Here is a 144,179-nt window from a genome sequence, read left to right as displayed (position 1 = left end):
CTTACTGCTAAGGCATGGCGTTTCTGGTCTTTCTGGTATCCCAGATTGGTGCCTAGACATCTCTTCATTCTGGTAAGGCCAGACCTTCAATGTCCTCTAGCCCTGCTCACCCTCCAGCATCTCTATTCTGTTCTCAACCTTATAGGCACCACAGTCGGAAAAGCAGCATGTGGTCTCTTCCTGCATGTGTACAGTTTAGCTCTTAATCCAATACTCATGAGCAACTATATGAAGACCTCTGCAGCCCTACCTCTGAGCAGTTCCCCTGGCTCCCCATCCTACAGATGGCCAATTCACCTGGCCCAAACTCAGGTCTTTGCCTCCTGGTCTCAGTAGGACCACTGTGCTCTTCTTGGAAACCAACTCATTGCTCCGCAGTTAAGAAACTACTCTCAGGTAGAAAACTGAGGCAATCATACAGCTCACTTTCCATATTGCACTGCCTGTACATAAAAACAGTAACCACCTAGGTGATGCCTGTGGCTCAATGGAGTAGGGCACCGGCCCCATATGCCAGAGGTGGCGGGTTCAAACCTAGCCCCAGCCAAAAAACTGCAAAAGGGAAAAAAAAAAAAAACAGTATCTACATATATTTTGTCCAGTTTTAAAATTGATTAAGGTGAGTTATCTATCCAAGTACCAGTACTTCATCATGGCTAAGGGGGAAATGCCTCAGAGTTAAATCTAGTATTCAACTACCCTGTTTCCCTGAAAATAAGACATCTCCCCAAAATAAGACCTACTTACAGGAAAGATAAGACGTTCCCTGAAAATAAGACCTAGCGCGTCTTTGAGAGCACACCTTAAAATAAGACACTGTCTTATTTTCGGGGAAACAGGGTAGAGTAATTAACTCGACTTAATTTGCATCTCTAGCTCTCTTTCTCCCTAAGTGGTTTCTTCTCATTCTTTACTATGGGAACTCCCTTTTTACCTATTATCCCATTGTAAGTAGTCTCAAATTGTTTTCATAAGTGGAAAATTACAATTACAAATAAATAACAACAACCCAATCTATATTTTACTACTTATCACATGAACTATTTTTAGTGATACACAGAACGGATGCCCCACACAATCTTTAGCCACAAAGAACTTATTTCCAAAGCAAAAAGCTCTATCTGTCATATTACCATAGAACAGGCACCTATTTTTAGGTCAATGGCTTCAGAGCACTTTGTCTCAGTGTCGGGCTTTGTTTATTGCTCCACCACAGACCATGGTGGGAAGAAGAGGGACAGCAGGGAGTGTCCTGGCCCATCAAGCCAAGGACTGCAAAGGGTCACAAAGAACTCCTGTGGGAAACGTTTTATTTTATGCATCAAATATGAAGTAAGAGTAGACTAGGATTGAGAGAAAGAGAAGAGCAAAACAACACGTCAGCAACCTGTTTCACTGACATAGTTATCATTTCACCTTTACAAGAGATGGCAATCCCTGATTGATAGTTTGATTCACTCGCTGATGGATGTATTTCAACATTTCCATACTTCTGGAGAGCTACCAGAGGCTTCAAATACTAGTGTCCATATTAGAAATTATATCCACTTTACTAATATCAGAAATTGAACCAATGAGATACAATGCTAATTATTCATATAATCATTTATCATTTACATTCTGAGCACAAGGAATAAGCATAATTTTGCATAGAAAATTTCCAATTCCAATTCTTAGCAGACCACATCTTGAAAGACTATTCAAACATTAACTACAGATTGTTACTATACCCCCCAAAATGCTAGAGATTAATCACAGTCAAAGCAAACTTAAAATGCCTCTTTAAAACTACAAAGTGGACATAAACCTATGGCTTACTTCATAAATGATCACAGCAAAGGAAAATGTACAGGAGACTTAAGAATGTTTTTCTAGGATAGTCTGGAAACATCAAAAGATTGCAACCCAGTGAAAACTCAAAACCCTGGATTTCTTTTCTTTTTTTTTTTTTTTGTAGAGACAGAGTCTCACTTTATGGCCCTCGGTAGAGTGCCGTGGCCTCACACAGCTCACAGCAACCTCCAACTCCTGGGTCCAAGCGATTCTCTTGCCTCAGCCTCCCGAGCAGCTGGGACTACAGGTGCCCGCCACAACGCCCGGCTATTTTTTGGTTGCAGTTTGGCCTGGACCGAGTTTGAACCCGCCACCCTCTGTATATGGGGCCGGCGCCTTACCGACTGAGCCACAGGCGCCGCCCTGGATTTCTTTTTTATAATTGATGCATGGAAATCACCTTGGGACCTGCTAAATAAAATTTCCTTGGAGTAAGATGATTCTGAAGAAATTCAAGAGAATGAAATTTCCTTGATATAACATTATTCTGAGGAGATTTGAGAGACTCAGGGCATAATTCATATTTTAAGTATGTGTGAGAGACAACCCTCGAGAGTCCCTGCACCGCCACATAAAAGCCACTTTCCTGCAAGCATTCTTGAGGAAGCAATCTAAAGACAAGAAAGCAACCCGAATTCCCAGAGTAACCATCATGTTCTTGGTGCAGGATAGCTATTTCTCTGTTTGATTATGTGCTCCTAAAGGACTACAGAGTCTAGTTTCTGTCTTTCACTTGCTCTGACAATTGGCCATTACGGATACTTTTTTTAGGATTAACTTGTGCCGAAAGATGGAAAGAAAGGCATTTCATTAAGGCATTCAATTAAGATGTCAGAATATATCTTTTGTATCCCCCCAAATAAATGTTTGTTTCATCTTCTGAATACATATACCTGTGAAAGGTTGTACACAAGGGCAAACTCACACAAAACAGAGCTGTGGACAGGGGGGCGCGGATGACAGAGGGAGGGAGGGCATGAGGTGGGATCGCCCTAATGTGCACTTTGTGAGGGTGTATAACACGTTCCCTGGGTGAGGAGCTCCTCTACAAATGGAACGCACCCTGGAAGTGAGAACAACATAACCTAAAAATTGTACCCTCATATTAATTTGAATAAAGTTTAAAAAAAAGATAAAGATATGCAGTATTAATTTTGGGATTACTATATATTGTCAAAACCAAAAAAAGAACGTAAATTACTTTTTTCACTTAATCATAGTTATTTCCTGTCCCTCTAAAAGGACTTATTGGTCTATAAGCTTTTATTCATGCTTAAATATATAGATAAGTACAAAACATATACTATCAAATGTAAGTTATTACTATCATTAAGCTTTTATTGCTCTTGAACCTTCTACTGGCGTCAGTAATACTTTATAATTGCACTGAACATTAACAGGATAAAGCCTGGTGAATGGCTGATTTCATTTTCACTTATGAATATGAGACTTACGAATCTGCACCATAAAAGTTCAATAATGAGAGCTCTTTTCAGAAATACATCACATGATGCTTAATGCTAACTGAAAAATAAATTGATTCAAAACAAAAAAATTATCAAATCACATGACAAAACTTCTGCTATTGAAAAAGACAGGACCAAGCTGGGTACGGTGGCCTGTAAGCCCAGCATTTTGGGAGGCTGAGGTGGGAGAATTATTTGAGAGTAGGAGTTCAAAACCAGCCTGGGCAACATAGTTAGACCCTGTCTCTACAAATTTTTTTTTAATTTGCTAGGTAGAGTAGCACCTGTAGTCCCAGCTACTTAGGAGCCTGCGGCAGGAAGACTGCTTGGAGATTGAGGTTATAGTCAGCTATGATCTCTGCACTCTAGTCTCAGTGATAGAGCAAGAATCTGTCTAATAATAATAATAATATAATAATAATACAAAAATAAACACTAGGTGAAAAATCACTACTTTAGACTTTAAAATAAAAATCCAAAAAAGGCTATTTACTTTCACTTACTACTTTCTACAGAAAATCAAATTCAAGGTCACCAACAACCTCTATGTTGCTGAATCCTATGGACACTTCCCAGTTTTTACTTCACCTGATTTCTCCACACCTTTGACCTGCTGACTTCCTCACCCTTCTGGAAATGCTCCACTCCTTGGCCCCTGAATCCCCCCGTCCACCAATCCCAGGGTCTCCTGACTCCTACCTGTCTCTTCTCAGTGTCATTTGCAAATTCTTCTTCTGTCCCTCCTACAAATACTGGTACACCTCAGGGTTTAATGCATACCTCTGTTAACACTTTCTGCTGCACAGTGAAATCCTCCACTCCTGTTTGTCATCTGTGAAAGCATTCATTTGCATTGAGCTCTTTATTGTCACATATTGGACACTGCCATTTGAATATTCCAACATGTTGGACTCAATTATTGCTCTTAGTATGTTCCTTGTCAGAGTGAAGACGATCACCTTATACTCAGATCAGAAACCCGAACATTATCTCAACCCATCGCTTTCCTCAATTTCATTTCCAAACTCACAGGTTTTGAATCTCAAGCTTCCACCTGCGGTGCATCTTACAAGGGTACATGTGAAACTTAGTAAATGTAGAATGTAAATGTCTTAACACAATAACTAAGAAAGTGCCAGGAAGGCTATGTTAACCAGTGTGGTGAAAATGTGTCAAACGGTCCATAAAACCAGGGTATGGTGCCCCATGATCACATTAATGTACACAGCTATGATTTAATAAAATAAATAAATAAATAAAAAATAAAGCTTCCTAAGCACATGCACTGCTCTCCCTTTCCTCTGTCACCCCTCTGCTCAGCCCTTATCATTTCCCCCCAGATTACTGCCAACGGTCTCCCTCCTCCATTCCTGACTTTCTCCACCCAATTCTCTATACCCTACTCCCCAAATCATCTTCCTAAAGTACAAATCTGTCACATGAATTCCCTGCTGACACACCCTCAAGGCCCCAGTCCCTCGTATGGTCCATGAGACCATCAAAGTCTGACACGAGCTTTGTTCTCAGGCCCCCCACCTTCCATCTCCTCTCCGTCACACTAAACTTCTTCCAGTTATTAAAACTGCAATATCTCGGGCGGCGCCTGTGGCTCAAAGGGGTAGAGCGCTAGTCCCATATACCACAGGTGGTGGGTTCAAACCCAGCCCTGGCCAAAAACTGCAAAAAAAAAACAAAAACAAAAACTGCAGTATCTCTCTGTCCTCCAGGCCTTGCCATGTGCTGGTCCCTCTTTCTAGAGCACCTCTCTCTTTCCTGAGCCCTCCATTTCACACCTGCAATTAAGCATCTGTGGGTGTGAAGATGAAACCTAGCTAAGAAGAAACTTTGCCCCTCTCGCCTGCTCCCCGGCACCCTTTACACAGCCAACTGCAGTTCACCAAAACTCTAGGACTGGGACTTATTCAATAACGTATCTTTGGTGTCTACTTTGGTAAATATTTATCAAATTGTTGGATATTTATCAATTGTTGGTGTTTACTCCCTTTCCCAACTTTCGGGTACATATTTTTCAGAACTGTTCCTGGGAGATGACTCATCCAGTAAGTGACAGAGGAGTCACTGCCCACTGTAAAGAGTGGGTGAGTCTACTAGAGACCCCACCTGAGGTGCTGGATAGAGGCCTGTGAATGCCTCTCCAGCGGCAGGCGCTGGGGCACAACTGGAAATGTGAGACTCAAGGTCTTGCTTGAAATTTTTGAGCTCTAACAGCTCAAAGTTACACTTTGTATATCAAAGTTACACAGTCATTGTGACGGGGTGCAATATTAAAACACTAACAGTCAGTAGAGAAACACCATCAAATTTATTTTCCTGTCTTCAAGAAAGGTAGATCACCAAGGTCCTCTTTAAAAATATCTGTCCAAATATCTCTCTCCAGAAGAATCTATGCTTCTGACTGCAGACCAGACCCAGATTGATTTTCTATGAGTTACGCCTTTCCTGACGGGCAGGCAGATGATCAGAGGTTGACTTTACTCTTGGTCAATTTTCAAACACAAACTCAGGAGTTAAGTCATAAGTCAGGCTTTTATTAACACAGTGAACCTGAGGCTGAGGCCCTAATGTTCACCAAGGACAAAAGACATGACTTGTAAGATATTACTAACTATATCCTCTTCAGAAGTATGAAAGTGTAACTTTATAGGTAAAAGGCTCAGTTCTACAGTTAGAGAAATCCAGATTCTAATCTCAGTTTACTATCTATATGATTTAGGGTAACTCAAACTCTCCAGGTTTTAATTTCCATATGAATGGCAATTCTTTGACAGTGTTTTCAATAGAATAATTGAACTAATATACACAAAGAGTTTAACATAATGCCTGCTACAAATATTAGCTACCTTAATTAGCTATTCATCCTTCTCTCTTATATGTTTTCTAAATCAGGCAGCGATTACTGGAGTTAGCAAGGGCAGAGGGAACATCTCTCAGTTTTGTAAGTTACGATGTTTGCATTAATTACTAGAGGATTACCCACCACAATAAGAGAACCAAACCACACTTCCATATTCCACTGGAGGGAATATGCAGTCCTCTTAGATGTCAAAACATTCATTTCATTATGATTCAAAGAGAAGAGAATGACCTGCCAAAACACCAACCACTAAGCTTCCCACAACACGTGGATGTCTCTGACAGGTGTCTCCATTCCAAACACTGACCAGGCCAGCAGCCGGAACAGATGGCCCAGCTGGCAACATAGGCCTTTTCATCCGCCTGCGGTTTCTCACAGGTGCTGGGAGAAGGCGAGATAACTCAGTGTTTTCTGTTGTTTTGATAACCTTAACTGCTGTCTTTCCCACAGGCCAATTTTATTTTGGACATATTTCTATTTTTTAATATTTGACAACTGAAGACACTGGTAGCAAAAATAAAAACGTTTTTCTGAAAACTGATCTCATACACACATAATCATACAGCTGGCTTCTTCCCAGCCATCATTAATTTCCTTTCCCTTGAGCCTTTTTTCTCACCCCCATTAAAGTGTAACCGTCATCAAAATATCACAAAATCTGCTTGTAAGCATTTTTCACAAGCTGGGTTTAATACCGGAGTGTGTTTAAATAAGACATTTCCCCTTTTCTAAAATGAAAAAAATGCAAAAATATAATCATTCTTCCTCATGGTAGCCACGGCAGAGCACACTTGCTCTTTGTCTGTGTAACTTCCAGATTAAAACAGATGGGCTGACTTAAGAAACAGGTAATTTTAACATCCACCTTCACAAGCAGAATGGTGGCATGGCACATTAAAGTAGAAAAGCTTACACGTTCTAGGTGTAATTTATTAGTAACTTTTCCTTAGAACTTGACAAAGGTTTAAAACACAGAATAGAATTTTATACACAGAAAACATCTCTTTTTAAAGATATTTTAGCTATTCCTTTATTTTTGGCTCATTTGTGATATAGCTCATGAATAACTGCCATTATGAAGCTGTTCCTTTAAACGTGAGAAAACTAAGGCACCAATAATTATAGGTTGTGTATACCTAATGTTCCTTTCATTAGCTGGAATCCAGTGTAAGAGCCCCTCCCTTATCATCATCATCGTCATCGTCACCAGGTACAGTGGTCAGGAGCACAGCTGTGTTAAGTGGGACCTAGGTTCAAATTCCTGTTCCTGACCTTCCTAGCCCTATGACCTGGAACAAGTTGCTCAACTTCTCTGAGCTTCCATGTCTTCATCCAGGAACCCGATAAGCACTCCATAAGGTACTTCTTATTATTTATCATTTACTTCTAACATAAATATAAAAGTATGCCAAGGCCTCCCCATCTTAAACAAACTAATTCTCTCCAACTTCATTTAACTACTGTTTGTTTTTCCTCCCTTCCATTTCCTTAATTACTATTAAGTGCTCAATCCATTACAGTCTGGTTTCTGCTTCTACTAAAACTGGTCTGACGGTGGCCACCAACTACCACTTCTCTGCCAAATCTAGTGGATGTACTCATTCCTCGTCTTCCTTTACCTCACTAGAGAGAGCATTGACCCTGTTGGTCAGGTTGTCCTTGTTAAAACTCTCGTCTCCTGTAATTCACGTGATTACCCTCTCTCCTGATTTTCTTCCTACCTTCTTGAGCCTGCTCCTTCTGAATTCCTGAAAACTCCTCTTCCTCACCTCCTGAACTGTTGGCATCATCAATGGAGGCAGAAAAAGAGCTTTCGGCTCTTGTTGGCTCAACAAACATGACCCTTTGTGATCTGGCCCCTGCTTGCTCTTGTAGACTCGGTCTCTCCAATTAATCACATTTCTATTTCTGCCCCTCTCTCCCAGTCCTTTTATGCCATCGACCTACTTCCAAATCCCTGCATGCACCCATTGTATCCTGCTTCTCAGCCTTCCAGAAGACACGTCTTTTTCTTAGGTTCTCTCTCCTCCCTCCACATTTTCTCTGTATTTAGCCTTCAAAACTCAGCTCAAGCATCACCTTCTTCTCAAGCTGTCTCAACAGGGGCTGAAAAAGTCATGTTTAATATTCTACCCTCAGCTGAGGTTTCATAAATAGAGACAGGCTTCCCTATAGAGCCCTGGCAAAATTACAGAATCATGAGGAAATAAAGAATTGTTATTGTTTTAAGTGGCCAAGTTTTGGGATGTTTGTTAGGCAGCAATAGATAGACAAAACACCCCAAACTCACTAGATTTTAAGTTCTTCAAAGGCAGACTCATGTTGCGTTGAATACTGTATTGAAAACAACAATTCTCTGGTTTATGAAGCCCCCATGAATGATTAGTCAACTAACCACCCAACCAACCAGTCAACTAATGAGCCAGTCCATCAGTCAAAGTGGTCTAAAGTTAGTCTTTTCCCTTTAACTTAATTAAATGTTTCTTTGAACGTGGAAGCCAACAAAATGGGGAAAAGGGAGAGATAAGGAGAAGAATGAATGCTAAGTAAATTCATGTCTCTGGAGGGACTTACCGACCTAAAGTTCTAGCTCTGATCTGCTCTTATCACTACAGTCTCACTTCTATTTCCTACTACATATTTCCATTGAAGTATGTCCCTCTCTCTTCTGCCAAACCTAAACTTTTTACAAACCTTTATACCAGGGTCCTATTTGATCTTTTTGGCTATGTTACGATCATTGTTCATTCTTGAAATCTCAGTCAGCTTTGATTTCTGCCTTCTTCTCCCTACAAATATATTCCACCTTATTATTAATTTAGACCAATTTGCCTTGGTAATTTTTTTCTTTTTTGGGCCAGGGCTGGGTTTGAACCCGCCACCTCCAGTATATGGGGCCAGTGCCCTACTCCTTTGAGCCACAGGCACTGCCCTGCCTTGGTAAATTTTTTTTGGTGATTCGTCCTTTCCTTTAAACTCCTTCTTCCCTCGTGCTAGCTTGGACTCACATTACCCCATTTCTGTATTAGTCAAATGTCTTATGATGATAATGCTGTATTGAGAGTCTTTTAGTTACATTTCCAAGTCCTGATGTGTCTAATGAAGCCTTTTTGTAGATGAAACATTTAATTTCAGGGCAAATAGGTTAAAGAAAATGGTAATTATTTCAATTGTCATTACTCTTTCCCAAAATAAATATTATTTGTAACAGTGAAAGGAAATCAGTTTTAAAAATGATATCCATGAAGTGACTAAACATTAGAACCTATTATTTGACAAATCTTATTAATGAGCAGTGTCATAAGAATAGATGACAGATGATGACTCTAGTGAGGAAGCAATCTGAATTTGTTTTTGTTAGCCTGAAAGCCAACATGAAATAAATAGGCAAAAGAAAAGGGGACAAAACCCAAGCTGGAACCCCATCTCTTTTGTATACATCAGTTCAACCTTTGTTAATAGGATAGGGAATTCATTATTTATATCAAGAGGAAATGGACAAACATTTTACGCCTGATAAGATTTTTTTCTTTATGCGTCAAATTCTTTAAAGGATCCAACTGAAAGATAGTCTTCATCATGGGAAGTTTGGAGAAAGAATTTATCCATATGCTAAATCTATCAAAGCTATTTCATGATTCTGTACCAGCTGAAGCTAACCCCAATTACCCTTTTTTCAATCAAGGGATTATCTTTCATGTACACATTAATGCACATCTTGATTTTAAGCAACAGTGAGTTATTTGCTTTGTGAGAACATGAAAGTCATCTTGATATTAAGAACAGAAAAAAAAATTCATTCTAATTAAGTAAATCCCATAATGTTATAATCTTATCTAGGAAACAGCTACGAGATAAGAATAGCTGTTTGCAAACTAACAATTGAGTTAACAATTAAGGTCACCTAACCTTATCTATCCCTACTAAAATGTCCTATTTTTCAGTCATTGTAAGAATGTATCTTATCACCAATAATAATTCCATATCAAAAATGATTCTGCCTTCACAGCAGGTGCCACAAAGTATGTATTTTTAGAAAGCTTCCACCCTTGAATTCATTTACTAGCAATCTAGTGGTGATTTACAGTGGACAAGAGGAAATTAAGAATAGGAACAAATGAACACATGTCGTAGGACAACATACAAATAAAGGCAAAACAATAACAAGGCCAAGGTGAGAACCAGTGCAAGGTGATTTTCCACTTCACACAAATGTTTTTATATCCAGATTACTACTGAGGGATCTTTATTAAATTACAGAATACTTACTCCAAAATCTCTGCTTGTTCCCATCCTTGGGTCAATTTTGCCAATTTAATTTCCAAAGACAAAGCATGCCCACCTTGACAAAAGGCAGTTGCTGAAAGGGAGTTTGGGGGAATGTGGAAACCACCTCCTCTTCCAAATTCAGTATTTGGCACTCCAGACAGCCTCATAAATTACACCAATCTTGGTGTTGGCCAATTAAGTTACACAGAAGTTAGAATTAGTTGAATACCCTGCAGTGGGTCTTAAGTGAGTCAAGGTGACCAGAGGAAAGTTGCCTAAATGGTATACAGAGTGAAGATGTCTGTTCCTGGTACAGTAAACAAGACCAAACCAAAAAGATTTGCAAGAGAGAGGAAATAAGGTGCTAACTCAAATACTGGCAACTGAAAGGAAAATTATGTAAGGGACATCCAAAATGCTGAAAAGCAAAAGAAAAATGAATGGTGAATGCAGAATATGATTGTCTTAACACAATAACTAAGAAAATGCCAGGAATCCTATGTTAACCAGTGTGATGAAAATGTGTCGAACTGTTTATAAAACCAGTGCATGGTGCCCCATGATCGCATTAATGTACACAGCTATGATTTAATACTAATAAAAATAATAATAATAAAATGGCAAAAGAAAATGCAAAAAAAAAAAAAAAAGAAAAATTAATGGTGTAGCATGACCATGCTTTGTGGTCTACTCTGGCTGTGACAGATGGGATGGGAGGAAGGGACGGAGAACCAAGAGCTAGATGTTACATGAGTAAGAGGTTTCTGTGGTTAGACATGAGAACAATATAGTCTAGACAAGAAGGGCACTCGAGAATTGTCCCATGGAGAGGAGGGACTCTGCTTTTGCTCTAATTAAATTGTTTTGGTATGTTCATGGGTGTCACTGGTGGGAAGCAAGAAGAATGGCTGGATTTAATGAAGAAGCACCAGAATTGGGAAAGTTCTTCCATTTCCTTGCCTTAGCATTTGACATTTTCAGAGGAGTTCTGGGGAGAATGTGCTCATCTCTCATTACTCATAGCCATAAAATGGCAAAGTAATAGGAACTAGTCCAGATGGTTCAGAGGAAAACTCTAACATGGATACACTGTGCTTCTTTCCTGCCAAAAGTTAGTGAAAAAACATTTACTCCCCTCAAATTGCTGGCATTTTCATTGCCTTATCCTGCCCCACAGAGGTTTTCTACTGCTTCAGATACCCCAGGACTCAAGAAGAGTTCTGAGCTCTTCTTCTGTTGTGGTCCCGAATCTCAAACTTTCTTCCCCCTATATAAAGTCTTGTGGCTCCCAAAATGACAGCTGGATCTGAGCTCTTCTATACTTGCTCTTTTAAGAAAAGATTATATAACCCGAGAACCTGGACTCAAATAAATATTTATGGGGTGAAGGTATGGAGAGACCCGGAGGGGAATCACAGAAATTGCTTTGCTCTCTCCACCTCACCAGATGTCTTCATTAGCCTCATCTCTCAGATGGGGCTTGAGATTGGCCACCAAAAGCCATAGAAAATCCCAAAAGTGGAATCAGAAACTGCATTAGTGCTTATGTTTCCCTGATGTTATTATGCTTAAAACAACATCTGCCATTTCCTAATCCCGCCTAATCATTTAACAAGTTTTTTAAAGACCATCTATTTAGCATCTTGCTATAGATACAGCCTCAAAGTGTGGTAAAGAAGACCCCCTGGCAGAGTGACTACTAGCCTACTGTTGGCCTTTGTAGAAAGCAGAAAGTTATCTCCCATAGGCGAAGCCACATGGTACCCCAGCTTGGTGATCCTGGCAGACACAGTTCTGCACCAAAGCACAAGACCTGGTGAGCCAGCATGAGCCGGATGCCAGCCCCACTCCAGGAGGCTCTGTGTAAAGCACTAACTGCATGACTCTGCCCTCCCCCAGCCCTGCTCCCAGGCTCTGACCACTAGTAGCACATCTCTGCATGACTCCGACTGACCCTTCCTTATCAGTCTGGCTCTCTGGTCCTGGATCCCAGGAGCATCCCAACATCCTCACTTGGCCTGCTGGCCACTGCCCCCAACCTAAGACCTCAGCATGCTGAGGACTAATGAGTTACAGCTCCTTGTTCTGATCTTTTGTCATCCAGTTCTGCTTCTGACAAGAGAGAATACACAGAGGCCCAAACAGCCAATTATACAAACTTATGCTTATCAAAGCTGATAGCATCCAGAGCAGAGACACAGTTTACATTATCTTTTAACTATTCCAAGCACTGAGATCCCAGGCTGGTTTAGAATGTGAAAACAATCTATACTTCCTGTCATTTAAGTAAAACACTCTTGCTTTTCTGATGTCACACTTTTTGGAGGTGATGAGCTTTGCTGGCAGCTCTTGCGCTCTTTGGGAATGCTGGTAGCAAGATGATGGCCAATGCTACCACCGAGAGTGTTAATAGCAGAGGACTGAAGGCCAGAACACTTATTTCTCTTTGAGAATATTACCAACCACTTAATATGCAACTTATGAGCTAAAGTCCACAACTCATAGAAAGTGCGAAAAGCTTTATGAAATTTTATACTTTTTAGAGTCCTGAGGATTTAGTAGGCCTGGCATAGGAAACTGAAGGGCACCCTTCACATTTCAATCACTCTTGATAGAACCAGCTTAGACGGTGTCACAGGTTCCTTCAAAAGATTCTACATCCTTTCCAGGATTATCTCATTCCTTCCACTTGACAGAGACACATTATGGAGGTGGGGGAGGAGGGCAGAGACACTGAGGCAACAACAGGGGATGACACTCTAAAGACCAGGAAGGACCGCCGAATGAGTTCAGTTTTCTGTAGTTAGCTACAAAGACCCAAATACTTCCTCGTAGGAGAGAATAAGCAGCACCAACCCTAAAATCCTTGTTTAAAAGACTAGACTCTAGAAACATTTTCCCGGCCTCATCCAAGCAGGTAGACACAACACAGAATTTGTGCCAGGTAAAAGCATGACCTTTCCAAAACTGACTTAGCTGGCACTGCGAGTGAGGATGTCTCTGGGTTCCGGCCACATAGTTACCCCCAGTTCAATTCTCCTCCTGGCCAGTGACCTTTTGTTCACATCCTCCTCTCTTTTATGTTTCCTTGACTTCCTTCATTCGGGCCCTTCCCACGGAGCCTCCGTGGTTGTTTACAGCCTGCCTCTGGTTTTCCTCTCCTACATCCTTTATGTCTCCACCATTGACACTGCAGCTACTCCTGCTTTAAATCTGTCTAGGTGCTCAGGCCCTTGTTTTAATTGTTGGGGATTCATCGAGGGTAGGCACTCAGAACTTTTTAAAAATAATTTTCTTTCTAGTGCAGGGAGACTGTTATTTCTTTTCATTGCGACTGTGGCATGCTGTGTCCACTAAATGATAGGAGATATCTTTGGGATTCATGCCACAGCACCCTACTATGGGGAACACAAATGCCCTTTAGATACACGTCGTCAAGCTCACTATATACACGTAGAGAATTAAGCCCTGCAGAACATGAGGTGACCCTAGATATACAAGTGAGAAAACAAGTCCTATTGTTTGAAGCCTTTGAAATTTTGCACATATATATGATAGTACCGACTTACTTCCGAACAAACTCAAAGGGTGCAAGGCAGATGAAAAATATTTACTGAGAACATGTTATACCTTGGTAGGTTTTCCTCTATCATTTCATCCAGTTCCCACCACACCACGTAAGTATTAGGGAATTTAGGTAACATTTTTGAAGACCACAACCAGTTCTGCTCAGGTCTGAGTCTTTAGCTAAACAATTCTATAGGGCTAACACATCTGTAATATGTTGTAGCTTATGATTCATAATATATTTCATACATTTGAAAGAGCAATTACAGAGAGCATAACATCTAATTCAATCATTTAAAATATAATTTATAATACACTTGATAGCATAATTTTTATTTTAAAATATACTTTTACAGTATTTCTTATTTTAACATAGACTTCATAATATGCTTTTTTTTTTTTAAATATGGAACGCTTCACGAATTTGCGTGTCATCCTTGCGCAGGGGCCATGCTATTCTTCTCTGTATCATTCCAATTTTAGTATATGTGCTGCCGAAGTGAGCACCATAATATGCTTTTATAGTATACTTTTAATTTTTAAATATAGTTTAAAAACTTTTTTTCTATGTTATAATCTGATGAAGACTTACAACTATAGTCTTTCACCTCAAGCTGCCACTTCTATGGCCACATCTCAACGTGCTGTCATAAGTTTTCTCTGCAACACGCTGTAAACATAGGCCTGGCAAATCACAGTGGCTCTCGCCTATAATCCCGGCATTCTATGGGCCAAGGCAGGAGAAGCCCTTGAATTCAGAAGTTTGAGAACATCCCGAGCAAGTGAAAGATCCCGCCTCTACTAAAAATTAAAAAAGTTAGCTGAGCTTTGGGGTGGGCACTGTAGTTTGAGCTACTCAGGAGGCTGAGACAGGAGGATTGCTTGAGCTCAGGAGTTTGAGGTTGCTATGAGCTATGATGATGCCACTGCACTGTGGCCTGGAAGACACAGTGAGACTCTGTCTCAAAAACAACAACAAAAACCTGCCCTTCCCACTGACACTGACCAGCACCCTTTCTTTTGCCTAGGGATTTGTTTCCTGCCAAAGCCCTGGGGGGGAAATGCCAACATGTCCATCTCAGGGAGAGACACTTTTCCTACCCTACAAAGATTTACAACTGTTATGGACCCATAATAATCAAAAATAAAAATCTTAAAACAACTCTTATATTAGTATGTGTTTTGATTATTTACAAGGTAATTTAAGATTTTAATTTTTTAAATTTCTGGGACCACGCCATTCTGTAAAAATTTAAGTTAGAGGCTCAGCATCCATAGCTCAGTGGTTTGGGTGCCAGCCACATGTACCAGGGCTGGTGAGTTCAAACCCGGCCTGGGCCTGTAAACAATGATGACAACTACTACAAAAATATATCCAGGCATTGTGAGGGGTGCCTATAGTCCCAGCTACTTGGGAAGCTGAGGCAAGAGAATCACTTCAGCCCAAGAGTTTGAGGTTGCTGTGAGCTGTGACGCACGGCACTCTACTGAGGGTGACATAATGAGACTCTGTCTCAAAAATAAAAAAAAATAAGTTAGATAACATTTTTTGTTTTTATAAAAATGCCCCTTAGAAATTAACATATTCAGTTTTTTAAGTGATTTCAATTTGCCAAATTTCTGTAGTCCTTCAAGTCTATAATTCATTTTGCTTATTTTTTTTCATGCACTAGCATATAAACTAGGTAGTGTCTAGTTTAAAGCTAAAATTACTAGGTCTTCCCAGCATAATACTGCCTTTTCTAGTACAGACTCATATTTCAGGGTGTCCCAAAAGTTGTCCCTGATGTTGCAATACATAAAAAAAAAGGGAAATTAAAGCTAAATGTACCTTTATTTACAAAATATTCATTACTAAATTTTACAAGGAAGTAAGAATTTTCCTTTACAAAGAAAGTCAACATGTAGAGAATATTTTGTAAAATCTTGTAATGAATATTTTGCATCATCAGTAAAGGTACACTTAGCTACAGTTTCCCATTTTTGTCTATGTCTGGTGATTTTAGGGGTGACTTTTGGGACACCTGGGTATTATTCTCAGATGGAGATCACTTTAGGAACTACCTGTATGCCTGCCGGAATAACATTTCAGAACATACCTGTCATCAATCCCTATGACATATTTAGATATGTAACAGGAAACTGATGGCTTAGCCAAAGGAGTCTTTAGTTCTGAGCCCAACATATACATTTTGAATTTTGAAATAGAAGAGAGTGGACCTGGGATGGATTTCTATGGTTGAACATGTAGAAAGAGTCTTAAAAGGGCCAGAAAGAATTCTCTGTGTAGCCCAAATATAAGGGCAAAGGAGAAAACATTTTGCACAAGGAAAAGAGACAAAAATGAAGATTTCTCTTTCTTGCTTCCAAAAGCTGATTCACAGGTTACTCTGTATGAGGGTGGAATACAGACACGCTGGCACTCAGCCAGAGAGAGGCAGAACCCCCAGAAATTCCTCTAGGATGCAGAGCCCTCAAGTGGTGCCACAAGCTTGGACGCTCAGGAATCTGAGTATCCAGACTAAGACTCTGTGTCTTTTTATGTCCATGTCCAGTTCTAACACTCGACTCTCTTTGTATGGTAATTTCTGCAAGGAAATAAAATTCTTGTCACTTCCTCGTTGCATGAAAACAACTAGAGAAACACAAAACTGCCTTGCAGCATGAATACTGAGAGGCCACTCGTGAAGCCTTGAAATGTGTGTTGTTCCAATTTGCATGTTAGCCACATTGCAGGCTGTTACATGACTTTGTTCTTTGAGGAGGCTTACTAGTCACTGAAACTGAATGTTAACTCTTACATGCCAAAGACCATTCTAACGTATAAGGAAGGTGGACATAAACACGCGCACACTTAAGTAAACCACCTCATCTCTCTCAGTCTTGATTTCCACATCTACGGGGTAATTATCTAATTGTCTGTCGCCCACCCTGTTTTGTTGATCTCAGATTCCCACAACTGGTTCTGGGAATGCTTCCTCCCTTTAAAACATGAGTTCAAGTTAACCAAGACAGAACGTGCTTGAATTGCTTCAGTGCTCCAAGTAGGGTTTAAAATTAATTTAATTCCTATTAGGTTCACCATAGTGACCATGAGACTTTAATATTGTGTCTCAGATCATCCTTCACAGCAGATCACACCCAATCTGCAGAGCCTCATCGTGGCCCCATGGAGTCCCCTCAGCTCACACCACCCCAAGCCGCTTTCAGAGACAGCAATGCTGTACTGGTGCACAGGCTTGGGGGTGTTGCCCTATTCCTTTCTGCTTTTGCTCTGGCTCCTATTTCCCAAATTCTGGGGGGGGGAAGGAGATTAGAGTTTCACAGGTCTGGAAGGGAGGCAAACCTGAATTTGAATCCCACCTATCTATCCACCTCTGATCAGTAGGTGACCTTGAGGGAGTCTCAGATTCTTCATTCACAGAAGGGAATAATAATACTGTGAGGTCTGTTGTAAGAACTAGTATCTCTCTCTCCTCCTTTTCCTCCTCCTTCTTTTCTTCCTTTCCCTCTCTCCCCCTTTCCTGTCCTCTCTCAGACCCAGAGCTCCTTCAATTCCTGAGACCAGGAGTCCCCACAAATTTCTGGGCATCTACCTCCCAGGGCCTAGGCACGTAGGGTTACTGAACTGCCCACATCTGAGTCCTACATCTGCCTCCACCCTCCCCACCGCCACTTCCCCTCTGACCATGGTCCTCACCAAGTCTAAGCTGTGATCTCAGTGCATCCAGAACAAGTATCTCCAGCTTGTTATTAATTTGTTTTCCCTTCCAAAGGATATTCTTTAAGTACCTGCTCAGGGTTTATTTAAAACAGAAGCCAACCACTCTTGGAGATGGGCCGAGAACGAGAACAACAGGCAGCTCTCACTCTTTCCTTGGCAGCCCCTCAGAGACTCAGCTTTTGTCCCAAATGGGTACAACCCACCCAGCAAAACAAAAGCCCTGCCAGTCTAGTGTAGCATTGTTATTTGAACTCATTGGTAGCCTGTGCGTATCCAGTGACGTTTGAATCCCTTAGAGATAGGCCTCCAGGAAGCTGCCTGGAAGGCCTGTGACTCATTTGGGTCTTGAGATGACCAAGATCACTTGTCAGACATCCAGCCAAGCTGTTAACCCCTCACCAGACCCCTTCTCACCCTCTCAGTGGGCAGGCCAGACTTCTCCTGCCTCAGAGGATGAAACAAATTCTTATTTTTACTCCATCACACACCAAAAAACCTGTTTCAGATCAGTTCTCTCCTTGATATAGATTCTTGGATGCTAAAGCAGCAAGGTCTAATGAGAACAGCCCAGAAGTAAAGACTTCTGGATTTTATTCCCAACATATTAAAATATATTAAGTTGCTATGTCAGACTTGGCACATTTTTCTATCGCTTGCTTCTATTCCTAGCACTGATACAAATACCTATTACTCTGTAAGCTCATTGCTAAGTGTTTTTAAATATGTGGGAAATAATTTCTAAACATTGAATCTTAGAATAAAAATAGAATTTCTAAGAAAAATACTTATTTCTCCATTTTAAATACCTATTATCCATAAGCTGACTACTCCCAAATTTCCATCTCCAGTCCAGACCTCTTTGCAAGATGCAGACGTATGTCAAGCTGTCCCAGAGACATCTCAACCTCAACATGGCCAACATGGAATGCCCATATCACCCCTACTCCCAAACCTTCTCCTGCAGACTTCCAGTTGCTCAGGCAAAAAACCTCTGAGCCAACTGGGGGATTGCCTTTCTCATACAGGCTGCTTCCAGGGGCTCAGAGAATCCTGGTGGCTCTGCCTTTAGAGGCTATCCAGAATGTGACCCCTTGCCTGGTTGGAGGGACTAGCCTCACACCCGCGGATTATTTATTTCTTTAGACATCAATCTGGTCTGCCCAGTCCTATCCTCAGCTCTCTAATATATTTTCAGTGTGAGTCAGAGGGAAGCTTTTGAAACAATCATGTCACTTCTCTCTTTACAATTTTCCAGTGGCTCCTCAAATGCTCAGAGTCTCCACAGTGGCCTTGTGGTCCTGCATGACCTGCCTCTGCTCCCTCTCTATTCTCGCCGCCTCCTGCTCTCCTCCTGGCCCACTCCACTGTAGCACACTGGTCTGTTTGCTATTGCGCAGATACATCAGGCCTTTGCCCCAGCCATTTCCTCTGCCTTGGACTCTCTTCTTCCAGATACTGAAGGGGTCCTCACCTCCTTCATGTTTCAGCTCACACATCACCCTCTTCATGATGCCTGCCTTGACTACGCTATTTAAATTTGCAGACAGACCCTGCACACTGGCTCCCACTGTCCCCACATTCCCAGTCCCCCTTGCTTGACTCTATTTCCCCTCCTTTTAGAATTATCACCTTCTAACACATTGTACTGATATATCTACATACAATGTTTTTGTTTATTGTCAGTCTCATTCTATAGAATGTAATCTCCATCAAGGCAGGTATCTTGAGTATTCTGTTCAATGTCTTGAAAGATTCCTGGCACATTTAAGTGATCAATAAACATTTAGTGAGCTGTTAAAAACTCATTCATTCAAAAGTAGTACGAGGCTGTCTTATCTTCAACTTATTTCCAGAGAATATTATGAATCCTAGACTTTATGTGTCAGATGAATCCTGCATGGAAAAGCCACACCGAATAAAAGGAAGGCAGAGAAAAGTTGGCTATTTAAATATGTGAAATGTTTTCTAGAGCACAAGACAGATCAATGCAGAGAGAAACTGACCAAGGGACCAGCTAAAGGCACTTAGGAAAAAAGCTTAAGTACCCCTAAGTTCTCACATGCTGTGTGTTTACAAGAGCCATGCAAAGTGAGTTTCCTTATATGAAACAAAGTGATTATAACCCATCTCTCTGCATGCTAGAGTTGGAAATTTAAACTATTTTTTAGGAAAAACAATGTTTCCCTTTGGAAACATGCTACTCTTTTGACTGTATGGAATAAGCATTCTTTTCCTCCTTGAAACAGAAGCACAATAGATACGTGAACTGGCAACTAGTCTCTTTATTTTAGAAAGAGGAAGCCCTGCCCAGACTTGCATGCAACTTAAGACATAGCTTTCTGATCACCAGGCTCTTTTATTCAAGAAAATGGGTCCAATTTCTGTGTTTAAAGAACACCAGACACAGTTCGCACTTCCCTGTTAGCACACAGGACATTTCAGGATGTCCCCGCTGTTCTTACTGACCAGAGCCCTGGCCGTGAGTAGCAGTCTACAGGAGCTCACTGAGACTCTACACCAAGGCACTCTGACTCTGAAACTGCATCAGGAACACCCTTCTTTTATCTCTACTTACAGCCCCTGGCTAATCTGTCAGAGTAAACAAGCATGGACAGTGTCAGGCGGCGCTCTCTGGCTGCTGTGTCCCCATGCCCCAGCTGTTGTGACGCCCCAGCTGTTGTGACCTGCATAGCCCCGCGTCTTCACCCCTGCAGGCTGGCTTCCTGTAGGGCCTCTCCCCACATCTTGCCCTCTAGTGTCTTCCCAGTTCCCTTTCATCAAAGTGCACTTGACTCCCACAGTGCACAAGCTCTTGTCCTTCCTGTGTGCCCTGCCTTGACTTCCTTTCCTCCAGTTTCACTGGACTCACCCCTCAAGCACTACTTTAGTTTTTCTAGTCTACTCATCACTCCTGTCTACAACCTGCTGCCATCTGGGCAACTGGCATAATCTTGAAAGCAGAAGAGTAATTTATGATAAATTAAAGGAAAAACTTAAAACCAATATGCCTCATGAGAAAAAAGTTGAGATTCATGTTTGTGAATATTAAATTACAAGAGAACCTCTGTAAGATGACCACCCAAGGGACTGTGACAAACTGGTCAACATACAGAGGTGGTCAGCATAAGGAACCAGGTCTACTGTACTGATACGTACATGTGCTGCACGTCCAATCTATGAAAATTAGGTCGACTTAAAGAGTTGGTCAATGTAAGGAAGTGATCAACTATGGAGGGCCTATTGTGTTAATATGTGCATGAACTAGAAGGTAAACTTAAAACGTTCATGGTGCCTACAATAGTTAGCCTACTGATGAGGCTGATTAGCTAAAGTCAGAAAACTGTTATCTACTATTTTAAATGAACTATCCATGAATCGTAAGATTATATGTATGTGTGTAGATCTAAATATACTCATTTGTAGAACGTAAAATACACAGTCCTAATTCCCACTACAGATATTCTTGTAATTTTCTGATACTCTGATTAAAAATGTTATATAGTACCAACTACATAGTTTAAATTTTTCTATAGCTCCTGCCATTTTAAAATGTTTCCTATAAAAATATTTATGAAGTATCTTTGCATAAGTTGAAGTTAGAGTTAAAAGATACAAATTTGAGTACATTAAGATAGGAAAAATTTTCACAAAATGTTTACATTTGAACTACCTTTAAGATAAACAGTTGTTGGGCTGCATGTGTCTAACTGATATCTAACTAAGCTCAGTTAATTAAGCAAACCCTTCATGTTTTTTCCACGATCATCAGCCAAATGCTCTACTTAATGTTAAGATGGGGAACAAATAGTATTTACCAAGTGTCAATTCACTTTATTTTTATTTTTTTTATTAAATCATAGCTGTGTACATTGATATGATCATGGGGCATCATTCAATTCACTTTTAAAGGAGTTTATTGAAGAATTATTATAGGAATAATTGCCAAATCTAGGTGTAGGTATACAGATGTTTGTGGTACTTGTATTTTAACTTTCATTTTACAAAAATTTTATATTAAAAAGTTTGGGGGAAGAAATTTATCATAAATGCACTAAAGCAAACTAGCCCAAACAATAAAACATACTAGAAGGTACATAACACATTCAGACTTCGAGAACTGAGCAAGGCGCATGACTGGTTGATTGACAGACACCTTCTGTAAGAGCCAGAGAACCATGTAAGCACCGGAATTTGGGTTTTACTAACTAGAAGTTAAAAAGAGACATTTATAACTAGTCCCCCCTTGACAACAATGTTTATAAACTCTGACAGTTTGTCAATTCCAGCTATTTTATACAAATTAAAATGCATCACCCCTGTGGGATAGGAACCATGAGCTATTCATTTCCAATACCAAAGTTTTATTTATGTAAAATCATCAAACAATTTTAAATAGCTGAACACTTACTTATACAATCCATTCTCCCCCCGATCTGTTTCTCTTCATGGATTTATACATTTTCATGGTAAAATTTGTAAAATTCTTTTCCAGGGTACTTTTTCCCCCTTGGAGTCAATTTTTATATTTCATAGTTTTGCATCAAAATATAGTAAACAGAACTAATAACTTTAATTATATGGGAAAAACATAAGTATTATAGATTGCAAATAGTATTTCCAAATTGCCGGTACATTTTTAGGGGGGCAAATAAGGCATGTATATTATTACCTATAATCAGAAAGGCAATGTGTCCTACCAGATCACCATTCCCTTGTTCAGTAAACATCTCTAACTTTCACAGATTAAAACCCTAACTCTTCAACAGGTTTCAAAGACCTTCAAGCTGTGGCCATCACCCATCTCTGTGGTTGAATTTCTCCATTTCAGCTGAAAACACCCTTGGATCCAGTGAAATCACAACATGTTTTACACTTCCCCGCTTCCCTGGACTTCTCACCCGGGATGACTCCCCCTGTTACCTTTTGTTAAAACCCCACCCATTCTCTAGGCACAGGCTTCAATGCCACCTCTCTCATGAAGACAGATCCCTTGGTGAAAGCCTCCTCACCCATTTCAGAGACACACAGCTCTGGGAAACTGCAGGGCACTTGATCACACTCTGCTTTCCCCAGAGCTTGGGTCAAAGAAGGAGCTCAACCAACACGTGTGCAGTTCAACCACACAGAAATATTTGTTCCAATATAAAATAACATACAAGGATAAAAAAAGAATATAACGGAGAAATGGATTGCAGTCAATGTCATTTGCATTGTAAAATCTAACTTCCCTTCAACAGAAAAAAGGGCAAGAGTTTGTTATTCATATGATACGTAACAGTTTCCCCTGAAAAGAAAATAAAAAATAATGTGGTATTTTGTTATAGTACCCAAAAATCAGAAATGTCTATAAAAGTTTTGGTTGAATTTTACATTTAACTATGTTTCTTTTGTGTGTCTGTATTTTGTGCATAAATATATACATACTTTATGTACAAACCAAATTAATCTTCTATTAAGCTTTGTCACTAAGGTACCTAATACTATTATCTTCACTGTAAAGTTACTCAGCCAGTTCCTTAAAATAAACATCAGGGATCAGAAGGCGGAGGTTATGCGTATCTCTTCACATCTGTGTTAAACTGGCAATGAGCTTAGCGCCAGGAGACTATAAATATGGATGGCTGGGTTGTGACAGCAGAATGAAAACATGATGTAGCAACACAATCCAATTCTTATCAGTGGCTCAAAGAGCACCTCCGTAGAGATGACTAATTACAGAGTCAGTGATTATCTGTTACAGCTTCTATTAAATGTTCTGAACAAGGCTCTAATGCTGTTCTTGCAGAAAATCACTGTAAGATGAAAGTCTGGAAGAAAATAAATTTAGACATTTAATGCTTTTTGCATTTCATCCTAAAGCTTCTGGTCTACAAATGCTCTATGGTCTATTAAATTTTGGTCACTTCCAGGATATTCCAGGACTATTTTATAAAAAAGGCTTTTAATATGTGCAGAAAATAAACATAGCAAACAATATTTGAAATGTTTCCATATTTCTTAAGATGACAACCGTCACACAAATTACACAAATTTTGAAATTAGGACTTAAGTATCAGTGATTATGCATCAATTGCACAGTTTCCATTTCTTGGTTTTATATATTTTGAAGACGAAAAAACACCAGCAGAATCTAATATTGTCAATATTTTTAAAATCATCACAGCATCTTGCCTAGGAACAAGAACTCGTTTGCTTTTTGAACACAGATTAAATAGCCTAAGGAACACATGTATTTCTTTGAAAATGAAAGAAACGGAGTTTATTTGCTGCAAAATTTCATCAACACTGTGTGTTCAACTACTGACTCGCCTTTAAAGTACCAATAGCTCTGAGTACCAAATAAACATCATCAAAAAAAGCATTACCATCTCCATTCCAAACCTCCAGAAGAACATGACCCCTGAACTACTTCTCATTGCATCTATTTGTTCCATTTTGACATAGTTTTATGTGATTTTCAAATACTAAGTCAGGCATTTCAGCAATAGAAAGAAATCAGCCCAGTAAATACATAAAAGCAATCACTGTGGGTCATGATTCACTGATGGAGGATATGAATCCACAGTAGTGAACAGAGATCTCAAATAATTAGATCAGGAAAAAATGGGACTCTGATCAGCCGTCTGCTTCTGCTTTACCTATTTATCCCAAAAACAGATAAGGGGCATGATGAGGAAGGACGTGGCTGTCCACCTGCCCATTTCCAGAGAAGCACTGCTGAATGTACCATACCCACCCACATTCTTCGGCTGATCCACATCATCCCTAAGAGCTCTTCACAGTTTAACAGACCTCTCCTTAATAGTAACACAGCTAAAGAATATTTGAGCAGTACAGTCCAGGTACCATTCTAAGTCTTTTATAGGTATTATTTAATCTCCATTTTAGACAAGGATTATTATTACATCCTTTGTAGCCATGAGAAAGCTGAAATAAAATGGGGAGAGGGCCAAATAATGTACCTTAACTGGCATGTAAAAGGTGGCTCTAAGAAATGGAACTGTGTTCCCCATCCTCAACCGACTGCCAAGTACATAGAACAGCCTCTGTCTCCTGCGGTGCTGAGAAAGTGACAGGGGCTCCACCTTCTCTCAGAAGGCAGTGGTACAGTGTGCTCCCAAGCTCCAGATATAGGGGTGCAACCTCCTGGGAGTATGCCCAGCAGGCTGCCCTGCACAATGCACTTAACCTGATGTCTGCTGCACCAATTATTATCAAAGCCATTTATGATCATCAGTATTATGTTTCTCTTTAATTTTATACAGATCTGTACAGTTCCATGGGGGACAAAGGAAGGAGGAGAAATGGTCCCCAGGGAGGACTAAATGCAGTGTGATAGAGGACTGAGCTGAAGATCGAAACAGCAAGTTCAAAGAGCCCTGGATGAGGCAGCCCACGTGGAAAAGCAGGGCCAATGCCCTGGAAAACGCCCACCACCTTCGTCTACACCTAAAAGGGGAGGGCAAACCAAACAGGACTCCGGAATTAGGGCAGGTGCAGAAGACCCATCCTACGCAACATTTAAGGATAAACTAAAACACTTCCTAGAGTCTGAAAAACACTATTTGTTAGCCAGAAGAGGGATCCAGCATCTTCGTGGTACCCTATTAGTAAATCCTATTATATTTATCATAAACTCAAAATTCAGAAGAACCATATGTAGTCTCTAAGTCTTATCTTCTGGCACCACCAGTAATAAAAGGAGATTCACTAAGATTTTCCCTCTGTAAAGTGCTTCTTAGGATTTTGTATGTAGACATTTGTATTCTACATTTAGTAAGTTTTACCTATACCCATTCTAGGATGCACCATAGGTATGACCCCATCAATTACCCTCCCTCCACCCCAACCTCCCCCACCCCTCCCCTCCCTTGGCCCTTTCCCCATATTCTTGTGCTATAGTTGGGTTATAGCCTTCATATGAAAGGTATAAATTAGCTTCATAGTAGGGCTGAGTACATTGGATACTTTTTCTTCCATTCTTGAGATACTTTGCTAAGAAGAATATGCCACGAAGGCTATATTAAACAGTTTGATGAAAATATTTCAGATTTTATATGAAACCGGCACATTGTACCCCTTGATTGCACTAATGTACACAGTTGATTTAATCTATAGATAGATAGATAGATAGATAGATAGATAGATAGATAGATAGATATAGTACTTCTTAGGAGATAAAACAGGAGATAAAATGTGCTTGTGAATATATTATTTTAAAATTAAGCCCCTTGGAAGAAAGTTTAAATGACAGTATTTGGTGAGTATAAATCTTCCTGTTTCTTCATCCCTCCACATTGCTGTTTTCTCTTTTTTATGACCCGGGTGTATTTGTTTTTCTTTCTCTCTCTCCTCCTCCTCTTTCCTCTCTCTTTCTCCATTCTGAAACATTAACCTTAGGATAAAATCCTTTCTCTAGACTCTCTGGACTTGAAGTCCTATGTTAGAATAAAGCACCTAAATGAGGTCCTGAAGTATATTTCTGAAATCCCCTGAAGATTGGCCAATCTATCCTAAATACAAATTCCCTAACTAGTGATCTCGGCTATCAAGAAGAAAAATATAATTTTACAATACTCTACCCTATTTCTACTTCTGATTGCACTTAAAACAGGAATGATTCCATTTTTGTCAACCATTTTCAGCTTTAATTTAATTCTTAATTTTAAAAAATTCCTACAAATAGTGATACAATTGTTTAGTTTTTAGAATCAAAATTTTTTTTCTTTATAAATAGAGAATTATAGCCAAGAGTTACTGGTATTTTTTATTTATCTCTAACCTTGTTTTTCATGTATATGAGGCTGAATAATACCAGTATTATTTTTTATACTGTTTTTAATACTGTTTTCCACAGTATTCTCTTTTGGGACTTCCAAGTATTCATTTCAATATACTTAAACTAATTATAAGCTACTGTCCTAACATCAAAAGAATTTATTTAAGTATATGCTGAGTATGTTACACATATGGAATGCATATAAATTAACTATAAAACTCTATGTAAGGCAAATTTTAAAATTTTCATTTACTTTATAAGATCAGACTCTGTGTACTGCTTAACTTATTCAATTAAAACAAATATTTATAAAATGCTACTCTTGATACTGAGGATATAATGATGAACCCTCTGTATAGTTACAAAAGTAACATTTGAATAAATGTTCCTGTCCCTTTCAGAAGAATCTCTACTTCATGTTTCAAAAACCCTAAAATTCCATTGCTAACAATGAAATTCGCAAGATAATGTTAAGTAAATGATCTGACAAATTTTTAAGTATCAGCACAGCCAGTTGCTCTTTAAATATGCTATAAGTGAAAGGTTTTCTGTAATTTTTAGATTAAAATTATCACTAGGAATGTAATTTAAATGACATTACATTGACAGATGGCATCGAATAGTTATTTGGTAAATTACACAAGAAATAAATGAACAACTAATTTGCATAATATTAAATTATAACTCTAGATAATACTTCTCCTATAGTTAAAAATGGAAAATGTTGTACCCTTTATATTGCAACATGGCACTTAGTACGAGCCTTAGAATCATCACTAAAATTAAAACACCTCTTGCAGTTAAGTATAAATTTGCATTTTCAATAAAGCCATATAGCCATGAGACCATTTTTCCAAAGATAAGGATAAAGAAAAACTCCAGATGTGAATAATCATCAGAAAATGTTTTGAGGCCTAGGAGTATAGGAAAAAGTCCAATGATTAGTTATCTAAAGAGTGTATAGATGAAAGAATTTTGAAAAGGAACTAAGTAATTTTTGCAATTGTGGTAATCCTCATTTTCTGGTCCATGATTTCCAAGAAAATCTTAATCTAACTTTAGTATATGTTTGGGTTTTGATTTGTCAAACTGTTTTTAGAGAACTGATCTAAATTCTCAAGTTAAAGACTTGGCCTGGAAAACTAAAATTTGATGAAAGGCAAACTAACATATAGATAACATACAGATACATTTTTATCAACGTATTTCTTGCTTGCAATTACTGCTACACAGAAATGCTAAAGATATTATTTGTTTGGTTGGTTGGTTGTTTTTGAGACACAGTCTCACCCTGTCACCCTGGGCAGAGTGCTCACAGCAACCTCAAACTCTTGGCCTCAAGAGATCCTCTTGCCTCACCCTTGCCAGTAGCTGGGACTACAGGCACCCACCACAACACTTAGCTAGTTTTTCCATTTTTAGTACACACTGGTCTCACTTTGCTCCAGCTGGTATCCAACTTCTGAGCTGAGGTGTTCTACCTGCTTCAGCCTCCCTGAGTGCTAAGATTACAGACGTGAGCTACTGCACTCTGGTCAAGATATAGCTCTAAACAGAATTGAAAATATTAAAATATCTATTGGATACAGGTGGATTCATATTCTGTGTCAAATAATCAGTATCTGGCAGAACAACTAAATTCTCTCAAAGACTATTTCACTTTTATAAGTAAAACTTCCAATCACCTAAGAAGCTTTTTAAAATTCAGATTCCCAGAACGGCATCTGTAGCTTAGTGGGTAGGGCGCCGGCCCCATATACCAAGGGTGGTGGGTTCAAACCTGGCCCCGGCCAAACTGCAACAAAAAAATTGCCGGGCGTTCTAGTGGGCGCCTGTAGTCCCAGCTACTTGGGAGGCTGAGGCAAGAGAATCACCTGAGCCCAGGAGTTGGAGGTTGCTGTGAGCTGTGACACTGCAGCACTCTACGGACAATGATAAAGTGAAACTATGTCTGTAAAAAAAAAAAAGTCCAGATTCCCAGCTCCCCCAGGGCTTCTGATTCTGTATTATTAGGATAAAGCCCAGGAATCAGCATGTTTAACAATGTCAGCTCAGTACATTTTGTCGGTGGTCCTGGGGCAGACAAGTCCCAGTGACAGCAAAACTTTCAGATTCATAGCTCCTATGAATCTCCAACAGAATCTCCAACGAAGGCTGTCCATGGGACTAAAAATTACAAATGAACTGAATTGAGACCACATTAAGAATTCAACTACAGTAAAAAGCCACTTTGCCTTTTAATATACCGCAGTTTCCTCCTAGTGCAAATGATGTTTAACAAGATAAGTATGTAATGGGACACCTGTTCTTAGGAGACCTCACATGTGCCAGCAAATTTTCTCTGACTGATGAGGACGAAACAGAATGAGGAGAAGCAGCCAAGGTTGCAGGAGATTTGGGGTGAGCTCTAAAGAGCAATGTCAGAGTGCTGACTGCGAACTCACAACAGAAGTGAATACGTCCTGAATTTGGCAGGTGAACATTTAAAGAACATTTAGCCAATGTTACATAGATATTATAGTTTCATTAGCATGTCTTGTAGGGAATCCTTGCCGAATGTAAGGGAGTACCCCTTTCTTTCCTGCTTGCTATCAGGCCATCAGAATTTCTTGAATTTACTCATGAATCAACATCGAGTTAAATGGTTGTTGCTGGAATCTCACTTCCAATGTCTAGGTAGTAATTCCACTACTTCTCTACCTACCTTGAGCTTCAACTCTCGTCTAAAGGTATTTGTGTTCTACATTTTTCAATCTGAAATAACCTTATTGGTGGAGAAGGTGGAATCAGGATTTGCATAGGTCGACTTTCCAACAGCCACTCTGCAACATGATACAACAGATTCCCATTATTTGCAGTAGTTATGTTCTATAAAATCACTACTAACACTGAATTAGCAAATATTGAAACACAGCTCCTAGAGGACATACGGAGTTAGAGTCCTGTGAATCCCTAGTCACAACTTTTTCACCAACCAATCAATTCATAGCCTTGTTTTATGCATTTTTCTGTTTAAAGACGACTTTATTCAATACATATTGTTGATTCATTAACACTGAACTCATGGCCAACAGCACTGAAACCCATGCCTGAAGGAAGCTTATCTAACACCCATGTTTTCTCTGTAAGGCATATCTCAGCCTTCAGCACTTCAGTGCTATACCTGCGGGCTGTTTTAAAAGTGAAATCACCAAGTAAAGGACAATAATTAAAACTATGCCCTCCAGACTGTTTACAGTATGAGAGCTACAGCAGGAAGGCAGAGCCCTTGGCCTCGCCTGGTAAACGAGCACCGGCCAGTTCACATTGTCCAGCACTTGCTCTGTGCACAATTTCAAGTGACCATGAAATGGAGTTCAGCATGGATTTGGGGGTCATGGGGGTCACAAATAAAAACCTGCAAATAATGAGGATCAACTATGTTATCTGCCCCAAGGCAAAGACCTCATCCTTTCATTGCTCTCCTCATGCCAAGTCATTACTTTGCTAGGGTTGCTGTTGACAACGTACCACAGACGGGGTGGTTTAAACAACAGAAATTTATTTATTTTTTTTTAGAGTTCTGGAGGCTAGAAGTTGGAGCCCAAGGTATCCACAGGTCTGGTTTCTTCTGAAGCCCCCCTCCTTGGCTTGTGCTGGCCGCCTTCTCCCTATGTCTCCACACAGCCCTTCCTCTATGCTCACTCGTGTCTGTATCCAAATTTCTTCTAGTTACAATGACACCAGTCATACGGCATTGGAGCCCCCTAATGACCGAATTTTAACCTCCCTAGAGACCTTATCTTCAAATACAGTCACATTAGGAGGCACTTGGGGTTAGGGCCTGAACACAGGCATTTGGGGAAGGGGCAGCCCACAGCCCGTAACACCAAGCACGTCTGTCGCACACTGCTTTCCCCCATGCTTTAGTTTACTGCAGGCTTGGACTTCCCAAAGACATTCTCCAAGTCATGCCTCTTGGTTGAGTGTCTTTTTAAATGCTTCTGAAATCTAAGCTGATCAGAACGCTCTTATAACAAGTTATAACATAATTAGTATTGACTATTTACAGACCACTTTCCCTCTTGAGTCTCAAGAATTCTCTTGTGGAGCTCTAGCATGGCCAGGAAATCAGACCCCTTCTACAGTCCTCTGCATCCTAGGCGCTTATTATATTAGACAGGTACTGGGAATGCCCCAGATTCCACCCAAGCCTCTACACCCTGCCTCTAATGTGCTTTTCCAGACTTTCCTCTGAGTCCATGCCCCTAAATACCTCTCCCTGTCCAAGACATTTTCTCGGTTTCAGGCCTGTCTTCTCACCAGCATTACTGCCCACAACTCTTTTCCTCTCCATCTCTCCCTGCTGAAATCCTTCCAATTCACCATCTCAGCTAAATGTTAGCTATTCCAGGACTGTCCTCCTTCCTCCAAGCCTCTTCCTCCCCGACAAGCTGCACTCGCGCTCAGCTCTGTGAAAATGACCACATTCTACCCTTGTGTTTGTGTGCACATCCGATAACCCTCAATATGCTATCACTACCATTGGCAATGGCTTATTCACTGTCGCGTCCCCACACCACTCAGCAGAGTCCCCACTAGGTTATTAGCAAATGTTTTAAAGCAGATATGCTTTGCTTTTAGTAGAACTTGGATTTAAATTAGGTAAATACAGTTGAAGTCCCTCATGACTACCAGCCTTGCTTTTCTGCTAATTTTGTGATAGCTATTAGAAAATCAGCATCCATGTCTGAGCCTGGCTGCACGGGTCACTGTCACTTCTCACGAGCTACCCCGAATCCTGCCCCAAAGTTCTCCAATATACATCCACAGCATGCCTCACTCAGAGGTAGACCTTGAGGCAAGCAGAGTGAACACCAGGACAGAGGAAAAGAAGTGGTCCAGGGAAGGGAGGGCAGATATCTGTTAATAAAAGTACAATATGAAATGCACTGCCATCGTGGGTAGTAGGAAATGGTGTAGAACACTTGCTCAAAGTCATCCCACTTGAAGGATAAGCTGAGGGCTGCTCCTGCAGGAAGCTGATTCCTGCCAGCAATGCACGTGGGCAGGCGTAAAGTGACCTTCCAGAGAAAGCCTCTGGTACAGAGATGCAGGCAGTCCCAGAGAGAAGCAGGCTGGAGCTTCTGGGCTGGAGCACAATGAACAAAATGTCAAAGTTCAAGGGATGTGGGAATGTATTTATAAATATTACAAACTCCTGCATGGCAGAATCAAGTTTCCAACTGCTAACTCACGAACAATGAAGTGCACGAGATGCCATTATCCTGTTGGAGCACCTCCACCTTACAGACACTGGCCAAACAGCAGTGAAATGCAGTGAGATGATTAGTCTGGGGCATGTACTGCCTTTGCTTCTATTATGATTTATTTAATTTTAATTTTGAATAGCTTAATTTTTATTTTTGAGACAGGGTCTCAGTTACCCAGACTAGAGTGCAGTGGCATCATCACAGTTCACTGCAACCACAAACCCCCAGGCTCAAGCAATCCTCCTGCCTCAGCTTCCTGAATAGCCAGGGACAACAGGTGCATGCTATCATATCTAGATAATTTTTCTATTTTCTGTAGAGAAGGAGGGTGTCTCACTATGATCTCCTAGACTCAAGCGACAGTTCCACCTTGATCTCCCAAAATGCTAAGATTACAGGCATGAGCCACTGCACCCGGCCCATAATTTAATTTTTAACGATCACTGTTTAACAGCTGTCTTGCAAAATGCCTGCAAATTTAATCAATAGCATTCATAAACTGATTGAATATGAGGGATATACACTAAAGTATCTGTTACACTGCCTGTTCTTTTTGAACAAAATGTACACTTTCTATGCTGTATTCCAACCACGTATTCTATCTTACCATGTGGGGCAACAAACGGAATTGTCCACAAGCCTAGGGTGCCTGGAAGCTAGCTGGAGATGGGTACTCCATTTTGCAAAAGAAGAGGGTAGCAGCAAAGCTGAGCTTCCCATAAAATGGGGGGCTACCTCCCCCCATGGACACTGCAACACTCCATAGGCCCCAGAGGCTGGGTTGACTTTCCAGACAACTATGGTTTCTGACTGCCTCGCCACACATAGACTGATCATTCCCCCACCGATAAGATTACCTGGACCCACAAAGATTGATTACCCCCCGTCCCACTGTTTTTATTCCTACTTTCTCTGTTAAAAGGGAACACCATGAGGGTGGGGAGCCGCCTTTCACTGGAACACAGACCCAAACAAAGTGCTCGGCAGCAGCCCTGGTCCCTGCCCACCTCTCTATGGGGATGATGAGAAATAGCAAAAACCTCCAATTTTTCTTACTCCTTTTTTCTTTAAGTGTTCCTAATAATGCCTATTTGTTCATCCACATTCTGACAGTGGGGAATTTGTCCCAATCCCTTTCAGGATAGTCATTTGACCACAAAGGGACTCACCTTGAACTTCCAAGTCTCAGTACTAGCTAGGAAATGAATGATTGTCATGTATTAAAATTTGAAATTCACTCTGTGTGTCCTTTCCCACTGTGGTTCTTTCTATTTCACACCTGGTATCCTCCATGAAATCTATGTTTTGTTTTTCAGATTATCCAGGCATTTGTCTCCCACTTCCTCAGATTCAGGGAGAATCGCACGCCTGCCAGACACATTATTTTTTGTTTCATGAGATATACTTTATCCTTTCCCAGGAGCCTATTATTCTTTTAGCTTAAGCCATAGCCAGAAACCCAAATCCTGTTTTTCAATATTTATCTATGTAGCCAGATGACCATATCCTATATGCCTCTTTCTCTTGCAAATGCAGCTTCCAAAGACAGTCTGACTTCCCAGTCTCAGAACCACAACTTCCAAAGGTGACGTGGAGGGTTCATGTAATGACTGTGTTCATCAAGCACCTTGGGCTAGAATATATTGCGCTCACAAACTGAGGGACAATAGCATCTGCTCCTGTTGCTAGGCAACCAGGCTGTCTGGCAGCAACGCTGCACCTATCCACCAGCTCTAACAACGAGCAGCTGAAGAACAGAGCTGCAGACATCTCCAATCACAGTGGCTATACACAAAAGGAAAAGCTATCTCTGCGATGTATTCCTTGAGCACGAGACCTGGCACCAGAAAGTGCTCAGTAAATGTTTGGTGAATGAAATTTCTCTGCACCCCAAGTATTTGTATGAAAGTACATTGCAGGTTCCTGGATTTCCTGGGGTTTTAGTTGGTCTCTAACCATATTCTATTAGTGATCAAATATGTTTCTTCCTTCACCACCCCTTCACTCTTCAATCAATTCCAAACCAGCTTCCACCTCATATGTACCCCAAGAGCAGCACTCCGCAGAAGTCACTAATGGCTCCTTTGTTGCTGAATCCAGCAGCACTTTTCGTCCTCATCTTACTGGACTCCTCTTTATTGCTCTATTCCCTCTTCCCTTAACTTCCGGGAGCCCACAGTTTTTCTCCCACATAACTGAAAGTGTTTCTTCATCCTTTACTGACCACCTTTCCTAATGTGTAAAGGCTGGGAATATCCTTTGGTCTCTGCCCACAGCTCTTTCGTATTCTGTTCCTATTTTTATGCTGTCCTACCCCCAGCTGGTCCTGACACCTTGTGCCACCTACAAGTTAGTGGATCTCAAGTCTCTCTCCTCTCGGCTCCAGCTTAGCTCCAAGTCCAGACTTCTACTTCACATCACCACTTGAATGTCTCAATGACATTCAAACTCAAATCTGTCTAAACCTGAATGTATAATTCATTTAGATAACCAACATTTGTTGAGTACCCACTGTGTACCAGGCACTGTCACATTTATTGAGTACCCACTGTGTACCAGGCTCAAAGACATCTGTGAATAAGACTGTGCCCCTGACTGCATGAGGCATGAAAACTCTCCATTCCCCTACCCCCAATCTGATCCTTTCTCAGTGCTCCCCACCTCCCTAAATTGCACAGCCATCCAAACAAATGCAAAATCCAAGGATTGAAATCATCTTTAATCTCTGTCACTGTCCCAACTCCCAGCCACATCCATTCCTAATACTGCCAATTTTATCTCTTAAATATATTTGATGTTTGTCCGTATCTCAAGTTCCATTCCAAGCTTCTATCTTGCATAAATTGCTTCCCTGGCTTCTTACCTGGTCTTTCAGCATTCACTCTAGTCTGCTTCCCTACATAGTCTGAGTGGTCTTTGCAAAAGGCAGATCTGATCATAGGACCCTCCTTCCCCACTCATACTCCCAGGCTAAAATCTCTCCTCAGCATCTCTGCATTCTTTGGATATAGGACAAAAATCCTTAAAAAATGGCCCCCACACTCTTGATTGCTCAGCTTCATCTTGCCCTGTCTGTTCTAGCCACATTTACCTTCTCTCTACCAAATCACAGAACCTATATACCAGCTATTTCGTTTCCTGAGAACGTTCCAATGTACATACTCACCTCTGCCTGGTAAAATTCTATTTCTTCTGCCACTGTGGCAGCTAAGCCTTCCCTGTCCATATGTTCTTTCAGTTTACATCTATATTCTTACTTTGAACTATTGCCAAGGGTATCTGTGAACCAACTAATGTCAACAAGTTAGCATCCCATCTTTATTTTATCCTCCTTATGGATAGGTCAGTGTGTGCACTTAATTGTCTTTAGCCTGAAATATGCTTTTGTAAGTAGGTGGCATGTACATAATAAATGAAGTAAATATATGAAAAGATCTGATGGAAGTGGGCTCTCAACAGATATTAAACGAATTAACTGGAAGTCAGAAAACCTGATCTCTAATCCCTGTTCACAGGAAGTGTACTAGGAAGATTAGGTTATTTTTAAAATGAGAAGACTACAGAGATTGAAATTCAGACGCCTACAGGCCAAATGTGGCCCACAGACAGGACACGTTTTATTAGGACAGCACATGTGTGAACAAACTTTTGAAGTTAATGCCTTTAAGTGAGGTTTATTGTGGCAGTCTGCGCAGACACCATCACATCCCTAGCCCGAATAACGTCACATAGTTATTGTTTGTTCTAGAAGGCACGTGGATTTGAAGATCTAAAGGATGGTATGATCGCTAAGGTCTCTTCCAAATGTAAAAATAATCTATGCCTTTATTACATAGGAAAAAGTTGCTTATGGAATGATAGAGGGGGACTGAATTTAGTTGACATCAAATTGTATAGCAAACAATACTAAAAGGTAAAGCTCAGAGATAGCATCCAAGTGCTCTCAAGTATAGAAAATATTCCGGTGAATTTACTTATAAAAGAGGAAAGGATAGCTTAATGCGTATAACATCTGGAGATCAGAATTCTAACAGAGATTAAAACACATGTATTAAAACAGCCTCATCTTAATAGGCTCAGAACTACAGGTTGTTGGTCACCATTACATAAGAGATGGCACAATCTGCCAGTTCTGGCAGCCTCATCTCAGTAATGAGGCTCAGGACGGAACCAGAGGTAAATGAAGATACACACAGCAACAGACCACCTGCCCTATTTTCACTAACTCTTACTTCTCTGAATAAATTCTTCTTTATTTCATTAAATTTCCATTCCCCTCATGTAAAAGTTACTTTAGTAAAACCTTAGCTCCTGAAATTATTAAATCTTCCTATATTCTATGTTTCCCAAATGTTTTTAAAATTGAATATACCTTTAAAGCCTAAAGACAACCTTAATATCAAAATGTTTCCACGTACTGAATAGTCAACTAATTACCCTTTGATGTGTATCATTTTCATTCTAATTTTGTTTACAATAATCCTTAAATTTCAAATTCATATGTCTCAAAAGGTAAAAAGCGATCTAAAACCTAGTCCAATCTTTTTCTACAAATAAGGAATATTATAAATAGGGATGTCCAAATTAGTCATCATAACCAAATTACCTAAATATGCTGTTTCACTTATTCAAATACATATTGCCTTCTAATATAGTTTCTTTAATATAGGAACAGTAGTCTGAGACTATTGAAGAAGTGAGTTACCATATAAGACCACAGGCACTTGCAAGGCAACAGTATAAAATGGCTTTTAAGTAAACATACCATTTAAGACTCACTTGTCATACACATCTTTCTAGAGCAGTTTTTGGAAGTGGACACATACCTTTCTCGAAAATAGTTCTATGGACGCTTTGAAAAGGGGATCATGAAGGGGAAAGTTATTCCATTACTTTCCTATGACTTTAGGAGCTACATAAGAGATTCTTCTAATTTTTTTTCTTTTTAAGACAGGGTCTCACTCTATTGCTCAGGCTACAGTGCAGTGGCATCATCATAGTTCACAGCCTCCTCAAATTCCTGGGCTTAAGCAAGCCTTATGCCTCAGCCTCCTGAGTAGCTAGGATTATCGGCACATGCCCCACATCCAGTTAATTTTTCCATTCTTTTGTAAAGCTACGGTCTTGCTCTTGCTCAGTCTGGTCTTAAACTCTGGCTTCAAGTGATTGCCCCACCTCAGCCTCTCTCCTAAAGATTTATGAAGCCTGGATCTCTGTCCAATAAGCTTTTATCTCCCAAAGAAACTAAGAATAAGTAATGAATAATCTTGTATATATTTTCTATATATAGAGTATAGAAAATACAGTAACATGTCCAATAAACATATGAAAACATATTAACCTCACTGATAAAACCCAAACAGTACTCAGACAGTAATTACTTTCTGTTAAAAAGGCAAAAACAAACACAGACATCCTCACCATTCCCACGTGAGGAGAAGATTCAGTATTGGAATAGGAGCACCCGTGAACACTGGTCGCTTGGTGTAACCATTCTGTGGGATAATTTCTCTATATGTGTCAAGAGCATTAAGATATTCATGCTATTTGATCTAGTAATTACAATTACTACAGTAATTCTAGAACTGTATCCTAAGGAAATAATCAAAGATACAACCCAATATTTATGGTCAATACTATAAACTGCTATTTACAATGTCGAAAAACTAGAGTAGCCTAAATGTTCAATATCCAAAGAATCATTAAATAAATTATTATACACCCATGTGAACATCTATCATGCAGCCATTAAAAAGCTCGCTTTTTGAATAATGTGTATTAACATTGGAAATATTTGACAACAAAATGTTAAATGGAAAAAGTAGGAGGCTAAACTCTTGTTACAGTAGGATCCAATTTTGTTTAAAAGTATATTCACGAATGTTGCTTTATAAATGTTGTTGCTGTTGGTGTGGGTGAAGGTTATATAGATCTGTTTAGCTTGTGAAAATTCAACAAGCTATACGCTTAAGCTACTTGCTATTTTTCTATATCCATGACATACATCAATAGGGCACTTGGTTAAAGGTTGATTTATAGTATTTCATACATATGCCCAATCCAAACAAATGGAGAGAAATATGGACAAAATAAATGTGAATCTCCCCAGCACTTGCCTTGGTAACCCATATAACTCAGGTCGGAAGAAGGCCTATCTTGAGAACAGACACACAGCTTCACTACTTACTGGTTGGGTTGTCTGGGGCTATATGACCTCTTTGAGTTTCTAAAGAAGGTCAACTGGGACTACCATGATTTAAGAATTAAATTAGATGATATATATAAAATTTTTAGAATAATTTCTGGTACTTGTGCTCAAACTGTTAGATTTGTTATTAAAATTACCATTGAATAGGATTTAAATTCTTATTGAGAATGAGGTTATTGCAAGCAATCACTAAAAATTTAGAGGGACTACCATACTACAGTACCAACCCCCATGCCCCACAACTGCCTCTGCTGACCAGCAGCTGCCATAATTTCCACACTGGCACCTCTCATTCCTCACAGCACCCCACAGAGTTCCTGGAACAGCATTGGAGCTTCCTGAGGCATAAACGTCCCATCTGATCCCTGAAAAGACAAGCATATCTGAAACCTTAAAGACAGGCAAACTGCCTTCATTTGCCTCCAGATTCAATGAAATCGCTTCATTTGGAGGTAGCTGCGTGGGTGATGCATTAGATAACAGATTCATAGAAGAAATACAGAAACCAAAAATTTCCACAGTTGATTTCGTTGATGAAGTAAATTCATAGGCTATCAGCTGTAGGTTCCATTTCCTTCCTTTACTAAGCTTTGCCTATTATCTAACACTTTGAAGGACATTTTGGATTCAACCCGAGCCTGGCAACTTCACTGTAAATTAATAATAACTTCTACTTCCAAAGGTCAAGAATGCATTGAGGTTAGCTACTACTCAATAAACATTCAAAATCCAAATCTTCCTCCCTCAATGGTATTACCTGCCTTGGGCACCTCCCCTTCCCTTCCTTCTCTCACACCACCAGGCCAAAACTAGACTGGTACAATTTGCCTAGGACACACTATCCCCTCAGAAGAGATCAGACTTTCATAACTCTCACCTTCAGTGAGTGTCCTAACAGCTGAAAAAAAAAGAAGATGTACTGAAGTTTCTACTACACTTACTCTGATCATAAATCCCAGACCCTCCTGGGTTTCCTCTAAGTGGTAGGTAAAATGTTTTTAGACAAACTGGAGCTTATGAAGACAAACGCAGGTTGTCAAGATTGTCCAAAAGGCATAGAAGAATTCAAGCTATTTTCTTCCTTTTAAAAGACACTGGCTTTTTCCCCTTCAGTCAAACTCCCAACGAGAGCTGATTTCTTTGTTTTTATTCACACTTATTTACACTGTGAAACTCACTGGCACTTATTAATATATTAATAAGATGTCATCCATAAAAACTGCCCATGTTTTTCTCAGATGTTCCCTATACAATTATGAGTTATGTGATAACAAGGACTGCATGTTATCTGTTGTGGTAACTGTATAATATTTGAGAACCTATTTCTGGTTGCTCAAAATGTTCTTTGAATGAATACATAAATTTATGTTAAAGCCAATAAATATTTACTATGGACCAACATATGTACAAGATGTTGTTTTAAGCCCAGAGCACAACAAGTTATATTTCTTGCCCTAAAATAACCTATAATCTAGTAAGAAAGATGCATGAAGGATAATTCATTTTATTTTCATTTGATTTTATTGATTATTTTTAATATCTTTCTCCAACCACACCTAGCCAAATGGGAATTATTTTTCAATTATTGAAACTAAATTACATTTTTCTGATTGTAAAGGTAATGCCTACTCATTTTAAAATTTTGAAAAAAAATGTAATGTTTTAGAAAAAAGATAAAATCACTTGAAACACTTTTATCTAGACATCTCTGATGTCAACATTTTATTCCAGGTATATATATAACTCTAACATTTAACCAAAGGATATTTGTCTACTACTTCTCTGGTAATCAAAGAACTTCTGACTTCTTTAAAACTAAAAATTATAAATCAGGCTATGAGTCTACTGATGACACCATCAGATTGTTTTAGGGATCTGCAGAACTTTAGACCACTGGAAGAAAAAGAGACAACTTTCCAGGTAGCAAAATCTCTTTAAGTAAAGCGATTTGTGGACATACTAATTTTAAAATATTATATGATCAGTATATTATTACATAATAATTATATATACTTATATGGCAATAAATATATGATCACTAATATTGAAGTATTTTACTCAAATAGCATAGTTAAGGTTAAAAATATAATTTATTATATTGTATATTTATACAATTTATTATATTTATTTCCATATTTATTATATTATACAATTTAATAGTTTATATATTATATCATTATATTTATTATATTACTTTACAAAAATATGCTAAGCTTATATGCTTTGCTATTTTCAAAAGCAAAGACTAAATTTATGCCTGCAACAATAAATTAAGAGACATGTTTCTTTTTCTTTTATTCACATATCCATCACCTCAGACCCCATTGTCTCATATGTGGTAAGAACATTTAAGATCTACTATCTTTGTAATTTTCAAGCCTGCAAAACATTATTATTAACAGTCACCATGCCATAGAATAGATTTCCGGAATTTCTTTCTCCTAACTGGAATTTTGTATCCTTAACCAACATCTCTCCCGCTCCTCCGTCCCCACCCAGTCCCTGGAAACCACCACTCTACCCTCCTTTTCTAGAGTTCTACTCTCCTGGAGCCCCCACATAAATCGGATGGTGTGGTATTTGTCTTTGTTTGCCTCACCTGTTTCACTTAGTTGAACGAGAGACACATTTCTTAACTCAATGATTCCCAAATGCAGTCTACAGAATACAACCTGTGTAGAAACCACTTCGAGGACTTAGTAGTAATGCAGATTTTCAACCCCAACCAAACATCTAAGAAACAGAATTTCCAGGCAGGATACGGGGAGTGGCAGAAGGAAAACCTACAGAGAGAGACCTAGAGAGACTGCTTGTTTAATAAATATACCAAATAATTCTTAAAAGCGCTAAAGTTGGAGAACCACTGGTTTGTCTCTTAATTAACAGAATTGGGAAGGAGGACTGTTTCAAGAATCAAAACTCAAGGAAACATATTTACATTTTTCAATGTCACTGTGAAGACTTGGTCGGTAGTAACTGTACACATAATATGATTTATTGACAACAATGACTTTCTCCTAAACTGAACACAATACATAATATGGGATAGGAAAAGAAGAACTAAATCATATCATTGCAATTCTAGTTTTCCTTCTCAAAAGAGAAAAGCTACGCTCTTCATCCAAAGAAGGTAGGTTTAGCCTTGGTCATATGGATGCAAGAGCGGTGGATATCAAGGTGGAGATAAGATGGGACACAATTGGATTAAAATTGTGACAGCTGTCTTGAGCCAGAAAAACATTTCCATCCTGACCATCAGCCAGTTAGAACAGCAACGTAAAGCCTTGTGCTTGAGATTTAATGAAAAGGAAGTCACAGAGATGGTTAGTGGTACAACAATGGAAATTTAACGACAACTTCTTGAGGCCACATTCAAGTGAAGACGTGCAAATTCTGGGAGAATATGTGCCTGAGAACTAACTCCACCAGCCCACCAGAGAATTAAGTACAACAAAAGTTGACCAAAATTAAGGAAGTCCGTTATCACAAACTGAGATCACGCTTCTGGTTCTCTAGGCCTCCCGGACATATTCCCCAACAGCTAATCCTGATCTCTAAAGAAAACCAATTCGATCTCTAAAGAAAACCAATTCTCATCTGTAATACTAGTTTGGACTTTAAACTGGGTTCAGTGTCCTCCCCTCCAAAGACTGATGGTCCTTAAGGTGGATGGTCCTCTCTGCAGAGAAGCTCCTCCTTCCAGCCCCTCTGCTGGTGCTCAGTCACTGCTTATGAGCCACATCATAACTGTGTTCCCTCAATAAAGCTTTCCCTAACCCCTCTGATCAGATTACAAATTCCATCAAATGTTCTCACAAAATCTCACACTTTTCCTGCTTAACACTTACTGTATTGTAATTAAGTAATTATTTGAGTACAGTTACGTGCCATACAATGATGTTGTAGTCAGTGACGGAGTGCACATATGACAGGTGACATAGATAATAATTCTGTCTTTTGACTGTACCTTATCTAAATTAAGCTAGGTTTAGATACACAAACACCACTGTGTAACATGGTAACATGCTCTACAGGTTTGCAGCCTGGGAGCAGTAAGGACACCTACTGTGTATAAGGACACTACACTCTATTAGGTGTGTACACAATGACGAAATTGCCTAATGATGAATTTCTCGGAACATATCCCCCTCACCAAGTGATTCATGACTGTAATTACTTGTTCAGTCTCTAAATCCCTCCTAAGCTTCACGAAGCACTGAGATGCCTTGTTCACTGCTGCTGTTTCCCCAGGGCTGAGCACATAATAGGGTTGAGTACATAATAGGGTTGAGTCATATCTACAGACCACCTAAAAATTAAAATCAATGTACAGTCACCACTCAGGTACTTACAGTTTATTTACGACACAAATTTAATCTCAACCATCACCTTTAAAGCTAATTATAGTTTAAATGTTAACAGTTATTGTTAACCTGTAATTTTTCATTCTGTTCTAGCTTATGAAACAGTGAATAGAAAGTGGTGGGAAATTCAAAATCATATTTACTTAAAGTAAAATTAGTCATTTTGTAAAGTGAACCTGCAATTAAAAATAGTAACTAAGCAGTTCTACAGTGACCATGGCTTCAGTTAAACAATGTCCAATCAAGGCAAGATATGAGTATTAAACATTCATGAGCTGCTCAGAATATTATGAATTAATCAGTACTTCCTCATTTAAATGTTTAATATTTAATGCTAGTGCTTCTAGTCTCTTGAAATTATTACAATCCAGTATGTCTTACAACTGAATAACAACAGAATTAATATATATTTCTTAGAATTCTGCTTATGGAATCTACAGTGATCTGTATGTTAGAGGAAAGTATGATTCTAATGCATTAATCTTTGGATAAAATTCTCAACACATTTATCTCAGAGGCAACAAACATTCATGATAAACAAAAGTAAGTGCTTGTGTGATGTGATTGCCTTTCATCTATGATGATTTGTAGAGGCTTACTAAAAATCTGGCTTTCATGAATTCCCCTAGACAAATGTTAAGTGGTCTGCCAAAGTCATTTTAGTTAATACAAAATATTAGTGCTTGCATGTTGGTCTAGTAAATCTTCTAAACACTAGCTATGGCGATAGAATAATCTCCCTGCAAATGAATCAAACCATTCCAAGTCCTCTCAGGCAGTTTAAAACTAACGTTGGCATTTAAAAATTCAATACTAGCCATAACATTTTATTCTTACATATCCTCTATCATTTAGAAATCTCAAGGAAATTAACTGTGATTCATTATATCTTACAACATATTCAGTTCCTTTAACTGTATGTAGCAAGGAAATACCTTTGGGCATCATATACTAAACAATGGTTAACTACTATGGGTTGAACTGTGGGGTCTTCCCCAAAATTTGGATGTTGAAGTCCTAAACCCAATGTTTCAAAATGTAATGTTACCTGGAGATAGGGTCTTTTCAAGGGTAATAAAGTAAAAGTAAATCTGGTATCCTTAAAAAAAGGGAAAATCTGAACACAGAGATAGACATGTGTGGAAGGAATTCGATATGAACAAACATGGAAAAGACAGGCATCCACCAGGCAAGGAGAGAGGCCTGGAACAGATCATGCTCTCACAGCCCTCAGAAGGGATCAAACCTGCCCCGGGATTTTGGACATCTAGCCTCCAGAGCTGGGAGACAATAAATTCTGGGTTTTAAGCAATCCAGTTTATAATGCCTTGTTACAGCAGGCCCAGCCAATGAATGTAGTGACGTAGTAAAACATTGTGTGCCACGAAAGAAATATTCCATTTGTAAAATATAAAAATTGTATTTTTCCAGTACGGCTGCAATTTGACTCTGGTGCATGCAGTACATTGACATGAGAAATTATCATATGTTATTTATTATGAAAAGTTACATCTTACAATGTCAATGATACTTTAGAGAGTTATAGTAGCAATGGCACTTGGTCCTCTGAAATTTATAACCTTTTCACATTAACAAAGATTTTTAGCATGAAATGACCTTTTTCCTCTTTCAAAATAAACTAATTTCTGTGTATTATCAAAACTACAATGAACAATAAGTATAAAATATAATTTTCATCAGATGAATAACTACTTTTTCTCCAGTAAAGCAAATTCAGAACAGACATACAAAGGCATCAACCAGGATGTCTACCAGCATTAATGCTTAGTGCTTCTAATGCCCATAACCATTATAATCATTAAGTTCAGTGGACTGAATTCATACTTTTGTGGCAAAATACAAAATAAGGCAACTCATATAAAGTTTTAGCATATGTATCTTAAAGGAAACCATGTTAGTCTATTCCAGGTTATTGTAACAAAATACCACAAGCAGGGTACTTCAAAAACAATAGAAATTCATTTCTCACAGTCCTGGAGGCTGGAAAGTTCAAGATCAAGGCTCTGGCAGCTTCAGTGTCCAATGGAGACCTGTTTCTTGGTTCCTAGATGGGACCTTCTTGGTGTATCCTCGCATGGTAGAAAGGTTAGCTAGCTCTGTGGAGTCACTTTTACAAGGACACTAATCTCATACATGAGAGATCTATCACTATGACCTAATCACATCCCAAAGGCCCCCATCTCCCAATACAATGACCTTGGGGATTAGGATTTCAATATATGAATTTTAGGGGGATACAAACATTCAGACCATTGTACATATTCTCTAGAACAGTCAAATTTATAATAATTAATATTATAATTGAATGAGATTCTGTAAAATATACTATATCCTAAAATAAATTCCAAGAAATATATTAATATAGAAGTAAATCTACTAATAAATTAATCCATGATAAATAATTCATGATACACTAAGATGAGAAATTCAGCCATATTAATATCAAAAAGGCATATTAAACACTAAATATAGATACGATTTTTAAAGTGGCTCCTGAGAGTTTGCCCATATTTATGCAAACATATAAACTTAAGATAAATAGAAAACATTTCAGGCATCGACAAATATTACTAAGTGATTTAACATCCACTTTAGTTATCTAAATATATTTCCTAGTGCCATCTACTATCAGAAGAACATTCTGAATCTTTTCTATTTTTTTTTAACACATAACTTTGGCTCTTAAAGGTCAGTTTTCATGAAGACATTTCCCTTCCTACATTGGATAATGCCATGATAATTTATGCCCCTTTCTGTATTAAAAAGACTACTGACGCACTACTGAAAATAAGATTTGTATAAATAACACTGAAATGCAATTCAGCATAAAAAGATCTCAGTGCTTTGTCATTATAATTGCTTTTTTTTGCTTTTTAAAAAAAATCAATAGGTTTCCCAGTCCTCCCTCAAGTTTACCAGCAATTAGCTTTACTAGAAATCTGACACTATTTGCACTAACCAGTTTGTAAGTTGTTAACAGTTTAGTACATTTAATTACAAACAAATAACATATTCATATTGCCTTTGAATTACATGTGAACAAAAATAGGAGGAGATAATTAAAAGACAATAAGCATGATATTTTGAAGGGAAATAAATACCATGTTCTTTAAGTCTCATAATTGTCATTATGTAATGACTACTTTGGATACTGCACCTATCACCAAATCGTAGTCCTAATAAAACACACTTAGCTAGGTGGGAGTTATGTTCATCTCAATTTTTTCTACAGACATATGCTTTAAGGAGATCTTCCTTTCAGTCTAACATTCCATGATTCAATGCAGTTGAGTGAGCCTAAACTTTTCTTATCAAATCTTCCAACATCCCTTGCCATGAAAATATTTTCACTATGTCATTTGTGTATACACGAATTAACTCTTATAATCATTTATTTCTATGCTTTCCTTCACTTTTGAGCCCCTAAATTTAAAAGTCTAATGGTGGCTGGTTGGGTGGCTCACACCTGTAATCCCACAAGGCAAGAGGACCTCTGGAGGCCAGGAGTTCCAGACCAGCCCAGGGAACACAGTAAGACTTAATCCCTACAAAAATTAAAAAAAAATTAGCCCAGCCTGGCGGCATGAACCTGTAGTCATAGCTACTAGGGAGGCTAAGGTGGAAGGATCCCTTGAGCCCAGGAGTTTTAGGTTGCAGTGAGCCGTGATCATGTCTAGAAGTATAATAATAAAATTAAAATGAAATAAAAATCTAATGGACTTATATTCAGATATCAGTTCTTATTTGAGAAGGCAAACATCTTTTCATTATGACACTTGCCAAGTTAGTACCCCCAAGATAATTTAGGCTACGCACTATTGATACGTACTGCTTTTTAGGGTTTGTTTAAAGCCAGTGGTTTTGTCTTTGTTCCATTTTGTTTTGATTTTGTTAATTATTTGGTGAACCTTAAGGCAAGAAGGGGAGAGCACAAGAATCAGTGAGAGCCTGAAGTCTGATTCTTCACCTCGCCCTTCATTCTACTAAGTCAGGAAACAGGAAAATGACAGTATGTCGGCTACATGCCACATACCACTCTCTACGAGTGTTGACTTCGCAGATACACTGTACAATATTCATTTGAAATGAATTTATTTAAAATATTTGTTTCTTGCATTGATTTTAAAATGTTATATTTTTGGTACTTAATCATTAGTTCACAACTTTCATTTTCAACTTCCAACTAATCGACATTCCTCCTGATGCATTATATAAACCTTGCTTTAAACCTTAATTTAAATCCTCTCTCTCTCCCTCTCAGTAAATACGATACTGTAAGAAAGTCTCTGGGGTCTTGAAATATGTCACTGGAAATGACCCCAAATGTATAAACCCATATTAAGTAAATGGAGACTTCAAATAGTCTCTTTCCCATATAAAAGATTAAGGAGATATTCACTAAAAACCCATTTATAGACCTGTTTATATTCAAAAGTCAGAAAATTATTTTTTAAATGATTATACTGTTTAAACATGAGGATACTGAGCAACACTATAAGTATTGTCTAACATTCACAGAAAGATGAAAAAATAGTCTCATAAAATGCCTTTTGCTTTTTGTTCTTAATTCTATCTTTCCTAACAGGAAAAATGATATTTTAACATGGAAATGGGCTCTGGCCTTATTAAAAGGTATTTCCTTCATTCTGTCCTTGTTAGATGATGTTATACTCCATTATAATGTGACAGCCACCCCTGCATTCACCTACCAATGTGCCTTCTGATGGGAACTACCCACCAATGCCTGGTTCCTCCCTTTCTTTTTCTCATGCTGTGTGGTGACTCAAGTGTCAAGATTCCTGCTGACTTCAAAGAGATCTCCGCTCCAAGATCAGCACCATAGGGGAAAAATATCAGGGCAAGAAAGGCTTCCCAAGGAAGATAAACTCTTGAAAGTATCCTGAATCCATATTTACTGCAGATTATTGAAAAAGCTAAACTACTGCCCTGCCTAAAACTCACAACAATAAGTGGAAGGGCTGTCATTCCTTACCTGGTTTTGCGTCCACATGCACAGCTTGTTGTACTCTTTGCCACGAAACATCTTAAGGACTCAGGGCAACTAAGATAATATGATTCAATCACTAGCAACACTCAGTTTTCTCTACAGCTTCACTCAAAGCAGTTACAATGTGCTCTTAACAAATTATATTTTGGCAGTGCTAATATTTTTTTAGGCCCTGGTTAGGGGACACATATACAGGTATATATAATACACAAAGAGAGTTTGGTAGAATGTGTATTAAATATGCCAATTTAACCCAAATGGTGATGTAATCAACTAGTAGTTATAATGAATTTGTTTTGGTAAAAAATAAATTATAAAATTTATGGCCTTACATAACCTGCATCTTGCTTCTATCTCTTCTAATTATTTTTTTTTCCTTTTTTTTTTTATTGTAGGGGATTCATTGAGGGTACAATAAGCCAGTTACACTGATTGCAATTGTTAGGTAAAGTCCCTCTTGCAATCATGTCTTGCCCCCATAATCCAACAATACTCAAAATCCTAGCAAATAGAATACAGGTGTGGGACGGCGCCAGCGCCCGAGCACGCTGCGGCGGGTGACAAGGATCCCCTCGTCAGTCTCACCTCACCGGCTGCCGTGGTGACAACCGCTGCGGCTCCCCCGTTCCTCGCCGCCTTTGCCTCCAGCAGCCCCGCGTCCCGGCCAACTCTCCGCCTCCGTCAGCCGCCGCCTGCCCGACTGCGCACAACGTGACCGCGTCACGTGACCCGGCGCTGGAAGACGGCGTCCCCGCGCACGTCGGACGGCCGAGGCGCCTCAGGACAGCAGGGGCTCCACAGTGGCCCTGGGCCAGGAGGCGGTGTTCGCCGCAGCCCCAGTGCCGGCCCTTCCCGGGGACCGACGCCAACGTGGTCCTCCAGAGACTGCGCGACCGGCAGTGGCTGGAGGCGGTGTTCGGGACCCCGCGACCAGCCTGCCGGGTGCTGCAGCGCACTCACGCCAGGCCCAGCTTAGGGGAAGTGCGCGCGCGTGTGCTCGCGGTACTGTGCCTGGTGTGGCGGCTGCGCGACCCGAGCCAGGCCCTGCGGGAGGCCGAGGCGGACGGCTACAGCAGGCCAAGTGACTGCAGCCGCTGACCCAGGCCGCCTATCTGGACGAGGCGCGGCGGAGGCTGGAGGGTCCGGCGCAGCCAGCTGAGGCTTCGCGGGAGGGCTCGGGAACTGAAGGTCCACCGGAAGGAGGAGGCCAAACTATCGGGCCCGGCAGCGCGTGGCGCGGGGGATGGATGCTGCGCCAGGAACGGTCGTGGCGCGCGGTCAGACCGGCTGGACGTGTCCCAGACGCACAGCTCACAGCGCTGGGTAACGTGACGCGGTCACGTGGCGCGCAATCGGGCTGGCGGCGGCTGACGGAGGCGGAGACTTGGCTGCGACGCGGGGCTGCTGGAGGCCGAGGCGGCGAGGCACCGGGGAGCCGCAGCGGTTGTCACCACGGCAGCCGGTGAGGTGAGACTGATGTGGGGACCGTTGACACCCGCCGCAGCGCGCCGGGCGCTGACGCTGTCCCACACCTGTATTCTATTTGCTAGGATTTTGAGTATAGTTGGATTGTATTCATTAGTGAAATTGGGGGGTGTGCGTGTGTTTTTCTTAATGGGTCCTTTTTATGGTTTTGGTATCAGGAAGATATTTGCTCCAGAGGATGAATTGGGAGTGTTCTTTCCTTCTCAATGTTTTTGAATGGATTCTGCAGCATAGGTATGAGCTCTTCTTTGAATGTTTGTTTAAATTCTGGTGTAAAATCATCTGGTCCAGGACTTTTTGTTGTCGTTATTAGAAGCTACTTTATTTTTGCGATTACTGTGCTTGATATAGGTCTGTTCAAGAGTTCTAATTCTTCCTGGTTAAGTCTAGGTAGGTAGTATGATTCCAGGTATTAGTCCATTTCCTCCACAATGTTAAATTTCTGGGCATAGCAATTTTTGTAGCAATCAGAGATAATCTCTTGTATTTCTGCGACATCTGTTGTTATTTTCCCTCTTTCATTTCTCAGTGAGGTTATTAGAGATCTTACTTTTCTGTTTCTAGACTAGCCAAAGTTTTATCAATTTTTTTATTTTTATCAATTTTATTTATTTTAAGGAACCAACTCTTTGTTTTCTTAATCTCCTGAATGGTTCTTTTGTTCTCAATTTCATTTTCTTCTGCTCTGATTTTGGTTCTTTCCTTGTGCTAGGTTTGGGATTGGATAGCTCTTTCTTTTCCAGTTCCTAGAAATGATGCATTAGATTGTTGATTTGTGCTTTTTAAATTATTGGCTGTGGGCATGTAATGCAATAAATTTCCCTCTTATGACTGCTTTCTCAGTATCCCAGAGGTTTTTCATCATCATTTTGTTAGACAAATCTAATGATTTTTCTCCTTTGTTTTCTCCTTGAAATAGTTGTCTTTCGCGTAAGATCATTTAGTTTTTATGATTTGGGGAATGAAAGGTTTTGTTGGAAATGAGTTCGACCTTGATTCCATAGTAATCTGTAAGCTACAAGGTATAATTTCTATTCTTTTAAATTAGGCGAGGTTTGATTTGTGTCTTAGGATGTGGTCAGTTTTGGAAAATTATTCATGAGCTAATGAGGAGAATGTGTATTTGGTAATATCGGGGTGGTATGTTTTGTAGAGTCATGTTAAAGTCGATTGTTTCTTTGCTCAGTTTGTGTTTGGAGGGTCTGTCCAGTTCTGTCAATAGGGTGTGCAGTCCCCAGAAATTATGCTGTTATAGGATATTATATTGTTCAGACTTGTTAGAGTTCATTTTGTAAATCTGGAAACATTTAATGAATTTGGGTGCATAAAGACTTAGGATTGAGATGTCTTCTGGTATTGTTCCCTTGACAAGAAAATAGAGTACTTTATTTTTATCATTCCTTACCTTTTGTGGTTTGAAGCCCAGTTTATCTTGAAATTGTGACCCCTGCTTTCTTTTGATTTCCATCTGCCTGAAATATTGATTTCTAATCCCTCAACCTGAGTCTTGTTTTGTCCTTAGCTGTTAAATATGTTACCTGAGGACAGCATAGAGTTGGCTTGTGCTTTTGATCCAGTCATCTGGTCTGTGTCTCATCAGTGAGTAATTCAAGCCATTCACTATGGCTTGACTATGATGGATTTGTGTTTGTCTTTTGTGAAGGTTGCCACCTACATTTATCACTTGTACCATTGAGGAAGTTAGGCTATGACCTTTAATTTCTGTGTGTCTTTTCTTGTGGTACATTGTTATGTTCGATGTGTAATATTACTCTGGAATACTTCCTGGACAGGTGGTCTTATAGTGGCAAATTTCTTCAACGTTTACTTGCAAGGAAAACATTCGATGTATCCATTGAATATGGAACTTAGTTTCATAGAATACAGAATCCTAGGCAGGGAGTTGTTGTGTTTGAGTATATTGAAAATGAGAGTCCTATCTATTCTAGCTTGTTGTTCTTCAGCTGAGAAATCTGCTGTCACTCTGATGGAATTGTCCTTGTAGGTCAACTGGTGCTTATTCCTGGTGGCCTTCAAAATTTTCTATTTCATTTTGGCCAAGTTTTTTACAATGTGTCTAGAAGATGCTCTGTTTGAATTGAGATAAACTGGGCTTTGATATTTCTCAACGGACTTTCTCTGAATCTTTGGTAATACTTAAACATTTTTCATTTATGATATCCTCCAATAGGTCTTCTGTGCCTATAATTTGTATGTTTATAAACTTTATAAAATCCCATAATTCTCTAAGATTGCTATTCTTTTACTCTCTTGGATTTGTTTGTTTTGTTTTTTGAGATAGACTGTCACTTTGTCACCTGAGGTAGAGTGCCGTGGTGTCATAGCTAATAGGAACCTCAAACTCTCGGGCTCATGCAATCCTCTTGCCTCAGCCTCCCAAGTAGCTGGGACTACAGGCGCCCGCCACAATGCCTATTTTTAGAGATGAGGTCTCACTCTGGCTCAGGCTGGTCTCAAACCTGTGAGCTCAAGCAATCCACCCTCCTTGGCCTCACAGAGTGCTAGGATTACAGGTGTGTGCCATCACACCTGACCTTTACTCTCCTCTTTTCTACCTCATTAAGTAAGTGAGTTAGCTCAAGAGCCTTGTCTTCAAGTTCTAAGATTCTTTCTTCTTCAAGGTTTATGCTGTTATTGAAATTTTCTGTTGCATTTTAAACTCCTTGAATGACTCCTTCAATACTTTGAACTCTTTTCTAATTTCATCATGTCTTTTGATTGTTTCTTGGGTCAGTTTTTTTTATTTCTGTTTGGTGACTTTCCACTTGCCCTTTAATTCTCTTCATCACTTTGGACATCTATAATCTAAATTCTTTTTGTCTTTTCATCTTTGACAGCAGCTTGGTAATCCCTTGCAGGATTGGTCTATTCTAGTTTTTCAAGTTGATATAATTTTTATTTGTTGGATCCTCTGCATGTGTTGTTACTTCTTGTTATTTCCTTCCCCTACTTAACTTTTCGCACTTCCTAGTTGTCCTGAAGCCTCTTTGTTTCTGTGCTTTGAGATTAAAGTTGTCTTTTGGGCGGCGCCTGTGGCTCAGTGAGTAGGGCGCCGGCCCCATATGCCGAGGGTGGCGGGTTCAAACCCGGCCCCGGCCAAACTGCAACAACAACAACAACAAAAAAATAGCTGGGCGTTGTGGCGGGCGCCTGTAGTCCCAGCTACTCGGGAGGCTGAGGCAAGAGAATCGCGTAAGCCCAAGAGTTAGAGGTTGCTGTGAGCCGTGTGACGCCACGGCACTCTACCAAGGGCGGTACAGTGAGACTCTGTCTCTAAAAAAAAAAAAAAAGGTTGTCTTTTGGTACAAGGATTAAGAAATGAAAAGGAAGGAGAGTAAAAGAATGAGAAAATGAGAGATAAAAAGAAGAAAGCTAATGATGATAATTGTAACAGGCCATGCATAGTGAAGCATACCAGCAATTATCAGTGATCTGGCGGCTCTAGGGCTGGTGTATTACCCAAAGTTAGATGATTCTGACCAGCCTTATCCAGAGTGAGACCCTACTTCCATCAAATATGGAAAAAACAAACAAACCAACAAAAACATGAACTTTAGTGAGGAACAGCTGTTGCAACTCCTCAGGAGGTCAAAGCAGGGATTTCCAAATCCAGGTGTTGAAGGCCACCATGAGCCAGATCATTGCTGCAACACTGCCATGGAGGCCTTAGAAATGGTCTTCCAAAAAACCAAACACAAAACACACTCAAAAGAGAGAGATTATCTTGATTGTTACTTAAGGGATTTATGAGAGAAAGATTAGAAAAGTAGAAAAAGAAACAAAAAGAAAAAGAAATGGAGAAGAGAATAGAAATAGTATAAAGTTAAAAAAAAGAAAAAAACAAAAAAGTTAAAAAAAAAAAGGAAAAAAATCAAAAATACATGTATTGCATGGTCCGTAAGTAATGCTCCAGGATTAGGAAAAGCAAAAGAAAAAAAAAAAACCTTTTCTTCCTAATGACAATACGTGGCACTTCTTGGTTAAGGGGGGGGGGGGAACCCAGTACTCTGTATTCTGCATGTGGTAGAGGTGGGATGTTATCAGCTAGTTGCCAAAGAGATCCAGTCTTGTTTTCCTGATTCATTGATGTTATTCTGGGCTTGGTAGCTAACTGTATGAGAGATGAATCCCCATGGGGGTGGTAGAGGCAAATTCTTGAAGCTTATGCCAGACTATGAGGTGGGGAGGCAGGGAAGACTCTGCCATCCAAACAGTTCCCTGCAGCCACAGATGGAGCGGTGTCGTAGGCATAATCTGCTCACCTCTGCCCATGTGTTCAAGGAAGTCAGCCCTGGGGTAGCTCCAACTGCTGGAGTCAGAAGCATTAACATAATGGGATACTGTGAGGCTTCTCCAAGCTTGGCTCCCTTGGGTGTCAGCCAGCTCAAGGTTTTAGCATTATCCACACCTGCCCTGTCAGTCTCCCTAGGCAATGGGGACCAGGCTGCCAGGCCTCCCACTGAACAGGCTCCAGGACCAGATCTGCCCAGCCAGTGGCAGTAAAATGATAGCCTGGGTTCAGGCCTCTGGCTTTGTCCCTAAGAGGCAGAATATACTCTCTCCAACCCTTGAACAAAAGGCCAGCTTCTGTGCACCTGAACGTCCTGTGGGACCTATATTCCTGCTTGTTTCGTATCAGTCTTCAGGCATGGATGGACAGGCCCTCCCAGAGTTCAGTTCAACTCCCAGTCCACTCCTACAGAATGCCATGGTGCGGTGTGGGGAAATCACCTGCAAAATTGATCCCCCAGGGATTCCACATGCAGGCTCTCTCTCTCCCTGGGTTGCTGCAGTCCTTTGCATCTGCTTTTCATGCGTGCCTCTCACCCTTCTTAACGTTTTGCTCCTGGTGCTCCATTCTGTCTCACTGTGCCTTTGCAATGTTGTTTCTGGACAGGACAATCCAGATGGAGGCACCTAAAGACTCCGCTCATCAATTTGAGATCAGCTGATGAAGAAATGTCTCTAGTCTATCATCATGGAGCCTCCCTTTCTTCATTCTTTTTAAAACCCATCTGGGTATTTATGGACTGAAAATAGATTAGAAGATTTTTTTATATTTTCACAAAAATGAATGGATTATTTTGTTTCAACGTATTACTGGTGTAAAAATATTTCATGTTACATGGATCATTTTTGTGATGCTACAGTCCTGACTATAGGTATGCCCATCACTCATATGGTATTCATAGTACCCACTAGGTTGGCTTAGTCCATTTGCCTCCTTCCCTCTACCCCTTTCCCTTGGTTGATTTCCACATACTTTTACTTCCTTCTATGCACATGTGAGCTCATCAGTTAGCTCCAATTTAATAGTGACTGTATGTGGTGTTTGTTTTTCATTCTTGAGGTATTTTACTTAGAAGGATGGTCTCTGGTGCCATACAGATTGTTGTAAAAGGTATTAATTTATCATTTTTTGTGGTTGAGTAGTACTCCATGGAATACATATACAACATTTAATTAGTCCACTCATGAATTTGTCAGCACTTGGTTTGTTTCCACATATTGGCAATAATGAATTGTGCTGCAATAATCGTTCAAATGCAGGTATCTTTTTGGTAAAATAATTTCTCTTCTTTTGGGGAAAATAACTAGTAGTGGGACTACTGGGTCAAATTGTAGGTCTACTTTTAGTTCTTTAAGAAAACGTCATTCTCATTTTCATAGAAGTTTTACAAATTTGTGCTCTAACCAACAGCATACAAAAATGCCTTTCTCTCTGTGTCCATGTCAGCACCTATTGATTTGGGAATTTTAATAAATTCCATTGTAACTGGAGTAAGGTGATAATGTCATTGTGAATTTAATTTGCATTACCCTAATAGGTCATGAAATTGACCATTTTTTCTTATTTTGAGAATTGTCTTTTCACGTTTTTTGCCCACTTGTTTATAAGATGGTTTGTCTTTTCCTGTTGGTTGCTTGAGTTATTTGTAAATTCTAGTTACTAGTCCTTTATTGGAAGTGTCATTTGTGACTATTTCTTCCATTCTGTTGGTTGTCTATTTTGATCTGTTTATTGTGTCTGTAGCAGTGCAGACGCTTTTTAGCTGAAACAAATCCCAGTTTTGGTTTTGTCATGATTGCCTTTGGGGTCTTTTTCTTAAATTATTTGCCTAGAATCATATTTAGAAGAGCTTTTTCTACATTTTCCTCCAGAATACTTATGATTTTGTGCCATAAATCTTTTGTATATCCTGAGTTTGAGCGGTGAGGACTAGTGGTCCTACTTCATTCTGGTGCATGTAACAATCCAATTTTCCCAGAGCCATTTATTAAATAAGGCTTCTTTTCCCCAGTGTATGTTATTGCCTGCTTTGTCAAAGATAACTTTGTTGAAGGTAGGTGGTTTTATATCTGGGTCCTCTGTTCCATTGGTGTATTTCCATATTTTTGTAGAAATACCATGCTGTTTTTGTTAAACTACAAGGCTATAGTTTCATAGTATGGCTGCAAGTGTGGCACTGGGAGTCCTACAGATTTGTTATTTTGCTTAAGATTCAGGCTCTTTTATGGCTCCAAACAAAGTATAAAATATTTTTTTCTTTATCTGTGAATTATGACTTTGGCAAATTGATGGAGATTGCATTGCATTTATTAATCACTTTAGGTAGTATTGATATTTTAACATTATTGTTTCTACTAAGTCAGGATATTTGTTTATATCCTCTGCAACTTTTTTGTTCAGAGTTTTATTGTTTTCCATGTTAGAGAAATTTAACTCTCTTGTGTGTAAGTATATCCCTACTTATTTTATTTTGTTTTTGTTTTTATGAATGTTACTTAGTCTTTGATTTGACTCCTGGCTTAACTGTCATTGTTATATAGAAATGGTATTAATTTATGTATATTGGCTTCTTATCCTAAGACTTTGCTTAATTTATTTATTAATTCCAGAAGACTCTTGGCAGAACCTTTGGGGTTTCTAGGTACAAGATTATATCATTGGGAAAAAGTGATGTCCACTTAACCAGTTTGGATACCCTTAATATTCTCCTCTTTTTTATCTTGCCTAGGACTTCTAGCACTATGTCAAAAAAGAGTGGTGATAGTGGGAATCCTTGTCTTACTCCAGTTCTTATGGGCAATGCTTTCAACTTTTCTCCGTTGAATATGTTAGTTGTATGTTTTCCAAATATGACTTTTATAATTCTGAGATATTTTCTTTCTATGCCTAGTTTGTTCAGGGTTTTTATCATGCCTTGTTTGCTATCCTTTGCATATGGAATGAAGTCATCTTGGCGCTTCTTTTTTTTTTTTTTTTTAGTATGCTGTTTTATTCAGACTGCTAGTTTTTGTTTTTTTTTTTTTTTTTTGAGGGTTTTTGCACCTGTATTCATAAGGGATATTGGTTTCTACTTTTCTTTTGTTATCATTGTGTCTTTCCCTGGCTTTTGTATGACTATAACATTAGCTTCATAGAATGAGTTGGGGAGGTTTCCCTTTTTCTCAATATTATGGAGTAATTTCTACGTTATGTGTGCCCGGTATTCATTGTAGGTTTGACAGAATTCAGTTATGAACATATCTTGTGCAGGGCTTCTCTTTTTTGACTAGATTTTTCCTTACTGGTTTAATCTCACTTTTCTTTCTGTTTTTTGGTCTACTCAGTTTTCTTTCTTTCTGGTTCAGTGTTGGAGGTTGTGTGTTTCTAGGAACTTTTCTATTTTCTCTCTGTTCTCTAGATTATGTGCATAGCGATTTATCTAGTATTCATGGATGATTTTTTTAATGAAAATTTTGAAATTATTAATGTTTTACTATACATATTGTATTCTCTCAGAACTGAGGGGAAGGGGAAGGCCCCACTCAAGTGAGGTAACAAACATGCCATCAAAATTTAAATATAACTGACAATGTTATGGTTAGTCCAAAATTCCTGAGAATTTGAACATAATTTCGTTTCTGTGAACTTAAAAACAAATGTTTATAATTTTTAAAATAATATGTTTGAAAAGAAATTCAACATATCAACATGAATATGTTAGCAAGGCAAACCATCATCCAACTGTATGTCTGAAAATGTCTGTTTTCTACATTATGTGCATAGTGATTTATCTAGTATTCATGGATGGTGTTTATTTTTGCAGTATGTATTTCTGCAATGTTACCCTTTTCATTTCTGATTCATCTAATTATAAACTATTCTCCCTAGAATTAGGTAATAATCTCCCTGTGGTTTTTATTTGCAACTACCTGATGATTAGAGACAATGAGCCTTTTTTCATGTGTTTCTTGACCATTAACCTATCTTCAATTGAAATCTTTCTGCTCAAGTCTTTTGCCCTTTTTTTTGATGGAGTTGTTTGATTTCTCCCTTGCTTATTTGCTTGAGTTCTTTGTAGATTCTGGTCATCTGCTCTGTATCGGATGAACAGCATGTGCATATTTTTCCTCTTTTGGTAGGTTGTCTATTTATTCCTTGGCTGTGGAGCAATCATTTAATTTGATCTCTATATATCTCAATTTATGCGTCAACTTGAATTTCATGTAACAACAAAACCCATTCTATATAGAATTAGCAGTTTGTAGTCTTCAAACATCACAGCTTTGAGAACACTCCATTGCTTGATTTATGTTTGTTTTGGTCTTACTGGTATGCAGTTACCACTGCAGAAAAGTATTCATAACTTATTTTGTATAAATAGAAGTCATTTCCTTTGAGTACATACCTACAAGTGGGAATAGTGGATCAAAAAGTAGGTCTAAAATGCTTATGTAGAGGTCTAAAGTATATATAGTATTTCAGCAATCTGAGTCCATTCTGCAAATGATTGGGTTTTATATTCCTATAAAGATATGAACATATACTTAATTACATTAAGTGTTCTGCATAACTTCATAATTTCTATATTCCTTCCCTTCAGGTTTTGTTTTTTCAACAAACAAAGTTTTCATGCTTTCTTAATGCATTTCTTTTTAGTAGGTATGCAGTTGTATTAGGTTAAATGAAAAAGTATTTGGCAGTTCTAGACTGACAGTCACATATTGAAAATGCCTACTACATAGTATATTATGAAGGTTATGTAGACTTATTATAACAGGAAATGTCCTTATTCTCTCCATTTGCTGCTGTTTAAGTTGACAGCTTCTCATCACGATACAAATTTTATTATACTTCTTCAAAAAAAGAAAGAGATAAGTTAATAAAAGTCCATCACATAACAAGTTAATGAACAGTTATATAATCCTATTGGTTGATGCAGAAAAAAAGCATAAAGAAAATTAAACACTCTTTCACATTAAAGATACCGAGGAAATGGGGGAACATTTCAATTTAATAATGAGAAACAATAAAACACCTACAGCTACCATCATTCTTGTTTGGGGAAAACTGAACACTTTTCCCTTGAGATTGAAGAGTAGACAAGGATACTCACTTTTACCGCTTTTATTCCATGTTGTATGGAGGTGTTAGCTACTGTAGTAATGCACACAGGTGAGAAAGGGAGAAATAAAAAAATCAAAATAATATAGAAAAACTTCTATAATTAAAAAATGAATTCAGCTAGATTTCAAGATACATGGTCAACTCATAAAAATTCATCACATTTCCATATACTAGCAATAAACATTGGAAACTGAAATTAAAAACATAGTACTATTTACAACCTCTCTAAAGATAAGAAAATTCTTAGGTACACTATTAAACAAAATGTGCAGGGTGTGTGTGCTGACTATTACAAAATGTTGATTAAAAAGGCTCAAAGAATGTGTTTATCCAAACGGAGAGACATATTGTGTTCATGCTTGGGAAGACTCAACATGGAAACAGATTTAGTTGCAATAACTATCTGAATCCCAAGTTTTATTATAATGTAAGCATGGATAGGCTTTTTCTAAAATGTGTATGAAAAAGTATAGGTCCTAGAATAAGTAAAATCATTCTGACAAAATTGAAAGTGGGAGGGATTATTTTACTCGATATTTAGGCTTACAGTATTACAGTCAGTGCTGTATGAGAGGGGGATTGAGGCATAGATCAAAGGAATAGAAGAGAGAACTTAGAAATAGCCCCAAACCATATGGCCAACAGATTTTTGACATCAGTACAAAGCAAATCAGTGAAGGATAGAGAAACTTTAATACAAATGCAGTCAAAGTAATTGGACATCCATAGGCAGCATAATAAAGCCCCACCCAAGTGTCACTCTCTATGCAAGAGTTAAATGATAAAATGCTATGGAAGGGGTCATATATTGACACTTCCATTTAAAAAACAAAATATAAACCCTTTAAGAGGTTTATAAAAGAAACACTAAGAGAAAATCTTTAGGATCTAGGTCCAATCAAAGAGTTTTTAGTCTGGACAACAAAAGCACAATGAATCAAAAGAAACATTTTATAAATCAGACCTCATTAAAATTGAAACCTTTTGCTCTATAAAAGTCCTGATATAGATGTGGATATAGGAAGAAACAAACTACCGATATAGGGAGAAAATATTTGCAAACACATACCTAAAAGACTAGTATCCAAAACAGGTAAAGAATCCCTAAGCCTCAACATTAAAACACAAGGACAAAAGCCATAAACAATCCAGTTAAAAATGAAAACATCAAAAGAGTTTTCCCTGAAGAGGATATACAGATAGCAAATAAGAATGTAAAAATACAGCCCATGCTATTAGCCTTTAGAAAAATCCAAATTAAAACCAAATGAGATATCACTACATACCCATCCCACCTATCAGAATGGCTAAAATAAAAAAAAAGTGACAACACAAAATGTTGCCAAGAATGCAGAGAAGCAGGGCCACTCCCATATTGTTGGTAAGAATGCAGAATGGTATAGCCATTCTGTAACAGAAGACAGTTTGTCAGTTTCTTGTACACCAAACATGTAGCCACAGAATGTAACAATTCTCCTCTTGGCATTTATCTTAGAAAAATGAAAACGTATATTTACAAGGAAACCTGGATATTCATAGCAGTTTCCTTTATAATAACCCCAGAGTAAAAGCTTCAGATATCCTTCTCTGTGTGACTGGTTAAAAAGTGTGCGGTATGTGCTAGTTACCAAAGCTTAGCAGTGAGAAGAGAAGAAGTGTTGACACAAATAACTATTTGGATGCTTCTCTCAGGAATTATGCTTAATGAAAAAGGTTAAACCCAAAGGTTGCAAGGTTATACCATATGTGATTTTATCTATATAATATTTTTGGAATGGAAAAAAAGTTTAGAATAAATAACAAGTGAGTGATTCAGGGGTTAGAAATGAGGGAAAGATCAGGAAGGAGGGTGGTGTGGTTGGTTATAAATGAGCAACATGAGGTAGCATCGTGTTTAATGTACTGACTTTGGGAGTGGATAGGACACATCTGTACACCTGATAGGAGAAATCAAAGATTGGTGCACTGCATCAAATTCAATAGGCTGAGACATTGCACTATAATCGTGCAAAGTTATCATCATTGAGGGGGACCAGGTGTGACAAGCCGAAAAATGGTCCCCCCAAGTGCCATGTTCTAATCCCTGGAACCTGTGAATATGTTCCCTGGGATGGCAAAAGGGAGTTGGCAGATGTGATTAAGTTAAGGATCTTTCAATGGGGAGATTATCCTGCATCATTCAGGTGGGTCCGGTGTAAGCACAAGGTTTTTATAAGGGAAAGAAAGGAGGTAGAAAAGTAAGAGAAATGGATGTGAGGATGAAGTAGAGGCTGGAGTGATCCAGTGGCTGGCAGAGACCACAATCCCAGGAATGCGGGTGGCCTTCAAAGCCAGAAAGAGTAAGGACACGGATTTTCCCCTAAAGTCCACAGAAAGAAGGCAATCACACCATCCCTTTAATTTTAGTCTAGCAAAACCCACCTTAGATCAATGTTCTCTGGAAATTTCAGATAATAAATTTCTGATGATTTAAGCCACCAAGTACGTGGTCGTGTATATCAGCAGCAACAGGAGACTAAAATAACCTGTGGCATCTCCCTATATTAGTCCTTACAGTTTCATGTAAATAGATAATTATCTGAGTAATATTTTCAATTAAAAACATTAGGAATCTGATCTCCAGTATGAAGAATGCCAATTCAAGTTGCCGTGAAGCATGAAAGCTAAAGAACAGGGAGGTAAAAAATAAGAAATTTCTCCTGTTCGATAACACTTACAGTAACATCTAATAAACAGAATGATTTACTCCCGGTACTTGTACAGCTTTCTCCAACTTTTCTTACTTCCCTCCTTCTAGTACAGTGCAATGGTGAAATGTTGGCCCTCACATCAAAGTGCTTTGATCCATATTCCAGCATTACTCCTAGGGGCTCTGAAACATTGGATGGTTGTTCCAGAATTGGAAATAATAACAGTAATATTTTCCAAGGGCAGATATAAACAATTATTTAGGGGAATGTGTTTGTAGTATGTTGGTACCTAGATTGTAGTATTTCCCTAAATTCTCCACCCAGACCCCTTAACCAGTCTTCATGCTCTGGGCCTTCATCCTCCAGAATTCACTTTTCCCTGCATTAGACAGCCTTTAACAGTTCCCAGTGATCCCTGCAGTGGACAGCCTTTGTGGTTCTCAGTGATCCCTGCAGTCGACAGCCTTTAACAGTTCCCAGTGATCCCTGCAGGAGACAGCTTTAGTGGGTCCCAGTGATCCCTGCAGTGGACAGCCTTTATGGTTCCCAGTGATCCCTGCAGTGGACAGCCTTTGTGGTTCCCAGTGATCCCTGGCTTATTGTACCCTCAATGAATCCCCAACAATAAAAAAATAATAATAATTAAAAAAAAAAGAAAGTTTCATTTGGTGTAGTACATAATATAATCCTTTTTATCTCAATGAAACATGAAGATATACATATGTGTGCGCGTGCATGCGCACGCGCGCGCGCACACACACACACATATATATAGAGAGAGCTGGTGTGCGCATAAAGAGTTTACCAAAGGGGGGAAAGTAATTGAACACCTAGTTTAGACTTTGCTGGGAATCAACACATTACAATTTGCATCATGCATTTATTTTATCCAGAATGCCACAAACCCCTCTGTGAATTTATAATGAATTATTGAATTTCCGCTAAGAAAGTCGCACTTGTGGCTCAGCACCCATAGCTCACATACACCAAGGCTGGCGGGTTCAAGCCAGGCTCCAACCTGCTAAACAACAATGACAACTGCAACCAAAAAATAGCCAGGTGTGGTGGCGGGCACCTGTAGGCCCTACTCGGAAGGTCGAGGCAAGAGAATCGCTTAAGTCCAAGATTTAGAGGTTGCTAAGAGCTGTGACACCACAGCACTGTACTGAGGGCGACACAGTGAGACTCTGTCTCAAAAAAAAGAAAGAAAGAAAGTTGCAATTGTATTAGCATTGAAAGCCAGTATATTACATACAAATAGGAAAAAGAAGTAATCCCACATCATGGAAGAAGGCAGTGAGGCAGTGCTGCAACAGTGTCTTGAAAACTGCTTGTGACACGTGAATTGTTGTGTTTTAAATGCCCTTCCATGACCCAACTGGCCAAGTTATATGGTCCCATTGAATTTGACCCACACCCGTACACTCAGCCTCAGCAGGTATATGGGGATGTTAAAAAAGGAAGAATTTTTCCAAGAACAATAAGTAAAATTAAGAAGGCATTACATTTGTCTTCGTGTTACCATTTTCAGTCTATTTTTTAACCTACAGCCTTCGATGCCCAGAAAGAAAAGTGAGTAAAGGTGTATTGCTGTCCAACAAATCCTTCACGTTCTTCTTCACAATATGTCTTTGTCTCTTCAATGGCTTGTAATGATTATGATCTTGCAGGCACTTCCCATAAGCTATCTGTGCATTATTAATGAAGTTCTATGACGGGAAACGTCCATCACTGCAATGATTCTTGAAAAGCATAGATTCATTCAAACTAACAATGCATATGAGTTTGTCACAGTTTTAACATATGCATTCTTCTTGCAGATGGTTGAAAAAGAAGGTTATCTTCAAAAAGCTAAAATTGCAGATGGAGGAAAGAAACTAAGGTAATAAAAAGTTCTTTGACCCACTTTTATATAACTATGCTAGTTCCTGTATCCTTAACTTGTATCACTGCTATTGTTTGGGAAGCAAGGCCCTATGATAACAGACTGGTCCCTTTTGCTACCACTATGATCAACATTATTTTTAATATAATTGTAGTTTTTGAAGAAAGGCACAACAGTACATATTATTACACAGAGCATACAGATATGAAATGCTTCTTGTCCTTTTAAAGTATAAGTTCTTTAAAAAAAATTAAAGGAAGTAAGGCAATGGATCTTGATTTCTGGGATTAACAGATTTTGGAGTAAAAGGACTTATTTTCATTACATAAAAATTTCCTGGAGGGTGCAGTGAGTGTCTCATGCCTGTAATTCTAGCACTTAAGGATTCAAGGCAGAAGGATTCCTTGAGCTCAGGAGTTTGAGAGCAGCCTGAACAAGAGTGAGACCCTGTATCTACAAAAAAAGAAAAGTTAGCTAGTAGTGGTGGTATATGCCTGTAGTGCAAACTACTCTGGAGGCTAAATCAGGACAGTCTCTTGAGCCCAGGAGTTTAAGTCTATAGTGAACTATAATTGGGCCACTAGACTTCAGCTTCAGACTGGGCAGCAGAGCAAGACTCTGTCTAAAAAAGAAAAAAACGAAAAAAAAAAATCCCTACAGTAAATTAGGGGAGCAATTGTTTAAAGGATGAAGTAGTTGAACTATATTTTTAGATAAGTAAATCAGGACCCTTTCTTACCTCACCAACAGCATGGATAAAAAAATCCTCATGGTTTAATCTCATTTCCCACGTCAACCCTTCACTGGGGCTTGATGGGAGAAAGGAGGTAACATCATTGGTCAATCCTACTCTCCAGCCTCATGCAAAGAAGACGGGGGGTGGGGGGTGGGGGGGAGGGATATTACAAGAAACCAAAATGATGCCCTACCATGGGGGTTATGTAAAGTATCCTTGCCGATCCATAGCAAACTTTGTAACATCTCTGAGAAGGCAGGGCCAGGAGGAAGCAAAGGACCAGAATAGGGCCCTTCCCCTAACCCACTCACATGAATATGATTTTTGGTAGTTGCGATCATTGTATACTATTGTGTACTTGCTTTATTTGCTTTTACTTTAATATGTTGTTGTACAATTTGCATGCTGCAGTTTAATTTCATATAAACATTTGCAGGCAGTTTCATTATTTCAATCTATTTGTAAACTATTATGCATTCTTTCAGCTTTTCTCACTTAAAGTTATACAAATTTTAGTTTTTCCTTTTTTTTTTTTTCCTTTTTTTATTTTCACCATAGATATACAGAATTGAGTTTGTGGCCTTGTGTTATCATTACTCTGGGAATGATGTCTAACTGGTTTTATTTTATTTTTTGTTTCTAATCCTCACTTCCATCCCCTTTAGACCTCCAATTTAATGCATTTAATGTGTGTTCATCAAATCCACTTTCATATATATATGTATGTATCAGAATATCTGTGTCACCTTAAAAGTAGTGTGTAGTTGTGTGTATGTGAATGTGTTGTATTGCATAAGCATTTTTGTGTAGTAAATTACATTATGGTTCTTACTACTTTCATTCAACGTTAGTGTTTGGACATCTTTCTATGGTGCTAGACAGACCTGTGTTTCTTAACCATGGGGAAAATAAGTCATTAGGTGATTTTGTCATTGTGCAAACTTCATAGAGTGTATTTACACAAACATACGTGGTATGGCCTATTACACACCTAGGCTGTCGCTCACTCCCAGGCTACACATTTACCATGTTACTACACTGAGCACTGTAGACAATCTTAACATAATTTGTGTGTGTGTGTGTATCTAAACATATCTAAACATGGAAAAGGTAAAACATTGTACAATGATGTTACAATGAACAGGATGTCACTAGATGACGGGGATTTTTCAGCTCCATTGTGATCGTATAGGACCAACATCTATATATGGTCTGTGTTTGACTGAGGCATTGTCATACAGTATACGAATGTATTCAAAGCTAGGTCATTTTTCCCAATTACTGCCCTTTGCACCCTGTGCAAAGACACTGTGGTTAATGATGACCTGCATATATGACGGTGATCTCATAAGATTATAATATTGATTTTTACTGTTCCTTGTCTATGTTTGGGTACAGATCTAAACACACTTACCATTGTCTTACAGTTGTCTACAATATTCAGACTGTACAGGTTTGTAACCCAGAAGCCATAGGCTATAGCACAGCCTAGGTGTGTAGTGGGCTATACCATCTAGGTTTGTATAAGGACAGTCAATGGTTTTCATACAATGATAAAAGTACCTAAGCTTAGACACATTTCTCCAAATGTCATTAAGTGACACATGACTATATACTAAATTTTACTTACCCAGTCCCTCAGGTACAAACCCTAAACTTCCTCTAACTCATTCCATCCAAGACAACATTTCAATGAATCACACATATGTGTCCTTTTAACCTGTTAGGAACTCTCAGGGTAATATAGCCAGGAGCACAGATCGCTTGGTGTTAAGTTATGTACATTTGTAAATCCACTGAATACCACTGCCAGACTTTCTCCTGAATGAGTGCCCCTGTTCACATAACTGCTCTGCAGTGCAGAAGGGATCTCATTTCCCATAATCTCATCAGCATACGGCATTATCTTACTCTCTTACTTCACTAAATTGGTGGCCATAGAATGTTACCTCAATGTCACTTTTATTTGTATTCTGCTGACTGGTATTGCAGTTGAACAACTTTGTCTGTTTAGAGTCATTCAGATTCTGCATTCTAAGAATTGCCTATTTATAAACTTTGATTATTTTCTATTGAGGTTTTTCCTTTTTTTATAAATTGAGGAAACTCTTAATATATTTCTGATAACATTTTGACAAATTTTGATATTGGAAATATCTCCTACAAGTTTATGGTGGTTTTTGTTTGTTTGTTTTTATTGTAAATACTTCACATATTGAATATTGTATGTATAATCAACAAGATAATAACATATGCTATCCTACCGTGTTGATGGTCTGTAATATACCGAATCATTTCTACTGTCCTTTAAAATTTGATTTTTAAGTTGAGTTCAGTTTTATGCTAATACTTATAATTACAGTGAACCCTCCTACTGCTTATCAATTATTATTTTATATTTTCTAGAGATCAATGCTAAACTTGGACTACTTGATCAAATTACATGACCGTTTTTTTATGACTCGTATTTTGTATTCCCATACTGCTTTACACTTTCATCACTAACACCAAAAATGTTGTTTACTTATAACTTTAAAAATCATGTTTTGATCACATGATTTAATCTTGTTTTAATCACATTTATAATTTAGCAACTAATAATATACCATACTTGGTATAATTTGTATTTTTATGTAAAATTTCCTTTGATAGGCTTTGTAACATTTCTCAACAATCTTTATATCTTTTTATAAATTTTAATGAGTTAATAGGCAATATTAATAGATGCTTACTCTGTCAAGAACTTGGCTAAATGTTTTACAAGTTTTAAGTAATAATTATTAATACAATGTAAACTCTATTATTACTTAGTATTGTACAAATGGAGAGTCTTGGTCACCTGTATTAACCTCTCCTTTCTCCTATTTTATGCAGACTTAGTATGACAGAATTTAGTCCTGCCTTCTGATTGAAATATGTTTGTTTTTTATCTTTTGCTTTCATCTGTTTGAAGTCAAGGACTAAAAATTATCTTTTTATCTCAGGACATCAACTGTACTAAAGACTTCAATTTTCACTTAATAAATATCATTTTATTAATTTCTACAACGTTTTCTGCTCATAAATCCATTCTAGATTATCTGTACTTTGTGCTGTTTTCTTATCTTCCATTTTCCTCCTTCTTGTTTTCTCTTTTATTCGTATTTAATTATTTCTATTTCTATCTAAGGAAATTTTGACTGATCCCTAAGTATGAACAGGAGAGGCTACAAGGAAGATGAATTCCTTGGCTGTATCTTACATTCAAAAAAGATCATACATTTAGGCTTATTTTGGAATGAGGTTGTACACATTTCCTTGGTGACACACTGGTAGATTTAAAAGCAGGACATATTCAAGATTCGGCTCTGCACCCATAGCACAGTGGTTACAATGCCAGTCACATACACCAAGGCTGGCAGGTTCGAACCCAGCCCAGGCCAGCTAAACAACCTTGACAACGGCAACAAAAAATAGCCGGGTGCTGTGGTGGGCACCTGTAGTCCCAGTTACTTGGGAGTCTGAGGTAAGAGAATCACTTAAGCCCAAGAGTGTGAGGTCGCTGTGAGCTGTGATGCCACAGCACTCTACCAAGGATGACATAGTGAGACTCTATCTCAAAAAAAAAAAAAAAAAGGAATATATTCAGCATTCAAATTCAATTTTAATTTTGAACATCAAAAATCTACGTCAGTTTTTCTGATTAAGTTTAGGAATTTATTTAAAGATGTCCATCCCCCAAACTGTGAGTAACCCTGTCCTCTCTAAAATTCTACAAGCCCCTAGTAAAGTTAATTTCAATGCACTATTTCAACATGCTCTGCTAGCCTCTCCCTATGCACCCAGTCAGTCCTTCTCCTTAGCCGGCTCCTTTGTATGTCATACTTCTTATTACATGTAGATTCTTCCTCTGTTCTCTTGCTCAGAAAGAAATACTTGGGAGTGAAGACATGGACATAAATATGGGTATTAAAAAAAACGCAGAACAGGGCAGTGTAGTGGTTATGTCTGCTAGTGCCTGCTTTCATCCTAAACTTTGTTTGCTTGAACAATTGTTATTTAGAATGGACTTCCTGTGATACTAAGGTGCCTGCCTAATGCAAACATATCTTTTCTTTAGTATTTTCTGCTCAGGATCATAATAAATGCTTCATGGCTATATCTGTCTTTCTCAATTTCTTGCAACACTGACAGAAATGTGTGTCCTTTATACTTCACTGTCTCTTTAACACACCTTTTAGCAGTCATAAATCATAAGAAGCTTAGAATGTGAGAGAGAAAATACATTCCTAGACCTACTAGTTTGAGAACAAGTCTGAACATTTAACAGTGTCAGAGTGATTTTGCAGTAAATCAGTCAGAGACACTAGAGTAAATCACTTTCACTTCCATCACTGGTGCAGAATCAAATCAAATCCAGCATGACCAAGTCAGGTAAAAAAGGCAGATGGCCCAAATAGGGGAGGCTAAAATTTGCAAAGTAATCACATGTGTGTTTTCCTCTGGCTTTTTTGGTTTGTCAATGTGTTGTTACCTCAAGAAGGCATAAGAGAAGTGAGTGTAGAATATAAAGCTTTGGTGTTTAGAGCAAGCAAATGTGTTAAACCTAGAGCTGAAGCTAACAGATTCTTAGAATGGCAATGAAAAATTTAAGGGCGGTTTTCCATCAAGCTTTCTTCCAGACGAGCAGTGACAAAGTTGCTGTTATTATGTGCTGCCATCCGGTGTTCATTGTGTAGAATGTCAAGCTGATGTCCACACTGAGTTTTTGGTTATTGTTTTATAGGTGCTTTTTGTGTTTGTTTTCAGTTTAGTTTGGTTTTCTTTTTGGCATTTTGCAACTTCACAACTCAAGATCTGTTTTTAGGAAAGTTTTGTGAAGGGTTTCACTTGGATAAATGCCCCACTGATTGCATAAATTGTATATAATTGCCCTAATACAAATTTAGTTCTCCCCCCTTCCTAATTGTAGTCAGTACCTTTCTCCCCTCTGAGATGCAATTTTTTTCTGTGTGTCAAAATATTAATAAAATAAACACCTGAATTTCTTGTCCTGGTATCTGTTTCCTGCCCCGAGTCACTAGGATTAATCCTTTACCTGATTTCCTATAAATCTGTCTGGAGACCGGGGACTGCCTCGCTTATTCATGGGACTTTGGATTTACTAAAATTAGATATTTTTTGAACCGTATGTCTTATTTACCCCTTACATCTATCTCACAGCTTGATTTTTATCTCTTCCTGTGAAAAAATAGAAAAGAATGCTCTCCAAGTTGTGATGAAATGTGCGGACCTGACTGGGTATGGAATGGATGGCAGGCGGGGATAAAGGGTTTGCAGGGCAACACCAGGGGACAATCCAGGTCAAGCTAAGAGTGACTTTGCTCCAAGGGAGAAAGAAGGTCTGGCAATTCTTTGGAAACAGTTCTGTGACTCCCTCTCTTAGCTCCTGCATTGAGGCCCCACACAGGCAAGCTGAGCACAACTGAAGGGTGGGCTGCATGCCACCTTCTCTGGGGAGGCTGGAATGAGCAGGGGCCTCAGGGTCTAGGAGGCTTGGTGGTTGAACCCCATCTTTATGACTTTTTTGCCCTTGGTGAGAATGCAACATCCCTATGCTTCAGTTTTCTCATCCATAATATGAGGTTAAGCCCACCTACTGAAATTATTTGGAGGATTATTTCTTTCCATGATTATTTCCCATCTTTCTATAGTTAGAGGTAAAGTTTTTTATGTATCTCTTATTTTCCTTAATATTTTAAGCCCTGAGAATTGTGTTTAGCATGTTGTAAATGTTTAGCAGGTACTTATGACTGGTTTAGTGATTAAATTACATGATTCATATAGAATACCAGGCGCCATGTGTGGCACACCATGGGGCCCAAAGCAAGCTCATAGTATTTGTGTAGGTATGAGACATAGGAAGACCCTTGGAAGAAGCTCAGGGATGAGCCACTAGAATTATATATTGGAAAAATAGCCTAAATGTTCAGGGTTAAATAATTTAGGGAAAAAAGGAATGCTAGCAGTGCTGTATTAAAATAGTAAAGAACAAAGAAGGGAAATTTAACTTTTTTTCTCTTTTTTTCTTTGTCTTTGTTGGTAAACAATAGTCAACACAGAGCAGGAAAAATCTTGATGCATGACCCTTTGAAATTTGAAAATCCATATATACCTGTACTTTTACTCAAAAAACCTTTAATGATCAACTACTGAAGGTCAGATACTGTGCCCCATCCTGGAAAGGACCTAAAAGACCAGAGATGGTGTCTCTCTTTGTGGGTGCAGGGAGACTGGGGGATTAGACGAACTTTTATTATTCTAAAAACAACTTCATTTTAGAAAGGTTTATTTGAAAAATTTTATCCAAAACTGCTAGACTCACCTGTCCTGGCTAAGTCCTTTAAGCTTACAGAAGTTACTCACTTTCTGAGGTGTCACCCAATACACTGAATAGCAGTCACCTATAGTTACTTGGTTGCATATGGAAAATATTAAAGGTTTCACTTGGAGCAAAATCTTGCCAACTGATTCTTCCCATGTTCTCTCCAGGGATGACAGTGTCTCACTGTGTTAAGTAACTGAGTGAAAAGGCCATTCCGCTGAGATCCTAAGAACTATTCCATCACAATTAGTCAAACATATCAGAATGAGGAATGGACTGAACAGATGTTGTATGGACAATGATCAAGCTGCTAGAGTATTTTGTTCAGAGAGGAAGGGTCAGACTTGAGTCATAGGTTAAAAGTTGTTCCCATTAGATGAAGTCTCAGCTACTCCTAGACTACAGGCTCTTGACTCCCTTTCTGGTTTTATGATCCTTACCGAATACAGATGATTTGTTCCTTACTGAGACCAGAATAATCCCTTGTAGGAAAGAGACAGGTTCCACCCAGTTAGGAACATACACCTACTTCTGATTTCTTATGAGGAATAAAACGGTACGTGGTCCTACTCCTTGAAACAGTGCTAATTCTAAGGGAAGAGAGCTTGGGAGTGGTGAGTCTTTCCCCTAATTTTCTAATAAGAATAAGGTAAATTAGCTAATGACAGAATTCAGATGGCTGATATTTTGTCACAGGCTGTGCACACTAACTTTTATGATTTAATGATTTCAACCCAAACTATGTTGAAATTTGACATTGACAATATCCTTAACTAAGGTAGTACTGCTTCACCCTTTAAAAAAGTAATGAACAGATTATAAGTTTTGGAGTCAGAAAGACTGGGTTTAACTATAAATATAAAGGTATGACCTTAAGTACATCACCTAAACTCTCTGATCCTCATTTTCGTCCATTAGTAAATAAGGACATTATTCGTACCTTATCATTTTTTGATTGCGAAGTTAAACCTATGCTAAATGATCAAATTTACAGTAGGAACTCAAAATAACTTATGCTAGTTATTATTTTAAAAGAAATCATGGGGGGAAATGAAATGAAAGAAGGACATCTAAAAGGTTATCAGCAGCATTTTATTCTTCATTTTGAAATGACATTCTTTCCAAGCAATAGATTTAAATGCTTTCACTTTTATTCTAATATGATAAAGATAATGTTTACAGTTTACGAACACAAAAAGAAATAGCACTGTATTTAAGGTGTCAAAGCAATTTATATTACTAAAGTTCCAAGACCTGTGGTTCCTACCCTTTCCAGCTCATTCTTCTGTTCACGTAATAAGAACACAGTTCACAGCAGTTCAAAGTCCTAATCAAGAACAATGAGATAATTGAATTTCATGCAACGTTAGTTCTAACCAGTTCCAGTTCCAACTTTAAGGAAGGAGAAGTTTTGCCAGAAAGTTTATAAACGATCAACATCTGAAACAGATTCAAATCAAAACCATTTAACCAGGACTTACTATAGATAGGACGCAAATAAGGTATAGTATCTCCTTGCCAAAAGATAAAAAATATAGTGGGAAATGTAACAGGCAGGTTAAATATGGATTCGTCATGTGTGAGGGTGTTCCATACTCTCTCATCACATATGGTTAAAATAATAAAATAAGGATGCTCACAGAAGATGCCCAGACTAGACCAGCAGTCTTTCTAACGTTTCTCTTTCTGCTATTTGGGGCCATGTAATATTACAACCTGTAGCATATGAAAGCTATGGCTCCTTCAGTTCACCTTGCAGCTACCGGTACCTAAAAGGAGAAATGAGCGGTAGGGCAGAAGAAAACACCTATATGATTTTCTTCCTGTGTTACTTCTTTACATCTTTTCATTATTTAATTGAAAAATTGACTCTTCATTTAAAGACAAGAGGATCCAAGAACGTGATGTTTGTATTCCTATGTTGGAAAATACACATTGTGTTTCTTGTGTGTCTGTTTATCCTGTTCTTTTTTATAATAACACAATGACGCGTCGTTAAAAAAGCGTCAGACGTGTAAGAGCAACCTAATTCTTGCAAACACTAACCTTGCTGAATCAAAGCTGTCTTTTCATCAAGATCCTAGATTCTAAGAGACAAATGGAAATAAATGACACAAAGTTGTTGAATGGTCATTTAAAAAATATGTTTGTGGGGTTTTCTATTGACCCGAATGAAATCTTTCTGTAAATATTTTAAAAGTTGAATTCAACTATTTTAAAGTTAATATTAAGCCAAAGCAAGCTGCAGCAATATGATATAATGGATAGAAACTTATGTATATTAATCTCCTTAATGCTTTGTCATCTAAAAAGAATACTTTTCACAACACAAACACACACATAGTCTAACTGTACAAATAATGTATGCTTAATGTAGAAAAGTTGGTAAACACCAAAAAATATAAAGGAAAAGAAAAAGCCATGATTTTACTACCTGATTTAAGTATTATCATAGTCAGACTTTTTTCCATGCCAAAGTGCACTCACCAATTCAATGAATATATATTGTGTTTCTATTCTGTCCAAGGCAGTATGCTAGGAACTGCGGATACCTCTATAAAGATGAAATTGTTTTTACCATTTGGGAACTTATTTTTTTAATGGGATAAGAGAGAATGAAATTTTAAAAATATTTTAAAATTTATTATAAGTAATATACAAGGAAGTCATGGAGGCACATTTGAAAAAGCAATATCTTGTCTTTTAATGAATGGAATTAATGATCAGAAGGGGCCTCTTTGCCTACTTTCCCTAGTAATGGAGGCCTGTTCATGTCCATGGTGAATGTATCCCACTTTATAAACTTTCTTACTCTGTAAGCCTACCTTTCTCATCCTCAAAAAACTGTTTCCTGCTTCCTTAAAAATGATAATAATAATCAGAAAGGTTTCAGATGGGTGACGAAGACAGCACAGCATGGAGTTTTGGACTGTAGATTGCATTATGGTTTGCATTAAAATCTTCCCATGTCAGTATTCTTCTGAAGTGTAGGGTTCATTATTTCATTATATGAATCTACCATATGCAATTTACTTAACAAATCTCTTATTTTTTGATATTTTTGGTACAGAATTAACAAATAATGATGTACATTTGTTTCTAAACATACAGCCTTAACAATGAGTGAGATATTTTTCTTTAGAATAAATTTAAATTAATAGTAATGAACACGTAAAGGCAAAAGATATGCATATTTTTAAAGATTGTTTTAAAAATATATTGTCAATGGCACTCCAGAAAGGACATACCAGTTTATACTCCCACCTATCGGGTATGAGAGAACCCATTTCCTATACTCTCATTAACCCTAGATGTTATCATTCCTTTTAATCCTGGACAAATTGATGGGCAAAGAGGGAAAAAGTATGCCTCTGTGTTTGTTTGCATTTCTTTGATTTCCAGTGAGATTCAACATTATGAAAATATTTTAAATTAAGCAATGACATATGAGCTGGTTAGTTTTTCATCCTCTGAAATATACTAAACCAATGAAGAGAAGACAAAATGAAAGAAGGGATTCTGATTTCTATTTTACTTTGCTATTTTTGGCTTGATGTAGAAATATAGACTTTTTATGAGAGCAAGGCACATGGTTACATAAAAATAGGAATTTTAGTAGTTGGAAAAGATTTCAGGAAGATTTATAAATTGAAAAATTTTTACTATAAAGACCATGCTTTTCAGTAATTACAGAATGTCTTTATTGTCACCTAAATTTCATGGCACCTATAGATTTTAATAAAGAGAATACTTCCAGGAAGACTACTTAAAAATAACGATGGTATTTACTCATTCCAAATGTTGCTCATACTGTATCTATAAATGATTTCTTCAACTGATAATGCTTTTTTCCTCTTTGTTTTTTCCTAAGGAAAAACTGGTCTACTTCCTGGATTGTTCTTTCTAGTAGAAAAATTGAATTTTACAAAGAATCCAAACAACAGGCTCTGTCCAATACGGTAAATAATTCTCTATTTCTACTGTTAATCATCTTTTCAGAAATATCGTTGTACTAAAAGTTTGGTTTTGTCAGAAATCACACTAAAACTTCCAAGCTACCAACATCTGAAATCAGATGGAGAAAATGACTCAATAAACTTTTAATCAGATGAAGGGAAATAGAACTTAGTGTCTATTTTATTAAGTGGTGCATTTGGAGAATAATCACAAAATGAGATGAATGGTGAGCAGCTATATAGTAATGTGAAGGTAACACTTCAAATTAAGGTGCCATTTATAAATATGTTATTCTTATTTATGAAATGATCACTAAATGTAGCTACTTGCTCAAATAATGTATTATAAAGAATGTTATAAAATGCATTAGTAATAAATGCTTAACGGATGATACCAAGGGAAGCTGTTTTAAAGAATAAGACATAAATTGTATTAAACCATGTATGTGCATCTTTAACACATGAATTTAAGTTGTTATCTAGCATGCTATAAAGTACTTCAGACATTAATAAATAATAATAAACTATTCATAAATGGCACCTTAATGTAGGGTGTTACCAATGAGGAAACACTCTACGTTAACAAAGTGATTTTTTTCCTTAGTCTAACTGTGACATTCACTATATAAAGCTAACCTTTCTCCACATTTCTGTGATTCCATCTAATGGAGCAAATATAATTTCTGTATCCTGTAGTTATTACAAAGTGAAATTAGTAGGGTTTCTTCATTATACCTGGAGGAGGGCCTCATACATGCCTGCAGAGATTTCACAGTGATAGCTAGCAAGTGGAGGCAATTTGTTGGGGCCAATTCAAGCTCACAACCTTGCTACCCGAGCCAAGAGACACTGCACGATGTAGAAGACAGTGGACAGGGAACATAACTGACAGCCTCCTGTTTAGGAAGGACTTCATAGCCCACTGGCCTGATGGACAAGGAGAGGGGTCGCCTGGCAGGAGTAAACCACAATAAACTAATTTATATTTGGCAGGTAATAAAACGATGGTAAATTCTTTGCTCTCCAGCCACTGTTGTGTTTGCTATGTAATCCTCTTTAAATAGGAAATAGAAAATCATTTGCTAGAAGATTTTTTTTTTTTAAGAAGATTTTAGCAAGAACAAAAGGTAGCTTTTGGCTTGCTTCTGATAATTGCAATAGCCCTTATCCCCAGGTGGTGTGCTGATTTTGGAGTCTCAGTGTGGGCCAATCGGTAAACTAATTATGAATAAATTAAAAATATATCTCGGTTCTTTGTATTTTTAATTCAAACTGCCTGAGAAAATTGTTTTAGTATTTTGTTTTGTTTTTATTTTTGGCTACAAGAAGGTTGACATAATCTTTTTAAGAAAAATAAAGTACCCCTAAGGGCCAGGCACAAAACAACTCCCATCCACTTGCAGGTCCTTTGTCTTCCCTTTGAATAAGTTCTAAAGGGGAAGTCAGGAAGGAAGGAAAGTGGCTGGCCTTGCTGAGTTAGGCTGCTGAGAAGATGATCTTCATCCTGCTGAGTGAAAAGAATTCCACTGGGAGGAGAGTTTATGTGAATGTGTGGGATAATGGGAGAGATTAGATTCCATAGTAAAGCATTGGTTTATTTTTATTTTATTATTTTAATCTCTTCCTAACAGGAGATATAATTACCAGCTGTTTAATTTTATACAGGTGAAAGAAAACTCCCTTTTAGATTGGAGGCAAACCCTGCAAGTTAGCTTACTAATTGCATCCCTCTAGTTCAACCTTCAGAATTATTGTAAATTGACAATAGACTTGACTTATAGAGGAAATTGGTTAACGTTTTTTTGGCAGTCCGTATTTATTACTTTTGGCCCTGTTTTCAATGCTTTGTACAGTTTCTCCAAAGCATTCATTGTCTTCAAAGTGAATTCAGGGCAGGAACTAACTGTTTTGTGGTAACGAGGAAGAGAATTACAGATTCGATTCATGTTTGTACTGCTGGAATTGTCTTGCTAGTCAACTTCTTGGATTCGTTTCTAACCAAGTATTAAAGGCCTAGTGGGATAGCCCACATTACCAGTTCTAGTCTCAGAGAAATGATAATGATGACTGCCAGGCCTTGATTAAAGATGCTGTGGCTTTATTTTGGATGGGATTTATGCCCAAGTTTCTGAATTTCTCTTGCAACCCTTTATGCATGTCCTGGTGTTGTTAATTGTGCTTCTGGGAAAGTCTGTCCTTTCCTCCAAGGGATTGATAGAAGTTGCCTGAGTGAGTTAGGAAGGTGATTTAAAAGAGTAAATGACATTTTAATCTTTATACAAATGATCTTTGAATGTTAATGCTGTGGTGAAACAAAGCAGCAAAGTAGCTAGAGCAGAGTTTTGAAGTTGGACCTCAGGGATATAATTCTAGTAGCTGACAAAGTTGCTCACTTCTTTGAACTTAAGACTCCTCACCTGTAAGATGAGAATGGTGACATTTGACAACAGAAAAAATAAGAGATGAAATTAATTAATAAAAATAAAAATACATAATGACTATAAAATAATTATGCTCTATTAATCATAATGTGGAAACAGCCTAAATGCCCACCAACCCAGGAATGGATTAACAAGCTGTGGTATATGTATACCAAGGAATACTATTCAGCCATTTAAAATAAAATGGAGACTTTATAGTCTTTGTATTAACCTGGATGGAAGTGGAACACATTATTCTTAGTAAAGCATCACAGAATGGAGAAGCATGAATCCTATGTACTCAATTTTGATATGAGGACAATTAATGACAATTAAGGACACGGTAGGGGTGGGGGAAGGGGAGAGCAGAGTGAGAAAGAAGGAGGTAGGGGTGGGGAAAGGAAGAGGAGAGAGAGGGAAGAAGGGAGGGGGTGGGGCCTTGGTGCATTCCACACCTTTTAGGGGCAAGACAGGATTGTAAGAGGGACTTTGCCTAACAAATGCAATCAGTGTAACCTGGTTTCTTATACCCTCAATGAATCCCCAATAATAAAATAATAATAATAATAATAAATGAATAAATAAATAAATATGTTGGCTGGGCTGGTGGCTCACACCTGTAATCCCAGCACTCTGGAAGCCTGAGCTCAGGAGTTCCAAACCAGCCTGAACCAGCAAGAGCTCATCTTTAAAAATAGCTAGGTGTTGTGGCAGGCATCTGTAGTCTTAGCTACTTGAGAGGCTGAGGCAAGAGAATCTCTTGAGCCCAAGAGTTTGAGGTTGCTTTGAGCTATGACGCCACAGCACTGTACTGAGGGTGACAAAGTGAAACTCTGTCTCAAAAAAAAAAAATACGTAAGTAAATATATTCTATGGTACATGATATAGTATAATTAGAACATATTATTACCCTATATTAATTTTGCATTTGAGCTGATTCAGATATTTATACAAGAGACATATTTAATTATGGAGACTACATAACGCACAGCCTCCAGAAATGAAAATGTATATGCGTAAGCAGCATAAAATGTCATATGCGAGCACTAATACGGAAAATGAAGCCATCTGTCCATCTGGGGCCCTAGATATAACTTCCTGCATGTCTATATGAAGTTTCCCAGAGCCCTTATTTTCTTCCCTTGACTCTTACCCTTACTGTTTTCACATTTAATATAGCATATTACAAAATGATCCCACATTCCATGTTTGGCTCCCTTCTTTCTGAATGAAGTTCTTTTAGTTCATATCTGTCTTATTCTCTTAGAGCTTCTACAACAGAATACCAGCAACCAACTGGTTGTTTTAAATAGCAGACATTTATTTCTCATAGTACAGGCACCTAGCAAATCAGGTGTCTGATGAGGGACTGCTTCCTGGTTTCCATTTAGCCATCTTCTCACTGTATCCTCACTCTACAGTAGAAAGTGAGAGAGAAAACTTTTACGTCTGTTAATATTAGGTCACTAGTTTGATTCTTGAGGTCTTTATTTTTATGACCTAAGTATCTCCTAATGGGCTTACTTTTCAATGTTATCAAATTGGGGTTTAGAATTTCAACATATGAATTTTAGGGGAACACAAACATTCACTCTACAATACCCAAGTCACATTTTTATCCAAAGCAGCTTTCCCCTGAAATAACCACAGAATCACTTCACTGGTATGTGTAGATTAGAGAATTATAGGCTCTTATTCCTCAGTGGTCTATTAAAAGAGCTAGCAGACCGACCTCTTCTGGTTTTGTTTTTATAGTAAGGACACTACATAGTAACCTGCCACCTACTATCATCACCATTTTATAACAGAAAGGACATTATAAAATACTCAATCCAAAATCTAGGAAGGATAAAAATCTCAGAATAAACACATCTCTTTCAAGACATGAAATTATACATCTATATACATAGTTTTATTTTGCCCACTTTATCTCAAATTAGGACAAACTTTATTCAGAGTTTGACTAGCCCTGCAGTGAGGAGGACTGCCAGTGTCCCTAGATATAGTTTTCCTGGATTGTGAAGGAAAGGATAGTTTTCACATTCTCATAGATTTTCTTTTGTATATATACACATATACATATTCTGATCCATAACTTACTAAATTTTTTAAACAAATATTATAAAATAATGTAGAAATAATTTTTAGTAAAATGTATAAAATTCCTATGTAAATATAAACAGTTAATACTCAGTTACCTACATCAGCACCACCCACAACAAGATATAAACCCTCTCAACCTTCTAGAAGCCCCATTTCTATCATTGTCCCTTTGCCATCGTCACCACCTCTTCTTTTTCTCTGGAGTTAGGAAGATTATTTGCATTTTATTCCTTATTTTATTGTTTTTTTTAATATTTCTCCACCTATATCTATATCCCTTAAAATATTAATATAGTCTGTTTTTTAATTTATATAGATATAATTATAGTATTTATTTCTTCTTTTGCCATGTATGTCTTGCTTTTTCTGCCCTTTAATACTCCATCATTCCATGTTTTTCTCTGCTAGTTTGGGAGGGACATACTTTTTTCTCTTCTGTTAGTAGTTAGCCTAGGATTACAACACTGGTTCATATCAAAGACTAAAGTGAGTCAAATCCTTTACTTTCTTCCAAGATATTACTTCAGAATATTTTTAATTCATTTATCTCATTCCTAAGGTATTGCTGCCTAGCATTTTAATTTAACACCACTAGACATTATTCTCTTTTATACAGTAAAGGTAGGTTTATATTTGCTCAATGTTTACAGCATTCTTTGTTATTTATTTCTTCCTGAATCTTAATCTTGCATTTTAGAATTATTTTTCCTTCTGCTTGAAGTGTATTCTAAGAAATTCTTATATTTAGAGTCTTATGTTAGAAATGTATCTTAGTGTCTGCTTATTTGAAAAAAATCTCTATTTTTCCCTCATTTGGGAAATATATATTTTCTCTGGGTATAGAATTTTGAGTTGGCAGTCACTTCTTTCAGCTCATCAAAAAATATCATTCTACTGTTATCTGTCATCCATTATTGCAATCAAGAAGTCATCTGTTAACATAACTGCTATTCTCTCATTGCTCATAATATTTTTCTCATTATCTTTATTTTTCCACAGTTTTAGGATGATGCCTAGAGACATCAATATCTTTTTACTTTTTTCTGCCTAGATTGTTATGCTTTCTGAAATTGTTTATTGATGTCATTAATATATTTTAGAAAATTTTCAAGCATTGTTTTTTCAAATGTATCCCCTTTTACATTCTCTTATTTCCTTCTAAGCTTCAAATTAAACCTACATTAAATGTTTCTTCAAATTTTTTATACCCTTCCTTGTCATATCTTTTTTCTTTTTTTTTTTTTTTCAGGTTTCTGGTGAATTTAATACATGTGTCAAAAAAAATCAAAGGCAGGGGAAGGGTAAATAAAATTATAGTGAGGTCGGGGAGGATGGCCATGGAGACACACAAAGAGGGGTGATAAATGGCAGAGTGGGGAGCTGGAACAAATGGATTGCTTGGGTGTCACATCAATCCAATCCATAGTCCTCTTCTGGGAAATTTTTCTCTTTTTGAGCTGCATTGCAAGTAATTTATCTTTATTTATCTTCCAGGTCTTTATATCAGTCTCTTTTTGTGATATGCAATATGGATTTGATTTTAATTCTTGCAATGTTTACTTTTAGACATTTGTTTCTTTGTTTGAACTTAGTATGTGATTGTTAATTGTTTCCTGCAAGCATTTTGAAGACTTTATTTTGTTAAAACTTGGAGACATAGTTGTTTTATAATTGATGTCTTGTGATACTAACATCTGAAGTCTGTTTCAGTTGATTTTTGCTGGTTCTTACTAATGAGGCTTTGTTTCTTGTATGTCTGGTTATCTTTGACTGTGTGCTGATCATTTTTATTCAACTATTATCATAGGAATTTCCCTGAGAAAGTATCCTTCTACAGAGTATTTTGCATTTTTTCTTAAGAAGCCTAGGACATTACCAGTAACTGATTACTTCAATCTAAGTTAATAGAATAAAATTTGCAGGTTATACGTACATAATAAGAAGGCTAGAGCTGTGCTACAACTTCTCAGGGACCATGTTGTTTTTCACTTCTATCCTTCTTTTTTTTTCTTTCTTCCTAAACACTGTACTTCTACCAAGAAAGTCTTCTTTATATTCTTTGTATTCACTTGGGATTGGAGAAAGAGAAAAGCTTAATGTTTGGTGTCCATTTTTTTTTTAATGAAATCTCAGGCAGAACCTTGTTCCCTTATTCTGTTAGGTGCCGCGGACCGCCGGTCGATGGGCCTCAGTCCGAGGGTGCTCAGGGTGAACAGTACAGGTTGGTTGAAAAGGTCGATGCAGGATGAAATGACAGACTGCCACACACCACGAGTGATGAAGAAAGCAGCTGTACTTTACTGAATTTTAAGATTGGTATTTATACATTTTTGACAAAGCATTACAAATTACAAAAGGTATTTTTACAACTTGCTGATCCTTACAAGTTATTATCTAACTTTGTAGACGTGAGTATTCAACTGTTCTTCTTCCACAATGTCCTGTCCGCAAGGGGTCTTGCCCGCAAGGGGGAACAAAGGTTGTTGGTTATCAGTAGTTAGTCTTTCACTTCTCCTTATCTACTAAATGCTCTAAAAGTTTTTCTTTAAAATGTGAAGCTTCTCTTTTCTAATGATTTGCTAACATTAATAATAATAACATAAATTATTTGTTTTTATTATGATTAAAAGTTTATATAAGTGAATTACATAAATGATTAGAGTGCTAAGAAATATATGAAATGTAGAAGCGTAAAAGTATGTGGAAAGTTTTTGAGTCGTGGGTGGCTGTGGGTGGTAAAAGCACATATCTAGATGGAACATCTTGTTTGCTGCTCCTGCATTGTCTCAATTCACTGACATTTATGGCAGGGACGTGCTGTTGCACCGTCCCCCTTGGAGACACTGAGTCTCCATAGATATTCTTACTATGTTTAATTCTGGATCAGTAAGTCATTATGTTTATTCTTGGTTCCTTAAAACAATCAGGTAACAATCAGGCATACAACTCAACAAACAGGTTTCAGGGTAAAGGTTTCTTAGGCTTTTATGCCGCACCTCGTGAGTCATTACGTTCATCAAAAAGTATGCTAGGCAACTTTTGCGCTGCTGTCGCATACCAGGGGGACTGGGGGTATCGCTCCGGGGAGCACAGACCACCTACCCATGCGTTTTACAACGCGGACAGCGCCACCTCACCACGGCTAGATGCCGGGGATGCGGCATTTCCCCCTTTTTTGTTAATGAAACGTAATTCAAAGAGGTCTTGGCGAACAGCCTTTATGGAGGAAAACACACAACGAAGGAGACATGGTAACAGTAAGACAATACAGAATATCAGACATCCAATGATGACTATAAACACAATGTACTGAATCCAGGTTAAGGGATTTAAAGCCTTGAAATTGTTAGTCAGTGACTGAGCCAATGCATCTAGAGATGTAGTAGGTAGATGAGCTTCACTTATGGCTGTGATGTCTTTCTGGAGGGTGTGTAAATCATGAGTTATGTCATTGTCCTTCCATACACCCTGTAAATGTGTCTTTGTTTTCTTCCATGATGTAGAAAGATTGTAAGGTAAAGGTGTAACACAGATGGTTTGAAAGGTTGAGTGACATTTAGTCTGTAGTTTATGTTGTATGAATTTAATATCTTGTTTTAAGGTTAATACTACTTCTTTTAAAATATTTAATTTTGTTTTAAGTTTATTATTTATACTAGTTTGTGTCATCAAGGCTAAGGTAATGTTGTTACTTAAAGAATTGACAAAATGTGTAGTATGTACTTCCTGCACTAAGGTAGTTGTAGCTACTGCAAATGTAGTTACTATAGAAATTAAAGCTAAAATTCCTAAAATTAATGCTGTTATAAATCTCTTTGGTCTAATTAATTTATTAACAGTATGTAAAACTTGTAAAGCAGAGTTATCATACCATGGAACATCTTGTAAGTCTACAGGTAACATTACATATGAGGGTCTTTTAACAATTAGTATAGAATTAAACAGTCTTTCATTAAACAAATCAGTAGAAGTGAGACAATTAGTTACTTTACATGTAGTACAAGTTATATGATAAGAATTCTTTAACTGTGTAATAGTTAAATACTTATTGGAAGTTAAAAGTAAAGTATATGGATATCTAACACAAACTCTTACTGATATTGGTATGGGCTTAGCCATATCAGGTTTCTTCTCTAATATTAAGTTGGATGCAGCAACAAGTCTAAATAAATTATAATGTATTTGACTTTTATTTTTGTTCTGGGTAATCCATATGGGTTTAACTAAACCTGGTGTAAACCATCGTCGTATGGTTTGAGGGGCACCAAGCCATTGATAAGAATTATATTTGCCATAATTCCATACATGAGCAGTATAAGAAGTACGTGAATAATTTCAAATAATTGTTTGTGAGTTTGTGGGAACATGTTTACTGGCTGTATCTGGGAACCTACAGGAAAGTCAAGTAGGTGTCTTAGTTAAAGATGATTCCCAGAATTGATTGTTATCTTTATATTTTTCTTTACAATTGGAAATAGGAAGCCAGTTCACTGACAAACAGGTTTCATTATAATCTGGTGTGTCAATAGTTTGTAACTCATACTTCTAAACATAACGTTTTTTTGCATGATTAGGATCCGGGGCATCAGTTAAAAACATTCTATAACTAGTAGGTAAACAAAAAGGAGGTGTTTTGTCTCTCAGGGTAAAGCAAATGGGCATTGAATTAGCTTTACCAGTAAAGTTAATGAATGCCATAGTATGACTTCTGGACTCTGAGTCTTGTAGTCTTCCCAACCGGAGGGAGTCATTAGTTAGAATTTTAACAGGGTCTTGATCTAGCTAACCCACCGGATGGAGTAGTGGTGGGTTAGGAATGTAAGACCAATATGCAGCACTCTCTACTATAGGAGTAGATATAAGTGAGAGAAAAGCTATAAAATACATGGTAGGAGTCAGAGGGTTATTTTGTGATAAGACAAGTTGTTTAGTTTGTTTCACTAGGGTTCTGATCTGTGTCCACGTGATCTTGGGAGGCCTCAATAATACTTTCACTTTCTTCATCTGTGTCGTCAGGTTTTTCATCTGTTGCAGGCGTCGCCTCCTGCGTCTGATCTTCCGGGGGAGCCGGTTTGATGAGTCGGTCTGGAATCCAGATGGGGGAGTCGGCATCCTGGGGAAACACACAAGCATAGCCTCGTCCCGAGGTTAGCAATATATCGGGGCCCTTCCATTGGCCCGATAATAAGTCCTTCTACAGCACTTTTGGGAATGTAGCGGCTGACTTGGGCTGCTAGTGAGTTAATGTTGGTGTTTGATTGTTAGAGTTAACATTTAAATGATTGAGAACAAATAGAGCATGAGATAAAATATGGTGAGGAGAGAAATACTTATGAGTCTTTTGTAGTCGTTTAATCTGTAGTTTTAATATTTGATTAGTTTTTTTTACAATATCTTGATTCTGAGGATTGTAAGGAATTCCTGTAGAATGGGCAATTTTCCATTGTACACAGAACTGTTTAAATGTTCGTGAGGTATAAGCTGGAGCATTATCTGTTTTTAGTTGAAGAGGGACACCTAGCTGCTGAAAGCAGCCAAACAGGTGTTGTACAACATCCTTATAAGCTTCGCCAGTTCTTGCAGAGGCACAAATATAATGAGAAAAAGTATCCACGGTGACATGTACATAAGTTAATTTTCCAAAACTTGGTACATGGGTAACATCCATTTGCCACAATACATTGGGGCGAAGACCCCGAGGATTGACATCAAATTTTAAAGGATGATGAGTAAGAGGATATGTCTTGCACTTCAAGACTATTTGTCTTGCCTGTTTTCTGGTAATTTGAAACATTTTTCTTAATGCATTAGTATTTTGATGATGTAAAGCATGACTTTCCTCAGCCTCAGTTACTGATGTCACTATAGTACGTGTTAAAAGATCTGTAGTGGCATTTCCTTGGGCCAAAGGGCCAGGTAAATTTGTGTGTCCCCTTATGTGGCCAATATAAAACTGATTATTCTTCTGTTGAATTAAAGTTTGTAATTTCTTTAGTAAAGGTAAAATAGTTGAGGCTCCTGTTAGGAGAGCAGTTTCGAGGGCTGGAAAAAGGGAAGTAACATACTTAGAATCTGTGTATAAGTTAAACTTCTGCTTGAAGTTATTAAAAGCCATAATCAAAGCCCACAATTCTGTTTGCTGAGCAGAAGCCTGTGCTACTTCCTTAACGAGAGGAGACAGACCTGGGTTGAAAACTACAGCTCTTCCCGTAGAGGAACCATCCGTGAACAAAATTATTGTATCTGATAATAATGAAACTAAGTACGGATAATCTGCAACGATTTTTGCTTGAACATGTGGTAAATGAATCCATTCTAAGATACCTTCCTGCCATAGGCAGCCTGTAGGAGTATACTCAGTAGAAAAAATAAGTAAAGACCATGGGTTTTGATAATTAATTTGTTTAAACCTGGCTTGGGTTAAAGCCTGCTCAACGACTTCTAAAGCCTGCAAGGCCTCTTTAGTCAAATGTCTTGGGGAACGTGGATTTGAGTCCCCTTGTAAAATGGTAAATAAAGGGCTAAGAGTTCCTGTAGTAATTTTTAAGAAAGGCCGAATCCAATTTATTTCTCCTAATAACTTTTGATAATCATTAAGTGTCTGTAACTTATCTCTCTGTATTTGTACTTTCTGTGGTGTGATGTAATTTGAATGAATCTATTGTCCCAGGTAACTAAGTGGCTTATCTCTTTGAACTTTTTCTGGGGCAATAACCAAGCTAAACTTAGTCAATTGTTCTATAGCTCTTTCCAAGATAAATTGTACTTGTGATAGCTGTGGGTGAGCCAATAAAATATCATCCATATAATGAATAATGTAAGTACCAGGAAATTGCTCACGTAGTGCTGCCAATGCAGCGGCCACAAATTTTTGACATAATGTAGGGCTATTTTTCATGCCCTGTGGTAAAGTTTTCTACTGATATCTTTTAAATGGTTCCCGTAGGTTAAGAGAAGGAACACTGAATGCAAAGCGAGGACAGTCATCAGGGTGTAAGTTAATGGTAAAAAAGCAGTCTTGCAAGTCAATAATTATAAGTGACCATTTTTCAGGTATTGCCACAGGAGACGGGAGCCCAGGTTGAAGGGTACCTATGTTTTTCATAATGGCATTCACTGCTCTTAAATTCTGTAAAAGTCTTCATTTGTCAGATTTTTTCTTGATAACAAACACAGGAGTATTCCACGGGCTGGTGGATTCCTCCAAATGTCCTTTATTTAATTGTTCTTGTACTAAAATTTGTAATGCCTGTAATTTTTCCGTTGTTAGGGGCCACTGACTAACCCACACAGGAGTGTCTGTTAACCATTTTATTTTACAGGCATAGTTCTCTGCAGTGGTTCCTATGAAAAACATTGATTATTTAATTGATCAGCAGTAACTAACTTCATGTCCATAACATGCAAAAGATCTCTGCCCCACAAGGTATAGGGTAGAGAGGGCAACACATATGGTTGAATGTAGCCTTTCTTGTCTTTGTATTCCCATGCTACAAAAGATGTGCTGCGCATAACACCAGAAACTGAACCCAAACTAATCAATGAAGAACCGGTCCTATGAACTGGCCAGGATTTTGGCCAGTCAGAGGCTGTAATACAGGTTACATCAGTTCCTGTGTCCATTAATCCTTTAATAGGCCTGCCTTCTATTTTTATTTTTAACATTGGTCGATCATACAAGTCATGAATAAGAGCCACACAATCCTGATTAGTGGATCCAAACTGACCTTCTCCCCTTGCATCGTGTAAGTGATAATTGGGGAGTGGCACATATGGTAATAACAGTAATTGAGTAATTCTCTGTCCTTTATGAATCTGCGTGGTCTCAACCAAGGCCTTGACCATAACTTTAATGGTGTTCTCAGTATCTGAATCAATTACTCCCGGAACAACTTCAAAATGCTTATCATAATTAGAACTGCGTCCTAATATAACACCAACCGTGCCTGGTAATAATTTGCCTTTAACACCAGTGGGAATGAGAGTGACACCATCCCATTTAGATAAAATTACATCTTTAGAGCTGGTAAGATCTAAACCTGCGCTGCCAGGAGTTCCTCGTGGGAGGTCATGAATAGTAAATTTAGGGGGTAGACAGTTTAATGTAGATGAAGGCTGTAAGCCAGGCTGCACTTCAGTAAGCGCAGCCAGCTCTCCCTTGGGGTTGGGGCTGGGAGAATGTCCCTCATCTAGTTTTTTGACTTGTTGCCTTCAGTGGAATTAGCGCCCTTGTCTGACAAGGGGGTCCCATCCTTATGAAACTTAGATTTACACTCATTTCTCCAGTGTCTGCCCTTTTTACAACGAGGGCATGGACCCGGGGGAAGTCCACGAGTCTTGTTCCCATTATTTCTATTATTAGTAAATTTCTTACAATCCTTCTGTATGTGACCCGGTTTTCCACAATTGTAACAGGTGGGCACAGTGTGCGGGGGGTCACAGCTGAAACATGTATTACTGGGGTCTCTATTAAAAGCATTTTTAACATATGAACTGAATTTCTGACCTTGCATTGCTGCAGCAAACGCCATCCCCTGTACGATTGCTGGTGAGGCATCCATGCATGCTTTAATATAATCCTGTAATGTGCCTGTCTTCCTGACAGGGCGTATTAAATCCTGACACAGCGTGTTAGCATTTTCCCAAGCCAGTTGCTTGAGCAATAATGTGGTACCCTCAGATGGTGGAAGCATTCTAGTAATGGCTTCTTCTAAGCGAGAAATAAAGTCAGGATAAGATTCCTCCATACCTTGCTTTATTCCTGCTAGAGTGGTACTCTTGGTTCCTGGAGGAGGCAGTTTGCGCCAAGCGGCAACCGCATTATGACTAACTATCTCCAAAAATTGTCGGGGCAGTGCAGTTTGATTTTCTGTAGAAGCAAACTCATCTGTCCCTAGGAGCATTGACATAGTTGGCTGTGCTTTCTTACCCTTGTGCTGGGTAATGCTTTCTCTTGATCTATCTTCGTACTCTGTTCTCCATAAGATATAATCCCCTGGAGAAAGTGTGGCTTTGGCTGTTTGTTGCCAATCATAAGGAGTAAGCCACAAACTACCTATTGATTCTACAATTTGCAAAGTATAAGGGGCAGAGGCTCCCGATGTACGAACAGCCTGCTGCAGTTCCTTTAGTGTCTTTAACGACAAAGGCTCCCAGACTGGCGGCGTTCTTTCATCAGTAGGAAAACGTACTGGGAAAGCGAAAGTAAAATCACCCTGCTGGCGGGCTTCACGTACTGCCGCCTGAAAACCCGCGGCCGGCGCGGGGGGGCAAGGAGGCACACGAGAATGTGGAGCCCGTAAAGCCGGTCTAGGCTTTGTTATTGGAATGCGAACTGCTGGGTATGCGCGGCGGTGATCAATAAAATTATCCTCCTCATTCTCCTCATCCTCTTTGGCCAATTCATCTACCACATCCCATTCATCACTGTCAGAAAGATTATCCTTAACTGGTGGAGGCGGCGGCAAAAGTTCTTTAAGTGTTGGTGCCGAGGGAATTACGCCCTCGGCATTCAATGCCGGCTCAGGTTCCTTGAAAGCCTCCGGAGAGACCTCATCATGAATGGGGGCTGCCTTAGTTTCGGGGCTTCCAGCCTCCGAAGCAGTTTCCCTTATAAAAGCCTCCAGAAAGGTATTGTCAGCCAAAAGTTCCCTAACCTGCAGCCATAAAGGATAAGCCTGTGGGGGCAGAACCTGCTCCCCATGCTCCTGCACATAAGCTCGCATCTCGCGCCCCACTCTCTTCCAATCGGAGAGAGAGAGAGAGCCCTCCTCCAGAAACCAAGGACTAACCAGCTTTATAAAATGCATAAGCTCCTCCAACTTTTTGAGGGACACATGAAAACCATTTTTACCCAACAAACGCTGTAACATGACACTAAGCATACGCTCTTCCTTAACCAAAGTGTGCCCCATGAATACCTGCGGATTGCTCACACTTAACCGGTCAGCCTTTACCGGCGGGACTCGAGCTCCCTGGTGAGAGTCGCCTTCAACCTGAAAAGAGAGGAAAGAAAGAAAAAGAAAGATCACCTGTCCTTCAGGTCCCTGTTAGAGGGCGCCAGCTGTCGCGGACCGCCGGTCGATGGGCCTCAGTCCGAAGGTGCTCAGGGTGAACAATACAGGTTGGTTGAAAAGGTCGACGCAGGATGAAATGACAGACTGCCACACACCACGAGTGATGAAGAAAGCAACTGTACTTTACTAAATTTTAAGATTGGTATTTATACATTTTTGACAAAGCATTACAAATTACAAAAGGTATTTTTACAACTTGCTGATCCTTACAAGTTATTATCTAACTTTGTAGACGTGAGTATTCAACTGTTCTTCTTCCACAATGTCCTGTCCGCAAGGGGTCTTGCCCGCAAGGGGGAACAAAGGTTGTTAGTTATCAGTAGTTAGTCTTTCACTTCTCCTTATCTACTAAATGCTCTAAAAGTTTTTCTTTAAAACGTGAAGCTTCTCTTTTCTAATGATTTACTAACATTAATAATAATAACATAAATTATTTGTTTTTATTATGATTAAAAGTTTATATAAGTGAATTACATAAATGATTAGAGTACTAAGAAATATATAAAATGTAGAAACATAAAAGTATGTGGAACGTTTTTGAGTCGTGGGTGGCTGTGGGTGGTAAAAGCACATATCTAGATGGAACATCTTGTTTGCTGTTCCTACATTGTCTCAATTCACTGACATTTATGGCAGGGACGTGCTGTTGCACCGTCCCCCTTGGAGACACTGAGTCTCCATAGATATTCTTACTATGTTTAATTTTGGATCAGTAAGTCATTATGTTTATTCTTGGTTCCTTAAAACAATCAGGTAACAATCAGGCATACAACTCAACAAACAGGTTTCAGGGTAAAGGTTTCTTAGGCTTTTATGCCGCACCTCGTGAGTCATTACGTTCATCAAAAAGTATGCTAGGCAACTTTTGCACTGCTGTCGCATACCAGGGGGACTGGGGGTATCGCTCCGGGGAGCACAGACCACCTACCCATGCGTTTTACAACGCGGACAGCGCCACCTCACCACGGCTAGATGCCGGGGGTGCGGCAGTTAGGTTGATTGATCAAAGATAAAATGTGTAATATAAACAAATGACTATAGGAAAATGCACTTACGTTGCTTTGATGTTTGGTTTCTCTCACTGCATTCAGATTCCCATCCCCCACAAATATTTCCCCTAGCAGTTCCAACTATCTTTATATACTTTGAATTCTTTTAAGACAATTTTAAAAAATATTTTATCCAGCATTTTTTTTTTTATTGTTTCCAGTGGGAGAGTTGATCCAGAAACATAGCTTCTCATTACAATCTACCTCACTTTAATGTAAGTATACATTTGGTTAATCAAGTTTGTGCTATTTATATAAGCCTTGGTGGGAAAAGACTTCATAAGAATATGTATTGAAATCCTACAATGAACAGCTTGCTCGTTAGGGCTACATATAAGGCATAGAGATATAGTCAAGATATAGTCTTTGCCTTATAAAATCTCTGCCAAAAAATAGGGTGAGATGAAATATGAAACATAGTAGAGTTTTTCTTTCTTTCTTTCTTTCTTTTTTTTTTTAGTGAGCGCTCACATGTGAAAGATTTGAACTGGGACTTAGAGGATGGTTATAATTTCAATACATAAACATTTGTGGGCAAGGAATACAGGGCAAATTAAAAACATGAACAATGGCATAAGACGAAGAACCAGCAGAGTCTGTCCACTAAAAAAGAGAAAAGAATCCAGTAGAAACTCTGTAAGATGACCACCAAGGGACTATAACAAACTGGTCAACATATTAAGGTGGTCAATATAAGGGACTAGACCTACCGAACTGATACGTATATATGTTGCATGCCTAGTCTATGAAAATTAGGTCAACTTGAGGTGGTCAGTGTAGGGACTTGGTCAACTATGGAGTTTCCACTTATTTTGTGTCATTGGAAGACAGGATAAGTGAAAAGGATTGAGAAGAGTGCTGTAGATTGTGATTTGCTACCTGGGACAATTCTGTGATAAGGTATGTCAGTATTCTCCAGATAACTTCTTCTTAGAATAATCTATCATGACTATTCTTTTAATAAACATGTATTGAACAGCTGTACAAGCCAGTGTTATGAGTCTTAAAAGAGCCAGACCTACAAGATGGATCAAAGCAAGAGAGGAAACTGGTTAATTTCAGATCATAAAAGCTTCATCTCATTTAGCATAGGAGCAAAAACTTTTGCCTGAAAAACACCTAGATTATTATTTGTTTCATCTGGTAGTAGAGAAACACTAGAGGAACAGGAGTTGTCAGTTTAATTTATCTTCTCAGTCCTTGTATAATACACCTTGTATCTTTCAGATACACTTACCTATTTTAGTATCAGTGAAGCATTTCAATTGGCCCCAACACTTCTGATTCAACTTACCTTCTCAGTATTTTATATACTTCATGATTTTAGAACTTCTGCTTGATACGCAAGGGAGGCAACTGTAATGTGCATGGTATATGGAAAAGTTGTGTTCCTGGTTTAACAAAATCTATTGATGAAATGCCTCATGGAGAAGAAGCTCTGTAATTTATAGCATCCATTCATTTATTTATTCTAACAACAATTAACTCCTACCAGGTGTGATATAATGCTTTTTCCCCCTAGAGGCAATAAAGATTCCAGATGAATGACAAAGGATTCCTGTTCTCAAAATGCTTATAATATGGTAAAGGAGACAGAATTTTATATATATGTGTATAATTATATATGTATGTATATGTGTGTGTATATATGTTATATACATATGTATGTATATGTTATGTACCTATGTATATGTATATGTGTATATATATGTAGGTATTTTTTTATAATAAGCCATGACAAAAGTGATACAAAATTTCAGACAATATTTCATAAAACCATAGATTTAGCTATAGGTAGTCCTAATAATGGTTAGTCTATGTATCTTTCCATTTGTTCAAATATTATATCAAATATTACTGACATCTTCTATGTTTAAGTTACTATGCCAGATGTTCTGAAAGATACAAAAATGAATCAGAATGAAGCCCTATCCTTGACAGTCTAGAAACAAATAGAAAGTATGCTCATAAACTGAATAATTCTAGTGAAAAAATGAACATTGTAGTTGTTGTAAAATGGCATGAACAGAGGCATGCGTTAGTTTTATGGTAACTGAGATGGGAGTGATTGCTTCCATCTGGAAAGGTTTTTAATTATATTCATAGAGAGAATGACATTTTAGGATGACTAGGATTTTGATGCAGTGATAGGAGAAAAAAGCTTTATGTAAAAATAAGTATTAGTAAACAGGGAAAATTATGTCCTTAATTTATGTTTACTTTACAGATATGTACCAATCTCTCGCCTTCCCCTCATTGCACTGTGTGCTAGTTACTGCTCTTGAAAACATTTTAGTAGAGCTTCTCTGATGTCTGGAGTGAATATTCCCCAGTATAGACTACTTTGTTTATCTTTTGCTAGATGCCTGGGAACAGTGTCAGTGAGCGATATCTTCAAAACAAAGTTGAGCAACAGCACTGTAGAACAGTAAGTAGTCTAATTTTGCTAGAAAGTTTGTGTGGGACTGGTTTATGAAGAACCTTGATTGAGAGAAGAGATGATTGAATTCTCTAAGAAATATAGAGCTTTTTGTAGCTAATATGAAATCTCCTCATGTTAGGAGTGACTCAGTTTTCAGGGACATGTTTGGGAAATTAAGGTGTATTTTTTTCTATTTTTAATAAGAAACACATATAGAACTTGTTACATTATCTGAGAGGCATGTTCTAAAATTTTATGCAGATTGACAAAAGCAATAAGGCCTGAGCTCTTATTGATAAAGAAAAGGGCAAAATGGCTAAGTTTATCATAATTTTGGTTTAATGCATTTAGTAAATCACAAAGTATCTTTTCACTGACAAAATATTTTTATTGTCTTATATGTCTTTGACCTTCATGGTCATTTCTAAAAAAGTTCTAGGCCATAGAGAATAAGCAGGGCAATTCATGCAAGGAGAATTGAAAATATCCGGTCCCAAGAACACAGGTATGTCACCTGTAAAGCAAACCTGAAAGCAGTTTTCTGTGACTCCAGAATATTTTTTCAGGGTTACACCCCACTATTACAGAATAAATCCATCTTGTAAAGTCTTTGCAGTTTGAGAATTTTTTCTTGTATCCACTGCCACCATCCATGGGACGAACTCAGTCTCATTGTTAGGTGGATGAGATCCACTGTTTCCACTGTGTTCAATATTGCTCAGAAAACTTAGTATCACTTTTGACATACACTCAAAAGCATTAAACATGTTTTAGGGAATATTTTTTCTCTAAAATTATGTGGTTATAAAGTCAGTATATTAAAAAATTGTTTTTCATTTTACATTGCATTAATATGTACTTTTTACCAAAGGAAACAGCTGGCAAAGTTTCTTCTTTTTAAATTGCATATGTATGGAGTATAATGGGATGCTTTGATAAATGTATATATTGAGGAATAATTAAATCAAGGTAATTAACATATCCACCATTAACTTACCATTTTTTTGTGATGAGAACATTTAAAAATCTATTCTCTTAGCAAGTTTCAAGTATATGATATACTATTTTTAAGTATAGTTAGCACACTGTGTGATAGATCTCCAGAACTTAATTCCTCTTATTTAATTGAAATTTTGTACACTTTGATCAAAATTTTCTCACACCCTTCCATCCCCAGATGCTAGAAACCACAATTTCACTCTCTACTCCTTCTATGAATTTGACTTTTTATGCTTCAGACTATACTATAAATCTATAGTGATCAAAGCAGCATGGTACTGGCACAAAAAATAGAGAGGTAGATGTATGAAAAAGAATTGAGAACCAAAAGATGAACCCAGACACTTATTGTCATTTGATCTTTGATAAGCCTATCAAAAATATAATTTGGGGGAAAGATTTCCTATTTAACAAATGGTGCTGGGTAAATTGGCTGGCGACTTGTAGAACACTGAAACTGGACCCACACCTTTCACCTCTAACAAAAACTGACTCTCACTGGATAAAAGACTTTAACTTAAGACATGAAACTATAAAGATTCTCGGAGTGAGTGCAGGGGAAACACTTCAAGAAATTGGCCTGGGAGAATACTTTATGAAGAAAACCCCTGGGGCAACTGAAGCAACACCAAAAAATACACCACTGGGATCTGATCAAACTAAAAAAGCTTCTGCACTGCCAAGAACACGGTAACTAAAGCAAACAGACAGCCCTCAGAATGGGAAAAGATATTTTCAGGTTACGTTTCTGACAAAGATTTAATAACCAGAATCCCCAGAGAATTCAAACTTATTAATAAGAAAAGAACAAATGATCCCATTTCATTGTGGACAAGAGACTTAAATAGAAGCTTCTCTGAAGAAGACAGGCACATGGTCTACAGACACATGAAAAAATGCTACTCATCTTTAATCATCAGAGAAAAGCAAATCAAAACAACTTTGAGACATCATCTAAGTCCAGTAAGAGTAGCCCACATAACAAAATCCCAAAATTACAGATATTGGTGTGGATTTGGAGAAAAGGGAATACTTCTTCACTGCTGGTGGAATGAAACCTAATACGTTCCTTTCAGAAGAAGTTTGGAGAACACTCAAGGATCTAAAAGTAGACCTGCCATTTGATCCCACAATTCCTTTATTAGGATATATTCCTCTATATATCCAAAAGACCAAAAATCACTTTGCAACAAAGATATTTGCACCAAATTATTCATTGCAGCTCAATTCATAATTGCCAAGTCATGGAAGAGGCCCAAGTACCCATTAACCCATGAATGGATTAATAAATTGTGGTATATGTATACCATGGAATACTATGCAGCCTTAAAAAAGGATGGAGACTTTACCTCTTTTATGTTTACATGTATGGAGCTGGAACATATCTTTCTTAGTGAAGTATCTCAAGAATAGAAGAAAAGGTATCCAATGTACTCAGTACCTTTATTAAACCAATTTATAATTAGTCACACTTCCTTATGAAAGATAAATCACAACTATAGCCCTGGATGAAAGAGGGAAGAGGAAAAAGATGGGAGGAGATGGGAGAGGTTTGATAGAGGGTGGGTAAATGGGGGGAACACACCTATGAAGTGTATCGCAAGGGAATAAGTCAAATCTATCAAGTATAGAACACAAATGTCTTAACACAATAATTAAGTAAATGAGGTGAAAGCTATATTAATTAGTTTGATGTAAACATTCCAAATTATATAAAAAATGAACACATTGTACCCCAGAAATGCATAAATGTTTTCATGATGTATGTGTATATGTCTTAATAAAAAGAAAAATAAAGAAAGAAAAGAATTTCACTTTTTTAAAATTTTATTTCTAATGACAGAAAACTTTGCGAAGGCTGTGAATAAACGGTTAACTTGTTCAAACCACTCATTCAGCCATAACCTCAAAAGCAAAAAAGGTGTAGTATAAAAAGCCTCATTAAAATAATCTGTTTGCTTTTTTAATATTGTTTACTTCCCGTGTGAATAATGAACATAAGCATTAATTAAATAATGCAATGCATACAATACTCATCCACTGTAGTATAACTTTAACAACAAAACAAACTTATATATGGAAGTAAAATGATGTGATTTAGCAAAAAGATGAAAATAGTTTCAATCAGAAAACTATTCATGAATTATTGAGTATTCTTCCGTGCAAAATGAATATAGAATGATTTTATCTTTGTAGAGTGAGTACTGAGCCTTATTCAGACCCCCGCTCAAGGATCTCATGAAAAATGGAGAGGCAAACAAGAGAGCTACCAAGTTTAGCCTAATGAAGGCATTTAAAATCTCTGTTTATATTTTAATTTTTATAATGGTAGTCCTCTTGCAAAGTGAGCATGGTTATCTTTGGTGCAGCTTATTAGTATAGCCATATGTATTGCATCATCATATGGCCTCATCAAACATTTAATAATTAGGAAAACAGGTTACAGTCCAAAATCTAGAGAGTAGTGGATAGAGATGGAAATAAAGAAAGAAACAAAAGAAATTAAATTCTAGTGTTTTATTAATGTAAGCTTTGGAAAGAAAAAAAAGGAGATCAAGTGATCAATATTACTATAAATGAAGCCAGGTTCTCTAGTTATAATTTTCTCAAGATTTGGCCATTAACCATAATAAATTCTATATCTTATATAATTTTTAATAACCACAAAAATCCATGAAATTGATAGAATGCTTTATAAATGGATAATAGTTTACTGTCCCTCAATAAACCTCACCTTAGGCTCTCTCAGAAAACTATTTTAATTATAAAGCTTGCCTCTCTGTGGTTTATCATTTTGGTCAGTGTAATGCATCTGTTTTGGAGCTTACATTTTTCTAAGATAAAATAAACTTAATCCCAGAGTGTATTTCTTAATTTATGGACTATATGTACTTAGTCTTCCTTAAAAATTCCCTACTAAATTGAACTGCTCTGGGAAGCAGCATATCATATTAGGTAGGAACAGAGGCTTTCAAGTCAGACCACCTAGGCTAGGAATCCCAGGTTCACGTATTTACAGCTGTAATCTTGGTTGTCTCATTTGCAATATGAGGGTTAAAAGAGTACCTATCTCCTCGAGCTACTTGTGAGAAAATTGGAGTAATGTGCCTAGCACCTAGAAAACACATTAAATCGTAATTATATTTATTATTGCAGTTATTACTACATGAAGCAATGGAGTGTGGTGGGTAAGAGCAGAGGCAGATGAGAGAAGGGGAAAGAGAACCTGGGAAAAAGCCTAATGACCTTTAAAAGGCTTAAGCTAAGAGGTGTCCTATTGTTTCTGCTCAGATGCCAGTGGTGGGACTAAGTAATTGGTCACATTTTGATGCAAAAGGAGATAGGGAAGAAATGGAATGTCCAGCTGGTTTGCTGCTTGCAGTGACAGCTCTAGACCCCTGAAGAGAGAGCACAGCACACATTTTGGTGGAGAACTATCCGTCTCTGCAACAAGAGCAAAACTAGCTGTCTCAACCCTATATATACATTTTTTTTTTTTTTTGAAAACAATCACATAAACAAAGCTTTATGGGAGAGGTACTTGTACAAATCAAGGACACAGAGAATGAACTCAGAAAGAAATGAGGCTGGAAATGACAGGAAACAGTTCCTGGGATGTGTTTCCAGGACGGTGTCCACTCTGGCTGCTACTGTGCAGGGAGCCTCAGCAGACAGGTGCGCTGCTCAGCTGGAAAGGGAGCTGCAAAGGGACTGTGTAGGAAAAGCTTAAAACAATTTGTAGGCTGGGCGGCGCCTGTGGCTCAGTGAGTAGAGCGCCAGCCCCATATGCCAAGGGTGGCGGGTTCAAACCCGGCCCCGGCCAAACTGCAACAAAAAGATAAAATAGCCTGGCATTGTGGCGGGTGCCTGTAGTCCCAGCTACTCGGGAGGCTGAGGCAAGAGAATCGCGTAAGCCCAAGAGTTAGAGGTTGCTGTGAGCCGTGAGATGCCACGGCACTCTACCCGAGGGCGGTACAGTGAGACTCTGTCTCTACAAAAAAAAAAAAAAAAAAAAAAATTTGTAGGAGGGAGGGAGCAGAAGGAGTGACAGAATTTATCTTCCACATTTCTTCCGATTTCTTCACCAACCAGAGTCTTCACTTGCCTGCTTCTTAAGGGCCCTGGCCTCACCCTCACCCAATGAGGGGCATCTGAGGTGGGTTCAGTGAACAACAGGAGAGACTCTGAGGAGGCACCTGAGACATCAGAAATATGCCCAAGATAGTCACCTTGAGGAAATAAATTAGCCTTTTTGTGTAATATAAATGTAAAACTGTATCAGCTTATAACAAAAATAGACTGAGTAGAAGCTATTATATTTATTATAACAAGATTTTAATTCAGAAATAAATGCTCATTTCTTGAAAAAGAGAGAATACTTTCTCTTCAAAAATAAACAAAAACACCCAACATTCTAGTACCCCAAATCACTAGCAAAGTTTTATTTTTCTGAAAATCTGGTTTGATTTGGGCATGTAATATACTGAGAAATTTCATTGAAGAAGCAGTTCCAGTTATTATTGACATCATTTATATTCATATACATAAAACCCACATCTTATAATCAAAGTATCATCTTCTATGGTGACAGGGGCCATACTTTAGACATTAATAAAATCAGGTATCCATTCAGCACTCTTTACTAAATCATTTGGCCCAAATGAGAATTTATAAGTGAGTTTTATCCTCCTCCATGAACAATTTTCCAGAATCAAAACCAGTTATGTGATAAAACTTAATCCCTCTAATCAGATTTTATATTTCACATGTAAGAATGATAAGGACCATTTGAGTCTATATTCTGGAATAGCAATTAATCCAAAATAAAAAGATGGCAGCTAATAACCTGTTGCATAAACTCTGAGCTTTGTCCATTATTTTAAGCCACATCTAGTAATAAGGGTGGAGGATGAAGGACCAGAGGATTGTTGCCTACATACATGCCCAGTCTTCATCGTGGAAACTACCACCAAGCAAAATCTGACCTTTGATATTTTATTAGTACACATTAAAAGACAATGGACCCCAAATATCCCATGAAAAATGGAAAACTTAATCTGAATCAGAGACAAAAAATATTAGAGAGAAAATACTCAATCAGTTATTATTGGGAAATGATGAAGATGGACTAAGAGAATAATAAACATCAGAAGTGGATAAGACCTAGCATCAATTTTTAATAACTTCATATCACTCCAACAAAGAGGCTTTTATATTGTCCAAAAAACAGTCACTCTTACATAATTCTATTTCAGTATTTTAAAAATCAGTCATTTCTATTTTAAGTTTACCCCCAGAAGAAATATATGTGCATTCTTCAATTTTTAAATTCATATTTAGTCAGTTTTTTAAAAGTTTATTTTTATAATGATGTACAATATGATCCATTGGCATCATGCAGTTTATTAACAGACTTTTTTCTTATGTTTTATAGCTGTAGAATCAGAAATACGTTTTCTATTAAAGGAGTCTTTAATTTCAGGCTTCTTGAATAAAATCTTGATCATCTTCCAAATAAATTCTACAACTTTTCTGAACTACTTATTCCAGTGCTTAACACTGAAATGCTGAAAATTTTCCCTTCTAATAATTCCTAGGCCTTTCTGCTGTAGCTTTGTGAATATGAACTACTGATCAGTACAATTTTTACACAGTCCTCTCTCTACTTGTCTCAATTTTCTCCTCTGAGGTTAAATGTATTTGTTGGTTTTAATCTTACTCAAATAAATTTACATTTATCTTTGATACTTATGAATCCACACCAAATCTTTATTTGCTTCAGTTCTTGCCTACAATCAGTGTAAATGGAAACATTGTGCTTTAACTTCCTATGCATTTCCCACTTTGTAAATCTCATTCTGAGATGTATTATTTGTTTTTGTTAACATATTGGACTAACCCAGATATTTTTCATTATAATTCTCCATGCAGTTCATCAATTGTTTCAATAGTATCTGTTGAACACTTACTGTGGGCCACTTGGCTAGATTTTGAAAAAATAAATGTAAGACGAACCCAGTTATCTGACTGCATAGCTGGAGGGAAGAGTCAGCCCCCCCAAATGGTTACAATTCACTCTGTGAATAACACAGAGGGTTGCAAACGAGTATGTTTTGAAGTAGGAGAAAGGGAAAGGAGTGACTTGCCCAACAATAAGGAGAACCTGTGGAGACCTTCTTGGAGTTGCATTGTGAAAATGAGCAGGCAAGCAGGCTGGGTTGAAGAGGGAGATAAATGTATTCTGGGTGAAAAGAATGAATGCATGTTCACATCCCAAAAGTATATAATTGTGGAAACGTGTTGTATTTGGTTGCTGCCATGGCTATAGCTAATGTGGACTAATGAGGAGAATAATTGGAAAAGGAATGAAAACAAGAAGGATGGGGAGGAGAGGATACAAAGCAGCCTGTATGTACCTCACTGATAGATTTGAACATTATCCTGTCAATAATATGCTTTCCAGGAAAATAATGTGAGGTTTGTAATTTAGGGGGGAAAAAAAGTCAAAAAAGTGAAGAATGAACTGAAAAGATTTTTATTGGTCACAAAGGCAAGAGCTAGAATAATTTAGGTGGGAGAAAATAAAAACTCAATTGAGGTTATGATCATGAGATAGAGAAGATGAAGCTAATTCTGGAATTGGGGCTGCTGTGCCTTTTGATTTTGGATGGCAAGAGAAAGGGCGAAGGGTTAAAAAATTTTCAGGTGAAATTATTAGTGATTATTTTTGAAGACAAGCCATAAAGAAAAGGGGCCAAGTCTGTGAACACAATGATTCCACTGAAGAGTCTGTGCTATCCTCTAGTGACGGCGTAGAAAAGGCCTGAGAGAGGGACGGAGGGAGGGGGGTGGGGCCTTGGTGTGTGCCACACTTTCTGGGGGCAAGACATGATTGCAAGAGGGACTTTACCTAACAAAATCAATCAGTGTAATCTGGCTTATTGTATCCTCAATGAATCCCCAACAATAAAAAAGAAAGAAAAAACAGTTCTGGCATGTGGAATAAGCTGTGGGCCAGAGTAACCCCCCGAGGAGTCAGCAAATGACAGGTGATGGTACAGGACTGGGAACATGACTGACACCCCCTGGAAGCAGTGAGCTGGGAGAGATAACAAGGGCCTAGAAGAATATGCCAGGGCTTACCAACAATTAGGAAGTGGGGAAAGGAAGAGAAGTCAGTGAAAGAAAAAAGAAGGAAGAGTATAAAAAGAGAAAGAATTTGGTCTCAAACTCATCAGCTCAGGTGATTCACCCGCCTCAGCCTCCCTGAGTGCTAGGATTACAGGCATGAGCCACCATGCCCTGCCCAAAGAGACATAAAAAGTGAAAGAATTTGGAAAGAAAATATGGTATTTTTACAGCTCAGGAACAAGAGGGTTTTAAGGAAAAAGGTCGACAGAAGCTAACGATACAGAGTTCAGAATACAGAGTTCAGGTAAGATGCTGATGGGAAAGAAGGGCACCAGATTGTTTTTTTGTTTGTTTGTTTGTTTGTTTTGTCAGATCTGAAAATGTCTTTATTTTTTTTAGAAAATGGATTCCAGGAAGGTTAAAAAGCAATACCAGAGAGTATCGATGCAGAATTGGATGTAGTCATTCAAAGCATTCAAGTAAGAATATGGCAATATAAACATCCAAAAAGCATCCCTTAGATGTTCAAAACAAAATGTTTAAGTCATTCCTAACTAATTTAAGCTTTATAGCATTTCCTAGACAGGAGAAACTAAAACAGTTAACATTTGAAAAGTCCTGAAAGCTTTTTCCTTGGTTAATTAGACCGTTTGCCTTTGATCAAATTCCTTCTTTTTTAACATGAATAAAATGTATTACAAAGGTCCACGGTTAAAACAGACAACATGTTGCAAATTAATTCTAGTATAATGTATTCCAACAAAGCTTAGAAAATAAAGATGTTGAGGTGGCTTTGGACTAAGTTTAATAGTCATCTCCTCTGCTGACAACTTCTTTGCATGTTGGACGCAACGGTATGGTATGTTCAAACTGTGCTGTACATGATCCTTTAATGTCACATAATGGTGGATATGGATCTACAATGCCCGAGTCACACAGATTCTTCAGAGCCATTAAATATTTACTTTCTCCTAAGCGATCAAGCCATCTGCGGCAGAAGGCAAGGGTGCCGAAGCCTTATCGGCACATGTCCAACATCAAAATTTTTCACGTAATGTGAACATTCCATGTCATCATGAACAACACCTTTTCCTGTACTACCAAAGGGTTCATATTGCATACACTTTTCCTTCTTCCATTCTTGTTGCCTCTCCTTTCACCATGGGCACTGTTTTCCCAGCATGTATTCTATACTGCCCAATTGAATGTCCATTCAGATTACGGATTGGTTTCACTTGTTATGTCTTCCCATCTATTTCAACTTCATAGGATTCCATAACTTCTTAGATGGCCTCCCCAACGTCTATGATGTTCACATAGACGAACATCAATTCCAGCACACTTTATTGCAGTATTACTAGCATCCTTTACAGTTTTTAATAATGTATCATATTTGGGATTAAAAGTGACAGTAAAAGCACAGTCAATAATCCTACCACTTATGCATGTTCCAAAATCTATCTTACAGATGTCATTATACTGTAATACTGTTGTGTCACCAGCATTGGGAGTATAATGGGCAGCACAATTATTGAGAGAACACCCAGTAGGAAATGCCAGGCCTGCATTTAATCCATTCTCTTTTATCAATTTGCGTAAACAGTCTTCTAACTTTTCACAGATTTCTATCATTGTCATCCCAGGCTGGATCCAACTCATAACATATTTTCTAACTTGTCGATGTGCTTCTGCAGCTTCTCGAAAATCATTCCAAATCTCTTCACTGGCCTGATCTAAGGCTTTCTTTTCTTCACTTGTAGTTCTCCAAGCAGCTGTTTGCCCATCTTGTGTGGGTGGATATTCTCACTCTTGTCCTTTGGGAAATACACCATTGGGATACAGGTCACATATTGGAACTGAGGGTCTGTTTGAACTTTTGATCTCTCCTTCCTTCCTTCCTTCCTTCCTTCCTTCCTTCCTTCCTTCCTTCCTTCCTTCCTTCCTTCCTTCCTTCCTTCCTTCCTTCCTTCCTTCCTTCTTTCTTTTCTTTTCTTTTCTTTTCTTCTTCTTCTTCTTCTTCTTCTTCTTCTTCTTCTTCTTCTTCTTCTTCTTCTTCTTCTTCTTCTTCTTCTTCTTCTTCTTCTTCTTCTTCTTCTTCTTCCTCCTCCTCCTCCTCCTCCTTCTTCTTCTTCTTTCTTCTTCTTTCCAGTTGCTCCATCCCCATCACCATCTCCATCTTCATCATCATCATCTCTTTCTTTTTTTCTTCCAATGCTTGTTTTTCCAATTTCTTGCTACCTCATCCACTGAGGCTCCTGATTCTTTATCAGGTTCTTGTTGCCCTACTGCAGCAGCCCCTTTACTCTTCTTCTTCTTCCATCTTTTTTTCTTGGCTGCTTCTTCAGCCATAGAGGCAGCTTCCTCCTCCCTGTCATCTGCATCCAAGTCACCATTCAGGTGGCTCCCGAGGCCGCTGCCTCCTCCACACCCGCCATGTTGCCTGAGAGAGTGTGAGGGAATGAGAGCGGCACCAGATTGTGTTGATCTGAATGGTCAAGACCTTTTAGAAAAGTCAGATGTCAGTGGTTAGGAGAGAATGGAACATGATCAGACAGAATGTGAATGCAAAACAAGGAAGAATCTGGCAATAATGAAAGGGAAATAGGTAAGACCAAGAAAAAGTCAGGTTGTGGAGCTGATGCTTGCTTTTCCTTTTTTTTTTTTTTTTTTGGTACAAAGAATTGAATTGAGCATAGTTACAAGCTAAATGATATAATCCATTTGAGAGTAGGAGAAAGGGACAGCTCAGAAAATAAGACACAAGATTGGATAAAATTAGGAACTAGAGAGGTATAAGCTTTGAGCTCCCTTTGGGGCAAGACAGGGCATGCCTTGTGGGTCATTTATGGACCATGTGGCACTGATGGGCCAGGTAATGTTGATACTGGTAGCAGCAACTTGTCATATCCAGGCAAGCAAGTTCATTAGGTAAGAGTCACAGATCCAGGCCTGGAATTTGGAAGCCAGAGGGAAAGTGAGAAATGTTGACACTTATAGAGAAAAAGTAAAATATGTGAATACTTGTTCTTGGACCTAAAAAAGGCATTGATTTTTAGGTAAATAAACTAGTAGGAGGAAGATAGAGGTATGGTGGGGAGGCCATGTATTCTGTTGTGATCAAGGACTTGGAACTTGGAGTCAGATAAAAGTGAGTTCATATCTCAGGTGGGGCACATCCTGAGTGTGTGATCTTACATAAGGCACCTGGTCACTACCTGTTTGAGATTGTTCATGTGTAAGTTGAAGGCAATAGTAATATTTTTATCAGATTGTTTTAAGGGATAAATGAGATATCAATATAAAGTGTTCATAGAGCAAGATAGGAAGCTGTCATTAAAGTTTATATATTTTTTTATTTTAATTATACAAACTAAATATGAAAAGTGTGAAAATTTGCGAAGTTTCCAGCACAAAAACTCCATGATGCCTGTGAAGTAGGAGTAAATCACTGGATGGGGCAGACTAATGAGGCCCAAAGCTTTGGAAAAGAGGTGTCATGAGGAAGAAGAGAAAGGGACCAGAAACACATCAAAAGTTTACCCAGCAAAGTCGAAGACCCAGCCGAAGGAGGTCTTGTTAGTCCAGTATTCGGTGGTATGAGAAAGATCACAGAGGGACAAGCAGATGAGAAGGGTATCAGTGGAGGGAGTTGCTGACTGTTGAATCAGGGACCACTGCTGGTCACAAAAGAAGTGAACTCAAGAGGGGCTTGAGAGGCTGGGAGACTGCACAAAAGTGGACGATTTCAATAACTTCAGAATCACACATGACAACAGAGTGGCAGTGAGGAAGGCTCTGGAAGTGGGATTTTGGAGTGAGAAGCAGCACAAAGACTTCTGAAGTGGAGAGGAAGTGAAGGGATGAGATCAGGAGGAATGGAAGAGACAGGGCGATGTGGAGAAAGTGCTCAGGTGGATGATGCCATGAGATTATTGAGAGAGTTCCGAGGGCAAGAAACCTGAGCCAGCTGCCATGTGATTTAGTCCATGATGCTGACAAGAACATTTTCGAGATTGACATCACTAGAGTATGATAAGACTGTGGAAAGCTTAGAATGCTTTTTACCCACAGGTTTCCTCTGTATCCTATGGAGTCTATAGGTAATATTACAGATACTGAGGCTAATATGGGATCCATAAAGAAGAGCCAATATTTTCCTTTAACCTGGAGGCCCAGTGCCCAGCAAAGTGACTCCCACATTGATACACAGCAGGTGTACAATAATTGCTCAGTGAATGATCCGTGACATCCCACATTCTATCTAAATATGAGTCCATTAAACCGTTAGTCACTTCTAAATCACAAACCAAAGACTTCATACCCATTGGGAAAAAAATACAAATCTTAATTTTTGTAAAATTGGAATTTTAAGATACCCAAGTCTCCCTTCCAAATCACAAATGATAGTTGCATTTTGGTATTTTTCCTTCATTCATTAATTCAGCAAATACTCATTGAACAACAACTATGGGCCAGGCAATCTTCCACACATTGGGAAAAACAGTGGAGGGAAAGGCAAACAAGGCCCAAGCTCAGGGAGCTTAATTCAAATGGAGCGGGGGTAGGACACAGACGGTCAGCATATAAAAATATATATGTTAATTTCTGTCGGGAGGAGGGCTGCAGCGAAATTAAAATAAGTAGTGAGCCAGAGAGTAACCAGGAGCACTGAAGCACAACTCTTTTATACAAGACAATCAGAAAACACCTCTAACAAGGTGACATTTAACTGGGACCTAATGGATAAGAGGGAACTGGCCATGTGAAGATCAGGAAATATTCTAGGCAAAAAGGTAGGGCAAAGGACCTACTGCGAGATCAAGTTTAACAGAAAAGGACAAAAGCAAGATCACTATGCCTGTCCTAGAGTCTAGTGTGCAAGCCATAACTTTCCCCAAATTCATACATGTTTAAGCATGAGTCTGAGCACAGCGTATAGGCAAATTTCAAGCCCTGCGTAGTGGTGAAGAATAGGCTCTGAGCGACACTGCCGGCATCTAAATCCTGGCCCCTCAATTTCTAGCTCTGTTATCTTGAGGAAATTTAACGAATCATTTGACACACTTTCTTACCTGAAATATGGTAATAATAAGAATACCTACTTCATAAAGCTGCTGTAAGATTTAAATGAATTATTAATAATAGTTGTAAAGAACTTAAGGAAGGGTTTGACACATAAAAAGTGCTTGTTATATAAAATATATATATAATACTACATATAAGACTGTATTATATAGAAAAGATAATCCCTTTGTTATTATTAGTGATTATTTTTGTTGGTTCTGAGTATCACCTAATTTAATTAACTCTATAGGAAGGATGTCGTTTTTAATTTTCCTGCATCACAAATCACCTAACAATGAACACCATAATCATACTTTGAGATTTTCCACAATAGTAATCGCCTGGCTGGCAAAGTGTGGGTAAATCATTAAACACTTTCATGGATCAAAATATGAGGTATTTAAAGGTGATGGCAAATCTTGAGGAATTTCTTATGAAGTCACTATTAAATAAAAAAGGGAAAGGCAGGTATATTATAACTTTTATCCTGTCAACTGAATTTATCCTGCAGGAAACTTATGCTTGGCTTGTACAATGTTTTGAACAAAAATTATACAGTCGTCCCCCCCCAAAAGCCCTCACAACTTATTTTTTAAAATTCCAGAGATGTGGCTTCAGACAAATAGTATTTCTATTAAGCTCATAGAATTAGACAAAATAGTTATGAAGCAACATATGTGACAGATAATATCTTTCAATATTTTTACCATTATATTATTATTTTATGTATTATGCTCACGTTCATGTTGAAAACATTGCCCAAAAAACTATTATAGGCTATGTATATTAAAACTGATAAAGTAATGGTTTTTCTTTAATAAATTTTAGTTACTAAAAATGTTTAATAATTGGAGTTATGAAAATTTAAAATTATATGTGTGACTCACTTGTATCAAATGAAAATAAGAAGCAGCAAATATAAATGATATTCCTATAAATTTATTATTATGAATTATCAAAATAAAAACAAATTTTAACTAACATCTACACTGTAATTGGGTAATGATAAAGAAACTATACATTATAATCTATTTCGTATGTATTACATTTATTAAATAAAATTATACATATACTTACATGTATAATCTTAATATCTAAATTGTGAATTTCCAGAAGGCATAGTTGGTACAATAAATACAGTATTTACTGAGTTTGTTAATATAGGAAACACAAACCTAAAAGGAGTCTTTGAGATTAATTAATCTGCCTGCTCACTTCTCAGATGATGTATGTAACAAGGCTCTAAATAACGTTTCTAAAGTCACAAAACTAAAAATTAACAATTTTTCGCATTATAGTATGATTTATTAATTTTTCTTTTCCTTTAAAGTGTAATAATTTGTGACTTACAATGGTTTTATGTTATCAATTGAATAGCAATATTCCACATTATTGAGTAGCAGATTTTAAACTTTTTTTAATAATTACTAAAAACACTATTTCAAAATGTCAACATTTTAAATATTATTTTTTTATATTATCTATAATGAGTGATATAATTTAAAAAATAGACTTCTAATTTTATATGGTAAAAATTATAAAGTCTCAGGCAGCGCCTGTGGCTCAAAGGAGTAGGGCGCCGGCCCCATATACCAGAGGTGGTGGGTTCAAACCCAGCCCTGGCCACAAAAACGGCAAAAAAAAAAAAAAAAAAAAATTATAAAGTCTCAAATGAAAAATTCCTTCAAATTAGGTTTCCAGGAGATTGGAGCAAGGCTTTATATTATAACTATGTATAGCTACTAACTCAATAAAACCTATTTTCTTTGAAATGTATCTACAATGTTATATGCTTTTTAATCTTATTTCATTTTGGTTTACAGAAAACTGGGCACAAAGCAGAAAGTGTGGATTTGTATGGGGCACATATAGAATGGGCCAAGGAAAAATCAAGCAGAAAGAATGTCTTTCAGGTAAGAATGCTACATATATTCAGTTTATTCCTATTTCCTCTAAATCAGAGCTTTCTTGAGTAATCAAAGTAAGATTACCTTCTTGTGATGTGTTCATGTGCAAGAACTAGTTTTCTGAAGGTTATTACGAAAAATTGACTTGTCGAATCTTGTGTTTGGTTTGTTGTTTTCCCCTGATGATTAGTTGCTATCTGAACACAAAATATCTGTCGTGCATGAATTAGTTTTACACACAGATCATTGAATTTTGTGCTATCTTTTATGGTTTGGGGTTTAATTGTGTTGGAGTTTGAAATTGAGAAGTAGTATTTGAGTCTTTTGTACAGGCCAAGTGGCTAATCTGAATATTAAGACTAATAGTCATAGCAGGCATTATAAAATGGTTAAGAAGACATATTTGGTAGAAATGAAGGGGTGTCTATGACTATGGCAGGTGTTGGGGAGATGTAGTTTTTGAGTATATTTATTAGGTGTGTCTGGTGAGTGTTGTACGTTTTTGTATATGGTTTATGAAAGGTGCAAGATGTGTAATAGTGTAGGGACCTCAAGTGTTAAATAAAATTTGATATATTTATTATTAGGTGAATTAAATAACTTTATACATTTTTATCTTGATGGAAGGGTAGAATGTCTATCTTTTGAGTCATTGTTACAGTCTCAGTTAATTAAGAAGATAGAGGGATGTATTGTTCTAACTGGAGTTTGCTGTCCTTTTCTCTCTGTTGTGGTCCACGAATCCCAGTCATTGACTGTCTTAAACATTTCTTGATGAAAAGGGGGCAGTGTGAATAGTGGGCTCTGGAATCAGTTCTGTGAGGGCAGAAGTGGATATTTGTTTAGAGCAGTGTTTTTCAACCTTCTTTATCTCGTGGTGCACATGAATCTATATTTAAACTTTTGTGGCACACGTAAATTATGTTGATCAAAAAAAGAGTAAAAAAAAATTGTGCTTTGAACTTCTTTTGAAAATAATGAAATTTAAAAACTATCATGGCACACCTAAGATCCAGATCCTCTCACGGCACACCTGTGTGCCATGGTCAACAGGTTGACAATCACTGGTCTAGTGGTTGTTTTTATATAGGCATGTGTTTTGTTTTTGTAAATGCAGATATCTTGTGGTGACTAGTATTTGTAAGTGGATAGTCTCTAAAGTGTAGATTGTGGTTGAAAGGGACAGTGAACTGGTCCCCTCTTTAAAAAGTTTGACGATCCCTGAAACAGAAATCATTTTACCACAAAGATATTTGCACCAGAATGTTTATTCCAGCCCAATTCTTAATTGCCAAGTGATGAAAGCAACCCAAATGCTCATCAACCCACATGTGGATGAACAAATTGTGGTATATTTATACTATGGAATACTATTCATCCATAAAAAGATGGAGAGTTTACATTTTTTGTTTACCTGGATGGAAGTGTAACACATTCGTCTTAGTAAAGTATCTCCAGAATGGAAAAAAATGTGTCCAGTGTACTCGGTACTATTATGAAACCAATGTATAAACACTTACAGACTCATATGTGTGATAAAAGACAAATATAGTCTAGTGAAGGGGAGGAGAGAGGAGGGATAAGGGAGGGGAAGGAGGGAGGGCAATTGGCCAGAGGAGGGAGGGCATTTGGTGGGATCTCACCTAATGTGCACAATGCAAGGGTATATTTCAAATTAACTAAGAGTGTATTTTAAATGTCTTAACTCCCCCCCAACAAATAAATAAACAAACAAACAAACAAACAAAAAAACAAGTAAATGAGGTAATGGTGATCTTAATCAGTTTAATTTAAGCATTCCACATTGTATATCAAATCATGACATAAATGTATAGTTATGATTTTAATTAAAATTAATAAAAAGAGGGTGGTGCCTGTACCTCAAAGGGGTAGGGCACCGGCCCCATATGCCCAAGGTGGTGGGTTCAAACCCAGCCCCGGCCAAAAACTGCAAAAAAAAAAAAAATTTATTCAATGAACTGTGAATGAACACAAGTTAACCATACATAGATCAATATTCTCTCTACGTCCCACTATTTCATTTGGATGCTTGAAATGCAATTCTGATGTCTTTGGACATGACTTACTTGCAAACTGCCTAAATGAAGCAGAAATCATTGGTTTTGTTTTTGTCTCAGTGTGTCTATTTATTGTTTGTAAAAATTACGTTAAATTTTTCACTTTTTGCAAGTGTTAATAAGTAATATCTTATCAGTGTCCAGGTCTTACACAACTTTTTTCAAACTTCATCCTACGTATTTAGTATTTTTGATGGTATTGTACATGGAATTACAGTATTAACAGACTTTTCCTTTTGGAACAGTTTGATATTTACAGAGCAGTTCAGCAGATAATGTAGAGTTTTCAAATACCCCCTGCACAGATGTCATGTAATCCTTACATTAACAACTTTTATGGTACATTTGTTTTAATTAACAAACCAATATTGATAACATCATTAAGTATCCATTTGTGGGAGGAAGATCACAGATAGAAAGTGCCACTTTCATCACATTGTATCAGGATACATACTGTCAACATGATCTATGACTCTTGACATGGACCTTGCTCATCTGGCTGCCATAGTGTTTGTGTGATTTCTCCAATGTCAAGCTATTCTTTGTTCCCTCTTCCATCATGTGCTCATTGGAAGGAAGTCAGTATGTCAAGCCCACACTTATGAAATGGGGCGTTGTGGTCCCGAGTATTAGGGTACAATATCTACACCATTTATTGAAAATGAAAGATTTCTCTCTTCTCCCCCACTTATTAATTTATCTATGTAGTAAATATCTATGGACTCAAAGATTTTTAGCTTATGTTATGAGTTATAATTCTATACTCCATTTTTGTTGCTTAAGTCGTTAAAGCTTTTGCCCTTGAGAGCTTCTTCTACTGGTTTTGTTTGTACTGTCGTGTTGAAATACGATACTGATGGATGGTGTTGTGGTTTGGGGTTTTGCTTTGTTTTGTTTTTAAGCACTTTTGAGTAATGTTAATCAAGGCTGAATAAAATAGTTTGCGATTTAGAACTTTTTCATTTTTTATTTATTTGCATTCTTCAAGTTTAGAACAGCAGAAACCCATTTGGAATAAGTAAAACAAAGTACTTCAGTGGCTCAGGGGAAACAAAGTCCACCGGTCAATCAGGCATAGCTAGATCAAGGTAAACCATGTAAGAACCCAATCTCTATTCTCTCCTCCACCCCAATCTCTTTGATTTATGTTCTGTTGTATTGACTTCTCTTTGGCCAGTTTCCCTCCAGGGATGGCTCCACTGCATATTTAAAGCCTTACAGTTGTAATGTCATCAAGTAATGGAAGGATTTTACTTTCAACATGTGCATAGAAGTCTCCAAATTGAAACTTTGCCCTGTCTTGGGCACATGTACGCTCTTGAACCAGATGCTGTTGTGGAGGGATTGAATTCTCAGATCAGCCAGGTCCAGTCACCAGCCCAGATGAATCTAATTGAGGTCAGCCCCTGTGAAGCGTTGGGACTGAGCATAGTGGACGTTCCCTGATGAAATAAGGCTTCCAATACCAGCTGATAGGAGTAGATGCTGGGCAGGTTACAAACAGAAGCCCTCACAGGTGATGATCAGCATGCACATGTTTTGGTTTGCCTCTTCTGCACTGCAGTAGAATTCTTCGTCCTTATTTCTCCTCCTTCAGGCTGGAAGTCATACCAAATTCATTTGTGGATACCTTCTTTCTCTTCTTTCCAGATTCATCTTCAGTGTTTGGAAAGTGACCAATCCTGGAACGATGAATCCTTGTTCTGATGAATGAATTTTTTACATGCATGACGTATCGATTGGTGTGTGTAAATAATGAAAATACAATAAATCCATAAACACAAGATAATCTGAGAAACGAATATTATATAATCTGATGAATGTGATCCTCTTCTTGTTTCTGAAAGACTAATTATTTTACATATCTGCTGATAATCATGTCTGAGTCTTATACAGCACATCTTAGTTGCCAGCATTTTCTATCTGGTCATTTAATCTTTATAACAATCCACTGAAGTATAGATGCCTTTACAGTGCCATGTTTCAGTAAGATGAATGCCTCAGTAAGAGTGAGAGCTGGGCCTATGAAGGTGGGGAGTCTGGATGGAGTCCACATTCTTTTTTTTTTTTGCAGTTTGTGGCCGGGGCTGTGTTTAAACCCACCACATCTGGTATACGGGACCGGTGCCCTACTCCTTTGAGCCACAGGTGCTGCTGGATTCCACAGTCTTTACCACTATGCATTCCTGTCAGGCACTGAGCTGAAGCCTGCCATGTGAGTAGGACAGAGTCTCCCATTTTAAAGACTTGTGCAAGCAGGAGGCAGACATCGTGTGCATACACATGAAAAGTGCTTGTAGTCAGAACAGCCCTGAAGGGGAGCTGTGTCTTGGTCCATATCACTAAAAGATATTGCATGAGGGCCTGCTCACGTACTGAGGCTGTAGTGGGGCAAGGTGATGTACTTAGAACCTCCCAATGTCATATTGTGTGGTGAATGCTTTACTATGTTTATGCTAAGTTTGGATTAATGTTGACATAGCACTGACTAGTCTTATGATTAGATTACATATCAGAAATGGTTCTTATGAGCATGTAATTGTTGATATATTGATTTCTTATGACCTTAATAACTGGCACACTAGGATGCAATGTATGGTGTACATTGGATATTTATTTTTCCATTCTTGCAACACTTTACTAAGAAGAATGTATTTCAACTTCATCCAGGTAAACGTAAATGATGTAGAGTTTAATAAAAGACTAATATAGTCCAGTTCAGAAGTAGAGGGAAGCAAGGTGTGGGCATTTGGCAGAAGGAGGGAGAGCGTGAGGCAGGATCTCACTTAATGTTCACATTGTCGTGGTGTATAACACACCCTTTGAGGGGCTCTTCAACAAAGTTCTTCAGGAAATTTACCCTGAAATGGGAACAATGTAACCTCATATTGTAACCTCATAGTATTTAAAAAATATATAAAAAACATACTAAAAATAAAAGAACTGAGGAAGATAATTTGCTACTTAATGGTTGTTTCCTAAGGATCAAATACAAAATTGAAAGATAAAGGCGTTGCATCTGAATGTGAACATTTTAATTATTTGTATTATCAATTGTGAGTCTAGGCTTTGGGAGATAATAAGGCAAATTCCATGTCAGAGGAACAGTGATTCCGTTCATTTGCACCTCATGTCAATATGACACCAATGGGACAATATTTCTGACCCCTCTGCCTTTTACAGAGAAACAAACTGGATCATACTTTGATAAAACCCAAACTGATGGGAGCATATTCACAGATACACTTCGATGACTGCTGATCTGTGGTTCAGAAGAACATGTGTGGGTTAAGGGGAAGAGGGCTTAGGTATATGATGTTGAAAATAATTTTCTCTTGTTTTAGTGTACTTAGTGGCAAAGGTCATCATCAGCTGGGGATGGTTGTTAATCCAGAGCGTTCTGATTTCTTTCCTCATATACTAACAAAGGGAACTTGGCATTCATCTGTTCCTGATGGAATTCTGCACTCAGGTGGTGGCTTTCAGCAGCAGGTTCTGTTAGAAAAAAAAAAGGAAAGAAAAGATTATATTACAGAAATGAGCTCAAAGCTAAGCTAACTCCTCACTTCTCTAAGGATGGTATGTGGACCAGCAGCTTCCACATCACCTCAGAACTTTATAGAAATGCAGAATTTCAGCCCCACCTCAGAGCTACTGAACCAGAATGTACCTTTTATGAGATTCCTAGGAGATGTCTGAACACAGTAAAATTGGAGCTAAAGTAAAAATAGAAAGTCAGCAGTTGGATTTGTCAGTATCATCTGATGAATCCTGATTGTCCTTAGCGGCTGAAGCAGTTTATCTTTACCTGGCAGCCTGGACATTCAGATTCCGTTCAGCCTGAGATCCTGGCACATGATTAGAAAAGGCTAGCCTGACCACCAAAGAAGGGCAGAGATTCCTTGCAACACAGGCCCACGCAATCTGGGGCTCCTGGCTACCCTAATGTGGTCAGGGTTGAGAGGTGGAAACAGCAGAAGCCCCTCAGGCAGCAGAAAAAAAACCGCTTGGGTCCAGACACTGGAGTAAGCAGTGAGCTCTCCAGGAGCTTGGTGAGCAAGCCACCCCTGGAATGGGAGGAGAATAGTACCCTCTGCTGACAGTGCTGGACATCCCTGCTTCTGGCAAAGGAAAACTGTTTCATAGGTCCAGGTCCATTGTCATAGAGCAGGCAATGAAGCATGAATTTGGAGCTGACAGGCAATACCTTAATAACAGCACAATAGGATGCATTTAACCAGTTTCCCATTAGCGGACGTGTTGGTGTTTCCCGTTTTTCACCATTCTCAACAATGTTGCTATGAGTGACCATAGGCATACAGATTCTCACACTTGAATGATTATTTCATGAGAATTTGAAATTGCAGAGAGGGACATGAGGGGTTTTACATCCCATTCTAGTGTTAATCAAGTAAGTCCTGGGCTGAAGTTTGCTGGTGAAAACATAGAAATCAGCAGCTGCCCAGATTACTTAGGGATGCTCAAAGGCCTTAGTGGGAGTTAGGCAATGTTGCTTTTTTTTTTTTTAAGATTCACTGTAGATAAAAGAAGAAGAGTTATTTACTAAATCCTCAAAGGCCCCAGGTTTCCTCTTTCATCTCTGAATGATCTTAGCCATTGGGGGCTCTCCCAGGATAACACACCCCTAGCCTGCCACACCAGAGGACCATCATAGCTCCTTCAATTCCTTCTTTGTTTGGTACCTGAAGAGCCTATTTTTCACCCTTGGGAATATTTCTATATTTGTCTTGTGCTATTTGAAACATGTACAGGTGTTTGTACAGAGAACCAGGAGGTCCAAAAGGCCCTGTTTCCTGCATGGAAGGCATGTCCATCCTTCCTTTCTTTGCCCCCCTTTATCCTCAACACATCCTCACCCAGAAATCCCTTCAGTTCAGCCTATGGGTGGTCACTGCTTGAAGACATACTTTAATCCATTCATCAGCTAAGCACCCTCATTATGCCAGGCAATCCGTACACGGATCCTGAAGGACAGATGCTGTTGCCTCCATTTTGTACACATGGAAACTATGGGTAAAAAGCCTAAACGACATCTGAGGTGCAGTGTTTGACTGTGACACCAGATTCCCCAGTGGAAGCCCAACGCATGGCCACGTTTTAGAAAATATTGCAATTACTGGAAGGGGGAAAGGGCCAGTGGGCTTCTGTCCTGACTCAAAAGGCCTCACTGTGCCGTGCCTATGGTATCTGGTGGCTTCTAAGGAAGTCCTTCCCTGTTAGTTCTGGCCCAGGTGGGGGCTTCCTCCAGTGACCCTTCCCATGGTCGCCCGAACACCTGTTCACACATACAGAGGGTCTTTCCTAAGACTTTGTTTCTCAGAGGCCCCGTTGTGTTTGGAGTTCTTGATCCAGCCAGGTGTTACCAGTCAAGGTGCGGTGCTTCCTTCCAAGAGTCAGGCCCTTCTGGCATGGTTCACCTCTTAGAGATGTTACCGGGCAGAGATTAACAACAAGCAGTGAAGGTTTCACCAACCTTTCCTGAGCATCAGGCGGAAGTACAGGATGGGGACCACCCACCTATGTCTTTGATTATTGCTTCCCAGAAGAGCCAGTCATCCGTTACTTTTGTTAACTTACATATTTTTCCCAATTTCAGATTCACACAGAACACACACAAAAATACATCCACAAAGACCCCGAAACATCATCGCAATATGTAACCAAGACGATCTTCAAACTATTCTTCTCTCCTTACAATTATTAGTAACTGTTTGGTATGTTACTAATAACATACTAATTACATTTTAATGGACTATTTCCTGGGCAAAGTCAGGTGCTCAGCAAAATTGAACAGGGAGTTCCATATGGCGCCTGTCCCCACTCGCTCAGAGCCTTCAGACTACCAACATCCCCCACTGGAAAGGCACATCTGGAACAATTGAATAACGTACATTGATATGCCCTTATTATCCAAAGTCATAGCTTACATCAAGGCAACAACTTGATATTGTACATTCTCTGAGTTTGGACACATGTCGTGTATCCACCACTATAGTATCATACCGAGTAGTTTCACTGCTCTAAATATTCTTTGTGCTCTGTCTGTTCTTCCCAACCTTCCCCACAACCCCTGGCAACTACTAATCTTTTCACTGTCTCTAGTTTTATTTTTTCCAGAATATCATATTTCAGCTTGTATGGCATATAGCAATTTCAGAGTGGCTTGTTTGTATTTTTAAAATGTTTTGTGCCTAAGCTTACATGACTGTTCGTGTATTATATATTCATTAACTAGTGATAATATCAAACACAGTTTAGCAACTTTCTTCCATAAAAAGTAAGTCTTCTCCATATTTTCTCAACAGTATGAACAAAGATTAGGGTATCAACCACAATAGTCACTAACCGACTTGAACATTTACTGTGCCATGTACTGTTCTACTGTAACTGTTTTCCACCTGCAACGTGGACTGTATTGTGCCCCCCTGAAGAGCATATGTTGACGTGCTAACCCTCAGTATGTCAAACTGTGACTGTACGTAGACAAAGGACCTTTAAGGAGGTATTGAAGTTACAATGAGGTCATTAGGGTGAACTCTAATCCAACGTGACGGTTGTCCTTAAATACGGTGGAGATTAGGACATGAACACACAGACACACACAAAGGAATGATTATGTGAAGAGGGATGAAGAAGACAGCCATGTATAAGGCAGGGAGAGGGCTTCGGAGGAAGCCAATCCTGCGGTCATGATCTTGAACTTCCAGCCTCCAGAACTCTAGGAAAATAATTGTTCATGCCATCAGGTCCGTAGTACTTTCTTATGACTTCTCTAGCAAACTACTATAATGTGTAACATTTATTCTTGCCGTAGCCTCAAAAGGCAAGTACTACTGTCTGCGTTTTATAAGAAGAAACCTGAGGCCCAAGGAATTTTATAAGAAGATAAATAACTTGCCCACGATCCACCACAGTGTAATATCCAGCTACCAGGATATGCTGTGCTACCATAAAAATCCCCAAATCTTAGTTGGTTAACACAACAAACGGTTACCACTGACTGATGTGGACAGTGTATCAAGGGTTGGTGAGGGATACTTCTTCCTAGTTTCTCAGGGTCCCAGACTCATGGGCCCTTCATCCCAACCTGTTTCCACAGGCTCCTGAGATCAGGGAAGGGAACATGGTGAACCTATGTTGATTCTGAAGTTTCTGCCTTCTCATTATTTCCTCTTACATTTCCCCTACTAAGGCAAGTCATTAGGGCACATCTGTCTTCAAAGGGCTAAAGGAAGGAAGCATAACCCCACCACGTGCCCAGAAGGAGAGGAAAACCAGGATGTTTATGGATAGCGTCATGGTAGGTACACAGGGCAAGCAAGCTCAGGGTGAACATGTCTTCCCCGATACAGGCGGGGCAGTGTGGGGCAAAAAATTCTCTTCACCTGGAGAGAGGTCTGGTCTCTGGCTTCAGCTACTGGGAGGAAATCTCAAGGTCCCTGGAGTGTCCTGCCTCATCACAACATCGTTATCTGCCTGGGGGCTTTAGCCATGAGACAGTCTAAGAAGGTGATGTATGTTGGGTGCTTTGGGACATGCCATATGACTTCTGAGCTCCTGAGGGGCTGAAGGCTAATGGTCAGCTACACACACACAATGTGATCAAGTTCACAAAAAAGCCTGAACACTTGGGGATCGACTGAGCTTCCTGGGTTGGCGGGACTCTGTGTGTACTGCCTCACCTTGTTGATACTAGGAGGGGAACGTGTTCCCAGGACATGAGACTGCACATCTGGACCTGCTCCAGATTCTGCTCTAGGTGTCTCTTACTTCCGCAGTTCTAATATGCATCCTTTCACTCTAAGAAACTATACTCACTAATGTAACACTTTCCGGAGTTCTGTGAGTCATTTGGTCTTTTCAACCAAAAAGGTGGTTGTGGGAGCCCCTAAATTAATAGCCAGCTGGTCTGAAGTGAGGGTGGCCCTGGGATCCCCTGAACATCTAAGTATTCATCTTTTCCTTTTTTTATTTTTATTTTCATTTTTTAAATATTTATACTTAACATAACACTTTATCCTATTGCTCTGCTGAGACTTTTCCTCCATTTAGAGAAGAGAACCCATCTTGTAGTGGTTGCCACTTCCCTCTTTCCAAATTAGGTATAATTTGACATAGGAGAATTACAAAATTCACTTTTCAGTAATACAATCCAATTTAATTTTTTATACAGCTTGAAACTGAGGGTTACAATACATACATTTGAAAATAAAATGACATCTTTTCACATAACTTATTCTGAACAGTAAAAATTAACTTTATGTACCTGACCGTCAACTTCCATGCAAATGAAGAAGCAACATTGTCAAACAATATATCAATATTCCCAATGATGGTTATTACTGAGGTTTCAATTTCTGACTATCTTACAAAGTTAAAATTTGTTCTCAGAATTTTGTTTTTAAAAACCCTTTTGGAAGTGCTTTTATTTCTTCAGGGTGATGGCAACGTAAATTGTGAAAACAATGTGTAAGGTGTCAAAGATAGTATAAAAATACATACAGATACACAAATATAATAAATATTCCTGTTTTTTTCTGATTCCAAAAGCAGATATCTAGCCATCTTCCTTAAATGGTATCAAAAATCTCCAAAGAGCATCTAGGTAACTGGAATATGCAAAACCACTCTATAAGAAACAGATAAATTGGAAGTAGGGCTTCTGTCACAAACAGGATGGCTATAAAGCAAACAATCTATGGAAACATTCGTATGTTGGAAGTGGCGACAGAAACACAGGTATTTTTCTTGTTGTTTTAAGAACAGCTATTCTGATTTTTATAACCCTAAATTCTAATACATCAAACAAAAGGTATTAACATTTCACTTAAGATCACTCAGCATCCTCAGCTTTCAAAGAAATATAGTAAACACCTTAAAACCATGAAAATAGTGTTAACAAACTATACTCTAAATTAGTATGTGACCCCAAATGTTGGTCTTCTTAACAGGTGATGGGCAAAATCCCAATCGTAGAACAATCTTCAGAAAAGTTGGCATGACACTCATATTCACTCTTCTCCCAAAGAGGATGGGCATGACAGTGGGGCTCCTGGGCCTAAGCATCTGGTTGTAGTATAAAGCAGGAAAGGGGAAATGACCGGACAGGGCTCTCGGAGGGGAAATCACTAAGATACAGCCTGAAAGTACGGCTCAGGAAGGTAGATTTTGTAACTTAGAGTGTGGGTGAGGTAGCCCCCAGTGAGGTCTCATAAGTGGAGGGTAATACTCCCTCATCCCTTGTAGGATTTCATTGTTTGAAAATGATCTTGAAGTTCAGCTTTATCTTGGAGACCACAGTATGTGCTGCCTTTGCCATTTTCCTCCTGCCATTTCTCAATCAATGTCTCATCTCCGGTCCTGTCTGGCAGTTTGGCCCCTAAGAGCTTGGTGGCAAAAGACTGTTAGCATGGCAGAGCCAGACGTGAGCTACTTCCCTCCAGGAAGGCAAAGCTCTAAGAGCAGGCAGGACACACAGGCCCGCTGTCTGCTGCCTCCTCACCCCACCTCCCTGGTGGCCTCATGGGGCCATTGTCTGCCTCTCCGAGATTATATGTTGGTGGCCTTGTCCTGTGATATTTATGTGACGCTCATGCCTATGAATGTGGACAGGGAAGAATTGAATTGTATGAGTGTTGGCATGTTGGGAGTGCCAGGCTCAACTGCTTCAAGTTTACGGGCACCCAGCTGTCACTGGAAAGTATGTACTCCCCGCCTCCCCACCCCCACCATCCAGGTCTGCCAGCCCTTAAAGGCAAAAACCTTTTGAAATTCAGGGTCAGCACTTGCAGCCAGACAGTGGTTGTACTGTCCACCTTCAGATAGCAGGGCCCTAGAAAACTTGAAGCAGTTAAGTCCCAACATGCCGCCACTCATACAATTCAATTTCTCCTCAAACATAGGCAGGAGCATCAGACAAGTAACAGGACAAGGCCTCCTACATATCATCTTGGAGAGGCAGACAACGGCCCCATGAGGCCACCAGGGAGGTGGGGTAGGAGGCAGCTGACAGCAGGCGTGGGTTTCCTGTCTGCTCTAAGATGAGAGCTTTGCCCTCATGGAGGGAAGTGGCTCACCCCTGGCTCTGCCATGCTAACAGTCTTTTGCCTGTAAGCCTTTAGGGGCCAGGTGGCAGAGAGTTTGGGAGATGAGGTCTTGACTCGGAATAGAAAGGAGGAAAATGGCAAAGGCAGCACACACTGTGATTATATCCTACAAGGGACAAAGCAGCAGGAAATGGAGAAAGAGTCCTCTAAGGCAGTGGTTCTCAACCTGTGCGTCGTGACCCACAAGAACTGTATTAAAGGGCCACGGCTTTAGGAAGGTTGAGAACCACTGCCCTAAGGGAACTCAGGGAAGAGAGCCACTTCTGATAGTTAAGCCAAGTAAGGAAATGTTTTAGGGATAAGAAGTCTTTCCCAATCCTATCAAATGCACAGACATCCAAGTGGGCTGCACCTTGTAGCTGCCAGCAAAGATGGCTCTCAGGGATTAGTTTTGGCAGCAGGGCCTGGGGTTAGTTTTGGCTTTTTAGCTGGGGGTGCGGCTGCAGAGTTTCCACAGCTTGGGGGAAGGCGTCGCTTGGGAGCTCGGCGTCGTGGCCCATCAGTGGCCTTATATGCAGTCTGGGGACTGGCTCCTGGATTTGACGGGAGAGGAGGTTTCTCACTTGAGGCAAAACTGATGGTCAGCGCTGGCTGGCTGGTGGGGGCTGGGCGTGAGGTGGTCAGGGTGCCGCCCAATGTACGGAAGCCACCGGAGCTGCTGCTGCTGGCTGTCTGAACAGCACTGGGAGGGGACTGGCTGAATCCAGAGGTGGTGACTGTGCTTGATGTATGGTTGGGAGTAAACATGGCAACCTGGACGATGGAAATCTGGGCTGGGATAAACCTGTCAGCAGAGGCAGGGAGTGCCCCAGAGAGAAAGGGCTGTGCAGCGTAAGTGGTGGCGCTCCTCACGCTGCTCCTGGTGCGGCTCACACTGCTCAGGGGAGATGAGGAAGACACAGCAGGTGCCGCAGAAGATGGAGGTGCCACAGAAGATGGAGGTGCCGCAGAAGATGGAGGTGCCGCAGAAGATGGAGGTGCCACAGAAGATGGAGATGCCGCAGAAGATGGAGGTGCCGCAGAAGATGGAGGTGCCACAGAAGATGGAGGTGCCGCAGAAGGTGGAGGTGCCGCAGAAGGTGGGAGGGGTAGAATGCTCAGCATTCCAGACTGAAATCGTTGCTTGGCGGTGGTGGATGGGGCAGATAGGGCTTGGGATTTAGTAAACGTCTTCGCTGGAAGAGCTACAGGTTCTGGGCTATCCTCAGTCATCTCGACGTCTTCGATGGCAGGGGGGGCTGCTGGCGGGTCCACCTCCATCATCTCGACTGTGGAATCGGTGGTGGTGTCAGTGTCTGGTGGGTCCACCTCCATCATCTCGTCTTCAGTCGTGTCTGCCAAAAACTTGTTCAGCCAGTCAAATGAAGCTTTCTTTTCTAAGTCCAGGTGTTTAGCAGTGACTGAATAGCCAGGGTCGGGAGCTGGAGGCAAAGTCAGAGGTTCCCCTCGCGGACAGCGCAGCAGCGGAAACTTCCGTTTTCGTGGCCTAGAGCTGTGAGTTGTAGATGGGGAACTGCAGACGTTTGTGGTCGTTTCTGCAGCCTTCTCTCCCCGGGACTCCTTGTCTGGGACAAGTGGAGTTGAGGAACTGAAATGATGACCCAGCTCTTCTCCTCTTATTTTCTTTGCTGGCCTCAGTTGTGTCTTGGAGCGGGATGAGGAGGGTGAGGAACTGGGGCCGCTTCTCTTCTGGAGCTGTGAGAAGCCTCGGGTAGAGCTGTAGGAGCTGGTAATGGCATTGCGCCTGGGGACAGGGATGCCACATGTGTACGTGCTCGCACAAGATGTGCACGATCTCTTATTCAAGGGGTCCTCTGAGCTCTGGGAATCGGGACCTTTCTTCAGACGCTCAGGCTTAGGCAGCAAAGGAGCCCGGACTCCTTTGGCCACCAGGGGCTCAAGGGCTGAAGGTCCAGTCCCACTGCTGTCATGGCAACTTCTTGTATTTTTCTGGCCATCAGCAAATATTTGGTCTTCCCCCCTCACTGTATTTTCCATCCTGTCTTTGAGGGCACTTGGGTCTGAGACGTCGCGTGATAGTGAGGACAGTGCTGAGCTGATCACCTGCTCCCGTCCTGCAGAACGAGTCCATTTTCTGTCAAGAGGGGGGATCCTCACAGTCCCCGGGCGGCCCACCCACCGGAAATGATGAACAGGTAGCCGGGTCTTCTTCTTGGGGAAGCCATCCCAGCACACCCTGGGAAGTACCCCCACATGGGAATACCCGGGCTGTCGAAGGGGATCCCATCTTCGAGGTACCATCATGGAGTGCCTTGAGGACATCCCACCGTCCCTGTGGCAAGGCCTCCTGGAGGCCGGGAGCAGAGGAGTGGGGAGCAAGGGGTAAACATGGCGGACAGGATGGGCCACCCGGGCTGGAGGTGAGGGCCGGGCGGGAGGTGAGGGCTGGGCGGGAGGTGAGGGCTGGGCGGGTGGGCTGCGGTCAGGCCTCTCCTGCGGGTCCCCGCCCTCCTGAGCTGGCGCAGGCTGCTGCGGGCCAGATTTGTCCAGATAACTGCCCATGAGGGCAGTTCAGCAGAGTCAGGTCCTTCGAATGGGGTCCGCTACTCTGGGAGGTTTGTGTTGACTACAGACTTTGCCAAGGTGAAGGGATCAGTGTGTTCGCTGACGTTCCGTGTTCTGAGCAGCGCGTTCTGAGTTCCAGCATCAGGAGCCTCCATGACCAGCCTGACCTGAGCACCTACAGGCGGCACCAGGTAGAGCAGGAGGGCAGGAGGTGGAGCAGTAGTGGAGGAGAAACACCCGGGACGGCCCTGACACTCGCTCTCGGCCTGTATATGTGCAATGTTGTCCATCTTTTCCACATGTGATGCTGGTGTTGACAGCATGGGTACTACAAGAGGGCATACACACTACTCAGACTATGATGAAATTAATGGCCTGATTCTTCACCCTTGTTGGTATCCACCATCTCAGCCATGCAACTTTGCACTGCTCTACTACTCAGCAGGTGGGTGTAATCTTCCAACCCCGAGCTCAGCATGTGTCTGGCTTTGGTCAATAGGAAATCAGCCAAAATGCAAGCTGCTGTGAAGGTATCATTTGGCCTACTGACCTTGACTTTCTGTCATCCCTGGGAAGACATATGGGGTCCAGCCATCTAGTCTGTGTAGGATGAGGGATTTGTGACACTGAGCTGCCCTAGCCAAGGCCAGATGAGAGCACATCTCCTAGGAAGCCTGCTGATGCACAAGAAATATTCATTGTTCAATATCCCTGTGTTCTGTGGTTATTTGTTATGCAGCTACAGCTAACTGCCTTATATTCTAATTAGTTAGGCTCCTTGGGCAGTGCACCAGCCCCATACACTGAGGATGGCAGGTTTGAGCCCTGCCCCAACCAAACTGCAACAAATAATAGCTGGGTGTGGTCGCAGACACCTCTAGTCCCAGCCACTTGGGAGGCTGATGCAAGAGAATCACCTAAGCCCAGGAGTTGGAAGTGCTGTGAGCTGTGATGCCGAGGCAATCTACCAAGGGGAATAAAGTAAGACTATGTCTCAAAAAAAGAAAAAGTCACTTTTAAACACTCTTTTCTTTAAACATCCCCCTCCACTTTCAGAAATAACACATTAGAAGCTGAGTGAAGATTGCCTCAATCTATCCCGTTCTCTTTTTTCATTTTATCTTACACTATGACTCTTCTTTCAAACTATGACTTACTCTTACTAACACTTACTATTTTTTCAGCAGGTCAAGTGCTGACCCAGCACCCCTTTGCACCAGTCTTTCAAACCCTGGCCACACTAACTAATCAACCTGATTGCTGTTTATGCCAAGATCTAGACCATGCAAAGCAACCTGAATTCATTTTCATCCCTGCTGATGTCAGTGCCTGGTGGAACCAATCTGGAAAAAGCATGAATGATAATATGTGGTATCCACAGCCAGAGAAGAAGCAACATACGACTTCACCTGCTGGTGAGACAACTGGTCTGTAAAAACTGTGGAGATATCTTTTGCTCAGGGACACATAACAACCTGATATGTGAATATGCCAGTGAAGAGGACAAGACATGACAATCCCCAGGCTGGAAGGTCACAGGTTCTAACCTGACTGTCTATAAATAATACTGGTCTTTTTATCTTGTGTGGTAATAAGGTATACAAATGGTTCCCACTCAAATGGTTAGGATGCTATAGTCTTGGCTATCTGACACGCTCTATTACCAAGTATTCCACTTTAAATTCCAGTCAAATTACAATCTTGGGCTCTGTTGCTCATAAGGTTGTACCTTATGAACATACAAAATGTGACATTATAAAAAATCCCCTTGTATATCATAACTCAAAGTTCTTTTCAATGCTCAGGATCCTTTATTCAGCATTTGGAACTTAACAGAATTGAAAGTGCAGTCATAAATCTCTCCATGGTAATAGAATAAGAGCTAAACATCACCATGTGGGCATTGGGAACACTTCAAGCAGAGATTAACAGCCTAGCATCTGTTGTAATTCAAAATCACCACATCCTGGATGCTTTGATAGCTCAACAAAGAAGAGCTTGTGCTGTTATTTGGGGGAAAATGTTGTTTTTGCATAAATCAGTCAGGGAAAACAGAGACTGATCTACATCTCTTAAAGAACAAGATAAACATTCTTCATCAAATTAATGAAGTGAAACCATTCTATTGAACTGACCTTTTCCCAGGAATGGGAGACTGGTTTAATGGGGGTATGAGGAAATGTGCTTAGATCTGTTCTTTTCTGCTTATTCATTCTCATCCTAATTTATAGTCTCTTTTTTTTTGAGACAGAGTCTCACTATGTCACCCTTGGTAGAGTGTTGTGGCATAACAGATCACAGCAGCCTCAAAATCTTGGGCTGAAGCAATTCTCTTGCCTCAGTCTCCCAAGTAGCTGGGACTACAGGTGCCCACCACAATGCCTGGCTATTTTTGTTGTTTTTGTTGTCACAATTGTCATTGTTACCTTAGCCAGCCAGGCTGGGTTCAAACTTACCAGCCTCAATGTATGTGTCCGGTGCCTTACCCAAGGCAGGTATGGGTGCCACCTCTAATTTATACTATTATATGTCTTATCAAACATCTTATCTTATTACTAAATTGCTAACCTGCTTTCTCTCTCTCTACATTTACCACCTCAGCTCTTAATGTTTGAAACTTCTAGGGAAGTTCTAGACCAGAGAAATGAAGGAGCTAAGGAAATTTCACCCTCAAATATAATTCCTCGGTATATATATATATATATATATATATATATATAAAATGAATTAAAAGGCAATTCATGATCAGAAAGCACTGGCCTCCCCTCTATAAAACCCAAGTACCCTGATTTAAAATCAGAAAAGGCTGCTGGCCTCCTTATCACATGCTAATAGATCTGGCTCCAGGGTCATTTGAAGCTCAATACCTGTCTCACATTAGTTTACAAATCAATCTGTTTCCACTCATCTACACTCTCCCGCCATAGCAACCACTTGATACATGTATACTTTCCAGTTTCTCTCCTCTCTTCTTTCTAAAAAGCATCTTTAAAAGTCACTGACCATCACTGAGACTTTGGGTACTCATTCTTATGCTTCCCCCCATTCACGTGGTATTTGGAAATAACCTTTCTCTTATTGTTGCAGAAAGACAAGGCCCAAAGGAGAGAAAGAGCACCCAAACACCACATTTATAAGAGGAAGGGCTTTATTCACCAGCTGGGAGCTTATAGAAGAATTCCAAACAGCCGTGCTCCCTGACTGCCTTGGTCTTTCTCTTTTTATTGACAGTCAAAAAGTTCCACCCCACAGGTACCCTTCTCATTGGCCAGTTTGAATCAAGCGGGAGATGCTATTCCACCCTTACAGAACTACAGGATTTCACAGAACTTAGAAATTTCCAAGTTTCAGGAAGTTAAGTTTATAAATTCCCAAGAGCTGAGTCACCGTGGAGCAGACCCTGCATATGTATCCTGGTGGTCTCCTTGAGAAGACCTGTTCTTCTAGACCTCACCCTTCGCGGCTATCCTCTCTCATTCCCCTCTTTTGAGATTCCAAGATATTTTAATTTGAGGTCTCACTATCAGCTTGTTTCTGCAGGTGCCAAGATTAGTTACTTTTCAGCACTGAGGTTTTAGGGACTGTGACTCTTCTTGGGTTCTCTACTCGGGCCTTAATAGTACCATGGTGGTGGGCTAATATATATATGAGTTTTTACGTTTCCCTGTGACATTCCCCCACTTTTCCAAAGTTCAAAGTCCAAAAAGTCCCTTGAGGAGTTTCCTCAAGCTTCAGCTGTGCATTGACCAGCCAGCTCCCAGTATGTGGCTGGAGCATGGCATGTTGATTGTTTCAAAAGTTACCTTTACTTTCCAAGAAGCAGTGAAGCCCTAGTCAGCCAGCTATGATGATTCCAGGTATTTCTTTCACCTTTACTGCTGTGCATGTGGTCAGGATGATGGTGTAAAGTTCTTTCTACCTTGGTTTCAGGGGGACCAGGTTCTGATTCCAGACCTAGACTGGGTCCCCTTGATCCTCCAGAGAGAAAGGATGTACAGACAGAAAAGACTAAACAGAACACAGTTAATTATCCCAGTGGAGATTTTCCTTGTTACTCTTTCTAGGGTTTTTATCTATTCAGTTCAGACTTTTCTAGTTCTTTTAGGAGTTCCTGCTAAATTGCAGAGAATTGACAGAGACCTCTTTGAACAACACCAGTGGCAAGGCCTGCATCCAGTTAAGCTTTGCTTCCTAGCAGAGTTTACCAATTTCTGCTTTTATGGTCCTGTTCATACACTTTATCCTGTATAAGCTTTGAGGCCTATAAATTATTTAAAGCTTTAGCTTATTATTTGCACTAGTTCTGTTATGAAGGCTAGCCCATTATCAACTTTTAAACAGAGTGGTAACTTAAACCATGGGATGATTTCTCCGGGTAATACTTTACTACTTTAGGAGTCCTTTTTATCCCAGTGGGAAAGGCTTTTACCTATTCCAAGTCTGCTAGACCATCACCAGCCAGTACTTGTTCCCTCTAAACCTGGGCATTTCAGTAAGGTCTACCTGGAAGTCCTTGAAGGGCGTTGCTCCATACGAGTGGATTCCTCGGGGTACTGTTAGTCCTTGGCACGCGTTGAACTGGCTGCTGGTGATACACTGTAGACTGACAGTTTTGGCCAGGGATGCCAGGTGGGAGATGTAGAAGTACTGGCTCAGCAAATTTATCAAACACTCTTGTCACCACGGTGGCTCCTAGAATCTGGGGGACTGCTACTTGTCCATCTGGCATCTTTATTCATTGTCCCTCTGCTTCCTGGCTCCCTTCTGCTGCCAAACATTCCCTCTCCTCCCTGGAGTAGATAGAGTGAGTTCCAGGACCCATGGGATGAGGGGAGCCACTTGCGACACCTGGTATGGCTGGGAGGCAGCCCTTTTTGCCTCAGTACTAAACCCAGTGTCCCTTTAGTGATGATGGAAGCATTTCTTTGATGTCCACAACAGTGCATAACTGCCACTTTTTGGGGATTCCATACTGCCTCTCGCGATTGGAGCATTTCTTACTGATACATAATGTCCTTTTTTCCCAGAATTTAATAGTCCCTTCTCCTTGTACAATGCCCTGCGTACTTGGAGAGTCAGAAAAGCATTCAAATTTTTCCCTTGACTTAGTTCTAAGGCTCCAGTCAAGGCAATGAACTCAGCCTTCTGAGCCAATGTTCCTTGGGGTAGGGGCTTAGTCTCTGTTAAGGTAACCGCTGCATACCCAGCCCTCCACTCACCTTGCACCGTCATGTAACTGCTTCCATCTGCATACAAGTCCCAATCTGCATCTGTCCAGGGCTGGTCACGCAAGTCAGGTCTGCTAGAGTACACATTATCTATAACTTCCGTAAGGTTACGCTCAGTCTCTCTTTCACTGGCTGGAAGGAGCGTGGCTTGTTTCAGAGTGTTGCATTAGAGAGCCAAAAATGTCCCTTAGTGTCCATTAAATTGACCACAGAGTGGGGTACTTTCACTCAGATCCTGTCCTAGAGTCAGCTTGTCAGCTTCTTGCACAAGGAGAGCAGTAGCGGGTAGAGCCCGTAAGCATGGTGACCATCCTTTTACCACTCCATCCAACTGCTTAGAGAGGTAAGCTACAGGCCTTGGCCAGGACCCAACCAGCTGGGTTAACACACCCACAGCCATTTTATCTCTCTGAGACATACAGAGTAAAGGGTTTGGCCAAGTCTGGCAGTCCCAATGCAGGTGCAGCCATCAGCCTCACCTTTAGCTGGGAGAAGGCACATTCCTGTTCTCCTTCCCACTCCAAGGGCTCTTCCTTCTCTTCTTTAGTTGCGTCATACAAGGGCTTAGCTAAGACAACAATGTTGGGGATTCAAATATGACAGAAGCTGACCGGGCCTAAGAATTTCCAAACCTGCTTTTGGCTCATGGGGCTGAGGAGGCAATTAATGACCTGCCTCCATTTTGTGCCTAGATACCTCTACCCCTGCTTGACAGTAAATCTTAGATAACGTATCTGCTGCCGGCAAATCTGGGCCTTCCATTTGGATACTTTATAGCCACATACCTCTAGATGTCATAAAAGATAGTCCATGCCTTGGGTGCAGCCCTCCTGGGTAGGGTGTCCTGAAAGGAGGTCATCGACATATTGGAACAGCACACATTCTAATTCCTCAGCTGGGAATTTCTGGAGGTCACAAGCCAGCGCTTCTCCAAAAATCGTGGGTGTTTTGAACCCCTGTGGCAACCTGGTCCATGTGCACTGTTTCCATGTCTGGTCTCTCCCACTGGAAAGAAAACAGCCTCTGGCTTCCCAGAGCCAGCCTTATACTGAAAGATACATCTTTTAAGTCCAGACAAATGGGCCGCTTGGCTTCTGCTGACAGTAGATTCAACAGAGTATGTCTCATTTTATAAGTTGACAGTACAGACAAGGCTGGGATCTAAATACAGGTGGACCACAGCCTCTTTTTTCTCCTTTTAAACTATTTTTCTCTCTCCAATTTCTCTCTTTACTAAAGGCAAATTATAGTAGAACTAACTTATTTGCCAAAATAAACTGTACCTTCAGTATATGGGGTCTGATTATTTCCATAAAGTGCAGTAAGAATAATTAATTATTAGCCATCTAGGCTCTTCTTTCCTTTAAAATTGGCTTTGCTGGAACCTTTTATAAGGAATGTCAGGCTGGACTTTTTGAAAGCCTTTCAGAGCCCAAGTTTTATCTGTGCCATTAGATACCTGTATGTATTGGGTAAATCCCTCTTCTCTTGAGGTCCCCAAGCACATTTCGATTCCTGGACCCGTCAGCAAGCAACCTTCATTACTTACCAGAGATCAGGAAATGTTACTGATGGGTATCTGGCCAGTTTTCCAAAGGGCTTTTTTTATTGGCCTTATAAAGTCAACCTTAATTCTTTAATGCAGTCTGGACACCTCTGGAAATGCTATTCCAGCCAAAGCCTTGGTAAAATAATGAGTGCCTTCATCATGTCATATAGAACAAAACAGATTCTTATTGAACTTATGAAAATAACTGTATTGTCAAAAATTAAGAATACATACAAATGGCTTGCAAATTCCAGAGAAAACAAGGAGAGAGAAAAATACATGTTTCAAACTCTGCTCATAAGTACACACATTGCTTGAAAAACTACAAATAGCTCAAAAGACAGAAAATTATTTCTTGACTTCTGGAAAACAGAACACAGAAACAATCAACAATATTTTGACCAAAAAGCCATTTCAAACTAGCCCAGATCCGCTTAACCGATTTCTATTCTGTTGAGTTAGGTTAGCAATACTCATAGACATGTTAACTTTCCAATGAACGTTCTAAAAATCTGCTTTTTAGTCTGGCGGTATTCAATTTCCAAAGACATCAGGAATTTGAATTTGAGAGAATTTGTCAGCCTCTCTTAATATTTTTTTTTTCTTTTTAGGATAAACTTTGGACTCAGCCAGTTACATAAAAAATACTTTCTTTTTTAGATGAATTAAAATTATTACCAACAATATATGTTAGGACAGACCAATGTCTTATACATTAGGACAGACCCATGCTTTATAATATTGGAACATATATATAACCATAACCTACATAAAATTAATCACCATTTCATATTTGACAATGTTTCCTATATATTTTGAATAAATCAAATAAGTTTAATTTGTTTTCCCATGACTTTCAGTGGTCTTAATATTTCAAGAAGACTAAATTTAAAGTTGTGTTTTTTTTTTGCTGTTGGCCTTGGCCAAGTTTGAACCCACCAGTCTCAGTGCATGTGGCCAGCGTTGCAACCACTGCCCTTTGGGCTCCAAGCCCCAGATTTAGAGTTTTTATTTTGAAAGTTTTGTCAAATATCAAAGGCCTAAAACATTTGTTTAAAGAAAATTACAAGCCAAAAGATTTTAAAGGAAATAAATAGTCAACTGGATCATATGTAAATTCTTTCACAAATTCTCTTTTATGAGCTTCATTTAACCTACACAGACCACTTACAAACATTCTAAACTTTCTTTAACTTTTTCCCTGCCTTTCACTTTCTTATACAACCATTCTGTTTTCAGTGCAAATTTTATCACACAAGATTCTTTCTTTACACAATGCCATTCTCCTTTCTGTTTAATTTCTCTTACTCAAAAACTCACTTCCCACAAAACAGGATCCCAGTTTACCATGAAGTCACCCATTCACTCGGCCAAACTGATAACTAGAAGGTTTAAAAGGCAAGAATCTTATTCTTTGACAAAGATTCAGTTTCCACAACAATTTAAACAACCAAATTATTACATTTTACAAATGAGAGACATTTTATGAGATATAAGATTGATACAGGATTTTCCCACTCTGGAAAGGGAACCCCCATTTTTCAGGCTCAGGTGAGCTTAGACATCAGACTCCCATCTCCAGGCACAAACCCTCCGAGCCCCAGCAAGGTCATAAACAAAGCAGCCGAAATCTTTTGGAAGGCTCCACCCTAAGGAGCACACACCTTAATCCCCTCTCCAGACAAAAACTGCAACAAAGACCTAATAACCTTGCCCAGGGTGAGGCGCTGCATTGATTCATTTGATAGAACACCCTTTCAGTTTGTAAAGTTATTTTTCCATCTACCAAGTCCTGGACAAAATATCTCTCAGAGATAATTATTTACCCCTAGAAAAAGGACTTATGCAGGGAACCTCCAACCTGGGCCTCCTCCCCACTTCTAGAGGCTGTTCACCTTGGAAACCTGTTGCTTATATGGATACAGCCTCATTCAGCATGAAATTTACACTCTCTTCCCCATATTTCCAAGGGCCATCCAGAGCTCACTGGACTGCCTAAACCACAACACTTTTCAAGGCCCAACCCCTCTGCCAATAGCTCTGGCACTCTCCACTCTCACTGCGTGCCCCTCAGTCCAACAAAATGCCATTTTATCACTGATCTGTGGCCCGCTGGCACAATTCTCAAATTACTGAGACCAAACACTCACTGAAGAAATTCCGGTAACAAAAATACAACAACATTCTTTCTAATGTCTTTTCATACCCCCCCCCAAGTCCCACATGGCCAAGTCAGGAAGATTGTTCAAGTCACCACCAAAGACAGAAAGCAGAAAACCTGGAACTTCCAGTTTCTCTCATAATAGCCAGGAGGCAAAGTTGGAGCAGGAAAGAAAGGCACACTCACACATTTGTTTCACCCCATGAATGGAGGGGGGGTGAACCCCACCTATTGTTACCCATCTCGGTCGTTCTCAAAGCACTCACATGCACACAATTCCAACCCAATTCTTTTTTCTTTTATTAAATCATAGCTGTGTACATCAATATAATCATGGGGCATCATTCACTAGCTTCACAGACCATTTACCAAGTTTCACATATACCCTTGTAAGATGCACCGCTGGTGTAATCCCACCAATACCCTTCCCTCTACCCCCCTCTCCCCTCCCTCCTCCCTCCTCTTCCTATCCTCCTTCCCCCTATTCTTAGGTTGTAACTGGGTTATAGCTTTCATGTGAAAACCCTAAATTAGTTTCATAGTAGGGCTGAGTACATTGAGTACTTTTTCTTCCATTCTTGAGATACTTTACTAAGAAGAATATGTTCTAGCTCCATCCATGTAAACATGAAAGAGGTAAAGTCTCCATCTTTCTTTAAGGCTCCATAATATTCCATGGTGTACATATACCACAATTTATTAATCCACTCGTGGATCGATGGGTTACTTGGGCTTCTTCCATGACTTAGCAAATATGAATTGGGCTGCAATAAACATTCTGGTACAAATATCTTTGTTATGATGTGATTTTTGGTCTTCTGGGTATATGCCCAGTAGAGGGATTACAGGATCGAATGGCAGATCTGTTTTTAGATCTCTAAGTGTTCTCCATATCTCTTTCCAAAAGGAATGTATTAATTTGCATTCCTACCAGCAGTGCAAAAATATTCGCTTTTCTCCACATCCGCGCCAACATCTCTGGTCTTGGGATTTTGTGATATAGGCTAGTCTCACTGGAGTTAGATGGTATCTCAAAGTAGTTTTGATTTGCATTTCTCTGATGATTAAAGATGATGAGCATTTTTTCATATGTCTGAAGGCCGCGCGCCTGTCTTCTTCAGAGAAGTTTCTCTTCAAATCCCTTGCCCAGCCTGCGATGGGATCCCTTGTTCTATTCTTGATAATGTGTTTGAGTTCTCTGTGGATTCTGGTTGTTAAATCTTTGTTGGAGACATAACCTGCAAATATCTTCTCCCATTCTGAGGGCTGTTTGCTTGCCTTACTTACTGTGTTCTTGGCTGTGCAGAAGCTTTTTTGTTTGATCAAGTCCCAGTAGTGTATTTTTGAAGCTGCTTCAATTGCCCGGGGGGGTCCTCCTCATAAAATACTCGCCCAGACCTATATCTTCAAGGGTTTTCCCTGCACTCTCCTCTAGTATCTTTATAGTTTCATGTCTTAAGTTTAAATCTTTAATCCAGTGAGAGTCTATCTTAGTTAATGGTGAAAGGTGTGGGTCCAGTTTCAGTCTTCTACAGGTTGCCAGCCAGTTCACCCAGCACCATTTGTTAAATAGGAAACCTTTTCCCCACTGAATATTTTTAATTGGCTTGTCAAAGATTAAATAACGGTAAGTAGCTGGGTTCATCTCTTGGTTCTCTGTTCTTTTCCAGACATCTACTTCTTTGTTTTTGTGCCAATACCATGCTGTTTTGATCACTATTGATTTGTAGTGTAGTCTGAGGTCTGGTAGCGTAATTCCTCCTGCTTTGTTTTTATTTCTGAGTAATGTCTTGGCTATTCGAGGTTTTTTCTGATTCCATATAAAACGAAGTATTGTTTTTTCCAGATCTTTAAAGTATGACAGTAGAGCTTTAATAGGGATTGCATTGAAATTTTATGTTGCTTTGGGAAGTATGGACATATTAACTATGTTGATTCTTCCCAGCCGTGAGCATGGTATGTTTTTCCATTTGTTAATATTTTCGGCTATTTCTTTTCTTAGAGTTTCATAGTTTTCTTTATAGAGATCTTTCACATCCTTTGTTAGATAAATTCCCAAATATTTCATCTTCTTTGGGACTACTGTGAATGGGATAGAGTCCTTAACTGTTTTTTCAACTTGACTATTGTTGGTATGTATAAAGGCTACCGATTTATGAATGTTGATTTTGAAGCCTGAGACGCTGCTATATTCCTTGATCACTTCTAAGAGTTTTGTAGTAGAGTCCCTAGTGTTTTCCAGATATACTATCATATCATCTGTGAAGAGCGAAAGTTTGATCTCTTCTGACCCTATATGGATACCCTTGATCGCCTTTTCTTCCCTAATGGTGGTGGCTAAAACTTCCATTACAATGTTTAAAAGCAATGGACATAATGGGCAGCCTTGTCTGATTCCTGATCTGAGTGGAAATGATTCCAATTTACCTGCATTCAATATGATATTGGCTGTGGGTTTGCTGTAGATGGTCTCTCAGTTTAAGAAATGTCCCTTCTATACAGATTTTCTTAAGTGTTCTGGTCATGAAGGGATGCTGGATATTATCAAAATCTTTTTCTGCATCGATTGAGAGAATCATATGGTCTTTGTTTTTAATTTATTTATGTGCTGGATTACATTTATAGATTTACATTGAACCAGGTATATTGAACCAGGCTTGAGACCCTGGGATAAAACCAACTTGGTCATGATGTATAATTTGTTTGATGTGTTGTTGGATTCTGTTTGTTAGGATCTTGTTGAATATTTTTGCATCCATATTCATTAGTGATATCGGTCTGTAATTTTCTTTTCTTGTTGGGTCTTTTCCTGGTTTGGGGATCAGGGTGATGTTTGCTTCATAGAACGTGTTAGGTAGTCTTCCTTCTTTTTCTACGTTTTGGAAGAGGTTGAGTAATATAGGTACTAATTCCTCTTTAAAAGTTTGGTAGAATTCTGACATGAAACCATCTGACCCCGGGCTTGTCTTTTTAGGGAGGTTTTGTGTGGTTGATACTATTTCAGAACTTGATATGGGCCTGTTCAACATTTCCACTTGATTCTGGCTAAGTGTTGGAATGTGACGTGCTTACAAGTATCGGTCAATCTCCTTCAGATTTTCATGTTTCTGAGAATACAGTTTCTTGCAATATTCATTAGGGATTTTTTTTTGATTTCTAAGGAGTCTGTTTCATCTTTGCTGTTTCTGATTGATGAAATTAGATTTTTTACTCTTTTTTTCCTGATTAGGTTGGCCAAAGGTTTATCTATTTTATTGACCTTTTCGAAAAACCAGCTTTTGAATTATTTATCTGTTGTATCATCCTTTTGTTTTCAATTTCATTTAATTCTGCTCTAATTTTGGTTATTTCTTTTCTTCTACTGGGTTTGGGGTTGGAATGTTCTTCCTTTTCCAGTTACTTGAGATGTCCCATTAAGTTGCCTCTCTTTCTGTTCTCTTGAGGAAGGCTTGCAGTGCTATAAATTTCCATCTTAGAACTGCTTTTGCGGTGTCCCGGAGGTTCTGATAGTTCGTGTCTTCATCATTGTTTCATTCCAAAAAATTGGCGATTACTTTCATTTTTTTTTTTTTTTCTTAGAGACAGAGTCTCACTTTATGGCCCTCCATAGAGTGCCGTGGCTTCACACAGCTCACAGCAACCTCCAACTTCTGGGCTTAAGCGATTCCCTTGCCTCAGCCTCCCGAGTAGGTGGGACTACAGGCGCCGGCCACAACGCCCGGCTATTTTTTGGTTGCAGTTTGGCCAGGGCCGGGTTTGAACCCGCCACCCTCGTTTTATGGGGCCGGCGTCCTACCGACTGAGCCACAGGCGCTGTCCGGCGATTTCTTTCTTAATCTCATCTCTGATCCAGCTATCATTCAACATAAGGCTATTTAACTTCCATGTTTTTGTATCAGTATGCAGATTCCTGTTGTTACTCAGCTCAAGTTTTATTCCATGGTGGTCCGAGAAGAAGCATGGAATAATTTCTATTCCTTTAAATTACTGAAGTTAGACTTGTGACCTAAGATGTGATTGATTTTGGAGTAAGTTCCATGGGCTGATGAGAAGTATGCGTATTCAGTTTTGTTGGGATGAAATGTTTTGTAGATGTCTGCTAAATCCAAATGTTGGATGGTTAGGTTTAAATCTAAGATTTCTTTGCTCAGCTTCTTGTTGGAGGATCAATCCAACACTGCCAAAGAAGTGTTGAAATCTCTGACTATTTTGGAGCTGGAGGAAATAAAGTTGCTCATGTCTGTTAGATTTTCTCTTATAAATTGAGATGCATTCTGGTTGGGTGCATAGATATTAATAATTGATATCTCATCATATTGAGTATTACCCTTAACAAATATGAAGTGACCATTCTTGTCCTTCCTTACTTTTGTTGATTTAAAGCCTATTGTATCTGCAAATAAAATTGCAACACCTGCTTTTTTCTGATTACCATTTGCCTGAAATATGGATGATCATCCTTTCACCCTGAGTCTGTATTTGTCTTTTAGGTTAAGATGTGACTCTTGTATGCAACAAATATCTGGCCTGAGTTTTTGTATCCAGTCAGCTAACCTATGCCTCTTTAGAGGACAGTTTAAGCTGTTCACATTAATGGAGAATATTGATAAGTCTGGTGAAGTTTTGGGTATCGAGTTTTTCAAAAGTCCAGTGGGCACTTTTAATCCTTTTGCCAGTGTGGAAATTGGAATTTGATCCGAAGTTTCTGAGTGAGTTTACTTTTGTGGTATAGGATTGGGTTAGGCATTATGGAAGATAGGTCTGAGAATATCGTGAAGAGCTGGTTTTGTTATGGCAAATTTCTTCAACATATGACTGTCATTCAAGTATTTAATTTCTCCGTCATAAATGAAACTCAGTTTAGCTGGATACAAGATCCGGGATTGAAAGTTATTTTGCTTTAGGAGATTAAAAGTCAGTGACCACCTTCTTCTGGCTTAAAAAGTTTCAGCAGAGAGATCTGCAGTCATTCTAATATTCTTCCCTTTCAAGGTAATGGTTTTCTTTCTCCTGGCAGCTTTGAGGATTTTCTCCTTCATATTAACTTTAGTGAAGTTAATTATGATACGCTTGGGGGATGTCTTATTGGAGTTGAGTCATGCTGGGGTTCTGAAGCTGTCTCCTATCTGAATTTCAGAATCTCTTGGTATGTCTGGAAAATTCTCTTTCATAATTTCATGCAGAAGGGCCTCTGTGCCCAGCGAGGCCACTTCATCTGTTTCTGGAACTCCAAATTTCGGATATTCACTTTCTTTGAATTATCCCAGAGCTCTCGGAGAGAATGATCCATTTTTGCTCTCCATTTCTCTTCCTCTTTGAGAGTTTGGGAGCGTATAAAGGCTTTATCTTTAATGTCAGAAATTTTTTTTTCTCCTTGCTCCATTCTGTTGCTGAGGGATTCTACTGTATTTTTCATATCTTTGAGGGCTGCAATTTATTGCTTCAGTGTGTCTAAGTCTTTGGTGGTTTTGTCTTAAATTCTTGAGACAACTTTTGATTTTCTCCTCGAATTCCCAATTCCACTTTGTTAATCTTGTCTGCAATCCAAATTCTGAATTCGATTTCTGACATCTCAGCCAGTTGTTTATGAATAGGATCTTCAATTACATCTGCCATATCTTTCCTTGGGGGGGGGCGGTTTGATCTATTCTGGTTATTCATGTTACCAGAGTTTTTCTGCTGATTCTGCCCCATGGTTGTTTTACTCCCTTTGATTTTTCCCCCCTGGGGCTTTGTTGAGGGCCTGTACAGTGTTGTGGCCTGAGAAACTGAGACCCTGTCTGGTGTGGTGGGGCTAACTGGTTCTGTCTTGTTTTCAGTTGGTTTCTGTTCCACCCTAGTGAAACAGATACTCTAGATTGAAGTCTCAGCTGTGGAGAAATATCAGCAATTAAGTCACCCCACCCCACCCCCACCAGCAAACAATTGGAAAAGGAAAGTCAAACCTTCCTACCACGGTGCACCCAGGGCGCCACCTGATTTGTCCTCAGGCGATTGGTTCAGTTCAAAAAGTCCAAATCAGTTCTCTCAGTCTGCACCTGTCTCGGGTGAGAGTTTAAGAGGTCTGTGGGAACTGAATCACAGGGGTCTGGTGACTACTCTGGTGTGGCTTTCTCCAGTGCTGCGTGGACTCAGGAGGAGCCACCCAGGCAATAGATCAGTCTGGGAAGGTTGATGCCTCCTTCCCCACCTTGCACCGCTGTCACACCCAGTCACTGATAGCCCTGCAGTTGGCTGACCCAATTGCCTATAGTGAATCGGTACTCCAGGAGTTTGTACCTGCCTGAATCACAAGGAAGTCTGCCAGGCCACTGTGTTCTGCTTCTCTCTAGCAGAAGGAGGTGAGGCCTGACAACCTTGGGCGCTTGATGAAGGTTGGGGGGTTTTCACTCAGGTCCAGACTCGCCCCTGATTAATGTTACTGACAGAACAGAATAGAACAACTCTGCGGTTCCCCTGCAGAAGAGAAGCTGAATTGAGTTCCAAATTAGCTTGTCTTTGCTCTTGTATTGTCTATAGGCTGATGATCCCCTGAGGTCCAGGTGCATCTTAGGTTTAGTATAGCAGACCTCTGCGTCAGCCCCACTCTGGGAGTTTCCCCCGTTTGCAAGTTGGAGTTGCCTAAGGCAAATCCTATACTCACAGTCTCTGGTTGCCCAGGGAGACAGGGGGTGTGGCTTCAGAATAATTGGTAGTGAACCATATTGCTAGCAAAAGAGGGCTGCTGCTTTATGGCTCAGGCAACTGCTGCTCCTGTGTAGCTCCCTTCCGGCCAACCATCCTCTCTCTGCTCCTGTACCCCAGAGTCTGCACTGACCAGCTACAGCCCAGCACTGTCTACACCCCTTGAGCAATCGCCTAAGAGTCTGAACCCCTGGGGGACAGGCCTCTAGACCTTGGAGGGAGAGCAGAGGGGAGCACGCAGAACGCTGGGAGCCTGGGGTTGCGGGCAGAGAACACACACAGCTTTACACAGTTTTATGCCTGGCCGTATTGTCACCAGAAGACAGCTGTCACACTGTGCCTCAGGGAACTGCCACTCTGGTGCAGTACCCTCTCTGCTGACCAGGACTGGTCTCCAGACCTCACTGTGAGTGAAGGGGAGTGCTGGGAGTTCAGAATTCCAGGTAGATACTATATACAGTTTATACAGTTTTATGCCTGGCAGGAGGACGCCGTGACACCCTAGTAGGGGAGGTAGGTCAAGTTTTTAGAGGGTCTCTCCCGTGGTGTGTAGTGGGAGGACCTTTGAACTCTTCCCCATTGTTTGTGGGGCTCTCTGAGCCGTTCTCATGGGGGAGGGGACTCCCATCTGCTTGGTGATGGATTTTGTACCTTTTGTTTGTATCCTTGTGGTCGCAGCTTGCCTCAGTGGGGTTGATGTGCGTTCTTCAACCTTCTCTCTTAGTGCAGCTCAAATCCACCAGGTTACTTGCTGAATTTTGGTCCTTAAACTCTCCTACTGGACGGGAGCCTCTGTGGAAAGCTGGCTTCAGTCAGCCATCTTGTCTCCTCCCCCCCTCCAACCCAATTCTTAACCCGGACAGCTTCGATTTCCCACTCAAGCTGCTACTTAGCCATAGGAGGCAAACCAACACTCCCCTAGGCCCTGTGAAGGGAGGTCCAACTCCACCCTCGGAGTTCTTTCAGTCACACCACATCCACACACTCTCACATACCTCTCAACAGACCTGTCAACAATCTAATGCCCAAGGAGTTGATCAGGTTCCTTTTCCACTAAAACTGTAATGGGACCTCCAGATCGATCATACCTTGCCTTACACTTCTCCCTGTGTAAGTACCCGTTCCCGCATGTCAGTTCCTCCTGGTGTTTGACTCCTTGAAGACCTGCCAATGGGGTCCTTTCTCAGCCTAGTTAAGGCGTCTACACAGGGAGGCCAAACTGCCTCCCTGGAGTGCTCAGTGGTTCACATCACCCAGGCTGATCAGGGGCCCCCACGTGGGTGTCCAAAGGATTGGCAGCAACTACCAGGTGCGTGTTCTCTCCGGGGGGATCTTACTTCCCGGTCAGGGAACCAAAAATGTTGCAGGAAGACAAGGCCCAACAGAGAGAAGGAGCACCCAAACACCACATTTATAAGAGGAAGGGCTTTATTCACCAGCTGGGAGCTTACGGCATAGAAGAATTTCAAATGGCTGTGCTCCCCGACTGCCTTGGTCTTTCTCTTTTTATTGACAGTCAAAAAGTTCCACCCCATGGGTACCCTTCTCATTGGCTAGTTTGAATCAAGCGGGGGATGCTATTCCCACCCCTACAGAACTACAGGATTTCACAGAACTTAGAAATTTCCAAGTTTCAGGAAGTTAAGTTTACAAATTTCCAAGAGCTGAGTCACCATGGAGAGGACCCTGCATGTGTATCTTTGTGGTCTCCTTGAGAAGACCTGTTCTTGTAGACCTCACCCTTCTTGGCTATCCTCTCTCATTATTAATGTACCATAATTGTGAGTTGATCTTTCAGGGAACCAGATCAAGGGAAAAGGACAGGTTTTGCTATGACCCCTACAATACAGATTAGTAGAATAGATAAAAAACACAACCCTAATATCCAATGTCTCCAAGAAAACCATTTAGCTCATAAAGATTCTCATAAACTCAAGGTTAAAGCATGAGAAAAAAATATCCCATGCTATGGAAATCAAAAGTGAGCAGGAGGCCTGGTGTGATAGCTCACACCTGTAATCTTAACATTCTGGGAGGCCAAAGCGGGTAGACTGCTTGAGCTCAGGGCTTTGAAACCAGCCTGAGCAAAAGTGAGACCCTGTCTATAAAGAAATAAAACAAATGGCCAGGAATTGTGGTGGGTGCCGGTAATCCCAGCTACTCAGGGGGCTGAGTCAGGAGGATTTCTCAAGTGCAAAAGTTTGAGGTTGCTAATGCTATAATGCCATGGCACCTACCCAGGGTGATAGAGTGAGACTTTGTCTCAAAAAAAAAAAAAAAAAAAGTGAGCAGGAGTAGCTACTCTTAGATCAGATAAAACAGATTTGAAATCAATAACTGAATAACTTTAAAAAAAAAAAAAGACAAAGATAGCCATTATATAATGATATAGGGATCAATTCAACAATTAGATCTAACAATCCTAAATATACATGCACCTAACACCAGAGTCCCAGATTCATAAAAGAAATACCACTTGATCTAAGAAAAGAAACAAACAACATATTAATAGTGGGGCACTTCAACACTCCAATGTCAAAACTGGACAGCAAAGAAACACTGAATAAGACAGGACTCTAGAACAAGTGTACTTAACAGACATTTACAGAATATTTTACTCCCAAAGTATAGATTTATGTTCTTCTCATAAGAACATGGGACATAATTATCCAAGATAGATCATATGTTAGGCCACTAAACAAGTATCAAAAAATTGATAAAAATCAAAATAATACTATGAATTGTCTCAGACTACAGTGGAATAAAACTAGAAATCAATTCTAAAAGAAATTTTCAAAACCATACAAATACATGCAAATTAAAAGGCATAATACTAAGTTAACTTTGAGATCAACAATGAAATGAAGGTGCAAAATTTTAAAAACATTTTTTAAATTAAAAGACGAACTAACAAAATCTCTGGGGTAAGTTAAAAGCAGAGCTCAGAGAGAAGTTTATAGCACTAAATACTTCCGATTAAAACACAGAAATATCATAGGCTTGATGCCTGTAGCTCAACGGCTAGAGTGCCATCCACATACACCAAAGCTGGCAGGTTTGAATCCAGCCAGGCCTGCCAAACAACAATGACAACTGCAACAAAAAAACAGTGGCCACTGTGATGGTTGCCTGTAGTCCCAACTACTTTGGAGGCTGAGGCAAGATAATCACTTAAACCCAAGTGTTTGAGGTTGCTGTGAGCTGTGATGCCGCAGCACTCTACCCAGGGTGAGAGCCTGCGACTCTGTCTCCCCCAAAAATAAATAAATAAAAGACAGAAATATCACAAATTAATAACCTAATGTCACACATTGGGGTTCTAGAAAAATAAAAACAAACCAAACCCCAAGCTGGTAGAAGACAAGAAATAACAAAAAATCAGAGGAGAACTAAATAAAATTGAAACAAAAAAGAACAATATAAAGGATCAAGAGAACAAAAATTTGATTCTTTGAAAAGACAAATAAAACTGATATACCACACAAAAAAAATAAAAAGAAAAGAAAAGAATTGATAGACCACTGGGTAGATTAACTGAGAAAAGAAGAAAATGATTGAAATAAGGTCAATCAGAGATGTAAAAGGAGACATTATATCATGATATCATAGAAATGCAAAAGATCTTCTGAGACTACTATGAACACCTCTGTGAACACAATCTAAAAATTCTAGAGAAAATGAATAAATTCCTGCAATCACACAACCTCCCAAGCTGAGTTGTAGAAAAATAGAAATTCTAAACATACCAACAAGTAGTGAGAATAAATTAGTAATAAAACATATGCTTCCTCCCCAGAAAGCCAAAAACCAGATCATAGTGATTCTTACCAGACATACGAAGAGGAACTGGTACCTGTCCTACTGAGACTGTTACATAAGATTAGAAAGAGGAAATCCTCTCTAATTCATTTAATGAAGTCAATACCAACCTAATACCAAAGCCAGGAATGAATACAACAACAACAAAAAGAAAACTAAGGGCCTGATTAGCATCTATCCAAAAACAATCAAGAAAACACTAGCAAAACAAACCCAAGATCACATGAAAAGTATAGTTTACCATGACAAGTGAATTTCCTCCCAGGGATACAAAGATGGATTAACATATGCAAATCAAGATGTGATTCACTACATAGGCAGAATTTAAAACAAGTATCATATGATTATTTCGATAGATACAGTAAGAACATTCACTAAAATCCAGTGAAGGAGCTAAGGAAATTTCACTCCAAAATTGACTACTTGTATAAAGAATATTTTGAATTAAAGGCCATTCACAATCAGAAAGCATTTGGAAGGGGCTTCTTCTCTATCTACATAAAACCTGACCAATGTGATCAAAATATCAAAGGGGCAAAACTAACTTTCTTTGTTCACCCTGAAGGCTAGCAGACCTACTGCAAATCGTTTAAAACATAATAACTGTCTCTCAGGTTAATTTACAAGTCAATTCATTTCCCCCCATCTATTCATCCTTCTTAGCATTCACCTGCTGCTCCTGTACTCCACATTCTCCCCCTCCCTTCTAAGAGGCATCTTAAAAGGTATCGGGCCATCATTAAAACATTGGGAGATGAATCCTTTAATTCTCCCCATGTGCATGATATTTGGAAATAAACATTTCTCTTACTATCCTGCCTTAATTGTGAGTTGGTCTTTCAGCCACCTTTTGGGGGGAAAGGGCACATTTCCCCTCACCCTACGCCAGCAAGTGTTAATGATAAAAAACCCTCAGCAAAATAGGCATAGACAGAATAAATACATACATCAACATAATAAAAACTACATATGATGTCAATGGAAAAGAAGCCATACTTGTAAAAATAATTTAAAGAGGTTCATGCTGAGCCAAATTTGAAGACTATGACCCAGAGCCACACCCAGGAAGCCTTGAGCAAGTGGACTCCCAGTTATGGGTTTGCAGTTTGGTTTTAGGAGATAGGAATTACAGGTGAAGTTATAAATCAATAAGCAGAAAACATACATTGGTTTGGCACAAAAAGCTGGGACATCTGGTGGGTTGGGGCTCACAGATTTATACGTGGGTTTAAAGATTCTTTACCTGATAATTGTCTGGAAGAGTTAGACTTTGGCTAAAAGACCAGGAGTCAGCAAAAAGACATGCTTAAGGTAAAGGGTTTGTTAATCGGAGACAAAGCACTGGACAGACTCAACTGGTTTGTTGTGTATATTGAGGACGCACAGGTAAGTCTTCCACAGCCTTTGGCTGTTGTGAGTCACAGAGGGCATCTCTAATAAGAGGAGGGAGCATGATGAGACATGTCAGATTTCCTCTCTGCTGCCTAGCAACTCAATATAAGGGATCCCCTTGGCCAAGGGGGGGGGTCCATTCAGTTAGTTGCTGGTGGAGGGGGTCGTAAGATTTTATTTTAGTTCACAAGACAAACCCCTTCCAAATCCTTTCTGATTGTGAATGGCCTTTAATTCAAACACTATTGTGAATGAGATAAAGTTAAAAGCATTCCCAGTAAGAATTGAGACCGGACGATGCTCACTCTCACCACTTCTACTCAACATAGTGCTGGAAGTCCCAGCCAGAGAAATCAGGTAATAGAAAAAAATAAAGGACACTCAAGTCAGAAAAAAAAAAAAAGTTACACTATCTCTGCTGCCAATGAGATGATCTTAAATCTAGAAAACCGTAAAGCCTCCTCCAAAAGACTCCTAGAATTAATAAATAAATTTAATTATCTCAGGTTACAAAATTAATGTACACAAATCAGTAGCATTTTTATACACTAATAAATGCTAAGGTGATCATCACATCAAAAATTCAATACCATTCACAATAGCTACAAAATAACATAAAATGCCTAGCAATACATTTAACCAAGGAAGTAAAAATCTCTAAAGTAAGAACTAGAAAACACTAATGAAAGAAATTGTAGATTACGTGAATGACAAAACACTGGAAGAATCAATATTGCTAAAATGTCATATTGCCCAAATATGACTTACAGATTCAATACAATTCCCATTAAAATGCCAACATCATTTTGGAAAGAATTAGAGAAAAAAATCCTAATTTTCACACGGAATCACAAAAGAGCCCGACTAGCCAATGCAATCCACATCTGGAGGCATTACATTTCCAATCTTCAAATTATACTGCAAGACCATAGTAACCAAAAAAGCATGATATTAGTACAACAATAGACACATAGATGGAGGACACAGAGTTCTGAATAGAGACTCAGAACTATACATAAATAGTAAAGAAAGGCCAGGTGTTGTGCATGACACCCTTAATCCTAGTGTTATGCCCAGAAGTTCCCCCAGAGATCACACAGCCACACGAGCCAAATTTTCAGGGGAGTCCTTTATTGGAGAGCCGACTGACAACTGCCTCAGTGTCCCAAAATGAAGTTTCTGAGAGCAGCCCCTAGTTGTGTGTGGCTGTGTGTGTCTCTGTGTGTGTATCTCTGTGTGTCTGTGTGTGTTTGTCTCTGAGTGTCTGTGTGTGTCTGGGTGTGTGTCTGTATGACTCTGTGTGTGTGTCTCTGTGTGCCTGTGTATGTCTGTCTCTGTCTTTGTGTGTGCCTTTGTCTGTGTTTGTGTTTCTGTGTGTTTGAGTCTGTGTGTTTCTTGTGTGTCTTTGTGTGTGTCTGTGTCTCTCTTTGTGTCTGTGTGTGTGTTTCTGTGTGTCTAATTGTATGTTTGTCTGTGCCTTTGTCTGTGCCTTTGTCTCTGAGTGTGTGTGTCTGTCAGTTTATGTATCTGTGTGTGTGTCTCTGTGT

At 39.1% G+C, this 144,179-nt stretch overlaps 1 protein-coding gene, 1 non-coding gene and 1 pseudogene across 5 annotated transcripts; 1 reads left to right on the top strand and 2 right to left on the bottom strand.

Annotated features, from left to right (window-relative positions):
• Positions 1-14,410: 14,410 nt before the first annotated feature.
• Positions 14,411-14,517, bottom strand: LOC128589342 (U6 spliceosomal RNA). The gene has a single exon (XR_008380936.1). It is a non-coding gene; the product is annotated as a U6 spliceosomal RNA (small nuclear RNA).
• Positions 14,518-62,709: 48,192 nt separating this feature from the next.
• Positions 62,710-117,208, top strand: LOC128588416 (rho GTPase-activating protein 15-like). 4 transcript variants are annotated; one of them, XR_008380775.1, is made up of 5 exons: positions 62,710-62,838; positions 89,707-89,760; positions 90,377-90,445; positions 91,908-91,973; positions 106,985-107,047. XR_008380775.1 is itself a non-coding variant. In XM_053595196.1 (4 exons), exons 1-4 carry the CDS (start codon positions 62,777-62,779, stop codon positions 116,369-116,371), a joined length of 252 nt encoding a protein of 83 aa, XP_053451171.1. In that variant the 5' UTR covers positions 62,710-62,776; the 3' UTR covers positions 116,372-117,208. The 4 variants fall into 4 exon arrangements, 1 of the variants encoding a protein (XP_053451171.1); XR_008380773.1 differs by lacking the exon at positions 62,710-62,838 and adding an exon at positions 73,845-73,900; XM_053595196.1 differs by lacking the exons at positions 89,707-89,760; positions 90,377-90,445; positions 91,908-91,973 and adding exons at positions 73,813-73,900; positions 116,360-117,208 and having other exon boundaries at positions 106,985-107,074.
• Positions 100,858-102,532, bottom strand: LOC128588415 (methionine aminopeptidase 2-like; annotated as a pseudogene).
• Positions 117,209-144,179: the final 26,971 nt, after the last annotated feature.

Source organism: Nycticebus coucang, chromosome 6, assembly GCF_027406575.1.
Source record: "Nycticebus coucang isolate mNycCou1 chromosome 6, mNycCou1.pri, whole genome shotgun sequence".
Classification (NCBI taxonomy): domain Eukaryota; kingdom Metazoa; phylum Chordata; class Mammalia; order Primates; family Lorisidae; genus Nycticebus; species Nycticebus coucang.
The sequence above is the reverse complement of the archived record's forward strand: the minus strand, read 5'-3'. Positions and strand labels throughout refer to the sequence as shown.

Coding starts and splice junctions, on each gene's coding strand:
- LOC128588416 (XM_053595196.1), top strand. CDS start 62,777: ATGGTTGAAAAAGAAGGTTATCTTCAAAAAGCTAAAATTGCAGATGGA. Junction 62,839..73,812: donor GATGGAGGAAAGAAACTAAG/GTAATAAAAAGT, acceptor TTTTTTCCTAAG/GAAAAACTGGTCTACTTCCT. Junction 73,901..106,984: donor AACAGGCTCTGTCCAATACG/GTAAATAATTCT, acceptor TTTGGTTTACAG/AAAACTGGGCACAAAGCAGA.